Source organism: Somniosus microcephalus, chromosome 1, assembly GCF_052327205.1.
Source record: "Somniosus microcephalus isolate GS21.2 chromosome 1, FLI_Smic_1.0, whole genome shotgun sequence".
Classification (NCBI taxonomy): Eukaryota; Metazoa; Chordata; class Chondrichthyes; order Squaliformes; family Somniosidae; genus Somniosus; species Somniosus microcephalus.
In genome coordinates, this window is record NC_140987.1 from 448415689 (window position 1) to 448559867 (window position 144179).

Sequence of the window (144179 nt, forward strand, 5' to 3'; positions counted from 1 at the left end):
TTAATGCCTCAATATAGATGCTTTTGTCTTCGAAAAACTTCCCTCAGTACATATACACTTGATGTCAAAATTAGATCTGCTTAACCTGGCCTAATCTATAGAAACAGAAATGTGACATGAGGCAGGTACATACATGAATCTTGGGATTTTGTCAAACGCTTGTTGCCAAAAGTACTTCATGTGATAAATCATTAGCTGCCTGTCATCGCTTTATGAATTTAACTGAGTGAGTTCACCTTCTGCTGCCTCAAGCAGGTGGGGGGTGGGGTGAGGGGGTGGGGGACCGGCGGGAGTGCTCATTATGTCAAATAATTAGTAAACTATCCCAACGTTTTTAGCGCATTTTGCAGAAAATCATGAATTAGTCAAGAAAAATGACAATCAACATGCGGGTTCCCAATCCCGACATATAAATAGGGCTAATGAGTTTCCAGCTCTTTATATTCGTGAATTTTTCAATTTTGACAAACTCACACTGGCACTATCTCTCAGCTAGACCTTATCCATATTTATAAAGAAACATTCGTCAGATAACCTCTTATGGACTTTTCTGTTACTCAGTAGATAATGCAAATTTCCTAGCTGTGAACGTAATTGAGTGCAGTTTTCTGTAAATAACTAATGAATTGCAATGCACCTGTACTGTAATCTTGGGTAAATTGAGCATTTGCATCCACAGGGCATTCAGAGTGTCTCTTTGGAATGGGTTATGTTCTAGGTACCAAGCCCAAGACCAGTATTAATGTAAAAGGATGAAGTGACTGTTGTACTGCAGGCACACACCAAGATCTCCTGAACAGTGGTACGGTAGCAGGGTGGTTATGTTACTGCACTAGTGGTCCAGGTAGGCCTTGAATATATGGGCTCGAATTTCCAAGCCCCGTGGAGGTGGGTTTGGAGGCGGGAGTGGGGTAAAATTGCAGAATCGGGGGGCATGAACCCTTCCCGTCCCCCAACCCGCCTCCATGCCCGTTTCCCAGGAGGCGGGTATCCGACCTGTGCTGGGACCCGCCTCCCCGAGGCGGGAAGGGATTAGTGCCAATTAACTGCCTGTTAACAGGTAGTTAACAGGCAGTTTTTGGCCTAATCGCTATTTTTATCCCTGAAGTGTGGGCTGTCCGACGGCTCCAAACGACGCCAAGTTAGTGAGGCGGATCGTCGGGCTGAAGGGCTTGGAGGGGTCGAGATGTTCAGGTGAGTGATGGGTGCACGAGTGCAGAGGTAAGTGTGTTTGGTGTGTGTAAAGTGTTTAAATAAGTTTTACTTACCTTTACTTACTAATGCAGGCTTCCTTCCTTCAGGTCTCGGGAGTCCCTCATCTCACCGGCACAGAAAGCAGCATGGCCGCGAGCTGTAAAAAGTTGCAGCCTCTGCTTTCTGTTCTGGAGAGATTTCTAACTGAGTCTGTGGAGAAGGACTCAAGTTAGAAGACAGATTGTCAGTGTTTGACAGCTTCACAGAGCTGTCAAACGCTGATATTTCACCTGTCAAAAGCTCTTGACAGATGAAATGTCAATCCCTGACGTCACCAGTAACCGGGTGTCCCTTAATTGGCCTGCTGAGCCCGCTGGGCGGGCTTAACAAGGTCAATCAAGGGAAAATCGCGTGGGTTGGCCACAAATCAATGGAGGCGGGACTACAACCCAAAAAGTGGGAGTCCCGCCTCCATCACGTCCCCATTGACAAAATCCAGCCCTATGAGTTCAAATCCCATGCTACAGGCAGCTTAATTAAATCTAAACTAAATCGGGAGTAAAAAGTTATTAGCAGTTATGGTGACTGAATCTACCAGGTTGTTGTAAAAAATAAACCCATCTGGTTCACTAACGTCCTGTAGGGAAGGAAATCTGCCGTCCTTACCCGGTCTGGCCTATATGTGACTCCAGACCCACAGCAATGTGGTTGACTCTTAACTGTTCTCTGAAATGGCCCAGCGAGACACTCAGTTGTACCAAGCTGCTACAAAAGAAGTATAACTGCAGCGGTTCAAGAAGGCGGCTCACCACCACCTTCTCGAGGGCAATTAGGAATGGGCAATAAATGCTGGCCTTGCCAGCGACGCCCACACCCTGTGAATGAATAAAAAAAAATAACTACTGTAAAGAAAAAAGTGAGCTATATTACCAGATAATCGGTTTTATTTTGCGATGCGGGTTAAGGGATACATGTTTACCAGGACACCAAGGAGAACGCCCCTGCTCTCCTTTTCATTAGTGCCATGGGATTCTTTACACCCTGCACAGGCAGACGGGACCTTAGTTTAACATCTCATTCAAAAGACGGCACCTCTGACAGTGCAGCACCCCTCTCTGTACTGCGCTGAAGTGTCAGCCAGGATTATGCAATCAAGTCTCTGGAGTGGAGCATGAATCCACAATCTTCTGACTCAGAGGTAAGAGTATTACCACTGAATATACACACGACAGATATACAGGTAGGTACACAGTAAATGAAGTACATTCTATATGTATATTTATCCCTCAACCAACATCAATAAAACAGATTATCTGGTCATTATCACATTGCTGTTTGTGGGAGCTTGCTGTGCGCAGCTTGGCTGCTGCGTTTCCTACATTAAAACAGTGACTACACTTCAAAAAGTACTTCATTGGCTGTAAAGCACTTTGGGACATCCTGAGGTTGTGAAAGGTGCTATATAAATGCAAGTTCTTTCTTTTTAAAGTAGGGAATCAAGAAACGATGCGTGCTTGCTATAAATATCACACACAGAGATTGAATGAGACTGGTGGCTTTTTCTCTGCCTGGATGTTCTTATGCTCTTATGAGTTAGAAGAATAAAAAGGGAACAAGAAGAAAATGGGATTTGCAATGAGGAATGGCCCTGTTAAGGCAGCAGCTGTAATGTAGATCAGCGTAATGTTGTTCAATCACATTAACCAAATGCAAGTCAATTAGAACGAAACAAAAATGCATTGTCATCATCAATGATAATTAGCAATGGCGTTGAGCGCATTTACAATATAATGGGAACTCCTAGTCAGTTGGGGGAGAAATTCGGTATCGCCCCGTTTGGGGTGCAATTATCGGCTGGGCGCAAAGTTTAGTGGCGAGTGCTAATTATCGCCTCCGACGGCAAACTTGGCTTCTATCGCCCCTGGAGGTGATTGGAGCGCTAAATCAGGCACTACACACCTCTCGTAAGGCGCACAGGCCAAGGAGCGAGGCGTTACCTCAGAGCGCTGGCGAAGCTCATGTGATGTCAGTCAGCAATGGAACACAGACACACTGGCGCCAGCCAGTTCTTAAAGGGGAGGGTCGATCTTGCTCTCCATCCACACCCTGCTCATTGCAGCCTTGAATCTTGGCCTGGAGAGACCTGTACATCAATTCTGCTGGAAAGAACAATGGAGAGGCCCAGGGAAAGAGCTCAGAGTGCAGCCCCCACAGTCTCTTCTAAATAGATACAAGGAAGGTCAAATCAAAATGAACCTGCCAAGTGCTGCTCAGTACCCAAAACTCCTTCACACAGCATTGAATCTCTCCAGAAGCCTCTCTCTCTCTCTCAGAATGCGTGGTGCAAAAATGTTGCTGACAAAAAAGGCAGGAAGTGGCCGCCTTTAAATAGCGCTCCCCCAGTCCCTTCCCGACTGCAAAACGCTCCCCTCTACCTGCCGTTGCTAGCGGCAGGCGGAAAGGTAGGGGGCGCCACTCAATATCCAGTCCGGGGCGCTACCGGGGTGTTGCGCGCTCGACTGACGTCACAATCTGCGGGCGCAGGAGATCATGGCGGTAGTGTTTAGCACCGCTGCAAAATGTCTGCTCGATTTCGCAAGCGGCGCAAACATCGCCATGCCCGGGCGCTAGTTGCTTTGTGCCCCGTTAGCAGCCTCTTAGGGCACTAACGGGAGGCGCAAAGCAACCAAATTTTTGCCCACTCAGCCTTTTAGCTGCCTTCGGGTATTTTCAATTGGTGTTTTGGTAGTTCGAGTCGCCGAATGTTTTCTGTCATCGTTATCCTGCGTCTTCTGTCTTTTGCACCGCAGATACCAAATGTGGATCACAAGGCTGCCAATGTGTCACCAATTTCCCATATGGCACTGGTGGGGTGACCACCTGGAAGAGGCATTTTGTGTTGCTAATGCTGTGCAGCTTGCAGCTGACACGGAATCAAGAGCTAATCCGCAATTATTCACGGCTGCTGAATCCATATCTTGAGTCAAACAAAACTCAGCTAAAAAAATGCGTTTATGGATTTATTTATCTCCTGAAGATCATATCAATTCTTTAGTATTAGGATTTGCGTCATTTTTCAACCATTATCTGTGTGTGTTACATTAAAAAAAAAAGTTCCCTGCATTAATTGTGCTGCATTTAAAAAGTTTGTTTGGGTACCAGAGACGCTGAAGTCACCCGTATCCCCCCCCACCGCCCCCCCCCCCGCCAAAGGGGATCATTTAAATCTATCTCACCAGGTGGGAAACCCACTGGTTTTACACCCCAGGCAGATTTTACTCTCCACTGGGTCAGTGCAGAGCAATATCGGGCGGGGTGTTAAACTGGCGTTGCACCCGGTCCTGTGGGTTTCCCACCCGGTGAGTTATTTTCCAATTACCCCCTCAGACTTCAAGCGGACAGAATAGCTTTGGTGCTGTCTGCTCGAATTGCTGCAAATCCGGCGCTGGTGTGATACCCATACCAACAGCCGCATTCAATGGAAAAGAGTGTCCGTCTTAAGGGAGACCCCCCCAGCCCCCTCTCCTCCCCATGGTAGCCAACTGATTCTCTCCATGATCTTCTCCAGCTAATAAGGAACATACGGATGATTCATCGGCACTTCAATAAATAAATGTTACCCTTGAAATAGATGGCCCCAATAAAGCCTGTGTACTGGCAATCCTGCATGACTTGAGCCAGCATTGAGTTACTCACGCCATCCGATTTAACCAGATACTCTTGGCTTGTCTCTGCATTCATTTCTGCAAGCAGATAAATAAAAATAAAAGGGGGTAGCTTTATCTTGCGTCAAGATGAATTACAATTTGTTGACATTGACATTCCTTAGATTTCTCTGTTTCTTTGTCAGAATTTCATGATTTAAAGACATTTTAATTTGAACACCATGAATCTGTCTTTTTGAAAAGTTGCCAAAATGCTTAAGAAACTTCCTACATTACAACAGTGACTATGTTTCAAAAGTACTTCATTGACTGTGAAGCGCTGTGGGACGTCCTGAGGCTGTGAAAGGTGCTTCAGAAATGCAAGTCTTTCTTTCTTTCTTTCTTTCTTTCTCTCTTTCTCTCTTTCTTTCTTTTATTCTATCTTTCTATCTTATCATTTGCGTACAATACAGAAGGGTTTGGTATAGGGTTGGATACACAAGTAGGGTAGAGATGAACTGAGAATCAGAAAAAGCTGGAAACACTCAGCAGGTCAGGCAGCATCTATAAAGAGAGAAACAGAGTTAATGTTTCAGGTCGATGACCTTTCGTCAGAACCGGAAAAAAGTTAGAGATGTAACAGATTTTAAGCAAGTGCAGGGGCAGGGAAAGAGGGAGAGGGGAGGAAAGAACAAAAGGGAAGGTCTGTGATAGGGTGGGAGGCAGGAGAGATTAAAAGATAAATGGGATATTGGTGCAAAGCAAAAGGAGATGGTAATGGGACAAGTAAAGAAACAAAAGATAGGTCTAGAAGAGGTGTAAATGGGAATGGCAGAATCATCAACAGCTGCCATGTGAAAAAATAGGGGCAGAGGTTATAGTCCGAAATTGTTGAACTCAATGTTGAGTCCAGAAAGCTGTAAAGTGCCTAATTGAAAGATGAGGTGCTGTTCCTCGTGCTTGCGTTGAGCTTTGTTGGAACAGTGTAAGAGGTCGAGGACATAGAGGTCAGAGTGGGAATGGAATCTGTTACATCTCTAACTTTTTCCAGTTCTGGCGAAAGGTCATCGACCTGAAACGATAACTCTGTTTCTCGCTTCACAGATGCTGCCTGACCTGCTGAGTATTTCCAGCATTTTCTGCTTTTATTTCAGATTTCCAGCATCTGCAGTATTTTGCTTTTGAGCTGAGAATCAATTTGGAATAGATCCAAATTCACGAAATTCAGGTCTAATTTGGAGTTACTCTGGTTTGTGAAATTGTGAAGCCATTTATAAAGATCGGGGTTATGATATTTCTACACCTAGCGCACAGGTGAAACCTTCACTGCTCAGGTGGGACACTTGCACTTTCAGCTTTTTCTGTTCATTTATTGGGGCTGCTCAGTTTACATATGAACATACAAAATAGACGAGCAGGAAAAGACCAGCTGGTCCATTAAAACCTGCCCCACACATCATGATGGCCGGAGCCTCGTGACTAAACACTTCCTCCCTCCCTCTCTTCCCTCCCTCCTCCTCTCCCTCTCTTCCCTCCCTCCTACCCTCCCTCTCTCCCCTCCCTCCTCCTCTCCCTCTCTCCCCTCCCTCCTACCCTCCCTCTCTCCCCTCCCTCCTACCCACACTCTCTTCCCTCCCTCCTACCCACACTCTCTTCCCTCCCTCCTACCCTCCCTCTCTTCCCTCCCTCCTACCCTCCCACCCCTCCCTCCTACCCACACTCTCTTCCCTCCCTCCTACACTCCCTCTCTTCCCTCCCTCCTACCCTCCCACCCCTCCCTCCTACCCTCCCTCTCTCCCCTCCCTCCAACCCTCCCTCCTACCCTCCCACCTCTCCCTCCTACCCTCGCTCTCTCCCCTCCCTCCCTTCCCCGCAGCCATGCAATCTCCTGGGAGAGGCAAAAATATATACTCGAGAAAAAACCGAGGGCCGATAAGGGAAAAAAATACACTGGAAAATTCTTCTCCGACTTCCTCGGGCGATTCTGAAATCCAATCCCCTCGTGTGATCAAGTCCAGCAGCAGCTTTGCTTTACGAGCTGTCCACTTGAGTTGAGTCAATGAAAATCATTTTAACTTCTATCGCCAGGCGAGATATGGGTGAAACCAACAGCCCGTTTCACACCTCGCCCAATTTTCTTTTCCACTGAATTCAATGAAAATTGTGCAAGAGATGAAACTGGCAGCTAATCTTGCTATCAGAGATGGATGCTGGATTGAGATGGTGTAGGGGGCAAAATTCGGTTACGCTCCATTTGTGGGTGGTAACCGAATTAGTGCCTCACATTTAGCGCCTGGGGCAGGAGCACTGCTCCAGCCGTTAAATTGGGCTTACCATCCCGGCGAGGAAGTGGAGTGCAATCTGGGGCGCTCCACTTCCTCTTGGGGCAGTACGTGGGGCACGAAGCGTGGTAGCGCCAGTGCGCTCTGCGGCCGCTCACGTAGGGCTGATGTGTTTCAGCGCCCTACCCCTTCTGTTAAAGGGGAGGACCGCTGCACACTCTGTGGGCCGTTTGAGCACCTGCACTAGCTCACCAGGGCAGTGTGGTGCCATGGCCCCAGCCCAGCACTGGGATGCGGTGTCTGACGGCACGATGGCAGCCACAGGACCACGCCAAGGGTCGCCAAGAGGGGCCGACCTGGAGGTTGGCCAAAATTAAAAATGTTGGCATGGGGCGCAGCCGGGCTGCCACTTTAATTAGCGCTCCGCCAGCGGTGTGCAGCCCGGCTCACGACCCCTGAGGCTGTCGCAGACATCGCCCGCGGCAGCCTCGTGGGGCATAGCCGAATTCCGGCCGCGGGGCACATTGCTCGCCGATGATGTCTTCGCCAGTGGCGCTAATGCCCAGAGGCGCTAACGGCAGGCGCAAAGGAGGTGAATTTCGCCCCCATGGGGTCTAAATGGGGCCGAGGCGCAAAGGGAAGATAGGAACAGCAGTAAGCCATTCAGCCCCTCGAGCCTATTCTGCCATTTAATGAGATCATGGCTAGTCTGTATCTTAACTCCATCCACCCACCCTGGCTCCAGAACCTTTTATACCCTTGGCTAGTAAAAATCTATCGATCTCAGGTTTCAAATTAGTCATTGAGCCCCAGCATCTACTGCTTTTTGTGTTAGAGAGTTCCACACTTCTACCAGCCTTTGTATGAGAATGTATTTCCGACCTTCTCTCCTGAATGGTCTGGCTCTGATTTTAATGTTATGTTCACTTGTCCTGGACTCCCCCACCAGCGGAAGAAGTTTCTCTCTATCAACCCTATCAACTCCTTTCAAAATCCTAATAACCTCAATGAAATCTCCCCTCAGCCATCTATATTCCAAGGAATATAAGCCTAGTTTCATAGAATCACAGAATCATACAGCACAGAAGGAGGCCATTCAGCCCATCGTGCCTGTGCCGGCTCTTTGAAAGAAATCTCCAATTAGTCCCACTCCCCCTGCTCTTTCCCCAAAGCCCTGCAATTTTTTCCACTTCAAGTATTTATCCAATTCCCTTTTGAAAGTTACTGTTGAATCTGCTTCCACCGCCCTTTCAGGCAGCGCGTTCCAGATCACAACAACTCACAGTACCAATTTTGCCAATTATCTTAAATCTTTTTCCTTTGGTTACCGTCCCTTTTGACACTTAATTCGGTGGTTAGCGCCACCGATTAACGCCTAAAGAGGCCGAGAAGTGGGGCGCTAGCCAATTTCTGGGCGGGCGCAAGGTGCCTAGCGCCTCGCCCCATATTGAGCATGCATTTAGCACCGGCGCTAAATCTTAGCGCCCGCTCATGGGCGCAGGCTGATTATGATGTCATTTGAGTGTGCAACACCTTTTGGGCGCCTCGGACCGGAAATTCAGTGGCGCCACCCTCCGTAGCGCCTGGCGCTAATAGTGACAGCTTACCTGGACCTTACCAAGTCGCTCTCGGGCTGGAGGAGCGTTATTTAAAGGGGACTGGTGTGGTTTAAAAGTGGCAGCCATTTTTGGAGCACAACTTCCTCGAGCGCTACAAAGAGTTGCTGAGCTGCACACTGAGAGCCATTTGAACACTGAGCCAGCGCAGGCAGACGATCTTCAGCCTTCTGACCATCACCTTGCTGTTGGTGAGCCTTGACAATGGGGAACCTTCCTGGGGGCTGCATTGGAGGGGAACGTCCTGCTGCTGAATCATCTGGAAAGGGCACTGAGACGCTGGGAGAGGGGGGCGGGCATGGCCAGACGGAGGAGGGCCAACAGTCATCGCCACACCAGACCTTACGCTGGCAGGGTTATCCGACAGCAGTTTTCCTACATGAACATGCCGGAGGAGCAGTGTGTCAGAACGCTGCGATTTAGAAAAGAGGTGGTGACTGAGCTGTGCCAGCTGCTTCAGCCAGATCTGCAGCCTCAGATAAGGTGCAGGACCTCTCTGTCGGTGGCTGAGAAGATGCCTGCTGGCCTGAACTTCTACGCGAGCAGCTCTTCTCAGGCTGCGCATCAGAGGCTGATTAAAAGTAGCTTCTAGGCCCCTCTCACGGAATGCTTTCTGCCATTCCAAGAACAGGGATGGAACCGGTCTGATACCCCCAAGCCTGTGAAGGGCAAGATGCATGTAAATAGCAGGCATGGCCATTGTAAATGAAGAAAGTGTTTCATTAAACAAAATGTGGTTCCTTCAAACATGAGAAAGCTATGGCAACAGAAAGCAAAACTAATACACTGACACATAACTGACTCTCACACCCGGGAGACTGTCCAAAACATAAATCACATTCCGACCATCTTCCTTGGCCTTGATTCCACTGCGCCAACCAAAGCATCCAATGCCCCATCAGTCACTCGTTCCGCCCTCTGCCTCACCCTTTCCATGTCTTGCTCGGCTGGTGCGCCACAGGTAGGCTCCCACCGCTTTGAAGGCCTACAAGGCAGTGAGTGTGTCTGGTGATGCCAATTGACCTGTCCCTTTAAGAGCTGGCCGGCGCCACTGTGTCTCAGGGAAAGTGATTATTGACAGCACCCTCGCTGCGCCCCGCCGCCGCGAAATTGGGTTGCGCCGCCGGGTTAGCGCCTTAAGAGTAGCGTGCAGTGCCTGATTTAGCGCCGCAATCACCTTTAGGGGCGCTGCAACCCAATATCGCGCCAGGTGGCGCTAAATCACAACTGGCGCTAGGCTTTGCGCTTTGCCAGAACTAGCGCCCCAAACGGGGCTATACCCAATTTCTCCCCCTTAGAAACATTTTCTCCTTACTTACTCTAATCAAAACCCTTGATGATTTTTAACACCTCTATCAAATCTCCCCTCAATCTTCTCAGCTCTAAGGAAAACAACCCCAGTTTCTTTAGACCCGCCACATAACGGAAGTTCCTCATCCCTGGTACCATTCTAATAAATCTCCCCTGCACCCTCTCCAAGGCCTTGACATCCTTCCTAAAGTGCGGTGCCCAGAATTGAACACAATACTTGAACTGGGGCCTAACCAGTGTTTTATAAAGGTTTAGCATAAGTTCCTTGCTTTTGTACTCTGCCTCTATTTATAAAGCCCATATGCCTTTTTAACACCCCTCTCAACTTGACCTGCCATGTTCAAGGACTTGTGTACGTCCACCCTCAGGTCTCGCTGTTCCTGTAACCCCTTTAAACTAGTACCATTTAGTTTATATCGCCTTTCCTCACTCTTCCTACCAAAATGAATCATTTTACACTTCTCTACATTAAACTTAATCTGGCATATGTCTGCCTATGTCACTAGTCTGTCTATATCCTCCTGAAGTCTGTTACTATCCTCCTCACTGTTTACAGAATATCTGAGTTTATGTACTCTCTCCTCATAATTTAACGCTTGGAGACCTGGTAACATTCTGGTGAATCTGTGCTGCACTTCTTCCAAGGCCAATATATCCTTCCTAAGGTGTGGTGTCCAGAACTGTACACTGTACTCTAGATATGGTCTAACCAGGGTTTTGTATAGCTGTAGCAAAACTCCCCCCCCCGCTTTATATTCTAACCCTCTAGCTATGAAGACTAACATTCCATTATTCCATTAGCCTTTTTGATTATTTTTTGTACTTGACCACGACATTTTAGTGATCGGTGTACATGGACTCCTAAATCTCTTTGGACCTTCACTATTCCTAACCTTTCATCATTTAAAAATCCTCAGATCTATAATTTTTTGGTTCAGAATGGACGACCTTGCACTTATCTGCGTTGAAATCCATCTGCCACAGTTTTACCCATGCATTTAATCTATCAATGTCTCTTTGTAATTTTATGCTCCTGTTTACACTACCTACTCTGCCACCAACCTTTGTGTCATCGGCACACTTGGATATATGGCTCTCTACTGTGTTACCTAAGTCATTAGTAAATACAGTGAGTAGTTGGGGCCCCAGCACAGATCTTTGTGGGACATCACTAGTCACTTCCTCTAATTCGAGTACATAAGCATTATCCTTACTCTCTCTCTTCTACTGCCTAAGCAATCTCCTAATCAGGTCAATAATTTGCTTTCAATTCCATGGGCTTTAATTTTAGCTAACAGCCTCTATTGTGGAACACCTTCTGTAATTCCATATAAACTACATCCATGGACATTCCCCTGTCTACTACTTTAGTTACTTCCTCAAAAAATTCATTTAGGTTGGATAGACATGATCGACTCTTTAAAAATTCATATTGGCTCGCTCTAATCAGCTCAAATTTCTCAAATTTCTCAGTCTCTCTGTCCCTAATTATAGATTGAAATAATTTCCCACAACAGAGGTTAGACTAACAGCTCTATAATTTCCTCATTTCTCTCTCTCACTTTTCTTAAAGAATGCAGTTACATTGGCAATTTTCCGATCTAAACAGACAATTCCTGAATCGCGAAAGCTTTGGAAGATTATGACTAAAGCATCAGCAATTTCTTCACCGACTTGCTTTAAAACCCTGGGGTGGAAACCATCAGGCCCGGGGGATTTGTCAGTCTTTAGTGACATTATTTTTTTTAATACCATTTTCTTTCTTACGTTAACTTTAGTGAGTTCCAGTCCTTGATTCATCATTACTTTCCCTGGAATATCAAGTATCTTACCCTCTTCCTCTACTGTGAAGACTAATGCAAAATAATTATTCAACAATCTGCCATTTCCTTAATTTCATTTGCAATATTACCCCATCTGTTCTCAAAGGACCCACATTACCCTTGACTTCCATTTTTTCTTCTAATTATTATTACAAAAGCTTTTGGGGTCAGCTAGAGATTTCAGGGTCCAGGTTCACAATCATTAAAAGTAGCAATGCTGGTTAAAAAAAGCAATAAAGAAATGCAAACAAAGCACTGAATAGAATTCAAAAGCAAAGTTGTGTTAAACTTATGTCAAACTCTGGCGAGACCACACTGAGATTGCTGCGCACAGTTCTGGTCTCCATTTTACAAAAAGGATATAGAAGCACTGAAGAAAGGGCAAACAAAATTTACGAAGATGATACCAGAACTGAAAGGGTATAACTATCAGGAAAGATTGAACAGGTTGGGGCTCTTCTTTAGAAAAGAGAATACTGAGAGTTGACCTGATAGAGGTCTCTAACATTATGAGGAGGTTCAATAGGGTAGACGTAGAAATGATTACATAGGATATACGGCACAGAAACAGGCCATTCGGCCTAACCAGTCCATGCCAGCTTTTATGCTCCACTCGAGCCTCCTCCCGTCTTTCCTCATCTAAATCTATCAGCGTAACCCTCTATTCCCTTCTCCCTCATGTGCTTGTCCAGCCTCCCCTTAAATGCATCTAAACTATTCGCCTCAACCACTCCCTGTGGGAGCGAGTTCCACATTCTCACCGCTCTCTGGGTAAAGAAATTTCTTCTGAATTCCCTATTGGATTTCTTGGTGACTATCTTATATTGATGGCCTCCAGTTATGCTCTTCCCCACAAGTGGAAACATTCTCTCTGTATCCACTTTATCAACATTTTTCATAATTTTAAAGACCTCTATTAGGTCACCCCTCAGCCTTCTTTTTTCAAGAGAAAAGAGACCCAGCCTGTTCATCCTTTCCTGATAGATATACCCTCGCATTTCTGGTATCATCCTTGTAAATCTTCTCTGCACCCTCTCCAGTTCCTCTATATCCTTTTTATAGTGGCCCAGAAATTCGAGTCGGGGGCTTGCCGCGCGTGTAAGCCCCCGATCTGCACTTACCCGACGCGCCGGCCGTTGAGCTTCAGGGACGCCTGGAATTGCTGTTTTAAAATGTTGACTCCCGGGCAGCGTCTGACGTCACGCCGCCCAGGAGTGCAGCCAGCGCGAAGCCTGGAGCGCGCAGTGCAACTGAGACACGCCCCTTGAGGTCTCAGTTTAACAGGACACACCCCCAATGTTTCTGCCAAGCTGCTAAGCATTTTTACATGCAAAGCAGCAGTTTAAATAGGTTTTTGGAAGTTTTTTGAAGCTTTTGGTAACTTTTATAAACTTTTACAAATGTTTACATTATTTTGAAGAATCTGAAGTAGTTTTAAACAGAATTAAAGCAATTTAAAGACTTTTAAAAGCCCTAAAAGAATTTTTTTATTTCCATTTATTTATTTAGCAATGTCGTCGTCATACGTGTCTTCACACTGTTCCCTTTGGGGAACTGTATGAAGTGGTGGAAGGATTTATGGCCATGATTAACGCTCATTCCGTGACCGTAACCACCTTTGAACCAGCCATTAGGGCGGTTAGTCCTATGGCGGGAGGGTTTTACGGGCTCCCACAAGCTATACAAGGAGGGGGGGCCACCCACACCCACGGACGCAAATATCCCACTGGATGTCAACCCAGAATTTAGAGCCGGAGCTCCGACTCCACTTGCCGGGACTGTCTGGAGCGGGGTTCGAAACCCTACCCTGATCTGGCCCAGCGGCGGGGATCCTACCGCTATGCCAAAGGCCCAATCCGATTAGCAACGTGAAATGCCTGGAATGAGCACAATTCACGGCATTAAAAGAACTCACAATTGAACTGATGATGACCTCAGCAATCTCCTCAAGGAGGTGGAGGCGCAGCGCCTGCTCATCATTGGTAATGAGAAGTCAAAGGCGCCACAAAAAGGACAGATGATAGCTTGGTCTTTCAAGTGGCAGCATAGGGCTCCAGTCACGGGGAGGGAAAAGGCGCAGGAAACGTATGGGTGTCACCTTTTGTGCGGAGTGGGCCTTTTGCGTAGCAGTAAGCATCCCCGCCGCTGGGCCAGAAGGAGTAGGGTTTCGAACCCCACTCCAGACAGTCCCGGCAAGTGGAGTCGGAGCTCCAACTATAAATTCTGGGTGGACATCCAGCGGGATACTTGCGTCCGTGGGTGTGGGTGGCCCCCCCCCCTCAGATGGGTTGTGGGAGCCCGTAAAACCCTCACGCCATAGGACTAACCACCCTAATGGCTGGTTCAAAGATGGCTACGGTCACGGAATGAGCGTTAATCACGGCCATAAATCCTTCCACCACTTCATACAGTTCCCGAAAGGGAACAGTGTGAGGATACGTACGACGATGACCTCTTGCGCAATGCACCTCCTTGGACCCTCAGTCGCAGGTGCAAGGGGGCAAATCGTGCAATTGTTAAATTTTTCATTTTATTGACATGTAAAATGTTGGCCCAGTAATTCCCTTCCAAATGCGCGAGTACGGTTGGGGTACTTACGCGTCTGGCCGGAGGAAATGCCGGTTTTCAGCATGCACAGTGCATGCGGGGAAAACCGGCATTTCCTGTCCTCTGAACGAAGGGGTTCAGAGGCAGAACGCGTGCGCAGTAAAATTCGCCGCTTTCATTCATGCTTTCAGTGAGGTCAAGTCCTTACAACTTACACATGAAAAAAGCATGGGTACAGTTGCTCCAGAGGCTGCGGAGGAAGATATTTCTTATCGTGGAGCTTCTGAAAGTATGTATGTCCGTATATATTCCTTTGCGTGTTATGTATATATTCCTTTACTTATGTGTATGAATGTATTATTTAATTATGACTTTCAGAGAAAGTAACTTATTGGAAAATCATAATTAAAAACATACATTCATACACATAAGTAAAGGAATATAAAACATACATACATATACGTAAAGGAATATATGCGGACATACATACATAATTACTTATTACTGATGAAAAGTTTCTTTCTTAAAAGTGCTGGAAATGTTACATTACTCATTTTAGAACACTCATTTTCACATTCCATTCACACAGCCACAATTGCTCCTTTTACCTACCATTCTGAAAACCCATTTAAAAAAAAAATTTAAACTTTAAAACTTACTTAAAATTTCTTAAAATAACTTCCCTCCCTTTCCCAAACAAAAATATTGCCTTTCAGAAGCTCCACGATAAAATATATCTTCCTCCGCAGCCTTGGAACAACTTTACACATGCTTTTTTCAAGTGTAACTTGTAAGGACTTACCCTCACTGAATCCATGAATGAAATCGACGAAGTTCACTGCGCAAGCGCTGCCTGTGCAGTCGCACGCGCTGTGCCTATGAACCCCTTCGTTCTGAGGACTGGAAATGCCGGCGTTCCCCGCATGCGCTGTGCATGCTGAATGCCGGCATTTCCAACGGCCAGATGCGTGAGTACCCAGACCGTACTCACGCATTTGGTCATGAATTTCTGGCCCAGTATGGCAACCAGAACTGTGCGCAGTGTACTCCAAGTGTGGTCTAACCAAGGTTCGATACAGGTTTAGCATAACTTCACAACTTTTCAATTCTATCCCTCTAGAAATAAACCCTAGTGCTTGATTTGCTTTTTTATGGCCTTGCTAACCTGTGTCGCAACTTTAAGTGATTTGTGTATTTGTACTCCGAGATCCCTTTGTAAGGGGGGTTATCTTACACCCAGGTAGTCCTGGGTACCTCAGGCTGATGTACAGTCCCTGAGGAGTTTGGGGCTTTTGACTGTTTATAGCAAATCACAGTCCTCAGAGAATTTCTCTGAGTAAGTGCTTCTTGGTTGTTTATACCAGATACAACCCCAGGCAGAGTTTCAGCCTGTCCCACTTAATCTAACTGCTCATTCCCAATTGCAGCTCATCCCCCAAATTACTGGCGTGAGGTTTTGAATCCCATTTCCCCCACTACTGTTCTACAACGCGAATTACAGCTTGGACATTTGTGACAGATTCAAATTGCAGTAACCAGAAGCAGACACCGGATAAAAGATACAACTCACTTTATTTGGACACGTGAAACACAAGCAAGGCAATAATCTCAGTACCGAACTCCACACAGCACTTCCCACTGAAAGTTCCTTGATGTCTTTAAACCTGAACAAGTTCTTAAAACAGTACCTTAAACATAGAACTTTAAACTTAACCAATCATTCTGGGAAGGGAAAACATAGGGTGAAACTGAACTAAAATGACCTTAAACCCTATTCCTATTACCACAAGCCTCCCACCCTCCTATCACTAAGTGGGGTGATCCTCATTGAGGAAAGCTCATACTCACAGTCCCCTTTCGTACGGTTTTGAAAACGCTTTCGGTCCGGAACAGCGCGCTTTTCTCCCCCCCTCGCTCTCCGGTCTCTGGTTCCGATGCCTCTGTGGTCCGCGGGCTTCTTCTTCCTTCCTTCTCGTCGGGCGTTCCTTCGACTCTGCCTCCACACGCACATGCTGTCTGTGAGATTCTCACCCCAGTTATACTGTATCTGGGCTTGAGAGTCCTTTGTCTTTAGATACCAATAATGGTCCGGCGATGGCTGTCCCTTTGTGTCCGGTCCGGTGCTCAAAGTGTGAGTAGGTGCGAAGTGTAGACTAGATTGTCCGTTAATCCTTTTCCTTTGTCTTGTTTGGCTTTGGAAGCTCCTGGCTCTGACCAGTCTGTTCCCTCTTTGTGAGGTTTGTTTTGGGTTGAGCTCTTGCCCTGTAGAGGTGTTGCATCTGGTGTTTTGGGTTGGGGTGACCAGGGCCTTTAGATGTTAATGGCCCCCAGTTCACCCTTCCTTCTGGAATGTTCTGTCGGTTGAGAATGATGTGTTGCCTTTTTAAAGAAAATGTTTTTCATGGGATCCAAAAATTCCTCCTTTCCGGGGTCCGGGGACCCCTTCCAACTCTGGGTAGAGGTTCTCGTATGGCCTCTCCCCAACTGGGAGACCCCCACCTTCCCCTCAGCTTAAACTAGAAATTACCACGCACGCACATTTCAAAATCACACAGTTTAAACAGGTTCCTGGGGAAATGCCCCCTTCTTAGCTCGGGCAATCCGCAGCTTTCTGGGACCCTGCTGTGTCCTTGGGATCCTTGTGACCCTTACACCTTTGTTCCTCTACCCCACCTAGACTCACACCCTCCAAGTGATAAGTGACCTCCCTATTCTTCCCACCAAATTGTCACACTTCACATTTATCTGTGTTGAACTTCATTTGCCAATTAGTTACTCATTCTGCAAGTTTATTAATATCCTCCTGTAATTTGTTGCAGTCCTCCTCAGTGTTAACTATCCCCACCCCCCCCACCCCCCCCACCCCCCAATTTGCTATCATGCATGTCTCCACTTGTGGAAGAGTTTCAAAACTAGGTACCATAAATATTAGATAGTCACTAATAAATCCAATAGGGATTTCAGGAGAAACTTCTTTACCCAGAGAGTGGTGAGAATGTGGAACTCGCTCCCACAGGGAGTGGTTGAGGCGAATAGCAGAGATACATTTAAGGGAATTCTAGATAAGTACATGACGGAGAAAGGAATAGATGGATAATTGAGATGAAGAGGGGTGGGAGGAGGCTCATGTGGAGCATAAAGACTGGCATGGTCAGTTGAATCTTCTGTTTCTATGCTGTAAAATGTAATTCTATGTATATGAATGTGAGGCAGTGAATCACCACAGTCTACCAGCTTAGAACAAAAATCTTGAATAAAGTACGTTCTCAGTGGATTATCTGATATGACTTCCTTCAGGTTGAATCACAAAGCAACAGTGCAAAACTCAGCAACAAATGGCGTATTCAGGGTGTTCCCGTTACATTGCTGCACTTGTCCTTCTCGATGGTAGAGGTCACAGTGCTGGGAATTACCCTTGAACGAAGATTGGCAAATAATGATCTTTCCGGAACAGCTTCTCCGGGGAGATCACCAGCTTTAAAAAAATACTAACTGCTACCTGCATTCTACTCACTGCATCTAGAAACATGTTCAATGCCTGAAGATTTTCTTTTTAGAGAAATGTAAAAATCAAAAAGTAGGAAAACTGCCAGAAAACCACTGAAGTGCAGCAACCCAAATCCATCCAATGCAGGTTTACTCTGCCTTCAGCAGAGAATAGAACTCTCAGAGGATCACAGCTCTTTGATCTAGTTAAAACAGGAGTCCGCCAAACCACGCATTTACCCACGGTTTTACCATACGGCCTATAGGCATCAGCCTTGGCTCAGTGGTTGCACTCTCACCTCCGACTCAGAAGGTCATGACGACACAATCAAAGCCGACACTCCCAGTGCAGTACTGAGGGAGTGCTGCACTGTCGGAGGGGCAGTACTGAGGGAGCGCTGCACTGTCGGAGGGGCAGTACTGAGGGAGCGCTGCACTGTCGGAGGGACAGCACTGAGGGAGCGCTGCACTGTCGGAGGGGCAGTACTGAGGGAGTGCTGCACTATTGGAGGAGCAGTACTGAGGGAGCGCTGCACTGTCGGAGGGACAGTACTGAGGGAGCGCTGCACTGTCGGAGGGGCAGTACTGAGGGAGCGCTGCACTGTCGGAGGGGCAGTACTGAGGGAGTGCTGCACTGTCGGCGGGGCAGTACTGAGGGATTGCTACATTGTCGGAGGGGCTATACTGAGGGAGCGCTGCACTGTCGGAGGGGCAGCATTGAGGGAACGCTGCACTGTCAGAGGGGCAGTACTAAGGGAGTGCTGTACTGTCGAAGGGGTAGCACTGAGGGATTTCTGCACTGTTGGCTGGGCTGTACTGGGGTAGTGCTGCACTGTTGGAGGGGCTGTACTTAGGAAGTGCTGCACTGTTGGAGAGGCAACACTCAGGGAGCTCTGCACTGTTGGAGGGGCAGTACTGAGGGAGTGATGCACTGTCGGAGGGGCTGCACTGAGGGAGCGCTGCACTGTCGGAGGGGCAGTATTGAGGGAATGCTGCACTGTCGGAGGGGCAGTACTGAGGGATCGCTGCACTGTCGGAGGGTCTGTACTGAGGGAGTGCTGCACTGTCAGAGGGGCAGTACCGAGGGAGTGCTGCACTGTCGGAGGGGCTGTACTGAGGGAGTGCTGCACTGTCGGAGAGTCAGTACTGAGGGAGTGCTGCACTGTCGGAGGCACTGTACTGAGGGAGTGCTGCACTGTCGGAGGGGCAGCACTGAGGGAGTGCTGCACTGTCGGAGAGTCAGTACTGAGGGATTGCTGTACTGTCGGAGGGGCAGTACTGAGGGAGTGCTGCACTGTCGGAGGGGCTGTACTGAGGGAATTTTGCACTATCGGAGGGGAAGTACTGAGGGAGCGCTGCACAGCCGTAGGTGACATCTTTTTGGATGGGACCGAGATGCCATCTACCCTCTCAGATGGATGTAAATGATGCCACGGCATTATTTCGACGAAGGGCAGGGAACTGCTTCCTGGTTTCCTGGCCAATATTTATCTCTAAACCTACCTCACTAAAAAAAATGATTGTCTGGTCATTATCATATTGCTGTTTGAGTGAGCTTGCTGTGTGCAAATTGGCTGCTGGGATTCCTACATAACAACAGTGACTGAACTTCAAAAAGTACCTGAATGGCTGTGGTGCGCCTTGAGACGTCCTGAGGTTGTGAAAGGCTCTACATCACATGATAGTGCTTTCTTTCTAGTTATTGTTCTTGGATGTTAGTTGGCACTAAGGGCCCCAGTGAGAAAAAATCCGAAAACAAATGAATTAAAGGCGGTTAAGAGAAATATAACATTCTTTAGACGTCCTTTGGGAAAGAGCCCCCACTTATGGGAGGAGGAGGTGAGCAGTAAATGAATTGCAATTCTGGACTGCTTGTGGCTTAGAACTCGGTAATATTGCTGGGCTAAGCGGGATACAAATGGCAGCTTTCCTGTATGAATAAATTAATGATCAGTGCCGCACGTATGTGATAACAGGTTTTTTCCTTAAATTTGCACAGTGGCATGGCAAAGAACTTCCCTCCGGCCTCGCCCAGACTGCTGACTATTATAACGGGAAGAAATGCTGAGTTAAAACAAATACATATGCAGGCAGAGGCACTGCAGATTCAAACTGTCGCTGAATCTCAGCTGAGTATGGCCAGGTATTCTTCATTTTTTCACGTGCTAAGGAGTTGTGTAAATTCATCACAAATAACTGCCCTGCGTCTTCCCCATTGGATCGATTCAAGTGAGGTCCAAACCAGGACAAAAGGACAAAATCCCCAAGTCAGTATGGATCTATTCTCAAATACTGTATGGGGGAAAGGAAAACACAAGCTTTTCTTCCTCTGCATTTCAGGAGCGGTTAAACCAAGGCCCTGACTGCCTGTTTAGAGGGATATGAAAGATCCCACGGCGCTTGTTTCGAAGAAGAACTGGGGAATTCTCCCAGCATCCTGGCTGTTAGAATGCTTTAAGTTGATTTAAATGATCAGGGTATCCCAGCATCCTTTCCCTTAGGTCTTTAGAGATAGAGCAATAGTAGAGGAAAGGGAAATCTTATTCTTGTCTCCATGTATAAACAACAGACAGTTTGGAACAGCAAGGACAAGAGAATAATAAACACGCAGGTTAAGAAGAGACTCTTACCCTGATAAGAGACTTTTGCCAAGACACCACTAGATGCAGGAAGGATGTTCCCGATGGTGGGGGAGTCCAGAACCAGGGGTCACAGTCTAATGATAAGGGGTAAGCCATTTAGGACAGAAATGAGGAGGAATTTCTTCACCCAGAGAGTGGTGAACCTGTGGAACTCTCTACCACAGAAGGCGGTGGAGGCCAGTTCATTAACTATATTCAAGAAGGAGTTAGATATATTTCTTAAGGCTAAAGGGATCAAGGGATGTGGGGAGAAAGCAGGGACAGGGTACTGAATTTGGATGATCAGCCATGATCTCATTGAATGGTGGAGCAGGCTCGAGGGGCCGAATGGCCTACTCCTGCTGCTATCTTCTATGTTTCTATGTTTCTATATCGTAGTAAAAGATAAAGATTTGGTCTACATACTTACAGTATAAAAAACAAAGCTTCGCTAACACTGGCCAACATTCATCTCTCAGCCAACACCATCTGTTAGCGGATTTTCTGTGGTTACGGTCGCAACAAGGCGTTGTTGGTCCTGCAACAATAACCTCTGCATGATTCAGGCCTGGGTGGTTTTACACAACAAGCTTTAACATACATTGACTGATAGCAGTATTGTTCTTTTACAACTGTTCTACAGTATTACATTAAATGATGTACAATTCATACAACCGGTTTGCTTCACAATGTCCAAGATGATCAGACTTGGAATCTTCATGGGCTACCATTAAGGTAAATGGACTTCCAACTGTCCCGAGAGCTCTAACTTTTTGGAGTGGAACAGGCATTACTTTTATACTATTTGGCTACATTGGGCTGCACGTACTCATAACAGTTTTGTTCTTATGATCCCACAAAGCTGACACCACGCTACCAACACCTAATCTTCTCGACCTCCATCTCTGTCTTACTAACCTGTTTCTCAAGGCCATGTGTGTTAGCTGCCTTAGCAGTCTTTCAATGCTATCAGTTACTGTGGTATGTTGGTGTCTCAGTTCCCCTTATCTATTCTCTGTCTTTGAGTCTCCAAACTGTCTTCTATTCCCACGCAAAGACACAGCTCAGTCTCTCCCCCTTCCACTGCTGGCGCAAAGCAAGCCGGGATGCCTGACTACTTTCTTAGATTTCAGCCAACGTTGAAATATTCCAACACCATCAAAAACAGATTAGCTAGTCATTCAGCTCCAAATCACTCAGGGGTTGGTTGATGGATAAATATTGGCCAGTATTCTCAGTGTAGAGTACTAACCAAACACAGGGGGCTCAATATTCCAAGCCCCGAGGAGGCGGGTTTGGAGGCGGGAGTGGTGGGAAAATTGCAGAATCGGGGGGCAGGAACCCATCCTGCCCCCAACCCGCCTCCGTGCCAATGTCCCAGGAGGGGGGTACCCGAACTGTGCTGGGAGCCGCCTCCCCGAGGTGGGAAGGGCATTAGTGCCAATTAACTGCCTGTTAACAGGTAGTTAACAGGCAGTTTTTTGCCTAATCCCTATTTTTAGCCCTGAAGTGTGGGCTGTCCGACGGCTCCGAACCATGCCAAGTTAGCGAGGTGGACCGTCAGTCTGCAGGGGTTGGAGGGGTCGAGATGTCCGTTGTGCAGGTGAGTGATGGGTGCATGTGTGCAGAGGTAAGTGTGTGAGGTAAGTGTAAAGTGTTTTAATAAGTTTTACTTACCTTTACTTTCTCCTGCAGGCTTCCTTCCTTCAGCTCTTGGGAGTCCCTCAGCTCACTGGCACAGAAAGCAGAATGGCCGCTGAACTGTCAAAAGCTGCAGCCTCTGCTTTCTGGTCTGGAGAGATCTCTAACTGAGTCTGAGTAGAAGGACTCAAGTTAGAAGACAGATTGTCAGTGTTTGACAACTTCACAGAGCTGTCAAACACTAATTTTTCATCTGTCAAAAGCTCTTGACAGATGAAATGTCAATTGCTGACGTCACCAGTAACCAGGTGTCCCTTAATTGGCCTGCTGAGCCCGCTGGGCGGGCTTAACAAGGGCAATCAAGGGAAAGTAGCGTGGGTTGGCCACAAGTCGATGGAGGCGGGACTACAACCCAAAAAGTGGGAGTCCCGCCTCCATCACGTCCCCATTGACAAAATCCAGCCCATGGAATCCAAGTTATGAAAGACGTTCTTTTTACCATTTACATTCTTGCTGAAGTTTGCCCATTCAACACATTCAATTGACTGGAAGACTGAATTGGAACACAAAATACATTTCTTACATTACAACAGTGACTGCACTTCTAAAGTACATCACTGGCTGTAAAGTGCTTTGTGAGGTCCTGAGAATGTAAAGACGCTATAGAAATTCAAGTTCTTTCTTCTTTCTTTTGCCACCCAATAGATTGATAAACCTCAATAAGTTTTAAAAATGTCTATAAGTTTTCCTCCAATATGATGTTTTACTAGACTTTGGGCTAGAAATTCATTATAGCCCAGGAATGGGCGGTGTATTTAGAAAAGTTTGAGAATTAGCACCAGGCGCTAATGCTTTAGACTGCATGGCAAAATTAAGTCTCAGTGCTCAAAGAAATGATCGGGGTGCTAATGCAAGCCTTAACGTCCAAGCTCATTGGCATTGCACTCAAACGGTGGACCAATGTCAGGTGCAGTCTAATCGCAAGTCATCATTGCCATAGGCTTTTTCCAGTTCATAAAGGGGAGGTTCTTGATGCTGTAGAACCTCATTCTCAGCATTGCTGGCTGTGTAGCTGCCTCAGCAAGCAGCAACAGGTTAAGTAGAAGGAGCCGGACGACTCAAGCAGATGTACTGATGGCAGATCCACATCCCAGGGAGAGAGCCCACAGATTCTGCGAGCAAGCATTGGAAGTGTTGGTGTTCGCTGTGGAGAGATGGAGGGCGGTGCTCTACCCGACAAGTGGCAGGAGGCCCTCGCTGCAAGTCTTCCGCACCATGTGGAGGGAGGAGGCCCAGCAGGTCTCGGGCAGCACTGTGGTCCACAGGACCCACATACAGTGCAGGAAGAAATTTAACGACCTCACTCAGGTGGTCAGGGTGAGTCAATGCTTCAACAAATGCTACATACCATCATCTGTAGCACAATCTTCACACACTGCCCAAAGCACCACACCCCCAGCACTCACCCACCAACAATCTCCACCTACCAACACTCACACCCACATCTCACAACTTGCACACAATGACAGCTACTCAACTATGGCAGGTACATCACCCAAACACATTGCTCACACTCACTCACACACTTTCATTTCCCTTGCAGGCCAAGGTGGCGCACAACAGGAGGGAGCAGGAGTGCACAGGCGGGCGACAAGCCGACACCCAACTACGGTTTGTGCTGGAGGAAAGAGTTATTTTTTATTTGTTTTTTTTATGGGATGTGGGCATCACTAAGGCCAGCATTTATTGACCATCCTTAGTTGCCCTTGAGACGGTGATGGTGAGCCACCTTCTTTACCCACTGCAGTCCGTGTGGTGAAAGTACTCCCACAGTGCTGTTAGGGAGGGAGTTCCAGGATTTTGACCCAGCGACAATGAAGGATCGGCGATATACTTCTAAGTCAGGATGGTGTGTGACTTGGAGGGGAACTTCGAGTTGGTGTTGTTCCCATGCGCCTGCTGCCCTTGTCCTTCTAGGTGGAAGAGGTCGTGTGGTTGGGAGGTGCTGCTGAAGAAGCCTTGGTGAGTTGCTGCAGTGCATCTTGTAGATGGTACACACTGCAGCCACGGTACGCCGGTGGTGGAAGGAGTGAATGTTTAAGGTGGTGGTTGGGGTGCCAATCAAGCAGGCTGCTTTGCCCTGGATGGTGTCAAGCTTCTTGAGTGTTGTTGGAGCTGCACTCATCCAGGCAATTGGTGTGTATTCCATCACACTCCTTACTTATGCCTTGTAGATCATGGAAAGGCTTTGGGGAGTGAAGAGGTGAGACACTCGTCGCAGAATACCCAGCCTCAGACCTGCTCTTGTTGCCACAGTATTTATGTGGCTGGTCCAGTTAACTTTCTGATCAATGGTGACCCCTAGGATGTTGATAGTGGGGGATTCAGTGATGGTAATGCTGTTGAATGTTAAGGGGCGGTGGTTAGACTCTCGCTTGTTGGAGATAGTCATTGCCTGACACTTCTGTGGCGCAAATATTACTTGCCACTTATCAGCCCAAGCCTGAACGTCGACCAGGTCTTGTTGCCTGTGGGCATGGACTGCTTCATTCTCTGAGGAGTTGTGAATGGCACGAACATCCCCAAATCTGACCTTATGTTGGAGGGAAGATCATTGATGAAGCAGCTGAAGATGGTTGGGCCTAGGACACTGCCCTGAGGAACTCCTGCAGTGATGTCCTGGGGCTGTGATGATTGACCTTCAACCGCCACAAACATCTTCGTTTGTGCTAGGTATGACTCCAGCCAGTCGACAGTTTTCTCCCCGATTCCCATTGACTTCTATTTTACTAGGGCTCCTTGATGCCACACTTGGTCAAATGCTGCCTTGATGTCAAGGGCAGTCACTCTCACCTCACCTCTGGAATTCAGCTCCTTTGTCCATGTTTGGACCAAGGCTGTAATGAGGTCGGGAGCTGAGTGGTCTTGGCGGAACATAAACTGAGCATCAGTGAGCAGGTTATTGGTGAGGAAGTGCCATTTGATAGCACTGTAGATGAAACCTTCCATCGCTTTGCTGATGATTGAGAGTAGACTGATGGGGCGGTAATTTGCCGGATTGGATTTGTCCTGCTTTTTGTGGACAGGACATACCTGGGCAGTTTTCCACATTGTCGGATAGATGCCAGTTTTCTAGCTGTACTGGAACAGCTTGGCTTGAGGTGCGGCTAATTCGGGAGCACAAGTCTTCAGCACGACAGCCGGAATGTTGTCGGGGCCCATAGCCTTTGCTGTATCCAGTGTGCTCATCCGTTTCTTGATATCATGTGGAGTGAATCGAATTGGCTGAAGACTGGCTTCTGTGATGGTGGGAACCTCAGGAGTAGGCCAATATGGATCATCCACTCTTCACTTCTGGCTGAAGATGGTTACAAACAGTTCAGCCTTGTCTTTTGCACTCACGTGCTGGGCTCCACCATCATTGAGGATGGGGATATTCATGGAGCCTCCTCCTCCCGTTAGTTGTTTAATTGTCCACCACCATTCACGACTGGATGTGGCAGGACTGCAGAGCTTTGATCTGATCTGTTGACTGTGGGATCACTTAGCCCTGTCTATAGCATGTTGCTTCTGCTTTTTAGCATGCATGTAGTCCTGTGTTGCAGCTTCCCCAGGTTGGCACCTCATTTTTAGGTATGCCTGGTGCTGCTCCTGGCATGCTGTTCTACACTCCATATTAGAAACATAGAAACATAGAAAAATAGAGCAGGAGTCGGCCATTCAGCTCTTCAAGCCTGCTCCGCCATTCAATATGATCATGGCTGATCCACTATCTCAATACCATATTCCTGCTTTCTCCCCATACCCTTTGATGCCTTTTGTGTCTAGAAATCTATCTATCTCCTTCTTAAATATATTCAGTGACTTGGCCTCCACAGCCTTCTGTGGTAGAGAATTTCACAGGTTCACCACCCTCTGAGTGAAGAAATTTCTCCTCATCTCAGTCCTAAATGTCCTACCTTGCATCCTGAGATAGTGACCCCTTGTTCCAGACACCCCAGCCAGGGGAAACATCCTCCCTGCATCGAGTCTGTCTAACCCTATCAGAATTTTATACATTTCAATGAGATCCCCTCTCATTCTTCTAAACTCTAGTGTATACAGGCCTAGTCGACCCAATCTCACCTCATACGACAGGTCTGCCATCCCAGGAATCAGTCTGGTGAACCTTCGCTGCACTCCCTCTATGGCAAGTATATCCTTTCTTAGGTAAGGAGACCAAAACTGCACACAGCACTCCAGGTGTGGTCTCACCAAGGCCCTGTATAACTGGAGTAAGGCATTCTTGCTCCTATATGCAAATCCTCTTGCAATGAAGGCCAACATACCTTCCTAACTGCTTGCTGCAACTGCATGTTTGCTTTCAGTGACTGGTGTACAAGGACACCCAAGTCCCTTTGTACATCAACATTTCCCAATCTATCACCATTTAAATAAAATTCTGCCTTTCTGTTTTTCCTACCGAAGTGGATAACTTCACATTTATCCACGTTATACTGCAGCTGCCATGTATTTGCCCACTCGCTCAACTTGTCTAAATCACCTTGAAGCCTCTTTGCACCCTCCTCACAACTCACAATCCCACCTAGTTTTGTGTCATCAGCAAACTTGGAAATAGTACATTTGGTTCCCTCAACCAAATCATTGATATATATTGTGAATTGCTGGGGCCCAAGCACTGATCCCTGCGGTACCCTACTAGTCACCGCCTGCCACCCCGAGAAAGACCAATTTATTCCTACTCACTGTTTCCTGTCTGTTAACCAATTTTCAATCCATGCCAGTATATTGCCCCCAATCCCATGTGCTTTAATTGTGCACACTAATCTCTTATGTGAGACTTTATCAAAGGCCTTCGGAAAATCCAAAGATACCACATCCACTGGTTCTCCCTCTATTCTACCAGTTATATCCTCAAAAAACTCCAGTTGGTTTGTCATAGTGGGGTTACATTTGTCACCCTCCAATCTGCAAGAACTGTTCCATAATCTATAGAATTTTGGAAGATGACAACCAATGCATCCACTATTTCCATGGCTACCTCTTTTAGTACTCTGGGATGCAGATTATCAGGCCCTGGGGATTTATTGTCTTTCAGTCCCATTAATTTCTCCAGCACTATTTTTTTATTGAACCAGGGTTGTTCCCCTGGCTTGATGGTAATGGTAGAGTGAGGGAGATGCCAGGCTAAGAGGTTACAGATGGTGGTGGAATACAATTCTGCTGCTGCTGATGGCCCACAGCACCTCATAGATGCCCATTTTTGAGCTGCTAGATCTGTTCTGAATCTATCCCATTTAGCACGGTGGTAGTGCCACACAACATGATGGAGGGTGTCCTCAGTGTGAAGACGGGACTTCGTCTCCACAATGACTGTGCGGTGGTCACTGCTACCAATACTGTCATGGACAGATGCATCTCTGGTAGACTCCCAGAGAGACCATGGCAACCCAGACCTGATGCCGCGTGTGATGGCTGATCTGGCAGTTTCCTTTGCAGCACAGGCGGAAGCGGCGCAACATCTTAGTGCTGTAATGCAGTCTATGCTTGGTGGCATCCAATCTCAGACTGCTCTCATGCAGTCTCAGCTTGATGCCATGCAAGCTCTGACTGCTGCCATCATGGCTGGGTCTACCACCATTGAACGGGGCTTTCACGGTGCGGCAGCAGGCCAGCAATCTGTGGTCCAATAGATTGCGAGGGATGCTGAGGTGCTGCCCCGGGGGAGTGGCAGTGGGTCAGTGGAGCCAGAACCTGCTGTCCTCTCTCAGGGTGACAGCATTCTGCTCCTGCCACTGGCACTCCGCCATTGCCCTTGTTGCAGCCTGTCATCCAGCCAGCCCAGACTGCTGCCGACAAGTTGAGGTGATGCAGTCTGCAGCAGGCCCTTCCAGGTCCAGGACTGGTCGAGGGCATCCTGCAAGGCTATCTGAAGTCTCCCGCACGGACACTCAGCAGCCTTCCACCTGCCGTGCTGTGGCCACTGGGCCAACACTTTGTAGGAGCACTAGAGTAAACAAAGGCACAGTAACGAGAGGCACTAAGGGATTGCACAAGGGTGAATAGTTAATATTGTTGTTGTAAATATGTGTTAACTGATTAGTGATAAATTTATTAATTCAGTCTGGATTCTTTTGTGGTGTCACTCATTTCAGCTTTGTGCTGTGATACATAGAAACATAGAAGATAGGAGCAGGAGTAGGCCATTTGGCCCTTCGAGCCTGCTCCACCATTCAACGAGATCATGGCTGATCATCCAAACCCCAGCACCTGGTCCCTACACCGACAGCCATCCCACCCAAGCCCTATCCCCGTAACCCCGTAACCCCACGTATTTAATCCCCCCTAACACTAAGTGTCAATTTTTATCATGGTCAATCAACCTAACCCGCACATCTTTGGACTGTGGGAGGAAACTGGAGCACCCGGAGAAAACCCACGCAAACACGGGGAGAATGTGCAAACTCCACACAGACAGTCACCCGAGGCCGGATTTGAACCCGGGTCCCTGGCGCTGTGAGGCAACAGTGCTAACCACGATGCCACCGTGATATGGTGTGCAACAGTGATAGAATAATGTGGATGTTGCAAGCAACGGGGACCTGGGGTTTAATTTATTAAACGATGAGGTGATCACGGACCACCCTACCGGAAGGCCGTTTGAGTGGCTACCTCCTCCCTCGCTCCTGTTCCTCCTCCTCCTCATCATCCTCCTCGGCTTCCTCTTCCTCCTCTTCCTCTTCCACCTCTTCCTCTCCCTCTTCCTCCTCCTGAGGTGGTCCCGCAATCCCTTGTCGCGAAGGCCGGGCCCTCATGATGACCAAGTTGTGGAGCATGCCGCAGACCAGCACGAAATGGGACACCTGCTCCAGCGAGCACTGGAGGGCTCCTCCCGGTCGGTCACGGCAGCGGAACAGTTGCTTGAGCACCCTGATGGCCTGCTCGATGATGTTCCTGGTGTCACACCAACTGTACATTAAGTGAGCGTTAGCCTTTGCTGTCATGGAAGACCGAAGGATTGTTATGCGGTCGGTGCCTGCAAAGCCACGTGGCTGCAGTCAATGGTGCCCTGCTCGCTCGCTCACTGACGTCACGATTTGCCTGCCGTTGAAATCCCCGGCAGTACCTTGTACCGGTGGTGCAATGGGGGGGACCGGATTTGTTGTGCGTCGCTGAATTCGTCTCGCTCCTGGCGCTAACAGGAGGCACTGACCAATTGAATTTCTCCCCCAAAGAATTGTCCCAGGAACCAGTCCACATTGAGTCCTTCACTCAATGTGACCTATCTACAGATAGTATGGCTGAACCTGATTGTGATTTACACATTCTCTGAAATAATTTTTGCAACTTCCCATGTAACCAGGCTTCCTCTTGTCCATTTCTTATGTTTTTGATGTCTTCATCCTTTTCAGCAGAGCAAAAACATCAAATAAATGTTGTAAGTTGCTTTAGTAACAATAACGGGCCAGAAATTCGGGTCGGAGGCTTCCCGCGGGTGCAAGCCCCCGAACTGTACTTACCTAGCGCGCCGGCTGTTGTGCTGTGGGCCCGCGTGGGATTCCGATCCTGGGCCTCCTCCAACTGCTGGCGCGCAGTGCTTGCGTATCCCAGGGGCGCAGTTAGTTCAAAGCGTCCCCTGGGATCAGGTGCGCCATGGAGAGCCAATCAGTGCAGGGAATGCTCCATTCATAAGTTTGACAGGAAGAGCTGTCAAATCTTATAAATACTAAACCTTCAAATAATTTTTTTTTTTAAATCACATTTTTTAAATAAACTATAAATTACATGAAATAACTATTTCAAACAATAATTTAAATTTTTGAAAAAAATAATTTTATTTTCTAACGGGGCTAAAAAAAAACTTACCTTGCTTTAAACTATTTAAAAATAATAAACCTGTGGAAAAAATGTTTTAATTTTAATTAATTCACCACTTACCTTGTAATGGCAAGAAACTGGAAAGTACTGAAGTACAAAGGGATCTGGGGGTCCTGGCGCACGAAACTCAAAAGGTTAGTATGCAGGTGCAGCAAGTGATTAAGAAGGCCAATGGAATGTTGGCTTTCATTGCTAGGGGGATAGAATATAAAAATAGGGAGGTATTGCTTCAGTTGTACAAGGTATTGGTGAGACCGCACCTGGAATACCGCGAACAGTTTTGGTGTCCATACTTAAGAAAGGACATACTTGCTCTCGAGTCAGTACAAAGAAGGTTCACTCGGTTAATCCCGGGGATGAGGGGATGGACATATGAGGAGAGGTTGAGTAGATTGGGACTCTACTCATTGGAGTTCAGAAGAATGAGAGGCGATCTTATTGAAACATATAAGATTGTGAAGGGGTTGGATCGGGTGGATGCGGGGAGGATGTTCCCGATGATGGGTGAAACTAGAACTAGGGGGCATAGTCTTAGAATAAGGGGCTGCTCTTTCAAAACTGAGATGAGGAGGAACTACTTCACTCAGAGGATGGTAGGTCCATGGAATATGCTGCCCCAAAAAGCTGTAGAAGCTACATCATTACATAAATTTAAAACAGAAATAGACAGTTTCCTAGAAGTAAAGGGAATTAAGGGTTACGGGGAGCGGGCAGGAATTTGGACATGAGTCTAGGTTCGGATCGGTCATGGCCCTGTGGGTAGCGGAGCGGGTCCAGGGGCCGTGTAGCCTGATCCTGCTCCTATTTCGTGTGTCTAATTCTGTTAGATTCAGGAGATGGTTCTGTGATAGTGGATTGGCGGTTAGGATCAGATCAGCCATGATCTTATTGAATGGCGGAGCAGGCTCGAGGGACCGATTGGCCTACTCAGATCAGATCACAGAAACCCCACAGTGCAGATAGAGGCCATTTCGGCCCATCGAGCCTGCACCGACACATATCCCACCCGATCCCCGTAACCCCTACACCAACACATATCCCATCCTCTCCCCGTAACCCCACGTATTTAATCCCCCTAACACCAAGGGTCAATTTATCATAGCCAATCAACCTAACCCGCACATCTTTGGACTGTGGGAGGAAACCGGAGCACCCGGAGGAAACCCACGCAAACACGGGGAGAATGTGCAAACTCCACACAGACAGTCACCCGAGGCAGGATTCGAACCTGGGTCCCTGGCGCTGTGAGGCAACAGTGCTAACCACTATGTTCTTATGTAAAAAGCAGGCCTTGCGACTGCTTTTTAAATGTGTAAATTCTGCAGTCTTACCCTCCCGGGAAAACCTGTAAAATGAATCCCCCGGTGCTATTTTGGACAGCTAGATCCTGGAACCCAGTTAATAAAGTGTGTCAGAGGATCAGTGCATGTGTAGCCAAAATAACTAGAGTTAACGTACCAGGGCCAAAACGGGACTGATGGGATTGTGACAATTGAGCTAAGTATATAAATCAGCAAGAAAGGATACCTACCAAGTGACCTAGTAGATTCAACAAAGAAGAAATAAAGAATAAAATGGTAGTTGACCCCATTGATGCTTTAGCTTGCAGAAGACCATGTACAGTTTGGATGATCATGGACTTTCCTCAATGTATTTAGACGTTTGAAATAGTTGAACAGCAGGTCTCCCAGCAGCTCGAAGCGAAAAGAGAGGTTATGATATTCTGTGAGTAGACTCTGGGCTGGATTTTGCCAGCCCTGGGGAGGCAGGTTCGGAGGCGGGACTGCAGGAAAAATGGCAAAATTTAGGGGCGGGTGCCCAACCCGCCTCTGTGCCATCTTGCCAGGAGGTGGGAAGATGTCCCACGCCGGGTTCCGTCTCCATGGAGGAGGGAAGCGATTACAGCCACTTAACAGCCTGTTAATAGATTGTTAACAGGCAAATAAGAGGATTAACCCCATTTTACCCACACAAGTGCAGGCTTCCCGACAGCTCCGAACCCCGCCAGGGTCACTGAGGCGAGCAGTGGGTCTGTGGGGGTCGGAGGAGTCCAAAAGTGCGCTGTGGAGGTGAGTGATGGGTACAAGTGTGGAGAGGTGAGTATCTGAGGTAAATGCAAAGTGTTGGTAAAAGTTTACTTACCTTTGTTTCTTCCTGCAGGCTTCAGGCGGTGGGTATGCGGAGAGTCTCGCACCTCCGCGGCAGAGATGACAGATGGCTGTTGCATTCTCCAATGCAACAACCATCTAATTTCTGCAAAAGAAAGAGGTTTGATGAGGTCTTGAATTCAAGAACTCATCAAACTACAGAGAATGTCAATGTTTGACAGCTTCACAGAGCTGTCAAACGATGACAATTCATCTGTCAAAAAAAGGGAAGATAGCGTGGGTTGGCCAGAAGTTGATGGAGGCGGGACTGAAACCTGACAAATGAGAGTCCCGCCTCCAAAAGCTGCCCATTGGCAAAATCCAGCCTGTCAGAACTGAAGACGGGGTCCAGGTGAAGGGTACACACCCATAACGTCATAACCTGCCTTGTCTCTTTACAGGCGCTGACTGTCCCACTGCGCATTTCCAGCATTTTCTGTTTTTCTAATATATATATATATCAATTAGAAATTAAATTGCCTCGTCTAAGTATTTCTATCGAATGTCTTTCCAGGTCTACCTAATTACATGGATGAACTCACCATTAAGCTCAGAGCTTCAATAAGCAGTTCCTTGAAGTTAATTAACTGCTAATGTTAAACCAGTGAAGTTGGAGCACACTGGACAATCACTAGATTTATCACGTTGATTATTAAGCCACTTAAGACATAGTTGATTTTAATTACTGATATAATGCAGAATTTGACTGTACCACATTGCAGCTGAAAGGACAGCTTCAGCGTTCTTCTTTTCCCTTTGCATAGTTGTTCATGTCTTTGCTTTGATGAGTCATTTCAGGCTTTTTCAGCTTTTCATCCAATTAATTTAATTAGGTTTCATTTTTGCTTTCTCCAATCATTTACTTGTTGGCTCTTCCATTCAACTGGAACATTTCAAAGAATATAATGAAAACATCTAGGGCTAGAAATTGGGTGCATTTGTGCCCCTCGTTATTGCCCCGGGGGCGTTAACGGGACGCAAACGGCTTTTCACCCGGGCACGGCGCCGCTAACGACTCCCACTAAATTCAGCGGGCGTTTAGCGGCGGCGGTAGCCGGTAGCGCCCCGCCCCGCTGCGCAGGCGATGATGATGTCGTCACCGTGCACAGCGCCCTGTTTTCGCCTCACCTGAAAAATGGGCCCGCACCCCCTGAATCTGCAGCGGGCGATGACAGCGACCGATTCAGGGGGTGAGAACGGAGCGGCAGGAGGCTCGCGAGGTGATAAGTAAAGGGGAGGGGGCGGGCGGGGGGAAAAATAATCGGCCGACTTATTGTCGTGACCCATTGTGCCTTTGAACGCGGGGTCTGTGCCACGATCCGGCAGCCTGGCGCTCCTTTTGAATGGGCTGCTGGCATGGCACCCCGGCTTCCGGGTGATCCAGGTAAGGCCCCACAGAGTTGTGGGCTTGGGTCCATCCCCTGTAATGAGGGGAAGAGCCCTTCCATGCGGCAGCGTTACGTGGCCCAGTGCGTAGCACTGCAGAATGCACCGCCCCGATATTTGGGGTTAGCGCTCTAAGAAGGAAATGAAGTTTGAATTAGCGCTCCTCCTCGCTCTTGGTGCGCTAAAATGGAACTTACTGATCGCCGGCACTATTTTTCACTGGGCACTAAATTTAGCGCCCAGGTGCAGTTAGCAACCCAAAATGGTTGCTAGCGAACTTATACCCCTCTATTGTCTTCAGCACTGTTTTATACTTCAAAGTTCCTGATTCTAAATTAGGTCCAATCTGTGTGTCAGCTGTGGATCAGTTTTAGCACCTGTGCCTCTGACTGAGAAGGCTGTGAGTCCTGGGACTTCAACCAAAAATGCAGGCTGACACTCCCAGTGCAGTGCTGAGGGAGCGTTGCACTGTCGGAGGTGCCGTCTTTCGGATGAAGCGTTAAACCGAGACCCCGTCTGCCCTCTCAGGTGGATGTAAAAGATCCCATGGCACTATTTCGAAGAAGAGCAGGGGGAGTTCTCCCCGGTGTCTGAGCCAATATTTATCCCTCAACAAACATATCAAAAAACAGATTATCTGGTCATTATCACATTGCTGTTTGTGGGAGCTTGCTGTGCGCACAATTGGCTGCTGTGTTTCCTACATTACAACAATGACTACACTTCAAAAAGCAAAAGTATTTCATTGCCTGTGAAGCGCTTTGGGGTGGCCAGTAGTTGTGAAAGGCGCTATATAAATGCAAATCTTTCCTTTTTCTTTCAACCTATTTTGTTAGCAACGTTTTAATGTTTTGACTGAAATGTTACTTCCGTTCGACCCTTACCTATCATCACCAATTCTCATTCAACTTTTACAAAAAACTGGCTTTACTAAGCTTACACCATGGTGTTCAAACTGTTGCCCTTGTGCCAAATGTAGCTCATAATCCCCTGGCATCCAGAACTCAAAGGCCAGGCAACTCAATTTGTGCTTATTTCTTACTGGCTGCTTTAAAAAAAATGGTATTGATTCTCGGGATGAGTGCAGTTATTGCAAATCGTTAGTTGCCCTGAGAAGGTGGCCGTTGGCTACCTTCTTTTTTTGAGTGGTTTAGATACAACTCAGTGGCTTGCTAGACTACTTTAGAGGGCAGGTAAGAGTCAACCCCATTGATGTGGGGCTGAAGTCAAATATAGACCCGGCCTGGCTAAGGACGGAAGGTTTCCTTCCCCTATGAACATTAGTGAAGCAGTTGGGTTTTCGCAATCCGACAGCTTCCTAGGCCCAACCATCTTCAGCTGCTTCATCAATGACCTGCTCTTCATCATGAGGTCTGAAATGGGGATGTTCGCTGATGACTGCATAGTGTTCAGCACCATTCACAACTCCTCAGATATTGAAACAGTCTATGCCCGCATTCAACAAGACCTGGATGACTTTAAGGCTTGAGCTGATAAGTGGCAGGTAACATTCGCACCACACAAGTGCCAGGCAATGACTATCTCTAACAAGCGAGAGTCTAACCACCGCCCCTTGACATTCCATAGCATTACCATTGCCGAATCCCTCACCATCAACATCCTGGGGGGTCACCATTGACCAGAAAATTAACTGGGCCAGCCACATAAATACTGTGGCAACAAGAGCAGGTCAGAGGCTGGGTATACTGCAGCAAGTGTCTCACTTCTTGGCTCCCCAAAGCCATTCCACCATCTACAAGGCACAAGTAAGGAGTGTGATGGAATGCTCTCCACTTGCCTGGATGAGTGCAGCTCCAACAACACTGAAGAAGCTCGACACCATCCAGGACAAAGCAGCCTGCTTGATTGGCACCTCATCCACCACCTTAAACATTCACTCCCTCCACCACCGGCGTACCGTGGCTGCAGTGTGTACCATCTACAAGATGCACTGCAGCATCTCGCCAAGGCTTCTTCGGCAGCACCTCCAAAACCCGCGACCTCTTCCACCTAGAAGGACAAGGGCAGCAGGCGCATGGGAACACCACCACCTCCAAGTTCCCCTTCAAGTCACACACCATCCTAACTTGGAAATATATCAGCCGTTCCTTCATCGTCGCTGGGTGAAAATCCTGGAACTCCCTCCCTAACAGCACTGTGGGAGTACCTTCACCACACGGACTGCAGAGGTTCAAGAAGGTGGCTCAGCACCACCTTCTCGAGGGCAACTAGGGATGGACAATAAATGCTGGGCCTTGCCAGCGACGCCCACATCCCAGGAATGAATAAAAACAATACAATCGACCTTACCAGCGCAAAAGTTGGCAGAATTGTGTGCCGAGCTTCCACGATGGTTTAAGAAACATCGCACTGGAAGCTGTCCCCGCCCACAAAACTAGCCACGCCCCCAGATGAAAATAATCACCATGGCGAGTTTCCAACGATTGTGACTGCTCAAGGAGGCTCTTCAAATTAAGCCTTTTTTTTTAGGCGCAAAGGCACTAATAGGCATGTTTTAAAAGTCTTTAAATATAACTGTACACCAATGAAACAATTAAACGGTAGCGTATATTTTTTTTAAGTCATTTTCAGTGATTTAAAATCAGGTTACTCACAAGGTGGTGGACTCGTCACTCTTATTAACAAAGCCTATTTTTTGTGCTAAACCCATTTTCAGCGGTATTAATAAAACTGCACCAGCTTGTCACTCTTAAATACATCAATGGATATTTTTTAATGCAAAGAAAATAAACAAAGGCGTGCTATTCTGCTGCCTGATTGCGCCGGTTCAGTGAAGAGTTTACGTTTGTGATTATGCAAATGAGTTTGGGCAAAAACTTGAACCAAATCTTCACTTCGGAAAACTCGTGCAATTTCAAGCGCAATTACGCCCAGATTCCCGAAGTTTCATCTGCTGCTCATCCATGCTTTTGTTACCTATAGACTCGACAATTCCAATGTTCTCCTGGCTAGTCTCCCACCCTGGAACCTACCTTAACTTGAGCTCGCCCAAAGCCCTGCTGCCCGTATCCTAACTCGCACCAAGTCCCATTCGTCCGTCACCCCCTGTGCTCGCTGACCTACACTGGCTCCCATTCCGGCTACACCTCAATTTAAAAATTCTCATCCTTGTTTTCAAATCCCTCCATGGACTCACCCCTCCCTATCTCTGTAATCCCCACCATCCCTACAACCCTCCGAGGTCTCCTACAATTCTGGCCTCTTGCCCAGCCCCGACATTAATCGTCCCACCATGAGTGGCCGTATCTTCAGCTGCCTCGGCCCTAAGCTCTGGAATTCCCTCCCTAATCTCGCTGCCTCTATACCATGCTTTCCTCCTTTAAGACCTTAAAACCTACCTATTCCTGTCCTAATAACTTCCTATGTAGTTCAGTGTCAAATTTTGTTTGATAATCGCTCCTGTGAATTACCCTGGGATGTTTTACTACATTAAAGGCGTTATATAAATGCAAGTTGACGTGGTTGTTGTTGAGCGGTGTTGTAAAATGGACGTTATCGAATAGGTTACATTATGCAGGGGCCTGACTTTCCTTCCAATTGAATTCAATGGAAGGGAAAATTGTGCGAGCTGTACGACAGCCAGCCAGTTCGATATCACTCATTTCCCACTACTGCTCAAAGTCAAAACGAGCCCCACTCTGGTCTATAGGAGAAGTTTCAAAGAAGACTCACAGAGCTACACAAGTCAAAGCACGCTACCCACAACTGCCTCAAATACATGGTGCCTCTCAATAAGGAAAAGGACAATTTCAATCTGAACCAAAATGGTGAGCGTCTTCAAGGTGCAAAGATTAAGTAATAATTGACAACATTTTGAATACTTCTCATGATCAATCAACTACAAAAAGTTTTGATTGTCATTGAATACTTGGTGAAAATCTATGATTAAATTTGAAGTATTACCATCTGCATTCCTTCTTACACTTTCGACTTGAGGAAATAACTTCACCGTTGAGTTGACTGCTAAGCAACTCAATGCTTCAAAAAGCCTGTGATTGATTGTGTGACTGTACCCTGCTGATTTCATAAATAAATAAGTCATATTTTGAACAAAGATAGTCTATTTTATTTACAAGGGGAATAAAACTGGCACTGATTAGATTTTACTAAATGAACACCCACTGTTATAAAGATATAATAATCATATTTGAGGAGCAAACTCTTCGATGTTTGAAGGGCATATTAATTTGTTTGGTTATTATATCCTTTAAACATCTAATCCAACATGACTGCTGCAGTTTCAGAGGTTTTGGCTATGAGGACAGAGTGGAGAACTATCATTCCTTTAAAAAAAAATAGGGTTTTTAATCAGGTAAGTAGGAAAAAACGAATTGCCCTCAATTCTACTTGTGGCAGGAGTCCCACAGAGCAGGGTATAATTGACTGCACTGACCCCTAATATAACTCCATTCAATTCAAATACAAACATCCTATATATCTTTTCAAATTTGAAGTAAACTTTCCACATGCCTTCTTCTGATCTCCGACTTAGCTTCAGCGGAAGGTTAGTGTAAACCTTGGAGAAACGCCTTAAGTGGTAAATTATGCCATCTCTCCGTGATTTCCGACACTCTTCCACCAAAGTCAAGGCAGGAGATTGGGAGAACATCAGTTGAAATTTATATTTGTATGTGCTTAATTGGCAGTCCTGTTGGAGTGTGAGAAGTACATTTTTGATTTCCTTTATTCTGGTCAAACTTGAAAGGATTTTGAAAATATATCTGAGGAAGCCACGGTCTGGTTCACATTCCTTTTGAAGCCATCAGAGAGAGAGAGAGAGGAAGGAGAGTCCATGGAAAGTTAACAGCAAACACTCATGCAACAATGTGGTCAGGGACCTGCTTTATATCCCAGTTCTGACGAAGAGTGATTGACCTGAAACGGTACCTCTGCTGCTCTCTCGACAGATACTGCCTGACCTGCTGAGTATTTCCAGCATTTTCTGTTTTTATGCTAGCTTTATATTGTCAGCTTTAGCACAGAAGACACCACTGTTACTTTTTATATTCTAATAATGAATTATTAAGCTCTGTACATTACTGTAAGTATTCTATTTGGTTTTACTACTGTTTATCATTTCTATTTATTATTAATAAATCTGCTTGGTAGTTCGTAGCTAAAGGCATATTCTGATAGAATGTTTATTCTGTAGCATTCCATACAATTTATGCCACAATCATGCCTTGGCTTAATCCAATCCCATAGACTAGAAGGACAGGTCTAAAGGTCTGTAAAGAAATCTGCAAATCCTAGCATTTAATGATGTTGTGGAGCCAGAAGTGACAAAGGAACGACTTGCATAAGTACAGTGCCTCAGGACGTCCCAAAGTGCTTCACAGTCAATGAAGTACTTTTGAGGTGTCGTCACTATAGTAATGTAGCAGCCAGGTTTGCGCACAGCAAGGTCCCACAAACAGCTGTAGGGGTTCGCAAAATCCCCTCAGTCCCCGAAGATTGGGAAATATTAATCCACATCGTGGACGAAGACTTTGCGTGATTTAAATTGCCTCTGGGTTGGACAATGTTTTAAAACATACCCAGAATTGCAGGGGGGCTGCGTTGAGCTGGGCGGTGCGTGGACAACACCGGAATCGAGGAACTTTGTGGGAAAATTTCGCACACTTTAAGACAGTACATTTTATTAAAAAATTGTACTCTTGAGGTTGGTAAATTGCCCAGGGATAAAATGGCCGTTGGAATGTGTGGCCGAGGACAAAGGAAGCAGCTTTTGTGTCTGTGAAGCAGTGGCAGTCAAATTCTGTCAATCAAAAGGGGAAATTTCCCCTCCCTCCAGAGACAATCGATGTTTATTTACCAGGATGTTAACACAAAGGATTATCCACTTAGGCTGCGGTTTCGACAGACCACAATGAATGGGTTTCTGTTTACATAGTATTCCAACTCCATTCAAAACCCATCACACACAATGAAACACACCTAAACTACGGAAGAAACTTTTAGACTAAGAAAAGGAACAGTTTAAGAATGAATGGGTTTGAATCACCCATTACTCGACAATGGGGCAGTTGTATCCCTTTTGTTAGCCCAGAAAACTCTGGATGTGGGCGGGGACATTTCGGCCCCAGAATGAAGTCACATTCAAACCACTCCAAGCTATATTCGAAACCCATCCCAGACAATAGGATGGTTTGGATCCCTTTGTTTTAGCCCAGATGAACTTGGATTTGGGCGGGAACATCTCGGCCCCAAAGTTGGGGTATATAAAGATAGCTTCTGAGAAGCATCGCTCTCTCTCTGGCTTGCCTCCGTGTGCCTCTCTCTACAGCGTGGAAGTCTGTCTGAAGAAGTAAAAACACCAGCAGTTTACTTTTAAAACACTGGGGTGTTTTCCTTACTTCGGGACAGTGAAGATCTCGTAGGACACGGAGCTAGCATTGCAAGTGCTGAGCATATATTTTTCTGGCCTTCCACAAGGCAACTTAGGATAGGCTTAGGGGTTGGAGCAAAGTGGGAATTTCATTAAGAATTGTTATTTTAGTCATTTTTCCCTCGTTGTGTCCGTTTTTCCCTCCCCTATTTAAGCAATTTTACAGTGATTACTTTAATCGTGGTGTAGTTTCTTTAGTTTAATAAAGTTTGACTTTCTCACATCCAGACCATTTTGTCGATTTTAATATATCATTAATTATAAGTTCCTCCAGTCAGAACTGGAAGGGTGGGTTTAGCGATTCGAAACCGTTGATTGGTATTGGTCTCAGTGCAGTGGAACAAAAAGGCTGCCTGACCAGGTAAATTACCGTAAACCAGGTAAAGGAAGGTAAATTACCGTAAACCAGGTAAAGGAAGGTAAATTACCGTAAACCAGGTAAAGGAAGGTAAATTACCGTAAACCAGGTAAAGGATGCCCCCCTACACAGCCGTGTGATAATGACCAGATAATCTGTTTTAGTGATGTTGGTTGAGGGATAAATATTGACCCAGACACCAGGGATAACTCCCCCTGCTCTTCTTCAAAATAGTGCCGTGGAAACTTTTACGTCCACCTGAGAGGGCAGACTTTGGTTTAACATCTCATTTAATGCTGACAGGGGCTTTGGTTTAACGTCTCATCTGAAAAACGGCACCTCCGACACTGCTCAAGTCTCTGGAGCTGGACTTGAACCCAAGACCTTCTGACTCAGAGGCGAAAGTGCTACAACTAAGATCCAAAAATTCTAAAACTACATAAGGAATTGTTAGAAAATGCTGGCTAGCCCTCCTACTTTAAAAAAAATTAATCTTATTCAATGCTATACGAACTTATTTTCCTTCATGGCTTCTATTTTTGATTAATAACGTCAGACCTTTAATGCCTTAAGCAGCCAGCATGATGCATAGGCCTTAAGAGCGCAACACAGTGGAACAACGGAGTATTAGCTTATGAAGCAGAGCCATATTAGATTGGGAACTGAATGATAGATGGAATGAGAAGGAACAGTGACAAAACAAAGACCACAGCAAGTTATTTCCAAACTAAATACCCTGCAGCACATGGAATAAAGAATGTCACACCAGGCCCTCAATCCCACCCATCCCCTGTCCTGCTGTATCTCCCATAGAGATGCCAACCCACCCAGGATTGGCCTGCAGTCTCCAGGAATTGACGATTAATCTCCAGGACACTGCAGCGAGTATCCCAAGGAGAAAAAAAATGTGAGTGCTTTTTTTCATTTTCTTTGAATACTTCAGTTTATTAGTTGTAAAACTGTTGGAGATTGGGGGGAAAATAGCTGTTGGATGGACAGTCGAGAATCATTCAATTGGTTAATGAGGAGTCTGCTCGCTTTTCAATTGGCTGTGGGAAGGTGAGGCGCCGCGAGGATGGACGTGTTGGGCGACCAATGGCAGGAGTGTGGGGGCGGGGCAGTTGGAGGCAGGAGGTCATGTGATGAAACCTCCAGCAATATGTCTAAAGAGAGTTGGCGACCCAAACCTACCAGCACACAATCGCGTCAGTAATTCGCTCTGAATAGACTCCAGCTTTAATGCTCATTGATACTCTGTGGCTGACACCTGCAGATTGGTAGCACAGTAGCGAACACCTTTTAAATTAATCAAAGATCCCACGAGTATCTACCTGTACTCAACTCTCGCAGATAGTTCCTGCTCTGAGCTGTCCAGCTCTTCTTTATTTAGTTATATGGTTTCTCCTGGGCCTCGGCCTGATACGGTGTGCAGTTCTGGTCACCACACTATAAGGATGTGATTACATTAGAGAGGGTGCAGAGGAGATTCACCAGGATGGTACCTGGGCTGAAGCGTTTCAGCTAGGAAGAGAGACTGGACAGGCTGGGGTTGTTTTCCTTAGAGCAGAGAAGGCTGAGGGGGGACCTGATTGAGGTGTACAAAATTATGAGGGGCATAGATAGGGTAGATAGAAAGGAACTTTTCCCCTTAGTAGAGGGGTCAATAACCAGGGGGCATAGTTTCAAGGTAAGGGGCAGGAGGTTTAGAGGGGATTTGAGGAAAAACTTTTTCACCCAGAGGGTGGTTGGAATCTGGAACTCAATGCCTGAAAGGGTGGTAGAGGCAGGAACCCTCACAACATTCAAGAAGCATTCAGATGAGCACTTGAAATGCCATAGCAGACAAGGCTACGGAGCAAGTGCTGGAAAATGGGATTAGAATAGACAGGGCTTGATGGCCGGCGAAGACACGATGGGCCAAAGGGAATCTTTCTGTGCTGTATAACTCTATGACTCTATGGGCTCGATTTTGTCATTGGGGCGGGCTGGGGGCGTGTCAGCCACTTTTTGTGTTATCCACACGACTCCATTTTGATGTGGGGGAAAAGTGCGATTTTGACCTAATTGGCCAATTGATCTCCAGCGTGTGGGATCCCCTGGCAGAATTGGTCTTTCCATCCTGAAAGTCGCCTGTGATGATGTCATCAATGCTGCTGGGTTTAAGGCCTGCAAGCAGCCTTGCTTCTTCTGCAGACTACAAACTTCATGCCCATTGCTGTAAACCCTTATTTCAGCCACGATGTCCAGCAGCAGGCCAAAGTCTGCTCCACGCTTTGAGGAAGCCGCCCTGCAAGCTCTGGTGGAGGGAGGTGCTCTTCCCTTCCTCAGGGAGGAAAAAGCCTCCTCAGCAGACTAAAGCTGTGTGGATGCAAGTGGCCCAGGAGGTTAACTCAATCTCTATGTGCCGCAGAACATGGCTGCAGTGCAGGAAGAGGTTTCATGACCTTCTCCGCACAGGAAAAGTGAGTATGACTTTCCCATCACCCTCAATCTGATCCCCATCGCCTCTCCTCACCAGCACTCAGCTTTGACAACCTCTTCCTCCACATCCCACTTGACATTGATGTCCCTGCACCCTTACCCATACCCTCTCTCTCTATTGTTACATTCACCTAACTATTCGACTATGCAGTCCTCTCACTCCCTATCACTGTGATGCTATGACAATAACTTACAACACACAGGGAGGGCCCTTGGTCTTGGCACCTCACTCCATCTTTGTCTCCTTCTAAGCATCTTTGCTGTGGAATCTCTACACTCACTCCTTCATTCTCACTCACACTCCACTTCTCTCCCTCATTGCAGGAAAAGAGAGCTCACAATAAGAGGGAAAGAGCGAGGACAGGAGGAGGGGCACTCTCAATAGCCCAGCTCACCCCCTGGGAGGAGGCGGCCCTGGAGATCGCCGGAGTGGAGGAGGATGCGCAAGTGGGGGACGGAGAGACGTGTGCATCACAGCAAGCTGGTGACAGAATAGTTCATCATCTCTCCCATTGACATTGCATGAGTCACTGATAATGATTCTGAAGCTTTAACAGATTGGCTTTTGATCATCTGCAATATTCAATGTGCATGTAACCTTGGTCTCACATCTCTGACTCTTTCTTTACTCCCCCACAGGACTATCGACAGCACCCGTCCCCACTAGCCAGGAGGAAGAGCCTGAGCAGCCAGACTCCTCAGAGGAAGCTGCAACCTCTGAGGGTGCAGCATCTGCAGAAGTTAGAGCACCCAGCACCAGCGCAGACACTCACACCTCGGTGGGACCTTCGCGAGATAGAATAGAGTTGTCACCTCCTGTATCACAGCTCACAAGTGAGCATCAGCAGATGGTGGAGACAGGGACAGCAGTGGAGAGTCCTCGTCGGAGGGTGCAGGACTCTGCCAGCTTGGCTCAGCTGCATGTCGATCCTGTGCCTACGGGTCCATCCAGAGGAAGAGTGGTGCTGGAACTCCAGGGACAGGTGCAGGAGTCTCTGGCAGGTTTTGTCTCCAGGGTCACTGCGAGTGTGGAGCAAATGGAGAAGTCCCTCGCTAACATGAGCAGAGCCTTTGTGGAGGTGTTGGCGCATGAAGGCAGCACCGCGGAAAGGATGGCAACCTCCGTGGAAAGGCTGCCTACGGCCATGGAGGTAGTAAGTCGCCGGAGTGAGGAAATCATGGTGTGTTCAGAATAGACTGAAATCTCTGGAGGAGCGATGGTCAGCTATTGAACAGAGAAACCAGACCTTCATGGAAGTCCTCGGGAATAGGACTGCCAGTGCAGATACGGGTCCCCATGGCCCCCCTGATGTGCAGCAAGGTGCTCTCAAGCCACTTGCAAGCGCTGAGGGGGACCTGACCCATGAGAGGGAAGTTAGTGGCAGACATCAAGGAAGTGGGGGCTCCTCTCCAAGCGCTCACATGACCATGCCACTGCAGAGCCCTCAGTCAGAGCCCCACCAGAGTCCCCACCCAACTGAGATCAGTGTCTCAGCCCCTGCACAGCCGCAGGAGCAGTAGGCTGTTGACGAGCCCTCACAGGCTCGCAACCCCAGAGGACGCCCGCCAAAGGTGTCAAGGCAGGAGCAGCAACAAAGTGAGCAAGGGGCCTCCACATCTGCTGAAGCCACAGGGGAAGCACCATGTAGAAGCATGCGTAAAAGAAAGTTAATGCACAAGTAGTCACAAGGGTAGTCACTTGGGTGTAATTTTGTGTTTATTTTTAACATGCCATCAGTTGCATATTGTCATAAAAAATACTGATGGGAAACTGTTGCAGCTGTGGCGTCTGTCATTTCGCAAATGGGACTTCCACATTGAGGGCTTAGGGTGACTGGTAATTGTCAGTACAGTGGTCAGAGTGATAGGAATCCACAGGCTCTTGGCCATTGTCGATGGTCTGATAAGAAGCTGTGAGGCAAAAGTGTTTGATTGTGCAGGCTAAGCAAATCTGACCAAGTGCCTCCCTTGCATCCCAGGCAGCAATGTGGTCGCGCGCTGGCACCTTCTGGCCTGTGCAGCTTCAGGTGGGTGAGCAGCAGCTTGGCGCTCCTGCTGTTGCTGCTGCTGTTGGCGGTGCTGTTGTTCATGCTTCTGCTGCTGCCGCGTCTGGTCTTCGTCTGAATCTGATGTCCAGGAGGAAAGGAAATAAATGGTTTCCATGCTTCTGGTATATGCCTCAGTTGAGGAAGCGCTCAGTCAAGGTGGCGAGAGGGGTTTCCCAGGTGGTCATACTGGAGATGGGTGTCAGGCTCCAAACTTCAACAGCTATGGTTATGCCTGCTAAAAGTTCCCCCAGACCTGAGACAACAAAGTTCTGCCACCTGCAAATGAAGATTGCTGAAAACTCCTTTTTAATGGTGGAGCTGCTGCTGTTAGTAAGCAGTCCACTTGTGAGGCCGCCAGGATTCATTGGCATGTTTCAGAGGAGGCATGCAGCACGGGGGAAAAGTGTTAAAATCAGAAAGGCCTCTCAAAATGGGATTATAGAGGCACTTAACTGGTTGTTAAGGGTCTTAAGGGACTATCCCGCTTCTTGGAGGCGGGATGGAGACTGGTTCAGAAAACTCGCATGTGGAAAAATTGCTCGGAGGCGGGATGAAGGCGGGATTGGGCCCGCCCGCTAGTTTTTGCGATTTTAACACCTCACGCCTCCATTCCCACCTCCTCGGGCTCTGGTAAAATCGAGCCCTATGACTCTGTGGGCTGGATTTTCATTGAGGAGTCAGGTAGGAGGCGGGACTACAACTTTCGGGGTTGTAGTCCCGCCTCCATCGAGTTGTAGCCAACCCATGCGATTTTGACTTGATTGACCTTGTTGAGCCTGCCCAGCGGGCTCAGCAGGCCAATTAAGGGCCAACCGGCAACAGGTGACATCACAGATTGAAATTTCATCTGTCAATACCTTTTGACAGATGAAATATCAGCGTTTCACAGCTGTTTGAAGCTGTCAAACACTGACAATCTGTATTCTAAGTTAATTCCTTTCTCTCAGGATGATTTAGAGATCTCCCCAGAACAGAAAGCTGAATGCTGCAATTTTTGACAGCTCGCAGCCATTCTGCTTTCTGTGCCGGTGAGATGAGGGACTCCCGAGACCTGAAGGAAGGAAGGCTGTAAAGGTAAGTAAAGGTATGTAAAACTTCTTTAAACACTTTACACACACCAAACACACTTACCTTTGCACTCATGCACCCATCACTCACCTGAACACCGGACATCTCGACCCCTCCAAGCCCTTCATCCCGACGGTCCGCCTCCTCTAACTTGGCGTGGTTTGGAGCCGTCAGGAATCCCACACTTCAACATTAAAAATAAGGATTAAGCTAAAAACTGCCTGTTAACTACCTGTTAACAGGCAGTTAATTGACACTAACCCCCTTCCCGCCTCGGGGAAGCGGGTCCCGTGCGGGGTGGGTACCCACCTCCTTTGAAACTGGCATGGAGGTGGGTTGGGTGCGGGATGGGTTTGTGCTCCCCGATTTCGGGATTTTAACCCCCACACGCCTCCAATCTTGCCTCCATGGCCCAATGAAAATCCTGCATCATGACTCTATATGAATGATAAACTAATAATAAAAATGAGGGAATAATCTTAATGGAGCACGCTGACTCTGCTGCGGAGGTTTTCCCCATTGAGATTTTAGAAAGATCCTCGGAACAAGAAATAAAGCAGCGGTATTATCGACTGACAAGAAAGTAATCGAGGCGAGGAAAGACAAGTATGGATAGTCACTTGTCATTACATCAGATAAAGTGAAGTGACAGAATCAGCAGCTACCTATATCATGGAAAACATACAAGGACGGATTAGATGAGTTAAGGGAACCCTGTGCGACAGCATCTAAGAAGCTGTCTATAAATCGGAGCCTCTGACATTTCAAGAAGGAAATAAATTAAGAGTGTGAAATGTAAGGGTATTAAATCCGAAAATGGCACATCCAGTAAAGGATTTATACAATGCCAGCTCTCTAAGGCTCTCGTTATTGGATAAGGGGGAACTAATCTGCAGACTGTCATAATAATAATGAAAAACGAGGCTAAGCGCAAACAAAGGCAGGTGAATAATTCCAAAAATCAACATGAGACATTTGCAGGAAATCCAATTACGTGCATGTAATTTCAAAATCTGGGACCTAATTGTCTTAGTGTCAGTTGTGGCTCAGTTGGGAGTACCCTGGCGTCTGAGTCAGAAGGTTGTCGGTTCAAGTCCGAATCCAGAGACTTGCGGCTGGATTTTGCCGAGCCCGAGGAGGCGGGTTTGAAGGCGGGTAAGGTGGGAAAGTTGCAAAAAATGGCATCGGGCTCCGATCCCGCCTCCAACCCGCCTCTGAGCAACTTTCCCAAATGGGGGCTTGCAGACTCCGTTTCGGTCCCGCCTCCAAGCGGCAGGATAGGCCTTTAAGGCCCTTAACTACCAATTAAGTACCACTATAATCCCATTTTGAGAGGCCTTTCAGAGTTTACCACATTTCCCGTGTGCTGCACGTTTCCCCTGGAACATGCCAGCTAATCCTGTCGGGTTCACAAGTGGCTGGCTTCCTAACAGCTGCAGCTCCACCATAAAAACGGCGTTTTCCACAATGATCATTTGCAGGTGGTAGAACTTTCTTTTTTCAGGTCTTGGAGAACTTTTTACAGGTCTACTGATTTTGGAAGTGTTGAAGCTGAGATCCATCTCCAGTGTGACCTCCTGGGAAACCCCTCTCCCCACCTTGACTGAGCACTTCCTCAACTGAGATACAAACCTGCAGCACGGGAATCATTTATTTCCTTTCCTCCTGGACATCAGATGAGGACGAAGACCAGCCACGGCAGCAGCAGAACCCGGAACAACAGCAGCACCAACAGCAGGAGCAACAACAGGGGCGCCAACCTGCTGCTCACCCACCTGAAGCTGCACAGGCCAGAAGACGCCAGCGCAGGGAAGGACGTCGGCGCAGGAGATACCGCCCAACTGGGTCTACAGACAGAGGATCAGCTACCTCAACATGAGTGAGCAGCAGTGCCAAAGGAGGCTCAGACTTTCGCGAGAGGTAGTGGGTGACATCTGCGCAATGCTACAGCAAGACCTGGAGCCCAGAGGAACGGGTGGACATCCCTTACCAGTGGCTGTTAAAGTCACCACCGCACTCAACTTTTTTGTTTCAGGCTCATTCCAGGGATCAACAGCAGACATTAGCGGCATCTCCCAGGTGGCCGCACACACTAGCATCAGGCAGGTAACCGATGCCCTCTTTGCCATCGCGCACAATTACATCAACTTCTCCAAGGATCAAGCAAGTATAACCACGCGTGCGGTTGGATTTGCTAATCTGGCAGGCTTTCCAAGGGTGCAGGGTGTCGTAGAAAGCACACATGTGGCACTTAAGGCACCCCATCACAATCCAGGTATTTTTGTCAACCACAAGGGCTTCCATTCCCTCAATGTACAGCTGGTGTGTAACCACAAGAAGGAAATTTTGCATGTTTGCGCCAAGTACCCTGGCAGTTGCCAAGACTCCTTCATCTTGCGCCAGTCTAGTGTGCCTCCGCTCTTCAGTCCGCCAAACCAACTTTGTGGATGGCTACTTGGAGACAATGTGGCTAATGACGCCATTGAGGAGGCCATCCAATGAAGCTGAGGAGCACTACAACTCCACCCACATTTCCACCAGCTCCATAATCGAGCAAGCTTGCTGAAGATGCGATTCAGATGCCGTGATAGATCAAGTGGAGCCCGGCTGTACTCAGCAGCCAAGGTCTCCAGAATCGTTGTCGTCTGTTGTGCACTTCACAATATGGCACAGCATCGTGGCTTGCAGCTGCCTGAGGTACAAGTGGCTCATCGCATAGCCTCCTCAGATGACGATGAAGATGAGGAGGAGGAGGAGGAGGAGGAGAGCGAAAACGAAGAGCTTGCGGAGGCACATCACCAGCAGCGGCAGCACGAGAGAACATTGCTGCTCAGGATGCAAGGGATGCACTGATCTTGGCCAGATTTGATTAGGCTGTCCAATCAAACACATTTGGCTCGCACCTTCTTACCAGACCACCGACAATGGACAAGAACCTACGGCTTCCTATCACTCTGACCACCATACTGACAATTCCAAGTCGCCCTGAGCCCTCAATGTGGAATTCCCATTTGCGAAATGACACAGCCCACAACTTCAACAGTTTGCCATCAAGTCATTTTATAACATTCAGTCAAGGACAGCATTTCACAATTAAACACAACAGAACACCCAAGTGACTACCCTTGTGACTATTTGTGCTTTATCTTCCTCTTACACATGCTCCACATGGTGCTTCCCCTGTGGCTTCAGCAGATGTGGAGGCCCCTTGCTCACTTTCATGCTGCTCCTGCCTCGACACGCTTGGCGGGCATTCTCTAAGGTTGTGATCTTGTGAGGGCTTGGCAACAGTCTGCTGCTCCTGTGGCTGTGCAGGGGATGAGACGTCAAACTCAGTTGGGTGAGGACTCTGGTGGGGCTCTGACCGAGGGCTCTGCAGTGGCATGGTTGTGTGAGCGCTTGGAGAGGAGCCCCCACTTCCTTGTTGTCTGCCACCAACATCTCTCTCATGGGTCAGCCCCACTTCAGAGCTAGCAAGTGGCTTGACAGCACGTTGCTGCACTTCAGGGGGGCCATGAGGACACGTTTCTGCATTGGTAGTCCTACTCCAGAGTACTTCCATGAAGCTCTGGTTTTTCTGCTCAATAGCTGACCATCACTCGTCCAGAGATGTCAGTCTATTCTGAACAATGTCCATGTGTTCAAGACACTGGCGACTTAGCTCCTCCATGGCCGTAGCCATCCGCTCCTCTACTGTAGCCATCTTCTCCTCTACGGTAGCCACCCTTACCACGGAGGTAGCCATCCTTTCCACGGAGCTTGCCATCCTTTCCGTGGTGATGTGTTCATGTGCCAATGCCTCCACAAAGGCTCTGCTCATGTTAGCGATGGACTCTTCCATCCACTCCACACTCGCAGTGACCCTGGAGACAAAACCTGCCAGAGACGCCTGTACCTGTTCCTGGAGTTCCATCACCACTCTCCTTCTGGATGGACCCAGAGGCACAGGGTGCACTTGCAGCTGAGCCAAGCTGGGAACGCCCTGTGAAGACTCTCCACTGCTGTCCCTGTCTCCACCATCTGCTGATGCTCACTTGTGAGCTGTGATACACCAGGTGACAACACTACTCTGTGTCCCGAATGTCCCACCAAGGTGTGAGTGTCTACGCTGGTGCTGGATGAGCTTAATTCTGGTGATGCTGCGCCCTCAGAGGTTGCAGCTTCCTCCGAGGAGTCTTCTGGCTCAGGCTGTTCCTCCTGGACAGTGGGGAGGGGAGCTGTCGATGGTCCTGTGGGGGAGTAAAGGAAAGAGTTAGACATGTGAGATAAACGTTGCATGCACATGGAATTGTGCAGATAATCATAAGTCGATCTGTTAGAGCATCAGAATCAAGATCAGTCACTCGTGCAATGTAAATGAGAGAGATGCAAAACTATTCTGTCACCAACTTGCTCTGATGTGCCCGTCTGTCCATCCCCCACTTGCACATCCTCCTCGGCTCCCACGATCTCCAGGGCCGCCTCCTCTGCGCTGGTGAGCTGGGCTACTGAGGATGGCCCTCCTCCTGTCTTCACCCTTTCCCTCTTATTGTGGGCTCTCTTTTCCTGCAATGAGGGACACAAGTGGAGTTTGAGTGATAATGATGGAGTGAGTGTAGAGAATCCATAGCATAGATGCTTAGAAGGACACAAAGATGGAGTGAGGTCCCAAGACCAAGGGCCCTCCCTTTGTGTTGTAAGTTGTTGTCATAGCATCACAATGATAGGGAGTGTGAGGGCAGCATAGTTGAATAGTTCAGTGAATGTGTACATAGAGAGAGAAGGAATGGTTAAGGGTGCAAGGGATATAAGGGTGAAGTGAAATGTGGAGGAGGAGGTTGACAAAGCAGAGTGCTGGTCATGAGAGGCGATGGGGAGCAGATTGAGGGTCATGGAGATGTCATTCACACTTTTCCTGTGCGGAGAAGGTCATTAAACCTCTTTCTGCACTGCAGCCAGGTTCTGCTGCACATCGATCTTGCACTGACCTCCTGTTCCCCTTGCAGCCACACAGCTTTGGTCTGCTGGGGAGGTTTTTTCCTCCCAGAGGAAGGAAACAGCACCTCATTCTGAGCTCTGGCTCCCTCCACCAGAGCTTGGAGGGAGTCCTCATCAAAGCGGGGTGCGGCCTTGGACCTTGAGGTTGACATCTCAGCACCAGAAATCCCTCAGAACAATCACACATAAAAGTTTTAAGGCAGAAAATGAACCAAGGCTGCGTGCAGCCCTTAAATGCAGCCGCATAAATTACGTCATCAGAGGCGAGTTTCAGGACCAAGAGACTCCTTGGGCCAGGGGTTCCCACACGCTGGGAATCAATTGTCCAATTAGGACAAAATTGCTAAATTATCCCGCATCACATCGGAGGCGGGAGCATGAAGCGCCGACCACCTGACCCGTCCCCAATGACAAAATCCAGCCCTTGGGGCTAGAGTTTACCAACCTCTGTGGGTCCTGGCCTCGCTGCTGGCTCCAGCCCGCCGTCCAAAATGATTTTCCCCTGATTGGGCTTGTCAAGCCCCGCCCAGAGCATTTGCCGGCCAATTGAAGTCAGTGGGTCTGATGACATCATTTGATGACGTGTCAAGTTGCGAGGAACACAAAGGGCTGGATTTTATCAATGGAGGCGAGTAGGAGGCGGGACTCCCAATTTTGGGGTTGCAGTCCTGCCTCCATCGAATTGTGGCCAAACCACGCGATTTTCACTTGATTGACCTTGTTGACCCCACCCAGCAGGCTCAGCAGGCCAATTAAGGGCCACCCGGCAACAGGCGACGTAACAGATTGACATTTCATCTGTCAAGAGCATTTGACAGATGAAATATCAGCGTTTGACAGCTCTTTGAAGCTGTCTAACACTGACAATCTGTACACTAAGTTAATTCCTCCCTCTCAGGCTGATTTAGAGATCTCTCCAGAACAGAAAGCTGAATGCTGCAACTTTTGACAGCTCACGGCCATTCTGCTTTCTGTGCCGGTGAGATGAGGGACTCCCGAGACCTGAAGGAAGGAAGCCTGCATTAGTAAGTAAAGGTAAGTAAAACTTATTTAAGCACTTTACACACACCAAACACACTTACCTCCGCACTCATGCACCTATCACTCACCTGAACACCGGACATCTCGAACCCTTTAAGTCCTTCATCCCGACGGTCCACCTCGCTAACTTGGCGTGGTTTGGAGCCATCGGGCAGCCCACACTTCAGGGATAAAAATAGGGATTAGGCTAAAAACTGCCTGTTAACTAGCTGTTAACAGGCAGTTAATTGGCACTAATCCCCTTCCCGCCTCGGGGAGGTGGGTCCCAGCACAGGTCGGGTACCCGCCTCCTGGGAAACGGGCATGGAGGCGGGTTGGGGGCGGGATGGGTTCGTGTCCCCTGATTTCACAATTTTAACACCCCCACACGCCTCCAATCCCGCCTCCATGGCCGTGGGAAATTATAGCCCAACGAGTCTGCAAAGGGATATTGATAGGTTCAGTGAGTGGGCAGAAATTTGGCAGATGGAGTATAATGTGGGAAAATGTGAGGTCACTTTGGTAGGAAGAATAAAAAAGCAAAATATTATTTAAATGGAGACAGCTAATAGAATGCTGCGGTACAGAGGGATCTGGAGGTCCTTGTACATGAAACACAAAAAGGTAGCATGCAGGTGTTATGTTTGACATTGGTGATAGGTACTCGATTGCCTTGGCCTGAGCACATGGAGTTTGATAGTGCTGTTATCATTGGATTGTGTATAGGTATTCGATTGCTTGTGCCTGAAAGTGTGTGTGTGTGGCAGCCATTATAAAAGCAGCATGAACTGAACTCTGCTTACGGTCTCTGGATTATCTTTGCAAACGCAACATTTGGCGACAAGGATGGTTGAAATCTCTCTTCCACCACCTCCTCCCTTTCTTGCACTACCAGGTGAGCCCCCGATCCCATGGGTTCGCTGGTTACAGTCCTTTGAAAACTACCTCATTGCTCTTGGACTAGAAACTGTGAGTACGGCTCGGAAAAAGGCACTGTTATCCCATTGCTTGGGAGCGGAGGGCCAGCGTGTTCTTGGGACATTATGCACAGCAGACTCAATTCAAACATATGATGTGGCTGTGGCTCTGTTAAGCACACACTTCTCTGCCCCACAAAGTGCCCTCCTGCGGCGATTCATTTTTAGACAGCGTCACCAACTTCCCGGCGAGTCAGTGCATCAATACGTGGCTAATTTGAGGGGGTTAGCTAGCTCGTGCAAGTTCGGTGCGCTACAAGATGAGATGGTGCGTGATCAACTAATAGAGCACACCAACAACGTGAGAGTGCCTGAAAGACTGTTACTCGAGTCCGACGATTTGTCGTTGTCACAGGCAGTCAACATTGCCTTTCAAGTGGAGTCTGCAGCCGAATGTGCAGCGAAACTAGCACACACACCCAGTGACGGCGTCCTCGGCCCCGACAGCCCTGACATGGCAATGCTCGCGCAACGGCAGCAACGCGCGCTACCGCGGCAACAGTGTGGAAACTGCGGATCTCGTTCACATGCTACCAGAGCGCAGAATTGCCCCGCGCGCGGCCAAGCCTGTCGCAATTGTGGAAAACAAAATCACTTTGCCAAGGTCTGCCGCTCTGCCCCTATTGCTACAGATGAACACTCTCAGTCCTCAAGCAGTTGGCCTATAATTCACAACGTGAGCTCTGGGCCAGTAGTGGCTTTCAAGTCATGAACAATTAACCCGAATGATGTGTGCATCACTCTGTTATTGGATACCGGTGCCAGCGTCTCACTGCTGAATGTGGACACATTCAAATGCTTTTTCAGCTCCCTGCCACTCTCTGCGCCCTCCACTGCCCTTTGCGGGTATGGTAATTCGAAAATTGGACTAGTGGGCTCAGTCAACCTCACTGTACGCTATGGAACAAAAGTTTTGTCAGATTTTTGTTTTCCTGTGGCACGCCAAGAAGCTAACATGATGGGACTGGATCTTTTCACTGACCTGGGTTTTTCTCTCTTGGACACCGGCGGGTCTGCGATTCTGCACGTCGCCTCACCGTGGTGCCAAACATGGCCAGCACTCTTCGAGGGTCTGGGCTGCCTGACTGCCTTCACCCACCAGCCCATGGTTGACTCCACCGTTACCCCTGTCATTCAGCCACTGCGCCGCATCCCGCTTGCACTCCATGACGGGGTCACAGCTGAACGAAAGCAGCTACTGGAAGCTGGCATCATCGAACCAGTTGATGCCTCCCCATGGGTCTCCAACCTGGTGGTCGCAACGAAAAAGTCAGGTGGTATACGCATCTGTGTCGATCTTCGATCAGTGAATAAGGCTGTAATCCCTGACAAATATCCACTGCCCACATCAGAGGAACTCACAGCGCAGTTCTATGGTTCCATCCTTTTCTCAAAGCTGGACCTTCGACAGGGCTATCTACAGGTTCCCCTCCACCCCAGCAGCAGGGACCTCACTGCTTTTGTGACACATGCTGGCATCTTTCGGTACACCAGGATGCCATTTGGACTTAGCACTGCACCCAGCTGCTTCCAAAAGGTGATGTCCTCTGTGCTCGCGGGCATTCCTGGGGTGGCCATCTACCTGGATGACATCGTCGTGCATGGGCCCTCGACCTCCACTCACGACGAACGCCTTCGCAGAGTTTTCACGGCTCTAGCAAAACACAAGCTCACACTGAATGGCGAAAAGTGTGTCTTTGCTGTTTCAGAGATCGAATTTGTGGGGTTTCGGTTGTTGGCTGATGGTATATCCCCACTCCAGTCAAACGTGGATGCCATTCACAGCATCCCAGAACCCAGCTCTGCAGCACAGGTTGCCTCCTTCCTTGGCATGACTGGGTACTACCTGAAGTTTTTGCCCCAGTACTCAGCCACCACAGCCCCACTGCGCCAGCTCCTGCGAAAGGATGAGCCTTGGGTGTGGTCACAAGCCTGTACGGAAGCTGTTCGCCTCCTCAAATCGCAGCTCACGTCGCCTCCAGTGTTGGCTCACTTTGACGTCGCCAGCCCCACCCTCGTCTCCTGTGACTCGTCCACTGCAGCTGTGGGGGCGGTGTTATCGCAGATACAGAATGGAGTGGAGAAACCAATCGCCTTTGCCTCCCGAGCCCTCAGCCCCACCGAACAGAAGTACTCAGTAGGCGAGCGTGAGGCGCTGGCGTGCGTCTGGGCATGTGAGCGGTGGCACCTGTACACGTATGGCCGTGCCTTCACCCTGCGAACCGATCACCATGCTCTCACTGCCCTGATGTCAACATACGGCATGGGCCACAGACCACTGCGTCTACACCGCTGGTCTGACCGCCTCCGCCAATACAATTTCAGTCTCCAGTTCACACCAGGATGTGACAATGTTGTTGCAGATCTGCTCTCCCGCACTGTCTCTGCCCCAGCCCCACTCGTCGTGTCTGACCATGTGGAACAGAATATCGTCCAGATGCTGCACACGCCTCTCCAAACCACAGTCTTTCTGCAGGAGCTCAAAGAGGCCTCTGAACAGGATCCGGCCCTCTCCCAGCTGTGCACCTTCATCAGAGATGGCTGGCCTCGCAAGGTGCCTGAGGAACTGTCTGCCTACTCCAGAGTTAAAGAGGAGCTCTCCTGCTGGAATGACTCCTGTGTTGCACGTGGGCTCTGCACTGTGGTCCCAAGTGCTCTTCGTGCGCGTGTTTTATCCATGGTGCATGAGGGCCACTTGGGCATAGTGAAGCTCAAACAACGATGCCGAGACCTAGTGTGGTGGCCGGGTATCGACAGGGAAATCGAGGCCCTGGTCAAGGACTGTGCAGCTTGCCTTGTAAGTGGCAAGACTGGCCACCAAGCTCCTCCACCCCTGCAACCCCTTGCCTGGCCCTCTCAGCCCTGGGAGAACCTGCAGCTGGACGTCTGCGGGGAGATCCATGGTGTCCCCCACCATCAACGGTTCCTAGTGGTGACCTATGACCTGCACTCAAAATGGCCAGAGGTCATTGCCGTGGGCTCCGTCACCTCTCGGGTCATCATTGATATCCTTGAGTCCCTCTTCTCCCGCTGGGGGCATCCAAAGGCCATCACCACAGACAATTGCCCCCAAATGGTCTCTTCGGAACTCTCCTCTTACCTTGAGAGCAAGGGCATCCGTCACGTACGCACACCACCCCGAGTCAAATGGGGGGGTGGAGTGTTTTAACCAGACACTAAAAAATGGCCTCAGAGCACACCTATCCCAGGGGTGTGCGTTTGACAAGGCCCTCCTCCACACACTGCTGCACTACAGAGCCTCCCAGCATTCCACTACAGGGGTCTCACCCGCATCCCTCATGCTAGGCCGTGAGCTCATGCTGCCCCTTGGCAGGCTCCGCCCCTCGCTAGCTCAGAGCCCTGCTCCACCGGCTCAAGCCACAGTCGCTAGACAGCAGGAGAAGATGAAACTCCGCTTCGACCAGTCGAAGAGGGCCAAGGCGCCCAACATCTCAGTCTCCGATTGGTTCAGAGACCGCAGGCCTCACCGCAACAATAAGATGGCATCATTCTGGTCCTCCCCTCTCCAAATCAGCCGCCAACTTGGACCAGCCACTTTCTGTCTCACTGACGGCTCTCGGTGGCATGCCAGCCGCCTTCGGAAGGTGCCAGCACCCCCTTATGCGGGATTATACGAACCTAATCCCCAAGCCTTACCCACAGAGTGGCGGGATGCACATGTGGCTCAGTCAGCCAACCCCCAAGCAGATGTTGTGCCTCAGCCTGCTCCTCACCAGTCCCCACTTCGGCCTGCTCTTCACCAGTCCGCACCTCGGCCTGTTCGTACACGTTCTCGCCCTGACCACCTACAGGACTTTGTCACTACATTTCATGTTTGAAATTCTGTGAGGGGGGAGGAAATGTTATGTCTGACATTGGTGATAGGTACTCGATTGCCTTGGCCTGAGCACATGGAGTTTGATAGTGCTGTTATCATTGTATTGTGTATAGGTATTCGATTGCTTGTGCCTGGAAGTGTGTGTGTGTGGCAGCCATGATAAAAGCAGCATGAACTGACCTCTGATTACGGTCTCTGGATTATCTTTGCAAACGCAACAGCAGGTACAGCAAGTAAATAGGAAGGCAAATGGAATTTTGGCCTTTATTGCAAGGGGGGTGGAGTATAAAAGTAGCAACGTCTTGCTACAAATGTACAGGGTGAGACCACACCTGGAATACTGGGTACAGTTTTGATCTCCTTATTTAAGGAAGGATATACTTGCATTGGAGGCAGTTCAGAGAAAGTTCACAAGGTTGATTCCTGAGTTGAAAGGGTTGTCTTATGAGGAACGGTTGAGCAGGTTGGGCCTATACTCATTAGAGTTTAGAAGAATGAGAGGCGATTTTTTTGAAACATATAAGGTTCTGAGGGGACTTGACAGGGTAGATGCTGAGAGGATGTTTCCCCTCATGGGGGAATCTAGAACTAGGGGGCATAGATTCAGAATAAGGGGGCACCCGTTTAAAACAGAGTTGAGGAGGAATTTCTTCTCTCAGGGGGTTGTGAATCTTTGCAATTCTCTACCCCAGAGAGCTGTGGAGGCGGAGTCACTGAATATATTTAAGGTGGAGATTGTTAAGTCTGTGTGTTCTAGTTGTAATTACTAACACAGACTACAAGATTAAAGTTCAACAGGTCTTTACTGGTTGGAGGTCAGGACTATACTCAATACAATATTACTACACAGTGCTTATATACCGGTGGTCACCACCGGTATTACGTATACAGCAGCCAGAGAAAGTAGTGCATCTCTTAAGGTGGAACAGGCTTAAGTTCTCTTAAGGTGGAACAGGTTACATACACCACAATCCTCCCTTTTTAGCTTAACAGTCATATCCCCATTTAACATAACATAATAACATATATAACTTCAGGTATAAACAGTTCAAAGGTTCAGTCTCTCAGGAGGCCTTCTGATTCGGTTTGGATAACGCCTTTCAGTGGTCTCTGATTCCTGTTGCTGAGGTGACTCCTCTAGTTGGTCTCCCATGCATTGGGTGTTATCATCATCAGGTACATTCCCTGCCGAGGTAGATGCTTCAGGTTCATTAACGTCTTCCACAGTTGTCTCTGTCGCAACCATGGGTTCGACCCTTGCTCTCGATTCTACCAGTTGATCTGCATGACACCTGATCACATTGTTACCAATATCTACTGTGTACATCAGAGGTCCTTGTCTGGCCCGAATTGTTCCGGACTGCCATTTTTCGTTTCCATAGCCCCTTGCCAACACTGGTTGTCCTACGTCAAAACTTCGAGTGGTCTTGTTATTAATATGCCGGAACTGTTTGTTTTGCACTTCCCTCCGCACATTTGGTTTTAACAAGTCCAACCTGGACCGCAACCTCCTGTTATAAAACATCATGGCAGGACTTTGGTTAGTCACTGCATGAGCGGCATTTCGATATGCCATTAGGAAATTGTCCACCTTGTGCTGTAGCGGAATCTGATCATCGTTCATGGCCTTTATTGCCTTTTTGAATGTTTGGACAAATCTCTCGGCCAACCCGTTTGTCGCCGGATGATATGGGGCAGAGGTATAATGTTTCACCCCATTCTTCTTTAAGAATTTTTGGAATTCTTCCGACACGAACTGTGTTCCGTTGTCCGAACAGATCTGTTCTGGCAATCCGTTCCTTGCGAATATTGTTCTTAACACCGCAATTGTCTTTTCTGAAGTAGTGGTATTCATCTTGGTCACTTCTGGCCATTTGGAATGTGCGTCCACCGCAATTAGGAACATGGAGTCCATGAATGGACCAGCAAAGTCAATATGTACGTGTTGCCATGGGGCTGAAGGCCATTCCCATGGGTGTAGTGGTGCGATCGGAGGTGCATTTTGCACTTTTTGGCACCCAGCGCAGCTTTTCGTCAACTCCTCTATCTGTTGGTCAATACCCAGCCACCATACATAAGCCCTAGCAAGACTTTTCATCTTAACTCCCCCCAGATGACCTTCATGCAGTTCTTTTAGAACTCTTTCCCTTAACTTGGGAGGAATAATCACTCTTGTCCCGTACATCAAAGTACCATGGCAGACGGACAGCTGGTCTCGCCTTGCCGAGAATGCCGGTAACAGAGGATCACCACGTGTTGGCCATCCTTTCACTGTCACCTCGTAGACTCTGGACAGTGTCGGGTCGTTCCTGGTTTCTCTTTCAATACTTGCATTGGTGACTGGTAAACACTCGATGATGGTCGAATGAAATAACTCAACAGGGTCAACTTTCATCGTGTCTTCTTCTTCAGGTAGTGGCAGGCGCAACAGCCCATCAGCATTGCCATGCTGCTTCGTACCTTTTGAATTCTATTTGATATTGATGTGCCCCTAGGAAAAGGGACCATCTCTGGAGACGCTGTGCTGTCATCACTGAAACACCCTTCTTAGGGTTAAAAATGGATACCAACGGCTGATGGTCTGTCAGAAGTGTGAATTTTTGGCCCTGCAGGTAATGATTAAACTTCTTCACTCCCCATACAAGGCTGAGAGCCTCCCTATCGATCTGCGCATAGTTGCGCTCAGCGGAGGTCAATGATCTGGATGCAAACGCGACTGGCCTTTCCGTGCCATTTGGTAACTTGTGTGAGAGTACTGCCCCAATACCATATGGAGAAGCATCACAAGCCAACCGAATAGGCAGTGTCGGGTTGAAGTGGGCCAACACTTCCTCTGAGGTGATCAATTCTTTGCTTTTGCGAAATGCCTTCTTACAGTTTTCGCTCCATTCCCATGGTACCCCCTTCTGTAAAAGAGCGCTTAGCTGGTGCAGTACCGTGGATAGATTTGGTAGAAATTTATGGTAATAGTTAATCAATCCTAGAAACGACCTCAACTGAGAGACATTATCCGGAGCGGGAGCCTTTACAACTGCCTCTATCTTGTCAGGAGGCTTATGAAGCCCCTCCCGGTCAATGACATGACCACAGTACGAGATCCGCTTCTGGAAGAACTCACATTTCTGCCGATTAATTCTAAGTCCATACTCTTTCAGTCTGTTGAGCACCAGTTCCAAGTTTACGAGGTGTTCTTCATCACCATCACCTGTAATCAGAATATCGCCCAGGTAACATTGTGTGCCTGGAATTCCCTGTAATACCTGCTCCATGGCCCTCTGCCAAATTGCTGGAGCCGATGCCACTCCAAAAACCAGCCTATTGTACCGGTACAAACCTCGATGTGTGTTGATCGTGAGGTATTGGCGTGACTCTTCTTCAACCTCCATCTGCAAGTACGCCTGCGCCAGGTCTATCTTGGTGAAGTGTTTCCCGCCAGACAACGAAGCAAAAATATCCTCAATCCGCGGAAGCGGATACTGCACCGTGTGAAGCACCGGATTAACGGTGATTTTGAAATCTCCACAGATGCGAACCTTCCCTGGTTCTCCTGGCTTGTTGCTCGAAGGACGTTTCATAACGGGAACAATGGGCGTAGCCCACTCACTCCAATCTACCTTAGACAGTACACCTGAACGTTCTAGTGCTTCCAGTTCCGCTTCTACAGTAGGTCGTATTGCATAGGGTTCCGGTCTGGCTTTAAAAAATTTTGGGTGTGCATGTTCATCAATCTTGATGTTTGCCGTAATTCCTCTCAGTGTTCCCAGTCCCTGCTGGAACACCTCTTTAGCATCATCCAATATTTTGGACAATCGTTTAGGTTTGACATCTGTTTCCCCGGAATCTACCGTTAGTGCCTTCAAGGAGTGCCAGTCCATATTCATTTTCCTAATCCACTCCCGTCCCAGTAGTGGTGGACCTCCTTCAGGTAGCACATATAAGTCCATTACTTGGCTTTCTTCGCCCTTGTGGACCACTTTTACCTCTATCTTTCCGATGGGGTACACTCTTTGCCCCGTGTATGTTTTCAATATAATCTCCGTATCCCGTAGGGGAATATGTTGGAATAACCTTTTGTAATCTTTCTTATTCATGACCGTCAATGCCGATCCAGTGTCCAATTCCATCTTTACTTGGACTCCTGCTATCTGAAGGGTGACCCAAATTGTCTGGAGATCTGCATCCTTACCAACGTTGTGTACTCTTAAGCTACCCAGTTCATTACTGCTAGCGTCTGAATCTGACTTCTGTTCGGTCGAACTGTTCTTTGTCACCTTGTGTACCTTTATGTATTTTCCTTGCGGTGACTTTTTGTTGCTGGTCTTCTTTCCTGACCGGCATACTTTAGCTATGTGGCCAAGCCTGCCACACGTTCTGCATTCTTGGTTTTTAAACCAACACTGGTTCTGATCGTGCGTTGTCTTTCCACAATGATAACATTTTACAGTACTCAAACCCAATTTATTTGTACTGAGTTCCGGTGACCGTAGCTGCATTACTGCCGTGCCTTTCGCTGCGGCTTCATGTGCTGCTGCCATAGTGACCGCTTTCTCAAGCGTCAGCTCATTCTCCCCGAGCAGTCGCTTTTGTGTATCTTCTTTTAATAAACCACACACAAATTTATCTCGTAGCGCCTCTGTCAGTCTCGTTTCAAACTGACTGTACTTTGCTAGCTTACACAATTCCATTAAATATTCAGCATTGCTTTCATCCTTCAGCTGCCTTCTGCTGTAAAATTTAAATTGTTCCGCTAGCATCAGCGGCGTGGGGTTTAGATGATTTTTCAGGACAGTAACAATCTCCTCGAACGTCTTATCCGCCGGTTCATCTGGTGATAAAAGGTATTTCAATTGCCCGTATGTCTTCGCACCCATTAAGTTTAATAATGTTCGTGCTTTCTCTTCATCTGGGATTTTATTTGCTTTACAATAATTTTGTATGCATTCTACATACATGGCCCAATCTTCGCTGTCGCTATCAAAGGTATTAATGTTCCCATGTTTAGGCATCATTGCAATTTAATTTATTTTTATTTTTATCCAAGATGGCGGCTTCCCGCTCTTGTCTTCGTCCTCCGCCTACAAAATGGTGGTTTTCCCGCGCTTGGCGGTCTTCACCCGTCCCCCGACGCTGTCTCCGCTTCACCGCGGCTCTCGCGCCTTCAGTTGCCCCAGACGCTGCGCCTTTTTAGCCCGAATGCGGCCCGGCCCTTATCACCAGCCGCGATCGATGTCCCCGCGCTGCGCCTTTCGGCCCGAATGCGGCCCGGCCCTTATCTCCAGTCGCGATCGATCTCACCGCCCTTATTCCTCCGTCTTCCCTCCCCGTCTGTACAGCCAACGCGGCCGACTTTCTGGTCGCATCGCTGCCCGGCTTACCCACCACCGAGGTAGAAAGAAGATAGCTGACAGCCGCTGATGGAGGCTTCGAGTTCAGGATGTCTTCTGCACTCTGGTTTCTCGATGTCTGCCGCGCGACGTGTCTTCCAGCAGGGTGATGGGGGTGGAAGCCTCTCTTCGACGTCCGTTCTGTGGACGAAGCCGCCGTGGATATAAACTGCCGCAGGGTAAGAATCGGACTCGTCGCCACTGTTAAGTCTGTGTGTTCTAGTTGTAATTACTAACACAGACTACAAGATTAAAGTTCAACAGGTCTTTACTGGTTGGAGGTCAGGACTATACTAAATACAAAATTACTACACAGTGCTTATATACCGGTGGTCACCACCGGTATTACGTATACAGCAGCCAGAGAAAGTAGTACATCTCTTAAGGTGGAACAGGCTTAAGTTCTCTTAAGGTGGAACAGGTTACATACACCACAGAGATAAACAGATTTTTGAAAAACAGGGGAATCAAGGGTTATGGGGAGCGGGCGGGAAAGTGGAGTTGGGGCCAAGATCAGATCAGCCATGATCTTATTGAATGGCGGAGCAGGCTCGAGTGACCAAATGGCCTCTTCCTGCTCCTATTTCTTATGTTCTTATGTTCTTAAGACATTCGGGAAAGGCGCATGGCGACGGGATCACTGAGAGAGGTGTTGCACTGTCGGAAGTGCCGTCTTTCGGATGAGACGTTAAAACGAGGCCCCATCTGCTCTCTCAGGTGGATGTTAAAGATCCCCCGGCACTATTCCGAAGTAAAGCAGGGGAGTTAGCCCTGGTGTTCTGGGCCAATATTTATCCCTCAATCAACATCACTAAAAACAGATTATCTGGTCGTTATCACATTGCTGTGTGTGGGAGCTTGCTGTGCGCAAATTGGCTGCTGCGTTTCCTGCATTACAACAGTGAATACACTTCAAAAAGCAAAGCACTGTGGGACGTCTGGTGGTCATGAAAGGCGTTATATAAATGCAAGTCTTACTTTCTTCATGCGGGTGCTTCTGTTAAAAGGCAGGCAGATTTGAAAATGCAATCTGCAAGTACAAGTATCACAGGAACAGATGGCATATTTGAAGCTCTTCACTCCATAGAGTTAAATTAATCTGCTCAAACAAACATTGTGCTCTCCAAATCTTTTTGCAAGTGACAGATAAAGCGGCACATACATATTGCTGGTAAATTTCAACAACACTGATTAATTAAATCTCAACGTACTACGTCACATCACACTGTAGCTTGAGAGAACCTCTGGCAAAGCTGCCAAAAACTCAGAATCAAGCTTTGGAAGGAATCCATGACCAGCCATATGCTTGGCAGTCACTGCTAATGGTGTTGGGGATGACACTGTGAAGGAGCTGCAGTACCTTGCTGCGGCAATGTCAATGATGTTCCACTTCTGTATAACAATAGACACATCCCAGTGCAGCCTCTGTGAAATGGTCTGCACAGAGCGGGATTAAACGGAGTGGACTTGAACAGTGTTTTATTTGGGAATTTGGAAAGAGTGGGAATTTGGAGAAGAGGGGGGAAGGAGTTGTTGCTTTTTGCCTCCACTACTTGTAATGCTTTGTGTTACAGGTAGATATTTAATTGCAGTACCCTTAACTTAATCTAGATCAAGTAAGTATTCAGGAAACTACACTGTTAACTAATTTACCTAAATACAAATTTAATTAAATTTAATTTGTATTTAGGTAACTTAGTTTACAGTGTAGTTTCCTGACTACTTACCTGATCTAAATTTAGTTCAATAAAACAAGGTCATACGGGGATGGCAGTGCAGGCGGTGTGCCGCAATACAGCATGTGGGATTTTGTGGAGAGCATTGTGATCCCGGACAACCATGGGCTGGATTTTGCCAAGGGGGAGCTTTTGGAGGCAGGACTCCCACTTGTCAGGTTTCAGTCCTGCCTCCAACCACTCCTGGCCAACCCACGCTATTTTCCCTTGATTGACCTTGTTAAGCCCGCCCAGCGAAGGGAAAGCCGGTTACAGAGAACGTCTGACAGAATTTTTGACAGATGAATTGTCATCGTTTGACAGCTCGGTGAAGCTGACAAACACTGACATTCTCTGTAGTTTGATGAGTTCTTGAATTCAAGGCTCATCAAACACCTTTATTTAGCAGAAATTAGATGGTTGCTGCATTGGAGAATGCAACAGCCGTCTGTCATCTCGACCGTGGAGGTGCGAGACTCTCCGCATACCCACCGATTGAAGCCTGCAGGAAGAAACAAAGGTAAGTAAACTTTTACTAACACTTTCCACTTACCTCAGATACTCACCTCTCCACACTTGCACCCATCACTTACCTTCACAGCACACTTTTGGACCCCTCTGCCCCCCGCAGACACACTTCTCGCCTCGGTGACCCTGGCGGGGTTCGGAGCCTTCGGGAAGCCTGCACTTGTGTGGGTAAAATGGGGATAATCCTCTTATGTGCTTTTTAACTACCTGTTAACAGGCAGTTAAGTGGCACTAACCCCCTTCCTGTCTCCAAGGAGCCGGGACCCGGCGCGGGACGTCTACCTGCCTCCTGGCAAGATGGCACGGAGGCGGGTTGGGGGCGGGTCGGGCACCCACCCTCAGATTCTGCCATTTTCCCGGCAGTCCTTACTTCATACCTGCCTCCCCAGGGCAGGCAAGATCGCGCCCCATGTTTTCAGTAAGTGCCTGCATCTTGAGGAACTTCAGCTGAGAGTTTTTGAGCTGGAGTCTGAGGTGCAAACATTGTGGGGCATCAAGGATGGGCAGAGTTACCTGGACACTTTGATCCAGGAGGCAGTCACACCCCTTAGGTTAGGTAGTGGTACAGGTCTGGTTAGTGGTCAGGGACAGGAGGGTGTGACTGCAACTCAGGTAGGTAAGAGGACCCCAGGTGCAGTGCTGGAGGAGCCTCAGCCTTTGCCCCTGTCCAACAGGTATGAGGTTCTTGCTGCCTATGTGGATGAGGGAAAAGACTGCAGGATGGATGAGCAAGCTGGCCATGGTACCATGGTGCAGGAGGCCATTCAAGTGGCGGGGTGAAAGGGAATGTAGTTGTGGTAGGGGACAGTATAGTCAGAGGGATAGATACTGTTCTCTGCAGCCGTGACCAAGAGTTCCGAAGGTTGTGTTGCCTGCCCCGGTGCCAAGGTTAAAGACATCTCCTCATGGCTGGAGAAGAACTTGGAGTGGGAGGGGGAGGATCCAGTTATCATGGTCCACATAGGAACCAACAATATAGGTAGAACTAGGAATGAGGTTCTGCTGAGGGAGTTTGAGGAGCTAGGATCCAAATTAAAAAGCAGAACTTCAAAGATAATAATCTCTGGATTATTACCTAAAACAGATGCAAATTGGCATAGGGACAAACAGATTAGAGGTTTCAATGTGCGGTTCAAAGCGTGGTGTTGGGGGAAGGGGTTTCAGGTCATTGGGCACTGGCACCAGTACTGGGGAAAGAGGGAGCTGTTCCATTGGGACGGGCTCCACTTAAACCGGGCTGGGAGCAGTGTCCTGGTGAACTGAATAACTAGGGCAGTAGACAGGGCTTTAAACTAATGAACGGGTGGTGGGAGGATTCAGGAAAGAGTAAATTTAAAAGCAGCGAGAGAAATGTCAAGGCACTAGAGCAGAGTAGAGTTTTGAGTAAAAATAAGCAGAGTGGGTCAGGAAGGCACATGGAGAGTAACAAAGGTAATAAGGAATCAGTGACTAAGGTGACATCAGGGAAAAATAGAAATAAGTCAAAGCTAAAGGCATTATATCTGAATGCATAAAGCATTCACAACAAAATAGATGAATTAATAGCGCAGATAGAAATGAGCAGGTTTGATCTAATAGCCATAATGGAAGCGTGGTTGCAATGTGGCCAAGGTTAGGAACTAAATATTCCAGAATACTTAGGCCTAGAAACGGGGCGCCAGCCTCGCCAGGGCGCTAGAAGTAGCGCCCCGGAAGAAGCCGCGGCCGCCCGCCGCAAATTCAGTTTGCGCGCCCCAGAGGGAAGCGCGGCGCTTCTCGAGGCACCCTGCATCCCTCTTGGGGCGCTGCAACTGAAGTTCGCAGCACAATATGTGCCGCAGTGCCACACGCTGCGGCACGGCGCACTGCGGTACTGCAGGCCTTCCTCCCCTTCTTAAAGGGGAGGGGCCTGCTGCAGCGCGATCGGAGTTCGCGAGTGCCGGCAAAAGAGCCCGGCACCGAGGAGAAGTGCCGGGCTCTTGGGACACAGCCGGCACTCCGCGGGGGGGTGGCTCAGTAGGCCAGGGACGGTGGTGCGGAGAGTTGCTGGCAGGCGGCCAGCAAACAAAATGGCTGCCTCGCACCTCAGCGCCTCTACCGCCGCAGGTAGGCCCCCCTGAACATGTCGCAATTGCGACCGGCATTAAAGCAGGGGGCGCTACCAAATTTCACGATCGGGGCAGTAGCATGGCGCTGCGCACACTGATGATGTCATCGGTAGCGGCGCAGCGCTAACGGCTAGCGCGCCATTAGCGTCCCGCTAAATTTGGCGGGAGGCGTGGCCAGTGGCATAAAACCCACTAAGTGCCCTCTTTGGACGCTAACGGGTGGCGCAGCCCACTGAATTTCTAGGCCTTAATGTTTAGAAGAGATAGGCAAAATGAAAAAGAAGGAAGGGTAACCCTGATAATAAAAGATGGGATAAAGACAGTAGAGAGAAAGGATCTGAGCTCCGAAAATCAAGAAGTAGAAGCAGTTTGGGTGGAGCTAAGAAACAGCAAGGGGCAGAAAACATTGGTGGGAGTTGTTTATAGGCCCCCAAACAGTAGTTGTAATCTAGCGCAGAGTATAAATCAGGAAATTAGAGGCGCATGTAACAAGGGTAATACAGTAATTATGGGGGGCTTTAATCTACATATAGGCTGGACAAACCAAATTTGCAGTAATAGTGTGGAGGACGAATTTATGGAATGTATGCAAGGTAGTTCTCTAGATCAGTATGTTGAGGAACGAACTAGGGAACAGGCTATTTTAGATCGACTATTGTGCAATGAGAAAGGGTTAATTAATAACCTCGTAGTAAAGGGGCCTTTAGGGAAGAGTGACCATAATACGATAGAATTTTATATTGAGTTTGAAAGTGATTCAGTTAAATCCAAAACTAGGGTCTTAAATCTAAACAAAGCAAACTATGTAAGTGTGAGAGGTGAGTTGGTTAAGGTAGATTGGGAAACTACATTAAAAGGTATGATGGTAGACAAGCAATGGCTAGCATTTAAAGAATTAATACATAATTTACAACAAATATACATTCCTTTAAGGCACAAAAGCCCCACAGGAAAGGTGGTCCAACCGTGGCTAACACGAGAAGTTAAAGATGGTATTAGATCAAAGGAAGAGGCTTATAATGTTGCCAAAAAGAGCAGTAAGCCGGAGGATTGGGAGAATTTTATAATTCAGCAGAGGGCCAAGAAATTGATAAAGAAAGAGAAAATAGAACATGAGAGTAAACTAGCGAGAGACATAAAAACAGACTGTAAAAGCTTCTATAGGCATGTAAAAAGGCAAAGATTAGCAAAAGTAAATGTAGGTCCCTTACAGGCTGAGACAGGAAAACTTTTAATGGGGAATAAGGAAATGGCACAGAAATTAAACAAATACTTTGTGTGCGATCTTGCTTTTCGGTGCGAGTTGGGAGCGGGTCAGCTGACTTGCGGGATCCAATCCCGCCCCCAACGATGCCCGATGCACAGACGTAATTTTACGTCAATTGGTCTTGTTAAGGCTACCCTGCAGGCTTGCCGGCCAATTAAGAGAAAGCCGGTGTCAGATGACATCAGTTGATGACGCGTCATCTGCCGGTTTTCTTAAAGGGGACACGCTCATTTTTTTTTTGACAGATGATTAATCAGTGTTTGACAGCATTGAGGTGCTGCAAACACTGCCAATCACTGTACAAAGGTGAGCCCTTGCACCCAGGCTCACCTTTGTACTAGGCTAGAACAGATGGCAGCTGCAGGTGAGGTTACAGAAGCGGTCTGTCACTGGTGAGAGAGGTTCTCCCAATGAGGTGGGACTACACAAACGCTTCAAACCTTTTTACATACAGAATAGTCTAAATACAGTAAAAATGAATATCCCAACATTTTCTTACCTCTGAAACTCACCAGTGTACCATTGGATCCTTCACACCACTTCTGCAGCTGTCATCAATGAAGAAACATCACAGTAGACCCACAACACACCACACTTACTCTGATGTGGTGTCCAGATTTTGGGAAGCCCTCAGTCAACCTGGCAAAATGAAAAAAGCCTCTTAACTGCCTGTTAGCTACCTGTTAACAGGCAGTTAAGTACCTAAAATCCTCTTCCCGCCGCTAGGTGTCGGGTCCCTGCACAAATCAGGGACCTGACACTCGGGAAGATTGTATGGAATTTTGCCAGCAGTCCCGCCTCCAAACCCAATGCCTGAGCACCGGCAAAATTCCCCCCTTTGTGTCTGTCTTCACGGAAGAAGACGCAAAAAACTTCATGGAAATAGTGGAGAAACAAGGGTCTAGGGAGAATGAGGAACTGAAAGAAATTAGTATTAGTAACAAAATAATACTGGTGAAATTAATGGGACTGAAAGCCAATAAATCCCCTGGACCTGATGGCTTACATCCTAGAGTTTTGAAAGAGGTGGCTATAGAGATAGTTGATGCATTGGTTGTCATTTTCCAATATTCCATAGATTCCAGAATGGTTCCCGCAGATTGGAATGTAGCCAATGTAACCCCACTATTTAAGAAAGGAGGGAGAGAGAAAACGGGGAACTACAGGCCAGTTAGCCTGACATCAGTAGTAGGGAAAATGCTAGAATCTATTATTAAGGACGTGGTATCAGGGCACTTAGACAATAATAATAGGATTGGGCAGAGTCAACACGGATTTATGAAAGGGAAATCGTGTTTGACAAATCTTTTTTGAGGTTGTAACTGGTAGAGTAGATAAGGGGGAACCAGTGGATGTGGTGTATTTAGATTTTCAGAAGGCATTCGATAAGGTGCCACACAAGAGGTTATTAAACAAAATTAGGGCTCACTGGATTGGGGGTAATATATTAGCATGGATTGAGGATTGGTTAATGGACAGAAAAGAGAGAGTAGGAATAATTGGGTCATTTTTGGGTTGGCGGGCTGTAACTAGTGGGGTACTGCAAGGATCAGTGCTTGGGCCTCAGCTATTCACAATCTAGATCAATGAATTGGATGAGGGGACCAAATGTAATATATCCAAGTTTGCTGATGATACAAAGCTGGGTGGGAATGTAAGTTGTGAGGAGGATGCAAAGAGGCTTCAAGGGGATATAGACAAGCTAAGTGAGTGGGCAATAACATGGCAAATGAAATATAATGTGGAGAAATGTGGAGTTATCCACTTTGGTAGGAAAAATGGAAAAGCAGTGTATTTTTTAAATGGTGAGAGATTGGGAAATGTTGGTGTTCAGAGGGACCTGGGTGTCCTTATACAAGAATCACTGAAAGTTAACATGCAGGTACAGCAAGCAATTAGGAAAGCAAATAGTATGTTGGCCTTTATTACAAGAGGATTTGAGTATAAGAGTAAAGATGTCTTACTGCAATTATATAGGGCCCTGGTGAGACCACACCTGGAGCATTGTGTACAGTTTTGGTCTCCTTACCTAAGGAACAAAAGAACATAAGAACATAAGAAACAGGAGCAGGAGTCGGCCAATCGGCCCCTCGAGCCTGCTCCGCCATTCAATAAGATCATGGCTGATCCTAACTTGTCCTCAACTCCACTTTCCCGCTCTCTCCTCATAACCTTTGACTCCCTTGTATTTCAAATGTCTGTCAATCTCCGCCTTAAATATATTCAGTGACTCAGCCTCCACAGCTCTCCGGGGTAAAGAATTCCAAAGATTCACGACCCTCTGAGAGAAGAAATTCCTTCTCATCTCCGTCTTAAACGGGCGACCCCTTATTCTGCAACTATGCCCCCTAGTTCTAGATACCCCCACTAGGGGAAATATCCTCTCAGCATCCACCCTGTCAATCCCCCTCAGAATCTTATATGTTTCAATAAGATCACCTCTCATTCTTCTAAACTCCAATGAGTATAGGCCCAACCTGCTCAAACTTTCATCATACGTCAACCCCTTCATCTCCGGAATCAACCTTGTGAACCTTTTGTGTACTGCCTCCAATGCAAGTATATCCTTCCTTAATTATGGCGACCACAACTGTACACAGTACTCCAGGTGCGGTCTCACCAGCGCCCTGTAAAGTTGCAACAAAACTTCCCTACTTTTATACTCCATACCCCTTTGCAATAAAGGCCAACATTCCATTAGCCTTCCTAACTACTTGTTGCTGTACCTGCATGCTAAATTTTTGTGTTTGATGTACTAGGACCCCCAGATCCCTCTGTACCGCAGCATTTTGCAGTCTCACTCCATTTAAATAATAATTTGCTTTTCCATTCTTCCTTCCAAAGTGGATAACCTCACATTTTCCCACATTGTACTCCATCTGCCAAATTTTTGCCCACTCACTCAACCCTTTGCACTCTTTTTTGTGTCCTCCTCACAACTTGCTAACCCACCTATCTTTGTATCATCAGCAAATTTGGCTACAGTACACTCGGTCCCTTCATCCAAGTCATTAATATAGATTGTAAATAGTTGAGGCCCCAGCACTGATCCCTGTAGCACCCCACTAGTTACTGGTTGCCAACCGGAAAATTACCCATTTATCCCAACTCTCTGTTTTCTGTTAGTTAGCCAATCCTCTGTCCATGCTAAAATATTACCCCCAACCCCGTGCGCTCTTATCTTGTGCAGTACCCTTTTATGTGGCACCTTATCGAATGCCTTCTGGAAATCCAAATACACCACATCCACTGGTTCCCCTTTATTCACCCTGTTTGTTACATTCAAAGAACTCTATCAAATTTGTCAAACACGATTTCCCTTTCATAAAACCATGTTGACTCTGCTTGATTGCGTTATGATTTTCTAAATGTCCTGCTATTACCTCCTTAATAATGGATTCCAGCATTTTCCCAATGACAGATGTTAGGCTAACTGGCCTATAGTTTCCTGCTTTCTGTCTCCCTCCTTTCTTGAATAGTGGCGTTACATTTACAGTTTCCAATCCGCTGGGACCTTTCCAGAATCCAGGGAAATTTGGTAGATTACAACCAATGCATCCACTATCTCTGCAGCCACTTCTTTTAAGACCCTAGGATGCAAGCCATCAGGTCCAGGGAACTTGTTGGCCTTTAGCCCCATTAGTTTGCCTAGTAGTTTTTCTCTAGTGATAGAGATTGTTTTAAGTTCCTCCCTCCCTATAGCCGCTTGATTATTTATTATTATTGGAATGTTTTTAGTGTCTTCTACCATGAAGACCGATTCAAAATAATTGTTTAGAGTCTCTGCCATTTCTCTATTTCCCATTATTAATTCCCCAGTCCCATCCTCTAAGGGACCAACGTTTACTTTAGCTACTCTCTTCCTTTTTATATACCTGAAGAAGCTCTTACTATCTGTTTTTATATTATTTGCTAGTTTACTCTCATACTCTATCTTCTCCCTCTTTATAATTGTTTTAGTCACCCTTTGCTAGTTTCTAAAAATTTCCCAATCCTCTGGCCTACCAATAATCTTCACAACATTGTATGCCTTTTCTTTCAATTTGATACCATCCTTAACTTCCTTAGTTAGCCATGGATGGTGCATTCTTCTCGTAGAGCCTTTCTTTCTCATTGGAATAAACCGTTGCTGAGATTTATGATATATCTCCTTAAATGTCTGCCACTGCTGATCTACCATCTTACCCTTTAATCTATTTTCCCAGTCCACTTTAGCCAACTCTGTCGTCACACCCTTGTAATTGCCTTTATTTAAGTTTAGGACACTAGTTTCAGACCCAAGTTTCTCACCCTCAAACTGAATTAGAAATTCTACCATGCTATGATCACCCTTTCCTAGGGGATCCTTTACTACGAGATCATTAATTAATTCTGTCTCATTACATATTACCAGATCTAAAATATGATATACTTGCCATAGAGGGAGTGCAACAAAGGTTCACCAGACTGGTTTCTGGGATGGGGGGTTTGTCCTATGAGGACAGATTGAGTAGACGAGGCCTATATTCTCTAGAGTTTAGAAGAATAAAAGGTGATCTCATTGAAGCATACAAAATTCTTACAGGGCTTGACAGGGTAGATGCAGGGAGGATATTTCCCCTGGCTGGGGAGTCTAGAACCAAGGGTCACAGTCTCAGAATAAGGGGTCGGCCATTTAGGACTGAGATGAGGAGAAATTTCTTCACTCAGAGGGTGGTGAATCTTTGGAATTCTCCACCCCAGAGGGCTGTAGAGGCTCAGTCATTGAGTATATTCAAGACAGAGATCGATAGATTTTTGAATATTAAAGGAATCGAGGGATATGGGGATAGTGCAGGAAAGTGGAGATGAGGTAGTAGATCAGCCATGATCTTATTGAATGGCGGAGCAGGCTCGAGGGCCAAATGGCCGACTCCTGCTCTTATTTCTTATGTTCCAATGGAACCCGGGTCCTATAAAGTCAAGATGAAAGGAATTCACTAAAGTGGCAAACAGAAATCGTTAATGCAACGAGAGTGTTTGTGGGTGACTAAATGTTTTGCAAATAAATCAATCAAACCAGTCCTGCAATGGCAGATTGGAACTGTTTGAACTTCTCTTTAAGGGACCTGAAGGGATTAGCTGAAGGAATCCTCCATGTATTAACAGAGAAACAGGAGAGAGGAGCAGGAGTAGGCCATTCGGCCCCTCGAGCCTGCTCCGCCATTTAATGAGATCATGGCTGATCATCCAAATTCAGTACCCTGTCCCTAAATATTATTGAAATGTTTAATTGAAACATTGCTTACAGCATTAATTTATTCAAGATTGATGACAAAAACTTACAACTTCAATTACAACTTGCAAAAAGCACCTTTATCATAGTAAAACATCCCAAATTCGACACCGAGCCACATAAGGAGATATTCGGACAGGTGACCAAAAATATGGTCAAAGAGGTAGGTCTTAAAGGAGGAAAGAGAGGTCGTGAGGCAGAGAGGTTTAGGGAGGGAATTCCAGAGTTAGTGCCCAGGCAGCTGACTAGTTTGAGAGGAAAGCCTTAAACACTACCCCAGGAGAATATCTCCTGCTCCCACAAATAAATTCAATCATGCCACTCTTTTAACAAATGCAACTAGAGTTCCAGATAATGTTACATCTAGATAATGGCCCAGAAATTCAGGTCCCAACGCGTGAGTACGGACGGAGTACCCACGCGTCGACCCGATGGAAGTGCCGGTTTCTTGCATGCACAGCGCATGCGCGGGAAAACAGCACTTCCGGTCCCCTGAACGAAGGGGTTAAGAGGTGAAACGCATGCAACGTATGAGGCAGCGCGTGCACGTTGAACTTCCGGTTTTTTGACAGGTTTGCCCGTGTGTGAAGGCCTGTACTTTTTGCACATTTAAAAACCAGACGTAAGTACTTTAAAAGGTAAGTAGTCTATTAATTAAAGTTAGAATTTTTTTTCCACAGGTTTATTATTTTTAAAGACTTTACAGTAAGGTAAGTGTATTTTTAGACCCGATTTAAAAAAAATTATTTTTTTCAAAAATTTGATTAATTTTTTTAATTAGTTTTTTACAGTTATTAATAGTTCATTTAATTAGTGGGATGATTTTTTAACTTTTATTTGAAGGTTAAGTACTGTTTTGGGTGCACAGAGTTTTCATGAGTTTGACAGTTCTTACTATCAAACTCATGAATGAACTTTTGCAACCTCCGATTGGTTGCCCAGTGCTCACGTGATCCCAGCCGGCTCATCGCACTAACTACGCCGCTGGATCACACAAGCACAGCGCGCCGGGAGCTGCAGCGGGCCACAGACCGGAAATGCATGCAGGCCCAGGCGTCAACGGCCGGCGCGCTAGTTAAGTGCAGGTCGGGGGCTTGCACCCGCGGGAAGCCCCCGACCCGAATTTCTGGGCCAATGTGTGCACCTGCGTAACTTCAGTGGGAATCTACTGGAATGGTCAAAAACCAGGCCAGGACTCAGGCACGCCAGATCCCAACCATGGGGTACAGTTGCTTCAATGGTCTGTTGGAAATGGAGTCTCAGACCCTCACCACCCCACCACCCCCTCAAAATGGCCACCATTGTAAGGGGCCTGTTCCAATGGCAGAGACTTCCTACATCAGAAATTCCTGTGCCCCGGGTCATCAGTGGTTACATGGGCGTTGGTTGTAAATGATGCGCATAATCAAAGTGTAGCCAGACCAGGTATACCACCCTAACCACTGGCAGTTACACAGATCACCTGGACGTCCAGGCCTGGATCAGGGTCAAGATTCCTGAAGAAAAAAGGGAGAAAAAATACTCTTTTTATTGCTAAATGCAACCCCTTTAGGAAGAGGGTCCTGAATTGCCCTGGGCACCTCCGCCAGACTCTCCGACAGGTTTCATTTGGCAGGTACCCTAGATACTTTTGCCATTGACAGGCTAATTTAGGAATCTTGTCCTCATCCCAGAAAGTCTTCTAGGTTTGGCAGGGAAGATTCCCAACAGGCGTGACGCTTGTGTCATTGCTGGAATGGCGCTGGCCCACAGATTTTCTGGGCCATGATGTTTTAAGCATTGTGTAACATACTTCTTATCTTATCAATGGGCTCTTTGCAAAACTAGTCTGTGGCGCAATACAGCATAACCAGTTTCAAAAGGTGTTTAAAATAAATATGGCTCAGAATTATTTTGAAGATGATTGCTCTGTATTCAATTAATTCATAACTTTTGAGCTTTTAACCTTGATTTTGACTTCAGTTGGGCCCCAGCTACTCACAATATATATCAATGATTTGGATGAGGGAACCAAATGTAATATTTCCAAGTTTGCTGAGGACACGAAACTAGTTGGGATTGTGAGTTGTGAGGGGGATGCAAAGAGGCTTCAAGGCCATTCAAACAAGTTGAGTGAGTGGGCAAATACATGGCAGATGCAGTATAACGTGGATAAATGTGAAGTTATCCACTTCGGTAGGAAAAACAGAAAGGTAGAGTATTATCTAAATGGTGCTTGATTGGGAAATGCTGATGTACAAAGGTGTGGAGATGCCGGTGTTGGACTGGGGTGGACAAATGTAAGAAGTCACACAACACCAGGTTATAGTCCAACAGTTTTATTTGAAATCACAAGCTTTCGGAGCGCTGCTCCTTCATCAGGTGAAGTGGAGAGATGCATATAGACATAGCTTATATAGTCAGAGAATAATGCCAGATGATTACAGGTAATCTTTCTAACTGCCATTTATCACACATCGGCAGAGAGATAATCACAGCAATCAAAGGTGTGAATGGAGTCCAAACAGGTCAGTCAGGAAAACATTACATCAAAGAACAATGAGGTGGGGTCACAAGGGGTCAAATGTTGCAGATGCTGGGGTCTGTATGAAAAACAAAAAACAGACAAAACAATATTTTATTTGCTGGAAATCATAGCAGGTCCGGCCGCATCTGTGTAGAGCGAACCAGCCAATGACGACTCGAGTCTGGATGACCCTACATCAGGTGGGGTTACATGTAGCGTGACATGAACCCAAGATCCCGGTTGAGGCCGTCCTCATGAGTGTGGAACTTGGCTATCAGTTTCTGCTCTACGATTTTGCGTTGTCATGTGTCTCGAAGGCCGCCTTGGAGAATGCTTACCCGAAGATGTCCTTGACTGCTGAAGTGTTCCCCGACAGAGATGGACACCTACAGATGCTGAAAGATGCCCTCGTAAGAACGGGATATGACGCTCGACTCGTTGATCGACAGTTCCGACAGGCCACAGCAAAAAATCACATAAACCTCCTCAGAAGACAAACACGGGACACAACCAACAGAGTACCCTTCGTCGTCCAGTACTTCCCTGGAGCGGAGAAACTACGCCATGTTCTTCGCAGCCTTCAACATGTCATCGATGACGACAAACACCTCGCTAAGGCCATCCCCACGCCTCCACTACTCGCCTTCAAACAGCCGCCTAACCTCAAACAGACCATCGTTCGTAGCAAATTACCCAGCTTTCAGGAGAACAGCGACCACGACACCACACAGCCCTGCCATGGCAACCTCTGCAAGACATGCCAGATCATAAACACAGATACCATCATCACACGTGAGGACACCACCCGCCAGGTACATGGTACATACTCATGTGACTCGGCCAACGTTGTCTACCTCATACGTTGCAGGAAAGGATGCCCCGGAGCATGGTACATCGGTGAGACCATGCAGACACTGCGACAACGGATGAATGGACACCGCGCAACAATCGCCAGGCAGGAGTGTTCCCTCCCAGTCAGGGAACACTTCAGCAGTCAAGGACATTCAGCCTCCGATCTTCAGGTAAGCATTCTTCAAGGTGGCCTTTGAGACACACGACAATGCAAAATCGTAGAGCAGAAACTGATAGCCAAGTTCCGCACTCATGAGGACAGCCTCAACCGGGATCTTGGGTTCATGTCACGCTACATGTAACCCACCTGATGTAGGGTCATCCAGACTCGAGTCATCATTGGCTGGTTCTCTCTACACAGATGCGGCTGGACCTGCTGTGATTTCCAGCAAAAAAATGGTGTTTTGTCTGTTTTTTGTTTTTCATACAGACCCCAGCATCTGCAACATTTGACCACTTGTGACCCCACCTCATTGTTCTTTGATGTAATGTTTTCCTGACTGACCTGTTTGGACTCCATTCACACCTTTGATTGCTGTGATTATCTCTCTGCCGATGTGTGATAAATGGCAGTTAGAAAGATTACCTGTAATCATCTGGCATTATTCTCTGACTATATAAGCTGTGTCTATATGCATCTCTCCACTTCACCTGACGAAGGAGCAGCGCTCCAAAAGCTTGTGATTTCAAATAAAAGTGTTGGACTATAACCTGGTGTTGTGTGACTTCTTACAGATGTACAAAGGGACCTGGGTGTCCTTGTACACCAGTCACTGAAAACAAACATGCAGGTGCAGCAAGCAGTTAGGAAGGCAAATGGTATGTTAGCCTTCATTACAAGAGGATTTGAGTACAGGAGCAAGGATGTCTTACTACAGTTATACAGAGCCTTGGTGAGAACACACCTGGAGTACTGTGTGCAGTTTTGGTCTCCTCACCTAAGAAAGGACATACTTGCCATAGAGGTAGTGCAGCGAAGGTTCACCAGACTGCTTCCTGGGGTGGCAGGACTGTCGTACGAGGAGAGATTGGGTCAACTAGGCCTGTATTCACTAGAGTTTAGCAGAATGGGAGGGGGTCTCATTGAAACATATAAAATTCTGACAGGGCTAGACAGACTGGATGCAGGGAGGATGTTTCCCCTGGCTAGGGATTCTAGAATGAGGGGTGGCATTCTCAGGATACGGGGTAGGACATTTAGGACTGAGATGAGGAGAAATGTCTTCACTCAGAGGGTTGTGAACCTATGGAATTTTCTACCACAGAAGGCTGTGAAGGCCAAGTCACTGAATATATTTAAGAAGGAGATAGACAGATTTCTAGACATAAAAGGCATCAAGGGGTATGGGGAGAGAGCGGGAATATGGTATTCAGATAGAGGATCAGCCATGATCATATTGAATGGTGGAGCAGGCTCGGAGAGCCAAATGGCCTACTCCTGCTCCTATTGTTCTATGTTTCTATGTTCATATCTTCAACTATACACAATACTCTCTCTCTTCTTAGGCAGTCCCTCGGAACCGAGGATGACTTGCTTCCACATTAAACATGAGTTCTCAGGTGACTGATGAGTCCAATGCGGGACCTACATTCTCTGCCACAGGTGGGGCAGACGATGTTTGAAGGGGCGGGTGGGTGAGGTGCTTGGGTTGACGTGCGCTGCTTGCGCTGCCTGCGCTTGGCTTCCGCTTGCTCCCGCTTGCAAGCGGACGCAATACTAGTGTCAACAACAACAACAACAACTTGTATTTATATAGCACCTTTAACGTAGTAAAACATTCCAAGGCGCTGCACTGCACAGGAGTATTTTAAGACAAAAAAATTTGACACATAGCCACATAAGGACAAATTAGGGCAGGTGAATAAATGCTTGGTCAAAGAGATAGGGTTTAAAAAGCGTCTTAAAGGTGGAACGAGAGGTAGCGAGGCGGAGAAGTTTAGGGAGGGAATTCTAGACCTTAGGGCCTAGGCAACAGAAGGCATGGCCACCAATGTTTGAGCGATTATAATCAGGGATGCTCAAGAGGCTAGAATTGGAGGAGCGCAGATATCTCGGGGGTTTATGGGGCTGAAGGAGATTACAGAGTTAGGGAGGGGCGAGGCCATGGAGGGATTTGAAAACAAGGATGAGAATATTGAAATCAAGGCGCTGCTTAACCGGGAGCCAATGTAGGTCAGCAAGCACAGGGGTAATGGGTGAATGGGACTTAGTGTGAGTTAGGACATGGGTAGCCGAGTTTTGGAAGACCTCAAGTTTACATAGGGTAGAACGTGGGAGGCCATCCAGGAGTGTATTGAAATAGTCAAGTCTAGGAGGTAACAAAGACATGGATGAGGGTTTCAGCAGCAGATGAGCTGAGGCAAGGGCGGAGACGGGCAATGTTACAGAGGTGGAAATAGGCGATCTTTGTTATGCTGCGGATATGTGGTCGGAAGCTCATTTCAGGGTCAAATATGACACCAAGGTGGCAAGCAGTGTGGTTCAGCCTCAGACAGATGTTAGGGAGAGGGATGGAGTCAGTGGCTAGGGAACGGGGTTTGTGGTGGGGACTGAAAAAAATGGCTTCTGTCCTCCCAATATTTAATTGGAGAAAATTTCTGCTCATCCAGAACTGTATGTTGGACAATCAGTCTGACAATTTAGAGACCGTGGAGGGGTCGAGAGAAGAGGTAGTTGATGTAAGAAAACTACTAGGCACTTGGTCTGAGTATTAAACAAGGCTTTAATCAACTGGTTTTCAACATGGAGATCTAGTTGTGTCCTTCACTAGTTCCTGTTAAAGAATGTCCTGAGCAAGCTGGGCCCATGCCCGAGTATTTATACTCTCCCTGGACAGTGCCACCAGCAGGCCACCCAGTATTATTTCATAAGTCACTTTCACATGAATGACAGGATTCATGTCAGTAGTGAGGTGGAGCTGGGTGTCGTCAGCGTACATGTGGAAAGTGACGCTGTGTTTTCGGATGATGTCACCAAGGGGCAGCATGTAGATGAGAAATAGGAGGGGGCCAAGGATAGATCCTTGGGGGACACCAGAGGTAACGATGCGGGAGCGGGAAGAGAAGCCATTGCAGGTAATTCTCTGGCTACGATTAGACAGTTAAGAATGGAACCAGGCAAGTGCATTCCCACCCAGCTGGAGAGGCTTTGGAGAAGGATGGAGTGTTTAACCGTGTTAAAGGCTGCAGACAAGTCAAGAAGGACAAGGAGGGATAGTTTACCTTTGTCACAGTCGCAAAGAATGTCATTTGTGACTCTGATGAGATCAAAACCAACATCAGCAATTGGTTTTGAAAAATACACAACACTCACTAATCTGCTGGAATTATTGGAGTGGGGAACCAAATCAGTGGATGAGGACCTTCCAGTGAATTTAAAAAAAAGGTGAAGTCCTACAGATGATAATTTGAAAAAAATAGTGAGGCTCATTAGAGGGTATGGTAATCTGGTGGTTAATTGTACTAGACTAGTAACCTTGTAATCAGGATCTAATCCTACCATCGAAAGTTGTGAAGTTCAATTCAAATCTGGTAAATTTGTGGGCAGATTAGTCTGGGAAACTTCTTGTGACCATGAAAGATGCCTGCTTGTTGTAATAACCCAACTGGTTCACCAATGTACTTCAGGAAAGGCAACCTGCCATCACTACTTGGTCTGGCCTACATGCAGCTCCAAGCCCCAGCATGGGTTGACTCTTCGCTGGAAACACTCAGCAGGCCAGGCAACATCCGTGGTGAGAGAAACAGAGTTAACGTTTCAGGTCTGGGACCCTTCATCAGACCTGAAACGTTGACTCTATTTCTCTCTCCATGGATGCTGCCCTGGCCTGCTGAGTTTTTCCAGCGGTTTCTGTAGTTATTTCAGATTTCCAGCATCCGCAGTATTTTGCTATCATATGGGTTGACTCTTAATGCTCTCAGAGCAAGTAGCAAGTAATGGGCAAAATAATACTGCCTTGCCAGAGATGCCCATACCCTGAGATTTCTTTCTTAAATTAAGTTAGCTCAATAGATTGAAAACAGTCAATATGTTGCTATTCCAACAAGGAAGGGAGTACCACTTGAACCATTGTTTGCGCAATGAAGTGGAGTAAGTAGGTGACCTAAAAGTAAGAGAATATTTAAGAAACAACATGACTGCAAAATAATTCGGTTCATTGTAAAAATAGAAAAGATAAAAGAGAAGTCAAGGGCAAGGATGCTTGATTGGAGAAAGGCAAATTATAGCAGGACTTAAAGGAACCTTGCCTATATTGAATGGAAGGAAAATTGGCAAATAGAATGATAGATCAGGAATGAAGAATATTTAAAGAGATGGAAAGAGTACAAATCAGGTATAATCCAGAAAGGGAAAGAAGTGTATTGAAGGCTCAGGTTCCTTGGATGAATAGGGAGATTAAGTCATTATTTTGAAATGGCCGCATAATGGTTACGTTTCTGGACTAGTAATCCAGAGATTTGAGCTAGTAATCCAGTAGAATGTAAGTACAAATCCCAACATTGCAGTTTGAGAATTTGAATTCAGCTTAAAAACAAATCTGGAAACAATTTTAAAAAGCTGGTAGCAATAAAGGTAATTATGAAAGGTCACTGACCTGAAACGTTTGCTCTGTTTCTCTCTCCACAGAAGCTGCTGGACCAGCTGAGTATTTCCAGCATTTTCTGTTTTTATTTAAGGTAATTATGAAGCTGTTCGATTGTTGTAAAAACCCACCTGGTTCACTAATGTCCTTTAGGGAAGGAAACCTGCCGTCCTTACCCGGTCTGGGCCTATATGCGCCTCCTAGTCCCACAACAATGTGGTTGACTCTTAACTGCCCTATTCGCCCTAATCGGGATGAGTAAGGAGAGGAGGGGCGACGTCCAAGACTCCCACATCTATGGGTGTTCGGGAGACAAGGCGCCCCTGGCGATCGATCGGAGTGGTGAACGGGATGCAGAGGAGACCGCTGTCTACTTCCACGAGGGAAGGTGGCCAGGATGGTTGGGGTCCAATTCGCCTCAGTACTCCAGCCAGACCGGATTCACGTACAGGGAAGCCTCCCTCCTGTGCCCCCAGGTGCGAGTCATTTCCACGAGGGTCAGCATCACCGTTGGAAAGAGAATGCGGGAGAAATTGGGTTGAGCCACAAACAGGGCGCCAAGCTCGCCTGGGCGCCAGATTTTGCGCTGCGATCGGAGCAGCAGCGATCGCCGGAAATTCAGCTTGAGCGCCCCAAGAGGGACACGGGGCGAGGGTCGAGGTGCTCCACGTCCCTCTTAGGGCGCTGAAACTGAATATCGCAGCGCTACGTGCCACAGCGCCACACGCTGCGGCACGGTGTGCTGCGGTACTGCAGGCCTTCCTCCCATTCTTAAAGGGAAGGGGCCTGCACCAGCGCGATGAGCGATCGCGAGTGCCGGCAAAAGAGCCTGGCACCGAGGAGAAGTGCCAGGCTCTCGGATAACAGCCGGCAATGCCGCGGGGGGAGAACAGGAGGCTGGGGACGGAGGTGCTGGCAGGCGGCCGCCAAAAAAAACGGCCGCCCCGCAGCTCCACCTTAATTTGTGCCACTGCCGCCACAGGTAGGCCCCGTGAACCGGGCGGGATTAGCGAGCGGCGCTACAGAGGCGGTCGCTGCCAAATATCGCGATCGGGGCGGTAGCGGGGCGCTGCGCACACCGAAGACATCATCGGTGGCGGCGCAGCGCAACAGGCTAACACCGCCATTAGCGCCCCAGCTAAATATCGCGGGAGGCGTGGCCAGTGGCGCTAAAGCCACTGAGTGCCCTCTTTAGGCACTAACTGGTGGCGCAGCCCACCAAATTTCTTCCCCAATATGGTTAACATGCAAAGGACACATTCCACCGAACAGATGGTAGTGGCTCAGAAAGTTGAGCAAGGACATGAGGAACCCCGAAGTCGAATGGGAGCGTTTGGGTAACAACACCCATCGGACAATTACCGGGTCTCATGGAGGACTGAGTGTATGCTGGGACAAGTGGTGGGAACCAGACCAAGGGATCTACATCTGTATGTGGGGGTCAGAGAAGGTCTGCCCCGCAGGCATATCCGTTGTTTTCCACCGGCAATGGCAAGATGCCGGGGAGGGGATAAGGTGGAATACCAGCCTGAAGGCATGTGCAGTCCCATTCTCCCCGATCCCAGTCAATGCCACTGAGCTGGTAACCCGCCCCCGTAAGCCCCTGCCCACGGCGCAGGTGGCGAGGTTATCCAGGAAAGATTGCCCCACTGCCACCAAGGGACCAGGGAATGGATTGGTACTAGTCCCCACTGATTAGATGCTGTACCAGGGGGTACACTACGTGGTAGTCTCCGTGATTTTAAATCTCACGGAGGTACATTTACCGGAGTGGTGCCCCAAAGAAACAGAGCAGTTATACCAGGCGCTATTAAAAGACATGTTCAAGAAATTTTACGAGTTCGATTTTGCTCACGTGGACAAGACCGAACTCTGCACCACACGCCAGGAATTTTTGAGTAACCCAGGGAGACAAAGAAGGGGTGTATGGAATGATGTTTTTACTGCATTTAACACTGGGTCCTCTGTCATCAACAGCTTGGATGACATAGAGCTGCAGACCCAGATAAACGGTTTAAAAACACAGTTAAAAAGGATATTACTGGATGAGAACAAGGTAGTGGGCTCGGAGTTGCATGAGGACCAGGCCATGACGGTCCATTTAAAAGAGATCATAGCCAAGTTGGAAAAGCACGCAAAGATGGTAAATGCTCTCATAAGGGAGGACAGAAATGCTTCTGACCAAGCTGCGCAGAATGAGGTGTGCGTGTTATACGGGGCGTGGTTACTGGGCAAGGGCCGCAATAACCTGGAGGATTTAAAACAAGGTTTTGTCCCCTCCTGGATCAGCAACAAGCACCTCGCAGCCCTCCACCCTTTTGAGAACACATTGGGCCCGTGCCAACTCCAGCTAGCCTCCGAAGCCTATCCAGTCCCCATGGATTGTGGCCGGTCCAACCACACAATCGTGGGAGTAGTAGTTAGGATGCCGGTCATGGGTAGGACAGCCCAACCCGCCCCAGTATACAGGGTTGAGAACATTGGGGTCATTCAAGGGGGTGTACACATTCGGCTCACAGCGGCCCTGCCTTACGCCATTAAGTGGGAGCACGCTATGACAGGTACTGACCTCTCAGGGTGCCAGAGCCGGGGAGCACACATAATCCTGTGCCCCCAGCAATTGAATGCCTTCTCAAGACCGCAGTGTGGGTTCAGAGCTGCTGACGCGAAGCCTATAAATTGCACCATGGAGGCAATGGCACAAGGCCATGTTCCCCGCAGGTAGCATATATAGGGGGTGGGACATATTGTGTCACCACTGGCGCGTCCCACTACCAGCACGGACAGCACAGCTGGTGCCCGGTTAGTGACAGCAGTTTCTGTTTTAAACCCAAGGCAGAAGTTCGAGTGGCCCAGGAGCAAATTGTCCCCATCCTTGAACCCTCCACTGTTCACCTCACTGTGAAGGAGAATTTTACGAACTTGCAGAAGTACGTAGCGCACTATGGCTACGAAATTCCCCCTCTCCCTAAACATTTGACCAAAATTCTAAAAGCCGTCATAGTTTCAAAGAAACATTTCTACACTCTCGAGCAGAAAACAGTAGAGATAGGGACTAAGATATTGGATATTGTGACTCCACCCTGGTGGAACCTTTTCAATAATATAGAAGTCCCTTCGTGGATCAGACTGGCTTCTCACATTCTCGTGGTTTGCCAGCTAGGAATAGTGCTGTATTTAGTTTGCATTCAGTGTAAGGGAAAAGGTCGGTGGTCAGAATTCCAAAACCAGAGCTTTTGGAAAGAACGTTATGTAAAGGTGGAGGAAGATACGCCGGTTTAAGTTTCTCTCGGTTTTCAATTGAAGAATTGTTGTTTCTTTGTGTTTGTTATTTTCAATTAAAGGTTTTTTTCTTTTGTTGTTTTCTTTTGTGACGTGGTTCAATAAAGATATGTGTACCCAGTGGTGCAGGGGTGTAGGACCCCCTCCATGCTTGGATTTGTGTGTAAAGCCTGTAATTTTACTCTTTGTATGCTGATGTACACTACATCTTCGCGGAATGGGAAGTGCATGTGTCATGGGTATATTGGATAGATAATTACAGGGGAAGGCTGACTATGGAGGGTCAGAAAAATTTTGCTCACCTTAAAAGGGTATGATACTTCAAGCAAGTTTTAGTATCACAGGGGGGAGTGTAAGATTTGCAAAATTTGTGCATCTCCCTGAAGGTTATTATTGATAAAAGGGACCCTGCATGGACATTTTTGAACTAAAAAGGGTACCCAAGATGGCATCCGTGCCTCGTGGCAGAAAGCTTACTGGTCTCCAAAATGGATTCTGCAGTGCAAACAGCTTGCGGGAAATCGAAACTAAGGCTGCAGGCTTTCTGTGAAAAGAACTTTGTGTTTTGGGCCCCAGACAGAACTGTGAATTATGTATTAGACCGAATTGGAGACAGATCTAAATTCAATGAGGCCTACAGTTAAAGCCATCAAACAGTCTGCATACATAATCGGAAACAGATTAAGCACATCCATTGAGGCTGGACAAGCCCATCAAGGACTTTCAGGGCAATACGAGTCAATTATCGGGCCGGTAGATGCAATTACCGGCCACCCAGAAACCGTCAGTATAGATTGCTACCATTATTTTAACTAGCCCGCCAAAATTAAAACAAAGAACTAACCTGGTTTGGCGGGCAGATAAGGGTTTTTCGACAAAGGTATAATTGAAGGCCCCCAGGTAGCAATCGGTGAACTCCTGCTCTGCTCTCCTGCTGCTCCGCTGCTGTGCTGGTGCTGCCACTCCCCGGCTCTTCAGCCCCTTGCCCTCGTGGCTGCTGCTCTTCCCCCGTCCCGCACTTACCCCCTGGCCTTTGCCCGTGCCCTCTCCCACTCTATCTGGACTCGCCCTGGCACCGGGTCGGGCGAACACGGACAATTCAGGCCAGGCGAAGCGGGACACAACGAGGGGAGGAGAAGGGAAGACCACCGGAGGGAAGGCCAACTGAGGGTAGGCTTCGAATCATTGGGCCTTCATCCCCAGCTGACCTGCGACCACCTTCATGCAAACTCAAGCTGCCGACGAAGGACCATCCCAGCAAGGTAAAGTACCCAAGCAGAGACTTTAACTTTGGGGTACTCGAACCTGGACAACGCCCTTGCAGCACCCGGAGCCCACATGACGACGGCAGGCTCCAGAGAGCACCAAGAGCGAACCCCGAACCCGACCGCTGTGAAGAGTCCAACAAACCCTTTTATTGGTGAGCCTGAATTCTGACCCCTCATAGCTTAGCCTAGTTAGGTATAGGGGGTGGGATAAACATAAGGGGATTGTTAAGATAATTGTTTTCCCTCGATGTGCCGTGTGTTCCCCATTCCCTGTATAAGTATAGTATTATTATGACTCTCTGGTAATTTTTGCCTGTAGAAGTGTACATTAATAATTTTCCATAAGATTGTATCAAGTTTTTCTCTTCAATAAAAGTCTTGGCTTTGTTTGCATCCAACCACCTGTCTACTCGAGTCTTCTCTGTATCGCTGCCTGTATCTAAGCCCGGTGTCTAGAACCCAGGGGCGTGGGAGCGATTCGAACCGCTCAAGGAAGGTAGTCAGAGGCAAAGCTAACTGACCCGAACATGCCTGTGCAAATCCCCCTACACCCTCACCCTTGTACATTTACATAAGAACATCAGAAATAGGAGCAGGAGTAGGCCATTTGGCCCTTTGAGCCTGCTCCGCCATTCAATGAGATCATGGCTGATCTTCTGCCTCAATTCCATTCACCGGTCTTATCGCCATATCCCTTGATGCCCTTACTAGTCAGACATCTATCGACTTCTGTTTTGAATATACCCAATGGCTGAGCCTCCACAGCCCTCTGGGGTAGAGAATTCCAAAGATTCACCACCCTCTGTGGGAAGAAATTTCTTCTCATCTCAGTCCTGAATGGCCTACCCTTTATCCTGAGGCTGTGGCCCCTGGTTCTAGACTCCCCAGCCAAGGGAAACATTCTCCCAGCATCCATCCTATCAAGTCCTGTAACAATTTTGTCGGCTTCAATGAAATCCCCTCTCATTCTTCTGAATTCAAGAGGGTACAGGCCTAGTTTACTCAATCTCTTCTCATACGACAGTCCCGCCACCCCAGGAATCAATCACGTGAACCTTCGTTGAACTCCCTCTATGGCAAGAATATCCTTCCTTAAGTAAGGAGACCAAAATTGTACACAGTGCTCCAGGTGTGGTCTCACCAGGGCCCTATATAATTGGAGTAAGACTATGCTTTCATATATCCATATACCCCATCTGTAAAATCGTACATCGAAAATTAAGCTCAAGCACCATATCTGTAATATTTATCCCCACGCTTAATGCTTTCATTAGCAAGAATTTAAAAAAAAATCCAATCTGCACAATTGATTGGCCAGATGTTATCTCAGTGACACAGCTGCATGGTGATGATGCAATAATTTGGATTAATGATTTATTGCTACAAGTAGTAACAAGCAAAAGATTAAGTCACATGGTTTCTGCAATCAGCCATGGTCAATAGTTCGCCCCACTTATACAACAGTAACGAAACTTCAAAACTACTTCGTGTTCCCTAAAGCGCTTTGGGACATCCTGAAGTCGTGAAAGGCACTCAATAAATGCAAGTCTTTCTTTTACTACCACCCTTTAGTGATGGAACTTCTGTAGTTTTAAATTGCATTCTTTTGCACACTTGCTTGCTCTTCCAGAGGCGAGTTCGCACCCAGTTTAAGGAGGTGAATTTGCACTCAAAAGATTTCGGAACTGTAGCCCAGACATTGGATTTGGTGTTGTGCTGTGCTTTATGATCCTGGAAGATAACAGGTAAACCTAGGAAGTTCTGTTGCTGATATTAGGTGACAAGCACTTAGTACATTCGTGGACATCTCTCTGTCCACTCTTTTAGCAGAGGTGTTAACCCAATTAGTTTCCTCCACTGGTATCAGTAAAAGTAATCTCTGGCCTTCATTATACTGACCCCAGTTACCAAGTTGATTTACAAGACAGCAACAACAACAACTTGCAATTATACAGCGCCTTTAACTTAGTAAAACGTCCCAAGGCGCTTCACAGGAGCGATTATCAAACAGAATTTGACACTGAGCCACATAAGGAGATATTAGGACAGATGACCAAAGGCTTGGTCAAAGAGGACGGTTTTAAGGAGCGTCTTAAAGAAGGAAAGAGAGGTAGAGAGACGGAGAGGTTTAGGGAGGGAATTCCAGAGCTTAGGGCCTTGGCAGCTGAAGGCACGGCCGCCAGTGGTGGAGCGATGAAAGTCGAGGATTGCAGACAGATTTTGGTCTCTACTGTCCACCCTTTCATAGTACAGATGCATGAGCTTCCGGTAACTGCTGCAAGAACACAGTCTGTCACCAGACGCCTGTCTGAAAACATTCAGGCACAATCACAGCTTGCCGATGGCACTTTCTCAGATAATAACATAAGAACATACGAAATAGGTGCAGGAGTTGGCCATACGGCCCCTCGAGCCTGCTCCGCCATTCAATAAGATCATGGCTGATCATCGACCTCAACTCCACTTTCCCGCCCGATCTCCATATCCCCTGATTCCCCTAGAGTCCAAAAATCTATCGAACTCAGCCTTGAATGTACTCAATGGGCTGGATTTTGTCAGCCCCGAGGAGGCGGGCATGGAGGCAGGGCTGCCGGTAAAGTTGCAGAAAGTGGGGACGGGTGGCAAACCCGCCCCCATCCCGCCTCCATGCTGTTTTGCCAGGAGGCGGGAAAATGTGCTGCTTCGGGTCCTGTCTCCTGGAGACGGGAAAGGCATTTAATCCTTTTAACTGCCTGTTAACAGGTAGTTAACAGGCAGAAAAAAGGATTAGTGCCATTTTACCTTCTCAGGTAAAGGCTTCCCGACCTCGGAGAATCCCGCCGGGTTGGAGGAGATGTGAAGGAGGCCTGCGGGTGTCGGAGGCACCTGGAAGTAAGATGTAGAGGTAAGTGATGGGTGCAAGTGTGGAGTGGTAAGTATGGAAGGTGAGTGCTAAGTGTTAAAAAATGTTCACTTACCTTGTTTTCTGCCTACAGCCTTCATCCACCCTGGATCGGGAGACCCGACATCCTCCTTGTCGATTTCACAGAATGGCTGTTGGATCCTCCGAACCAACAGCCATCTGAAATCAACAAAGTTGAAAGGTTTGATGAGTCCTGAACACAAGGACTCATCAAACTACAGAGGATGTCAGTGTTTGACAGCTTCACAGAGCTGTCAAACGCTGACATTTCTTCTTTCAAGATGTCTTGACAGATAGCACATTGACGTGCTCTGTCAGTGACTTCTTCCCTAATTGGCCTGCTGAGCCCGCAGGGTGGACTTAACAAGGTCAATCAGGGGAACATCCCTCTGGTTGGTCAGCAGATGATGGAGGCGGGACATTGACACGACAAGCAGCAGTCCCGCCTCCAACTCGCCTCCATTGAGAAAATCCAGCCCAAAAGACTCAGCTGAAATATTATAACCCACTGTTTTATACTTGCCATACTATGCCAAGCCTGTGAGCTCTAAGGAAGCTTCCCACCCAATGGAAGGGTGCCCTGGATTTGTTATTTTCATTTAAAGGGTTGCTAGTTGCAAAGTCCTCCAATGCCTGTGTTGAACCTAACAATGCATTTGCATGCCGTAGATTTAGTGTTGGTGTGAAACTGGAATTGCTTCACACCAACATTAAACTTCCAGTGTAATTTGGATTCGAAGGACCAGACTGACTCCAAAGTGAAGAGGAGTGAGACTGTCGTCACCAGATGGTGTTACTCAGCTTCATTCCAGTATCAAGCCATGCCTAGCACTGAATTTAGAGTATGAGTGGAGCTTCTGTGCAAAGCCAAAAAGCTGTAATGCGAATGCACCCTAAAACCATGGATCCACCTTGAATTTTTAACAATCCCTTTTCTTTACAGGGGCCTTGCTCAATTCACCCTGTCAAGCAGGCTACCTAGCTGGCCAATTACTGACTTATAAGAGGTCTTAAAGGCAAACAACAGATTTGCTGCGTACAATATGAATAAATAGTAACAGCTGGCAATTGTCTTCTTAATCCTTAAAATGCCAAAGACTCTTGGGAAGACGACCAAGAGTGTTGTATCAGCTGGCATTCCTGTATTTTGAGGCCAAGAAATAGTGCAGACCAGGCTCACTGATCTACTAAAGACTCCTCTTGTAGCTATAACTTGATGGTGAAGCTGAGGTGTTCCATAAACGGGCCAATCTCACCTTAGGCCCAGTAGATAGAATAGGATTACATAGGATATACGGCACAGAAACAGGCCATTTGGCCCAACCAGTCCACGCCGGCGTTTATGCTCCACTCGAGCCTCCTCCCGTCTTTTCCTCATCTAAATTTATCAGCCTAACCCTCGATTCCCTTCTCCCTCATATGCTTGTCTAGCCTCCCCTTAAATACATCTATACTATTTGACATGAATCAACTGAGCGGCCTGCGGGTGGCGCTGTCCAGGGAGAGTATAAATACTCGGGCATGGGCCCAACTTGCGCAGGACATTCTTAACAGGAACTAGTGAAGGACACAACTAGACCTCCATGTTGTAAAACAGTTGATTAAAGCTTTGTTTAACGCTTAGACCAAGTGCCTAGTAGTTTTCTTACATCACTATTCACTTCAACCACTCCCTGTGGTAGCGAGTTCCACATTCTCACCACTAACTCGCACCAAGTCCCGTTCACCCATCACCCCCTGTGCTCGCTGATCTACATTGGCTCCTGGTTAAGCAGCACCTCGATTTCAAAATTCTCATCCTTGTTTTCAAATCCCTCCATGGCCTCGCCCCCTCTCTATCTCTGTAATCTCCTTCAGCCCCACAACACCCCCAAGATATCTGCACTCCTCTAAATCTGACCTCTTGAGCATCCCTGATTATAATCACTCAACCATTGGCGGCCATGCCTTCAGCTGCCTCGGCCCTAAGCTCTGGAATTCCCTCCCTAAACCTCTCCGCCTCTCTACCTCTCTTTCCTCCTTTAAGACGCCCCTTAAAACCTACCTCTTTGACCAAGCTTTTGGTCATCTGTCCTAATTTCTCATTATGTGGCTCAGTGTCAAATTTTTTTGTCTTATAATACTCCTGTGAAGCGCCTTGGGATGTTTTACTAAGTTAAAGGTGCTATATAAATACAAGTTGTTGTTGTTGTTGTTGGGATCCAGCTCCCTGCTCAGGAGGGTTGGGGTGAATCACCCGAATCCCTGCAGCAATGGGTGATGGGAGGGGCAGGAAAACTGGCCCTTATACCTGATAAAGAAATAAAGGGGGGAAGTTTTACGTTTGGACCCGCTGGGAGCCCGATAGCGTTCAGGAAACCATGAGGTCCGAGTCATCCCCGTACGCTGTGGAGTTTGGCGTCATTGACAGGTTCATAGAAACATAGAAACATAGAAGATAGGAGCAGGAGTAGGCCATTCGGCCCCTTGAGCCTGCTCCGCCATTTAATGAGATCATGGCTGATCACCCAAATTCAGTACCCTGTCCCTGCCTTCTCCCCATATCCCTTGATCCCTTTAGCCTTAAGAAATATATCTAACTCCTTCTTGAATATATTTAATGAATTGGCCTCTACTGCCTTCTGTGGTAGAGAATTCCACAGGTTCACCACTCTCTGGGTGACGAAACTCCTCCTCATCTGTGTCCTAAATGGTTTACCCCTTATCCTTAGAGTGTGACCCCTGGTTCTGGACTCCCCCGCCATCGGGAACATCCTACCTGCATCCAGTCTGTCTAGTCCTGTTAGAATTTTATAAATCTCAATGAGATAGCCAGCTGGGCAGGGAACGCTGGAGAAGAGGCCTCAGCCCCAGGTAACTGGGAGCCCCGACCCCGGGTGGAGGGTCTGATCTGGGGCAGGGGGGGGGGCGGTGGGGCGATGGTGGGGGAGCTTGAGGGGCCAGCCCACAAGGAGTGCTCCCCCGAGGCTGTCCTTGCCTCGCTGCAGCTGACGGGATCCCTGAGGCCCATTAATCCCGGCCGGCCACAGTTAAACCTGCAAAGTGGCTTAAATCAGAGGCTTAGAACATCATTATCATATTTAAAGTGCAATATAACGTGGATAAATGTGAGGTTATCCACTTTGGTGGCAAAAACAGGAAGGCAGATTATTATTTGAATGGCTATAGATTGGGAGAAGGGGAAGTGCAAAGAGACCTGGGTGTTCTTGTGCACCAGTCGCTGAAGGTAAGCATGCAGGTGCAGCAGGCGGTTAAGAAGGCAAATGGTATGCTGCCCTTCGTAGCAAGAGGGTTCGAGTACAGGAACAAGGATGTCTTGCTGCAGTTGTCCATGCCTTGGTGAGACCGCACCTTGAGTATTGTGTGCAGTTTTGGTCGCCTTATCTGAGGAAGGACATTCTTGCCACGGAAGGAGTGCAGCGAAGATTCACCAGGCTGATACCTGGGATGGCAGGAATGACGTATGAGGAGAGATTGTGTCGATTGGGCTTATACTCGCTGGAGTTTAGAAGATTGAGAGGGGATCTCATCGAAGCCTATAAAATTCTGTCAGGCCTGAACAGACTAGATGCAGGAAGGATGTTTCCGATGGCCGGGGAGTCCAGAACCAGGGGTCATAGTCTAAGGATAAGGGGTAAGTCATTTAGGACTGAAATGAGGAGGAATTTCTTCACCCAGAGAGTGGTGAACCTGTGGAATTCTCTGCCACAGAGGGCGGTGGAGGCCAGTTCATTAAATATATTCAAGAAGGAGTTGGATATATTTCTTAAGGCTAAAGGGATCAAGGGATATGGGGAGAAAGCAGGGACAGGGTACTGAATTTGGATGATCAGCCATGATCTCATTAAATGGCGGAGCAGGCTCGAAGGGCCGAACGGCCTACTCCTGCTCCTATCTTCTATGTTTCTATGTTTCTATGTAACAAGCCTCCTGGGATGGGGGGTTGGCTCCCCGCCGCCACCCCCTCCCCCCCCCCGTCCTGCCTCCGTTAAAACAGGAAGTGGGCAGATTGGGGTTGGGATACAGATCATTAACTCTTTACCCTCCCACCCGACCCAAACCTACCTGTTTTTTGGGGGGCTAAAATTCCCCCAAAGTGTTGTAAAGTTACCTAAATCTCAATGCTGTGGTATTTATGCTGAACACCCGCTTATGATCGGAATCAGGTGTTCAGGTAGAGGGATTGGGGAGACCAAACGCAGATTGGGTGACCACTTTGCGGAACACCTCCGTTCAGTCCGTAAAGGTGACCCCAAGCTGCCGGTCGCCTGTCACTTTAATTCTCCACTCCACTCCCACTCTGATCTCTCCATCCTCGGCCTCTTACACTGTTCCAATGAAGCTCAACCTAAGCTCGAGTAACAGCATCTCATCTTTCGATTAGGCACTTTCAGCCATCCGGACTTAACATCGAATTCAACAATTTCAAATCAAAGCCTCTACCTCCACTTTTTCAGACAGCAACTGCTGTTGATGATTCTGCTATTCCCATTTACACCTCCCCTAGACCCAACTTTTGTTTCTTAACTTGTCCCATTACCAACTCCTTTTGCCTTGCACCATCATCCCTTCTGTCTTTTCCTCTCTCCTGCCTCCCGCCCTATCACAGACCGTCCCTTTTGTTCTTTCCTCCCCTCCCTCCCTTTCACTGCCCCTGATTACGGGGAGCGGGCAGGAATTTGGACATGAGTCAAGGTTCAGATCGGTCATGGCCCTGTGGGTAGCGGAGCGGGCCCAGGGGCCGTGTAGCCTGATCCTGCTCCTATTTCGCGTGTCTAAATCTGTTAGATTCAGGAGATGGTTCTGTGATAGTAGATTGGCGGTTAGGATCAGATCAGCCATGATCTTATTGAATGGTGGAGCAGGCTCGAGGGGCCGATTGGCCTACTCCTGCTCCTATTTCTTATGTTCTTATGTTCTTATGCACTTGCTTAAAACCTGTTACATCTCTAACCTTTTCCAGTTCTGAGGAAAGGTCATCTGCCTGAAATGTTAACTCTGTTTCTCTCTCCACAGATGCGGAGTATTTCCAGCATTTTCTGTTTTTGTTTCAGATTTCTAGCATCCGCAGTATTTTCCCAGAATCATAGAATGGTTACAGCACAGAAGGAGGCCATTCGGCCCGTCGAGCCTGTGCCGGCTCTCTGCAAGAGCACTTCAGCTAGTCCCACTCCCCCGCCCTTTCCCCGTAGCCCGGCAATTTTTTTCCTTCAGGTACTTATCCAACTCCCTTTTGAAAGCCACGATTGAATCTGCCTCCACCACCCTCTCAGGCAGTGCATTCCGGGTCCTAACCACTCGCTGCGTAAAAAAGTTTTTCCTCATGTCGCCTTTGGTTCTTCTGCCAATCACCTTAAATCTGTGTACTCTGGTTATCGACCCTTCCGCCAATGGGAACAGTTTCTCCCTATCTACTCTGTCTAGTCCCCTCGTGACTTTGAACACCTCTATCAAATCTCCTCTCAACCTTCTCTCCTCTAAGGAGAACAACCCCAGCTTCTCCAGTCCATCCACATAACTGAAGTCCCTCATCCCTGGAACCATTCTTGTAAATCTTTTCTGCCTGCAGTTGCTGGGTTTATCCTTACACCCTTTTTTGAACAAGGGTGTAACATTTGCAATTCTCCAGTCCTCTGGCACCAACCCCGTATCTAAGGAGGATTGGAAGATTATGGCTGGTACCTCCGCAATTTCCACCTTTACTTCCCTCAGCAACCTAGGATGCATCCCATGGTGACTTATCCACTTTAATACAGCCAGCCTTCCTAGTACCTCCTCTTTATCAATTTTGCTTTGTGTTAAGGAATATGTCTTGTTGCCCAACAGTTGTCCATTCATATGATTTTCTTCTCTGAAGAGATAAGGGAGCGTTGAATGTCGGAGGATCATGGCATCACGGCAGCTTGCTGTACACCAAGCATTGGCTTGAAGGGTTCTCTGATTGGGGTCACAAACCATCTTTATGTTCATGGAGTGGAAGCCCTTCCTGTACACATAGGGGCTATAAATATAAGATAGTCACTAATGAATCCAGTAGGGAATTCAGAAGAAACACCGTTACCCAGAGAGTGGTGAGAAGGTGGAACTCACTACCAGATGGGGTAGTTGAGGTGAATAGCATAGATACATTTAGAACATAAGAACATAAGAAATGAGAGCAGGAGTAGGCCATACGGCCCCTCGAACCTGCTCCGCCATTCAATGAGATCGTAATTGATCTTCGACCTCAACTCCACTTTCCTGCCCGATCTCCATATCCCTTAATTCCCTTAGAGTCCAAAAATCTATCTATCTCAGCCTTGAATATAGTCAAAGACTCAGCATTCACAACCCTCTGGGGCAGAGAATTCCAAAGATTCACAACCCTCTGAGTGAAGAAATTCCTCCTCATCTCGGTCTTAAATGGCTGAGCCCTTATCCTTAGACTATGCTCCCTAGTTCTAGTCTCTCCAGCCAGGGGAAACAACCTCTCAGCATTTACCCTGTCAATCGCCTTCAGAATCTTGTATGTTTCAATGAGATCACCTCTCATTCTTCTAAACTCTAGAGAGTATCGACCCATTCTACACAACCTCTCATCATAGGACAGCCCTCTTATCCCAGGAATTTAAGGGGAAAACAGATAAACACATGAGGGAGAAAGGAATAGAAGGTTATGTTGATGGGGTGAGATGAGGAAGGGAGGCAGCTCCTGTGGAGCATAAACCATGTTGTGAAATGGACCTGTTGGACTAAATGGCCTGTTTCTCTGTTGTAAATACTATGTAATACATATGTGAGAGAATGCTCTGTGGTTGCCTTCAATGCGATGTGGATGTTATTGACTGTGGCTGCAGTGTGTCCCATCTACAAGATGTACTGCAGCAACACACCAAGGCTTTTTCGACAGCACCTTCCAAACCCACGACCTCTATCACCGAGAAGAACAAGGGTAACAGGCCCATGGAAGGGCAGTAGGAGCATGGGAACACCACCACCTCCAAGTACCCTTCCAACTCACACACCATCCTGACTTTGAAATATATCGCCGTTCCTTCATCTTCGCTGGGTCAAAATCCTGGAACTCCCTCCCTAACAACACTGTGGCTCACCACCACCTTCTCAAGGACAACTAGTTATGGGCATTGGGGGCAATTTTGTGATTGCCCATATCCCGTGATTGATTAAATAAAACAGCTGAGGCTGGCAGTCAATTGAAAATGACAAAACTGAGATTGAAAGATTTTTGTTAGGCAAGGGCATTAAGGGATATGGAGCCAAGACCGATAGATAGAGCTGAGATACATATGGAACAACCATCTCATTTCTGTAAAAGAAGGTTGATGAGGTCTTGTATGCAAGACCTCATCAAACTGCAGAGAATTTCACTGTTAGACAGCTTCCCAGAGCTGTCAAACGATGACAATACATCTGTCAAAAATTTTTGACAGATGAAACATCATACGTTGACGTGCTCTGCAACCAGCTTTCCCGCTGGGCGGGCTTAACAAGGTCAATCAAGGGAAAATAGCGTGGGTTGGCCACAACTCGATGGAGGTGGGACATCGACCCGACAAGCAGCAGTCCCGCCTCCAACGCGCCCCCATTCACAAAATTGCCCCCAATGTTTCTACTTGTGGGGGAGCGCAAAACTAGGGGCCATAAATTAAGATAGTCACTAATAAATCCAATCGGGAATTCACTAGGAACTTCTTTATTCAGAGAGGGGTGAGAATGTGGAACTCGCTACCACAGGTAACGGTTGAGGTGAATAGCATAGATACATGTAAAGGGAAGCTGGATAAGCACATGAGGGAGAAAGGAATAGATGCAGATAAGGTTATAGGAAGTAGGGTGAGAGGAGGCTCATGTGGAACATGGCCCAGTTGGGCTGAATGACCTGTTTCTGTGCCGTAAATTCCGTGTAATTCTATGTAAAGATGCCTGTAAATTCCTGGGAATTATGTTATGTGATGAACGCTAATATGTTCCCGTTAAATCCCTTTCTTCCCTATTTTAGTAGATGTGGTAAGTGGCTTATTGGAAATGGGTTAATGCTTCCGTTAAAATAGCAGAGTGAGGAATTTGATAAGGGCCTGCTAAACACGCTCATATGATAACATCATTCACTGCCATTTCCAGGCTATTCTGGAGCTTTCTAAACAGTCAGAAAAACCCATCTAACACTAATTGCAAGCACAAATCATTTGTCAAAGAGGCTGCAAAGCTAAAGTGAGATAGTGATTGTAGAGGGGACAAAAACAGAAGTGTTGAATGTTTTACTGTTCTTTCTGTCAGTTAGCTGAAATATGTCTCATGTAAGTAGCGTTATAAAATTGTATTTAAACACTTAAGCAGTGCCAATTATGAAACCATCAGCATAAAGTACCGTCTAGTCTAAAAGTGTATTGTTAAACCTTTGATCCGTTCTGGCAATAGGAAAATTAAGTCACAATTGCAGTCTAATTACTTGATAAAATCCTTCAACAAATGTGCATTAATGCTTTGTGAAGTCCTTTGGCATGTCCTGAGGAGATAATAAGGTGCTATTAATGCCATTTCTTTCCTTTTCTCATTTATTTCCAACCCCTTACACTTACTTTCCAGAAAGTTATGACTGACATTGACATACAGTTTCAGGGTGCAAACAACTTCAAGCATTGCCCACTCTTCCTGTGAGATCCGAGATATTGGCCACGATTTCGTGTGCCGAGGCGGCATAAGTGCGGCTGAGGTAGGTGGTGGACAGCGACCCCGCTCCCAGCTCTATCCCACGGTGTGAGAAAATGTTTCCATTGATTGGGCTTGCTAAGCCCGCCCTGCGACGCTCCCCGCCAATTAAAAGGAAGCGGGTCTGATGACATCGTTTGATGACACGTCATCAGCCGGTTTTCTTAAAGGGACCATGTCCACGTTGATTTTGACAGTTGTGCTGTCAGTGTTCTACATGTAGGGGTTCACAAAATCCCCTCAACCCCGAAGATCGGGAAATATTAATCCACATTGTGGATGAAGACTTTGCGTGATTTAAAATTATCTCTGGGTTGGACAATGTTTTAAAACATACCCAGAACCGCAAAAGGGCTGCGTTAAGCTAGGCAGCACTTGGACAACACCGAAATCAAAGAACTTTGTAAAAAAACGCACACTTTAAGACAGTACATTTTATTTAAAAATTGTACTCTTGAGTTTGGTAAATTGCCCGGGGATAAAATGGCCGTCAGACTGCGTGGCCAAGAGCAAAGGGCCTGGAAGCAGCTTTCTGTGTCTCTGAAGCAATGGCAGTCAAATTCTGTCAATCAAAAGGGGAGTTTTCCCTCCCTGGAGAGACAATCGATGTTTGTTTACAGGAAACTGCTACTTTGTGCACACAAGGGATTAAACCACTTAGGCTGCAGTTTCAGTGACCACAGAAAATGGGTTTCTGTTTACATAGTAATACAACTCCATTCAAAACCCATCAGGGTGAATGGAGATGGTTCAAAGGCTCAGCACAGACATTTGAAAAGAGGCACTTAAACTGAGAAAAGGAACAGTTAAAAAGTGAAGGGGTTTGAATCACCCATTACTGGACAATGGGGACAGTTGGATTCCTTTTGTTTTAGCCCAGAAACTTCCGGATCTGGGCGGGAACTTTTCAGCCCCAAAATTGGGGTATATAGTGATGGCTTCTCAGTGGCATCTCTCTCTCTCTGGCTTGACTCCGTGTGCCATCTACAGCGTGGAATCTGTCTGAAGAGGTAAAAACACCAGCAGTTTACTTTTAAAACACTGGGGTGTTTCTTTACTTCTGGACAGTGAAGGTCTCGTGGGGCACGGAGCTGGCATTAGAGTGGTGAGCATATATTTTTCTGACCTTCCACAAGGCAACTTAGGATAGGCATAGGGGTGGGGAGTAAAGTGGGATTTTGTTAGAATTGTCATTTTAGTCGATTTCCCTCATTATGCCCGTTTTTCCTCCCCTATCTAAGCAATTTTACCATGATTACATTGATCATGTGGTGTAGTTTATTTAGTTAATAAAGTTTGACTTTCTTGCATCCAAACCATTTGTCCATTTTAATATATCATTAATTATAAGTTCCTCCAGTCAGAACTGGAAGGGTGGGTTTAACGATTCAAAACCGTTGATTGGTATTGGTCACAGTGCAGTGAAAAAAAAGGCTGCTTGACCAGGTAAATTACCGTAAACCAGGAAAAGGAAGGTAAATTACCGTAGACCAGGTAAAAAATGCCCCCCTACAAATTGATGAATGCGGCAGGACTGGAGGCAGTTTTTGATATGATAAGTGGCCTGGATCTGGAGAAAGCATCAGCTCTTGCTTTTCTTGCTTTCAGTCTGTGGGTAGCCCTGCAGAAGTTAGCGGCAGGGTGTAAGCTGACCTATTATGGTATAGGTGGCTGGGTTAAGAAGGGTGAGATGAGGGCATGGGAGGAGGTTACAGAGGCCAAGAATCGGGAGTCAGAGTTTGGAAAATGCCAGGCGGAGGTAGAACGCCTCATAAGAAAGGTGAATGAGGCCAGAGATAGTGGGATGAGGGTGCGGGAAGAAAATGCACGCCTCACACTGGAGGTCACGAAATGCCAGGCAGAGATAGAGCGCCTTGTGCAGGAAGTCACAGAAGCTAGGGACAGTGAGATGAGGCTACAGGAGGAAAACGCACACCTCATCCAAGAAGTTAACGAGGGCAAAAGCCATGCGAGGCACAAGATAGAGTGCCTAAAGTGCCAAATTACAGAAGCAAGGAGAAATGAGATGAGACTGCGGGAAGAGAATGCCCGCCTCACCTCAGAAGTAACAGAGCAGGAGGAAAAGGTTAGGGAGGTAAAGGCAGCTTATAAGCTGGCCTGCGACCAAAGGTTTAGTGGAGCAGATCATACCCCATGTAACAGAAAGATAGAGAGTTTGGGTATGGAGTTAAGAAGGACTAAAGGGATGGTCTGTCTCATAAGTCTGAAGGGAAGTCCGTCGGACAGTACCAGCAGCCCAAATCAAACCGCCCCACAGGCAGCACCCAGAACAGAGCTGGCTAGGGAATTAGAGATCCCAAGACTGCAGCCCACAGCTCTGAGTTTTGAGGAGCTCTGGCAGCAAGAAGGGGTGGACAATGGGGTGGTAGGAGAACACCAGCAGGTCCCGCTAGGCAGGCGGGGACCAGGACCAGTGTACCCCCTCCGACAACGGAGATATGGTCCGCCCATGAACGATAATGACCATGGGGCTGTACAGCATACCTATCTGGTACCCTATGATACCCAACAGTTCAGAGGCCTGCTGAAACATATTCCCCTGCTCTCCAAAAAGGGAGACCCCTCAGTGCACTTCCAAGGGATAGAACAGGCAGCCTGTGTTAATGGCTGTGATGAGGAAGAGAAAGCCAAAATGTTGCTTTTCTCTGTAGATAGTATGCTCTATCAGACCCTTTCAGATGAGGCTATGAGAGGGCAGAAGGGTTTTGAGGACCTAAAGGAGGAAATACTGGAAGCCATGGGTGCGAACGACGGCAGTCCGTTTGATCGCATAGGGAAAACGCTGCAGAAGGAAGGGGAGACTCCACAGGCATTTGCAGACAGGCTGTGGCCAGTCTACAACAGCGCGTGTACAGGGGGACAAAATAGGGCACACCTGAACCAGCAGCAGTGGATCCAATGGCTTCGTTGCCTGGTGTCCAATTGCCTGCCCCAGATAAAAGTAAAGGCTGATACTTGGTTTGACCACCGAGACCCCCTGGCAACCGAAGAGACTGTAATCCGGCAGCTCACGGTAGCATATAGGAATGGTAGGAATAGTGGGACCCCCCAGCAAAAGGGTAAGGTCCACGAGGTTAAACCTGGGGCTCAGTACAAGAAAGAGTGGTGCCAGGAGGGGAGCCGTCCCTCCCAGAACAAGGTCACTTGTTACAGGTGCGGGGAGGAGGGCCACTGGCGCAGGGATTGTGAAAAGCCTTGGAGAGATGATAAAGCCAGGACCCCCGCCGCCCCAACTCAGAAGGCAGAGACAGAAACTCCTACAGTCGAGTCCGTCATGGAGGCGATAAAATCTTTCCTCAGGGCCAATCAGGGAAAGGTAGCAGCCATCAGTGGTGCTGCAGCCCCCTCGCCCAGCTCTGCCTCCCCACAATGACTGGAGAGAAAGGGGTTTAAAGTCAACCCCAAGCAGGCAGCAGACAGCATGGGGAAGCAGCATCGGAATAACCGGCTGCTGCTCGAGCCTAGCAGGAGCCACCAGTGGGAGATAGGAGACCTAGTGATTGTTAGAAACTATGCCCGGGTGGGAAGTTTAGAGCCACTCTACATGGGACCCTATAGTATAGTTGATAGGGCCAGCCCCATGGTCTATGCAGTTAAACTACCCCGGTGCACAAAGTGGTTCCACGCCAACCAATGTAAATTGTATAAATCTGACCATACAAGTTCAAGTTCACAGGCTGTAAAGACAGGCACTGTGGCTTGTTCCAAAGGAAAAGTTCTCCAGCCCACCAATGGGGACACTTCCCCGCCCCAGTGGGACCTAAGTTTTGGCAAAAGTTTAAATTTGAACCAGTTACCTCGTTCAGAAACAGAGAAACAGCAGCCTGAGAGTAGAAATCTGCAGGCTGCTGCGAGTTCACTCACAGAACCTCTTCAGTTTTCCCGCGCAGGCGCTGTCGCCTGTTTGAATACAGAGGTTTCACAGCCTCTGCCGTGGGACTCCGGGGAGGAGGTTCGCGCAGGCGCAGTCGCCTGTTTAAAGGGACAAGCTTCTCAGCCCGCTTCTAGAGTGGTTCCCCCTATGGTGTGGGACTTTGTGGAGGAAGGGATAGCAATTCCTCTTGCAGGGGACATATGAAAGGAGCCGGTACCAGGTTTTGGACCTGGAGAGGAAAAATTTCAGCCATCAGCAGTGGGTGGTGAAGGAATACCTGCCCCCAGTACAGGAGTGGGTAGGGAAAAGGAGACAAAGCCGGAGTACCGGCAGGCTGCCAGGTATATTAAACCGTGCGGGCTGTTTGCATCAGGGGGAGAAGGTTCCCAGTCAGCGAGGGCTGTGACCCAGGCTCAGGGTCCGTCAGCCAAAGTTTCCCCCACAGAGACGCCCCTCAGAAGGTCTCTTCGGGTGCCCCAGCCCAAGAAAGCATGGTCACCCACTTTACAGTGGAGTAGGGCGGTCTCCCAAACCAGGGAGAAGCCAAAGGGCAGAGGTCCCCAATCAGCAGCCATAAGCTGCGAGGGACGAGAAGCTGGAATCAGTCCAGCTTCGCTGCAGGCAGCAGTAATCTGCGACAGTGACACCAGAGATTAGCCTGGCCATCCGGAGACGGGCGGCATTTGTATTATAGCTTTGTGTTAAGTTACCAATATTTATAGCTTGCATTTAAGGTGTTTAAATTTTAAGTTTAGAATGTAGCTAGTAGTTTTGAGTTTAAGTTTAAAGTTTAAGTTTATAATTGTGCCAAATGCTTGTGTTTTGGTTCGAGGTTGAGGGCCCCGACCATGTTGCCACCTAAGGCAGCAGGTCAGTGGGAGACTTGGCTGCATGTCCTTTTAAGTTCTTTTGCAGGAGAGTTGACAAAGGAGCAGCCCTGTTCGCCCAGCCCAAGCTGGGCATCGAATGAAGATATGGATACAGAATGTTGGGGTATGGATACAGAATGTTGGGGATCACCTCACCACTGGATAAATCCAGGAGGAGACCCCGCAGTGACCTTCGGGAGAAACCAGACAGGGTCCGGAGGAACCTGCCTACTCATCCTACGTGGAAGAGATGGCCCCAGCTGGGTGGGGCTCGGCCCCAACCCAACACTGTCCTGACCGAATTTCACTTGCAGGAGACCTCGCTATTGAGGAGTCATGGTGGGGAAGCGCGGGTGCCTTGTCAGATAGGGAGGCGCTCCCCGGGAGTGGGTAGTGATGGCCCGGGAAAGATTGTAAAGGGGAGGGGGAGACCCAAGAGTTGCATGGGTGCGTTCGGGGAAGGGAGGAACTCACCCGGGGCCCACGGGCAAAGTTGGAGTGTAAGTGTGGCTGGGAAGGATGAGTGGGTGGTCGGATCTGGGATCCAAGTTTGAGTGTGGGGCCAGTGAGAGCCGCCACACAGGCACCCATCATTTTCTCCAGCCAGTCGAGGGAAGACGGGAGGGGGAGGGACTGGGAATCGTGATCCCATACTCCCCTGTCTCGGTCTGTGAAACATGAGGGGTACCCCACCTCCACAAAGGGACAAGGGAAAGGCACGGGGCTGGCGGATCAGACTGTTCTGCGAAATCCATTCTGTATGTTTTAAAAGTTTAAGGCCATTAAAGGGGGTGGGGTGGAGGGAACATTTACTGCCCGGGTGGGAGGAGCAATACCCACTCGAATTTCGTGACCCATCATTGGCACGTGATGGTTGGGGTTTATTTCTGCATTTTGTTTCAAATGTTTAATGGAGATTTTTGTATTTTGTTTTACAGTTCCAAGTGGTGCAGAGGTGCAGGACCTTCTCCGTGCTTGGAATCATTTTGATTACATTGGCCCTGAAATTAGGATCGGAAGCTTGCCGCGCGTGCAAGCCCCCGATGTTCACTTACCCAGCGCGCTGACATTTTAATTCTGGCCCGCATTGCATTTCCTCTGACTGGCCCGCTTGAGGTGCTGCCGCCCTGTGCGTGCGTGACCCAGCGGCGTACTTAGTGCGATGAGCCGGCTGGGATCACGTGAGCACAGGGCAACCAATGGAAGGTTGCAAAAGTTCATTCATGAGTTTGACAGTAAGAGCTGTCAAACTCATGAAAACTCCTGGCCCCAAAACACTACTTAAACCTGAAAGAAAATTTTAAAAAAACATTGCACTACTTAAATGAACCATAAAGAACTCTGAAAAATTATTTTAAACAATAATTTTAAAATTTGGAAAAAAAATGTATATAAAAAATCGGGGCTAAAACTAAACTTACCTTACTGTAAATTCTTTAAAAACAACAAACCTGTGGAAAAAAAACTTCTCAATTGCATTAATAGACCACTTGCCTGAAAAACTAAGTACTTACGTGTGGTTTTTCAATGCGTAAAGACCGGAGGCCTTTACACACGTGCAACTCTCTAAAAATAGAGGAAATCCAAGTCGCACGCGCTGCCCGATACCACGCACGCATTGAGCCTCTTAGCCCCTTGGGTCAGAGGACAGCAAATGCCGATTTTCAGCGCATGCGCTGTGCATGCTGAAAACCGGCAATTCCTCCGGGCACACGCGTGAGTACCCAGTCCTTACTCACGCGTTGTGCCCGGAATTACTGGGCCATTGTATAACCAAGATTGCAACATTTTGTAATATGTTCTCATGTAACAAGTGGTGCAGGGGTATGAGACCCCTTATTTTAACATTTTGTAATTGATGTATCTGTAGATGCCTACCGTACCACGGTTTTTCTCAGATTTGAGGGGAATAGATGGGTCGGGGAATCAGTGATAGGTAGCTATAGGTAAATACAGGGGATGGTTGTTTGTCGGGGGTCAGAAAATTTTGCTCACTTCTTCAAGAGGATACTACAAGCAAGTTGGGAATATCCAAGGGGGGAATGTAGGGGTTCGCAAAATCCCCTCAGTCCCCGAAGATCGGGAAATATTAATCCACATTGTGGATGAAGACTTTGTGTGATTTAAATTGTCTCTGGTTTGGACAATGTTTTAAAATGTGCCCAGAACTGCAAAAGGCTGCATTAAGGAGCCCGTGAGCTAAGCAGCACTTAGACACCGGAATCAAAGGACTTTGTGAAAATCGCACACTTTAAGATAGTACATTTTATTTAAAAAAAAGAGATGTACTCTTGAGTTTTGAACCTCATGGAAACAGAATTTTCAGTAGGAAAAAGGACAGACAGGCCATTAGCATTTGAATGGAGCCTGAGCTGTCAATCACCCTGTGGTATTGGGCGGGTCAGGTAACCTACAAGCTGTTTGTTTACACTGGGGAGTAGCCCGTTTGAATCTGCAAATCAAAGGCAGTTCGGGAAGCCCCTCCCTGCAGAGAAAATCAATTTGTTTACAGAAACTGTTACAAGGATGTTTGCACAAGGAGTAACCACTTGAGACTGCAGTCTCAGTTGACCACAGACAATGGGTTTCTGTTTACATAGTAATACAACTCCATTCAAACCCATCAGGTTAAATGAAGACAGACTCAAACCACTGCAGTTTTATTGACAGCCATCACAGACAATGAAAGACACATTCAAACAACTGCAACTTTATCCAAACCCATCCCAGACAAGTGGACAGTTTGGATCTCTTTTGTTTTTAGCCCAGAAACTTCTGGATTTGGGCGGGAACATTTCGGCCCCAAAATTGGGGGTATAAAAAAAAAGATAGCTTCCCAGAAGCTCTCTCTCTCTCTGGCTTGCCTCCATGTGCCATCTACAGCGTGGGAGTCTGTCTGAAGAAGTAAGAACACCAGCAGTTTACTTTTAAAACACTGGGGGTGTTTCTTTACTTCGGGGCAGTGAAGATCTAAGTTTCGTGGGGCATGGAGCTGGCATTATAGTGGTGAGCATATATTTTTCTGACCTTCCACAAGGCAACTTAGGATAGGCATAGGGGTGGGGAGTAAAGTGGGATTTCGTTAGAATTGTCATTTTAGTCGTTTTCCCCCGTTATGCCGGTTTTTCCTCCCCTATCTAAGCAATTTTACCATGATTACATTGATCGTGTGGTGTAGTTTATTTAGTTAATAAAGTTTGACTTTCTTGCATCCAAACCATCTGGCCGTTTTTAATATATCATCTATATATATATATATAAATGAGTCTGTCTGTCTGTGTGTATGCGCGCGGTAAACTCAAAAGTTATAGAGCGTACCTACACATATGTTATATCAAAAGAAAGCTTATGATTAGGGGAGTGTCATAGGTGTGCTTATTTTTTGGTCAGACAAAAATTGTTCGGACAGTTTACAAAAAACGGACAAAATCCGCTCATTTTAAACAAAGCTTCTTCGGCGTGACTGACGTGACTGATGAGTGGATGGACAAATCGATGGGCCGCATTAGCGTTGAGTGACGTGATGGTTGACCAATCCTACGGGGGGAACCGTGGTATGATGCATCACGGGGGGCATTTCATGCTGTGTGTGGGCGGGGCCTCAGCCTGCGGCCTGCTGTGAGTGTGGGGACCGGGAAAAGAGAGGGAAGGAGAGAGAGAGAGAGAGGGAAGGAGAGAGAGGAGAGAGGGAAGGAGAGAGAGAGAGAAAAGAGAGAGAGAGAGAGAGGGGGAAGGAGAGAGAGAGAGAGGGGGAAGGAGAGAGAGAGAGAGAGGGGGAAGGAGAGAGAGAGAGAGGGAAGGAGAGAGCGAGAGAGAGGGAAGGAGAGAGAGAGAGAGAAGGAGGAGAGTGAGGGAAGGAGAGAGAGAGAGAAAAGAGAGAGAGGGGGAAGGAGAGAGAGAGAGAGGGGGAAGGGAGAGAGAGAGAGGGAAGGAGAGAGAGAGAGAGAGGGAAGGAGAGAGAGAGAGAGAGAAGGAGAGAGTGAGGGAAGGAGATAGAGAAGGGAGGAAGACACCCCGGGGAAGGGGTTGGACTCAGAGCCCAGCTGCAGTGACCCGGAGCCCCCGTGCATGGCCTAGCGCCCTCAGGCCGGCCCGACTCACCTCAGCTCAGCTCCCGCTCCGGCCCGATGCCGGAGCTCCCCGCTCGCTGTCTTTCAGGCTCTCGGGACATGCGGTTCTCTCTGTCTCTGTCTCTGTATCTTTCCCATCTCTCTCTCCTTTCCCCTCTCTCTCTCTCTCTCCTTCCCCACCCTCTCTCTCTCTCCTTCCCCCATCTCTCCTTCCCTCTCTCTCTCTCTTTCCTCTCTCTCTCTCTCCTTCCCTCTCTCTCTCTCCTCTCTCTCTCTCTCTCCCTCCCCTTCCCTCTCTCCTTCTCTCGCTCTCTCTCTCCCTTCCCTCTCTCTCTCTTTCTCTCCTTCCCCCCTCTCTCTCTCTCTCCTTCCCCCTCTCTCTCCTTCCCTCTCTCTCTCTCTTTCCCTCTCTCTCTCTCTCTCCTTCCCTCTCTCTCTCTCCTCTCTCTCTCTCTCACTCCCTCCCTTCCCTCTCTCCTTCTCTCGCTCTCTCTCTCCTTCCCTCTCTATCTCTTTCTCTCCTTCCCCCCCTCTCTCTCTCTCTCCTTCCCCCGCTCTCTCTCTCTCTCTCTCCTTCCCCCTCTCTCTCTCTTCAGGCCCGGCATGACTCACCTCAGCTCAGCTCCCGCTCCGGCCCGCCGCCGCCGCTCCCCCGCTGTCTCTCGGGCTCTCGGGCCGCGCGGTTCTCTCTGTCTCTGTCTCTGTATCTCTTTCCCGTCTCTCACTCCTTTCCCCTCTCTCTCTCTCTCCTTCCCCCCTCTCTCTCTCTCCTTCCCCATCTCTCCTTCCCCTCTCTCTCTCTTTCCCTCTCTCTCTCTCCTTCCCTCTCTCTCTCTCTCCTCTCTCTCTCTCTCTCTCCCTCCCCTTCCCTCTCTCCTTCTCTCTCTCTCTCTCTCCTTTCATCTCTCTATCTCTCTCTCCTTCCCCCTCTCTCTCTCTCTCCTTCCCCCCCTCTCTCTCTCTCCTCTCTCTCTCTCTCCCTCCCCTTCCCTCTCTCCTTCTCTCTCCCTCCCCTTCCCTCTCTCCTTCTCTCTCTCTCTCTCCTTTCATCTCTCTATCTCTCTCTCCTTCCCCCCTCTCTCTCTCTCTCCTTCCCCCTCTCTCTCTCTCTCTCTCCTTCCCCCTCTCTCTCTCTCTCTCCTTCCACCCCTCTCTCTCTCTCTCTCCTTCCCCCCCCTCTCTCTCTCTCCTTCCCCCTCTCTCTCTCTTCAGGCCCAGCCCGACTCACCTCAGCTCAGCTCCCGCTCCGACCCACCGCCGCCGCTCCCCCGCTCGCTGTCTCTCAGGCTCTCGGGCCGCGCGGTTCTCTCTGTCTCTGTATCTCTTTCCCATCTCTCTCTCCTTCCCCCTCTCTCTCTCTCCTTCCCCCTCTCTCTCTCTCCTTCCCCCTCTCTCTCCTTCCCTCTCTCTCTCTCTTTCCCTCTCTCTCTCTCCTTCCCTCCCTCTCTCTCTCCTCTCTCTCTCTCCCTCTCCTTCCCTCTCTCCTTCTCTCTCTCTCTCTCCTTCCCTCTCTCTCTCTCTCTCCTCCCCCCCCTCTCTCCCTCTCTCCTTCCCCCCTCTCTCTCTCTCTCCTTCCCCCCTCTCTCTCCTTCCCCCCTCTCTCTCTCTCTCTCTCTCCTTCCCTCCCTCTCTCTCTCTCCTTCCCCCTCTCTCTCTCTCATTAATGTCAATGATAACATTGCAAAATTATAATTCTGCTTGCTACCTCCAAATTCACATAGAAGGAAAACTGTAAAACCTGGATTATATGGCTACTGGCGGTCCCCATTAACAGAAAATGAAGTTAAAGAACCACCTCCTAGGTGCTTAGCAAGAGTTATTCAATCCCAACAGTTTTATAAACAGTTTTATAAACATGGCAGAGGGTTCTTCAGTTCCCTCAGCAACGCCGGGTACTCCAGCTAGTTTATTATAAGTTCCTCCAGTCAGAACTGGAAGGGTGGGTTTAGCGATTCAAAACCGTTGATGGGTATTGGTCACAGTGCAGTGGAAAAAAAAAGCTGCTTGACCAGGTAACTTACCGTAAACCAGGTAAAGGAAGGCAAATTACCGTAAACCAGGTAAAGGATGCCCCCCTACAACAGCATTGAGTTGCTGCAAACACTGACAAGCACAGCACAAAGGTGCACGGCTGGACCCAGGCTTTCCCATGTCACAGCATGCAGGGAGGTCCTCTTCCCTTCCAATGGGCGGAAGAGACCTCCCCAGGAGATCAACGCAGCCTGGTTGCACATTGCACAAGAGGGCACAAGCAGGGATGTTGTCAGGAGAACCAGGCGGCAGTGGCGTAAACCTTTCAATGATCTCAGTAGATCACGAAACGTTACTGCCAAGCCACATTCAGCCTCATCCTGCTGTGTCAATCATCACATTCCCATCACTCTGCCTTTCCTACCCTACTGCTGCACATCCTTACTCACACCAACTTACCTTGCACCTCCACCCATCCCTCTCTCTCTGTCTACATGATCACTTCCCCATCTAACTAGCCACCCCTCACACTCACCCTCTTCTTCTTAGGCAGTCCCTCGGAACCGAGGATGACTTGCTTCCACATTAAAAATGAGTTTGCAGGTGACTGAGGAGTCCAATGCGGGACCTACAGTCTCTGTCACAGGTGGGGCAGGCGGTGGTTGAAGGGTGCTTGGGTTGACGTGCGCTCCCTGCACTGCCTGCGATTGGTTTCCGCTTGCTCCCGGCAAAGAGACTCGAGATGTTCGGCGCCTTCTCGGATGCTTCTCCACTTTGTGCGGTCTTGGGCCAGGGATTCCCAGGTGTCACTGGGGATGTTACACTTTTTCACGGAGGCTTTGAGGGTGTCCTTGAAGTGTTTCCTTTTCCCACCTGGGGCTCTCTTGTCGTGTCGGAGCGCCAAGTAGAGCGCTTGCTTTGGGAGTCTCGCATCGGGCATGCGGACAATGTGACCCGTCCATCGGAGCTGATTGAGCATGGTCAAAGCTTCGATGCTGGGGATGTTGGCCTGAGCAAGAACACTGACGTTGGTGCGCCTATCCTGCCAATGGATTTGCAGGATCTTGCGGACGCAGCGTTGGTGGTACCTCTCCAGTGCTTTGAGGTGCCTGCTGTACATGATCCATGTCTCTGAGGCATACAGCAGGGCGGGTATCACTGCTGCTCTGTAGACCATGAGCTTAGTACCGGGTTTGATGTCCTGGTCTTCAAACACTCTCTTCCTCAGGCGACCGAAGGCTGCACTGGCACACTGAAGGTGGTGTTGGTCTTTGTCGTCGACGTCTGCGCTTGTTGACAGTAGGCTCCCGAGGTATGGAAAGTGGTCCACGTTGTCCAAGGCCTTGTCATGGATTTTGATAATTGGGGGGCAGTACTGTGTGGCGGGGGCAGGTTGGTAGAGGACCTTTGCCTTACGGATCTTTAGTGTAAGGCCCATGCTCTCATATGCTTCGGTGAAGGTGTTGACGGTGGTTTGGTGTTTGACCACCGAGCGAGCGCAGACGCAAGCGTTGTCTGCATACTGTAATTTGACGACAGAGGATGGGACGACCTTGGATCTGGACTGGAGGCGACGGAGGTTGAACAGTTTCCTGTTTGTTCTGTAGTCTAGCTCCACTCTAGCGGGGAGCGTACTGAGGGTGAAATGGAGCATGAGACAGCCACCTACTGCCAGCATACCATCTAACAACACACAAGGGGAGGCACTTGGGTCGTGTAGCCAATGTTCATGTGAAGTTTCTGGTAATGTGCTGTCAAACATCTTCAGCTAGCTGTGCCATGTGGATGATCCATATCAGTCTCCTACTGAGTTCCCCACCATCACAGAAGCCAGTCTTCAGCCAATACGATTCACTCCACGTGATATCAAGAAATGTCTGAGCGCACTGGATATAGCAAAGGCTATGGGCCCTGACAACATCCCGACTGTCATGCTGAAGACTTGTGCTCCAGAACTAGCCGCGCCTCTAGCCAAGCTGTTTCAGTACAGCTACAACGCTGGCATCTATCCGACAATGTGGAAAACTGTCCAGGTATGTCATGTCCACCAAAAGCAGGACAAATCCAATCCGGCCAATTACTGCCCCATCAGTCTACTCTCAATCATCAGCAAAGTGATGGAAGGTGTCATCAACAGTGCTATCAAGTGGCACATATTCACCAATAACCTGCCCACTGATGCCCAGTTTGGGATCCGCCAAGACCACTCGGCTCCGGCCCTCATTACAGCCTTGGTCCAAACATGGACAAAGGAGCTGAATTCCAGAGGTGAGGTGAAAGTGACTGCCCTAGGCATCAAGACCGAGTGTGGCATCAAGGAGCCCTAGTAAAACTGAAGTTAATGGGAATCCGGGTGGGGGGTGGGGGGGAAACTCTTCATTGGCTGGAGTAATATGTAGCACAAAGGAAGATGGTTGTGATGGTTGAAGGTCAATCATCACAGCCCCAGGGCATCGCTGCAGGAGTTCCTCAGGGCAGTGTCCTAGGCCCAACCATCTTCAGTTGCTTCATCAATGACCTTCCCTCCAACATAAGGTTAGAAATGGGGATGTTCGCTGATGACTGCACAGTGTTCAGCGCCATTTGCAACTCCTCAGATAATGAAGCAATCCATGCCCATATGCAACAAGACCTGGACGACATTCAGGCTTGGGCTGATAAGTGGCATGTAACATTCGCGCCACACAAGTGCCAGGCAATGACTATCTCCAACAAGTGAGAGTCTAACCACCTCCCCTTGATATTCAATGGCATTACCTTCGCTGAATCCCGCACAATCAACATCCTGGGGGTCACCATTGACCAGAAACATAAGTGGACCAGTCACATAAATACTGTGGCAACAAGAGCAGGTCAGAGGCTCGGTATTCTGCAGCAAGTGTCTCACCTTCTGACTCCCCAAAGACTTTCCAACATCTACAAGGCACAAGTCAGGAGTGTGATGGAATACTCTCCACTTGCCTGGATGAGTGCAACTCCAACAACAGTCAAGAAGCTTGACGCCATCCAGGACATAGCAGCCTGCTTGATTGGCACCCCATCCACCACCTTAAACATTCACTCCCTCCACCACCGGCGTACCGTGGCTGCAGTGTGTTTTATCTGCAAGATGCACTGCAGCAACTCACCAAGGCTTCTTCGGCAGCACCTCCCAAATCCGCGACCTCTTCCACCTAGAAGGACACGGGCAGCAGGTGCATGGGAACACCACCACCTCCAAGTTCCCCTCCAAGTCACACACCATCCTGACTTAGAAGTATATCGCCGATCCTTCATCATCGCTGGGTCAAAATCCCGGAACTCCCAACCTAACAGCACTGTGAGAGTACCTTCACCACACGGACTGCAGTGGTTCAAGAAGACGGCTCACCACCACCTTCTCAAGGGCAATTAGGAATGGGCAATAAATGCTGGCATTGCCAGCGACGCCCACATCCCATAAAGAAATAAAAAAAACATAGAAATCTTTATATTCAACACTTTGCGTTCTTGGACAGATTTGTGTGCACCTTTGGAAGTAGCTTAGTGAGTTGCAGTGAATGGTAAGACATAACAGAACCCCCGCAATGGTGATATGTGTGAAAGGAATGGCTTGGACATTGTAGGGATGCTTTATGGTGTTGGTGTGGGGTGGTGCCAACCTGGCGCATCCTGTGGCAGCCAGGGTATTGAAATGAAGAATAGATTTGCCTTTCTAATCTAGGCTTTATTAACTTTAAAAATCCAGTAGCACATCTTTCAACACCAGTCTCCAACCATGACTGGAGAGAACTGAATTTAAGATGGCCACCACAAATCACCTGACATCCACTACCAATGAGTTTACAGCATATATCTCAAGGTAGAAACAAACAACCAATTACAATACTTCTTACTAACACAGAGAACAACCACCCCATTCACCAATCACAATACTTCTTATTAAACATAGGAAATAATCACCACATTCACCCCTCCTTTTAAAACATGCTCCAACCTAAAATAACCTTTACAATTTATAATTAATTTATTTACAACTAAAATACAAATATAATATTTCAACAATTTTAAAACATTACTATCAATTTAAAAGTCCATTTTCAATCGGTCGACCGGATATCTTGTTCGTGTCGACCTTCTTAACCTTGGTGAAATTCCTTGCCCTCCCACACCCGGAGACACCGAAGTATCTTCTGCAGGAAGGCTATCCATATCCCGATTATCAATGGTTTCCGGATTGGAAATCCCATCAGGAAGTAAACTAGGACGGTCATGAACATCCATCAAAGGCTGACTAATAGAAGTATAATTATCTGCAATAGGATTGGAAATATTCGTAGTATCTATAACAACATCCACATTATCTGAATCATGACTATTATTAGTATCCTTGGAAGAGGGCTGGCCACCACAAGGAGCCAAGTCTTTAATTGAAACAGTACTTTCTTTCCCATCTTGGAATCGAGTATGAGCATATTGGGAATTTGCCTCCAACAGCTCCACCTCCTCCACTAAAGGATCATATTTTGACAATCTAACATGGCGTTGAAGCAGCACAGGTCCCTGCATAGTAAGCCATGAAGGTACCGAATATCCCGTAGTAGATCTCCATGGGTAATTAAAGAGCCTTTCATGGGGGGTCACATTAGTAGCCATTGAAAGCAATGATCTAATGGAATGCAGGGCATCAGGCAGTACCATTTCCCACTGTGTATTCTTAAGGTTGTCAAAGCCAACATAACTGCCTTCCAGATCACCCCATTGTATCGTTCGTACTGTCCATTACCCTGGGGGTTATACGGGGTAGTTCTACTAGTAGAAATTCCCCGACTCTGAAGGTATTCCTTCAACTGGGAAGACATAAAAGAACTTCCCTGATCCGAATGGATATACGCAGGCATCCCAAAGATGACAAAAAGTTAAGTCAGACATTTGATAACTGTAGCAGCTGATACATCTGCACAAAGAAAAGAAAAAGGAAACCTTGAAAACTCATCCACAACAGTAAATATGTATCGATTTTGAGTCGTTGAAGGAAGAGGCCCCTTAAAATCAACGCTCAGATGTTCAAAAGGAGAAGTAGCCTTTATAAGATGAGCTCGTTGAGGCTTAAAGAAATTCGGTTTACAACGAGCACAGATAGAACATGATGAAGTCATCCACTTGACGTCGTCAACTGAAAAGGGCAAATTCTTACTGCTTACGAAGTGTATCATCCTCGTAACCCCAGGATGACATAAGGCATTGTGAAGATTAATAAGCGTATCTCCGTGAATCACAGAACAATAAGCCCTCGACAGTGCATCAGCAGCAACATTATCCTTCCCCGGACGATAAACTATATCAAAATGGTAACATGCCAACTCAATCCTCCACCTCATTATTTTATCATTTTTGATCTTTCCAAAATGTTTAACATCAAACATAAAGGACACAGATTTTTGATCGGTTACCAACGTGAAATGTCGCCCCGATAAATAATGTCTCCATTTACGCAGTGCTTCTACTATTGCATATGCCTCTTTCTCTATTGAAGAATGTCTTTTTTCACTATTGTTCAAAGTACGTGAGAAAAAGGCCACAGGTCTTCCATTTTGGTTCAGAGTAGCCCCAATTGCAAAATCAGAAGCATCCATCTCAATCACAAAGGGAACCTGCTCATCAATAGAATGCACAACTGCTCCTAGGATATCCTTTTTAAATTTATCAAAACATGTCCTGGCCTCCCATGATAGAGAATATGTCGTAACCCATATAAGGGGCCGGATCTTCTGCGAAAAGTTTGCAATCCAATTAGAATAGTAAGAAAACAGTCCAACAACTCGTTGCAAAGCCTTAGAATTAGTAGGATAAGGTAAATCGATCAATGGTCGCAGACGTTCTGGACCTGGTTTAATCTTATTTCCCGAGATAATATACCCCAGTAGATTTACCTCAGTAGTCGAAAAGATACACTTCTCTTTATTAAAAGTTAAACCAACTTTTTCCGCAGCTTGAAGGAATCTTTCTAAATTAGAATCATGCTCCACCCTTGATTTACCACACACCGTGATATCATCTAAATATGAAAAGGTGTCAGAGAGAGAGTTATCACTTATAAAAGCATCCATTGCCCGTTGAAAACAAGCAACACCATTAGTAACACCAAATGGTATTCGGCAAAACTGATACAGCTTTCCACCAGCCTCAAAGGCTGTATATGGTTGATCCCTCTTAACAATAGGAATCTGATGATAAGTACTCTTTAAATCAATAGTGCTAAAAAACCTTATACTGAGATACTTTGTTGATAAGCTCATCAATCTTAGGCAAAGGGTACGCATCTAATTGAGTATACCTATTAAAAGTTTGAGAGTAGTCTATCACCATTCGTTTCTTATGCCTCTCGTTAGTGGTGACAACTACCTGAGCCCGCCAAGGCGAACAACTAGGTTCAATGATTCCTTCCAATAAAAGACGTTGGACTTCAGAATTAATAAATTCTCTATCCTGACTGCTATACCTTCTTGACTTGGTAGCAATTGGCTTACAATCCGGCATCAAATTGGAAAAAAGTGATAATGGAGAAATGGATAAAGAAGTTAATCCACAAATGGATAAGGGTGGCTTAGTCCCTCCAAACGAAAGACTGAGAGACTCGTGTAATTTAAGCACATCATGACCAATCAAAATATCCGCACAAAGATTAGGCAAAACAGATAGGCGTATATCAGTATACGTATTACCTAGAAGAATCAATTTCACAAGGCAACAACCAGCTACTTGTGAAGTAAGGGTCGTCTGAGCCATACACACCTGATAAGTAACAGGCTAGATTTTCAAACACTTTTCCTTCGCAAACTGAAGACTTATAAAACTCTCGGTACTGCCCGTATCTATGAGAGCCTTCACTTCTAACCCATTAACTTGTGCCATAACTATAGCTTTGTTTAGGCCATGAGCAAATGCAGCAGAAATTGATGCAATAAACGCCCTCTCTACAGGTTGAATAGTCGCAGAAGAGGAGGTAATTGAACCTAATGATTTACAAACACATGCATAATGACCTCTCTTGCCGCATTTACTACACACAGCCTCCCGGGCAGGACACTTCAAACGAGGATGCCGGACGTTCCTACAAAAATAACACTTCTGAATCCTAGAGGCAACAGCCGCCGAAGTAGAAACTGTTTCAGAATCTAGTAAACCACTCCCATTAAGTCCACCTAATTCCTTTTCATCTGGAACTGCCGAAACCACAGTCGCAGGCCGATTAGAAAAAGCATAAGAATCCGAACTTCTCTGAGCCGTATCCAATGTAGAAGCTTGCTCAAAAGCACTCTTGAAATCCAAAGTCTTATTTTCTAACAACCGCTGATGAATTGATCTAGACAGTAGTCCATTAATAAAAGCATCCCGTACCGATTCTTCCTTATATTCTTCGGCCGTCACGGCTTTATAATTACAGTTAGCACTAAGGTGCCAAAGTGCTTGTAAATAAGTATCCAAAGATTCTCCCACCTGCTGCCTACGGGCAGATAGAAGATAACGTGCAAATACCTCATTCTTTGGTTTAACAAAAATCTTCTCCAATGTAGAAATAGCCAATTCATAAGTTTTACAGTCCAAAATATACTTATACACATCTGGAGCAATGTAGTTGATCAGCATATTCAGCTTATTAAGAGACTCTTGTTCCAACACACCCAAAAAGTTTGTAAATGTACAATACCAATGTTTCCATTTATCATCCACTCCTGCAGAATTAGGGTCAGCATTGAATCATTCCGGTTGAAGATATCGCTCCATTCTGATAAAAAGTTAATAAATTGAAATGAAGAATAGATTTGCCTTTCTAACCTAGGCTTTATTAACTTTAAAAATCCAGTAGCACATCTTTCAACACCAGTCTCCAACCATGACTGGAGAGAACTGAATTTAAGATGGCCACCACAAATCACCTGACATCCACTACCAATGAGTTTACAGCATATATCTCAAGGTAGAAACAAACAACCAATTACAATACTTCTTACTAACACAGAGAACAACCACCCCATTCACCAATCACAATACTTCTTATTAAACATAGGAAATAGTCACCACAGGTATACAGTGTCAAGTGAAGTAAATCTGGCCATGGTGAGGCCATCCCTGGCCTCCCAGGCAGCAATGTGTTCGGGTGCTGATGTCCTCTGTCCTGTGCAGCATCAGGTGATTGCGGCGAAGGTTGGTGTTGCTGTTCCTTCTGCTGATGTACCTGGTGACGTTGGTGTTGGGGCTGGTCATGGTCAGATTCTAAGGACCAAGGTGAGATTTTTTCATGGGCACCGATTTTGCTGGAATAGTTGGCAGCTGAAGTTGAGATGACAGAAGCGATCTGTCAATAGCGAGAGAGCTTGCTCCAAGGAGGTGACAGTGGATAGAGAGTTTACTCCAAACACTTCCAGACTGCATAAAGCTCAAAAGTGGGTTCCAAATCATGAAGGCTCCAGCTTTAGCAGCTGTCACCTATTCACAGCAATGGGGAGACATAGAGAACCCGACCTACTTACCTGACGTGATACCCGCTCTCCGAGAACCTCATTGAAAACCTGGTAAAATGGTAAGTACATGGGAAAATGGCTCTTAACTACCTTTTAACAAGCTTTTAACTATCTAAATTGGCTGACCTACTGCTTGGTGTCAGGTCTGTTCAAGGAGGGCAGACCCGACACTTGGGAAACTGACAGGGAGGCGGGTTTACAGCGGGATACCAACCAGCTGTCAATCTTTGTGATTTTGACAGTGGACCCACCTCCAAGCCCGCCCTCTGAGCGCCAGTAAAATTCCGGCTGTTTAAAGGCGGAGGAGGCGGGGATTGTAGTTAGCGAGGAAATTGTAGCCAAATTATTGCAAGCAGCAATGAATAACTGACCAGATAATTTATTCTAGTGATGTTGGTTGAGGGATAAATGTTGGTCAGGACACCTGATCTTCTTCGATCTTGTCATGGGATCCTGAGAACTTAGACACGGCCTCAGTTTAATGTCTCATTCAAAAATAACAGCACCTCTGACATTGCAGCACTCCCTCAGTACTGCACTAAAGTGTCAGCCTAGATTATGTGTTCAGGCCATTAGAGTGTGGCTTGAACATACAACCTTCTGACTCAGAGGCAAGAGTGTGACCACTGAACCACGGCTGACACCTAAATCACTTTTCCAAATTGTATATGTTGTGGAGTTAGCACCTACTTTACAACTGGCTGGTATTTATCCTAATAGTGTCATTACTTCAATGGAAATTCAAAAACTGGGAGGGATGTTGTAAAGTCTGTGGGTTGTTTAGTTAATTAATACACAGACTCCAAGAGTAACTTAAAACAAGACTTTACTATTCGAAGGTCAGGGCGAATCTGCCCAATAATCCTGACACAGCACTTATATACCGGTGTGGTCACCGTCAGTATTACAGTATACAGAAGCCAACAAAGTAGTGCAACACCTAAAGTAGTTCTCTTAAAGGTGGACGGTTACATACAATAGTTCTCTTAAAGGTAGACGGGTACATACACTACAATCCTCCCTTTTTAGCTTACAACATACTGATTCCCCATTAAACATACATTATAACATATATACAACTTTATGCAAGACAGTTCACAGATTCAGTCTCTCTGGAGGTTTCCGGTCTCTGTCCGGATAACACCTCGGTGGTGTCGTAACCCCCGGCGGGGTAGTAGGTGCTTCTGGCAAGGTCGATTCGGCTTGAAGGACAGTGTCAGGTTCATCTGATTCCAGTATTACCAGATCGGAGGTAGGTGTTCTGGGTATCTCTGTCTCAACATTAACCGTGTAAGGTGGTGGAGTAGGTTGGCCATTTGTGGCTGACCCTATGATCTGGTCAACATGGCGCCTTATTATACTGTCCCCAATGTCCACCGTATACATCAACGGCCCTAGCCTTTTTCCAATAGTTCCAGGCTGCCATTTCTAAGTACGGTAGTCCCGGGCCAAAACTTGTTGACCTATCTGAAAAGATCTAGTTGGCCTTTCATTCATGCCCTGGAATTGCCGGTTCTCTACGTCCCTTCTGACGTTTGGCTTAAGCAAATCCAGCCGGCATCTTAGTCGTCTATTAAAAAACATCATGGCGGGAGTTTGATTTGTGACCGCATGTGTTGCATTCCTGTACGCCAACAAGAAGCTATCCACCTTATGTTGTAAGTTAATGGCTTCATTACCCATGGCCTTTATGGCCTTCTTGAAGGTCTGGACAAACCTTTCAGCCAATCCATTGGAGGCGGGATGGTATGGGGCTGACGTGTAGTGCTTAACCCCATTGCTCTTTAAGAATTTCTTGAATTCTTCGGACACAAATTGCGGTCCATTATCAGAACAGATCTGTTCCGGCAGCCCATTCCTAGCAAACATGGTCCTTAACGCTGTAATGGTTTTTTCCGTGGTGGTGGTGGACATCTTTATTACCTCCGGCCACTTGGAGTGTGCATCCACCGCTATTAGAAACATTGAGTCCATAAATGGACCAGCAAAGTCGATGTGTACCCTTTGCCAAGGAGATGAGGGCCACTCCCATGGATGCAGAGGAGCCTGTGTGGCGCATTTTGGACCTTCTGGCATCCTAGACAGCTCTTAATGATTTCTTCGATGTCCCCATCAATGCCTGGCCACCACACAAACGCTCTTGCTAGGTTCTTCATTTTCACTCCACCCAGATGTCCCTCATGCAGCTCCTTTAACACCTTCTGTTGAAGTTTGGGTGGAATCACCACTCTAGATCCACACATCAGGGTTCCTCGACACACTGACAGCTGTTCTTTTCTCTGCGAAAATGCTGGCAGCGTTGGTTCGCCCTGTGCTGGCCATCCCTCCACCGTTAAATCATAGACTCGTGAGAGAGTCGGGTCATTTCTTGTTTCGTTTTCGATCATCGAATTTGTTACTGGTAGACATTCCACTATGGATGAGTGGAACATCTCTACCGGGTCCACTGTAGTCGCTTCTTCTACTATCGGCAATGGCAAGCGCGATAACCCATCAGCATTTCCATGCTGTTTGGACCTTTTGTATTCGATGTCATATTGGTGTGCCCCAAGTAACACGGACCACCTCTGTAACCTTTGCGCTGTCATGGTGGAAACGGCCTTGTTAGGGTTGAATATGGACACCAACGGCTGGTGGTCTGTCAGTAATGTGAACTTCTTGCCCTGCAGGTAATGATTAAATTTCTTTATGCCCCACACAAGGCTGAGGGCCTCCCTATCTATTTGAGCATAATTTCGCTCTGCGGAGGTCAATGATCGGGACGCGAATGCCACTGGCCTTTCCGAGCCATTTGGTAGCTTGTGTGAAAGTACTGCTCCAATTCCATAGGGGGAAGCATCACAAGCTAGACGAAGAGGTAACGTTGGGTTGAAATGAGCCAACACTTCTTCAGAGGTAATCAACGCCTTGCTTCTGCGAAAGGCCTTTTTACATTCCTCACTCCACTTCCACGGTACTTCTTTCCGCAACAGAGCATTCAGCGGATGCAGCACCGTGGATAGATTCGGCAGAAACTTGTGATAATAATTAATCAACCCCAAGAATGATCTTAACTGTGATACGTTTTCCGGAGCGGGGGCCTTCACGACAGCTTCTATCTTGTCAGGTGACTTGTGCAGCCCCTCTCGGTCAATGACATGACCGCAGTACGAGATCCGTTTTTGGAAGAACTCAAATTTCTTGCGATTAACTCGAAGGCCATATTCCTTCAACCTGGTGAGCACCAGTTTCAAATTTGTGAGGTGTTCTTCCTCGTCTTCTCCCGTAATCAGGATATCGTCTAAGTAACACTGCGTGCTTGGAATTCCTTGTAATACCTGCTCCATGGCCCTCTGCCAAATTGCTGGAGCCGGAGCTACCCCAAAAACCAGTCTATTATAACGATACAAGCCTCTGTGTGTGTTGATGGTGAGGTACTGACGCGACTCTTCCTCGACTTCCATTTGTAAGTATGCCTGTGCCAGGTCTATCTTGGTGAAGTGTTTCCCTCCAGCCAACGAAGCAAAGATATCTTCAATCCGCGGAAGCGGGTATTGTACTGTGTGAAGCACCGGATTCACTGTGATCTTGAAGTCTCCGCAGATGCGGACCTTCCCCGGTCCCCCTGGCTTGTCACTTGGTGAAGACTTCATGACGGGAACAATGGGCGTGGCCCACTCACTCCAGTCCACTTTTGACAGTACCCCTGATCATTCAAGTTCTTCCAGTTCTGCCTCCACAGCAGGTCGTATCGCGTAAGGTATCGATCTGGCTTTGAAAAATTTTGAGCTTGCATGTTCTGCAATCTTAACCTTTGCTTTAATTCCTCGCAGTGTTCCCAGTCCTTGCTGGAATACCTCTTTAGCTTCGTCTAATATTCTGGACAACCGTTCAGGTTTGACATCTTCCTTTCCGGAATCTACCGTCATGGTGTTTAGTGAATGCCAGTCTATCTTTATTTTCCTGATCCACTCCCGTCCCAGAAGTGGTGGACCTCCCTCAGGCAACACATACAGGTCCATCCTTTGGTGCTCTTTGTCCTTGTATCTCACCTTGACTTCTATCTTTCCGATGGGGTATACTTTGTGCCCCGTGTATGTCTTCAATACTAGTTCCGTATCCCGTAGGGGAATATGCTTGAATAACTTTTTATAATCATGCTTATTCATGACCGTCAACGCTGATCCGGTGTCCACTTCCATTTTCACTTGGACTTTTGCAATCTGTAGTGTGATCCAGATAGCTTGTCGGTCAGCTTCATTACACACATTGTGAATTCTCAGACTATCCAGTTCCTTGCAGTTGGAGTGTGAGTCCGAATTCTGTTCTTCCGGACTCTTCCTAGTCACCTCATGTACCTTTCTGTACCTCTTTTGTGGTGACTCATTATTGTTGGTCTTCTTTCCTGACCGGCATACCTTAGCTATGTGACCGAGCTTGCCACATTTCCTACATTCCTGGTTTTTAAACCAGCATTGGTTCTGGTCGTGTGTTGTCTTCCCACAACGATAGCATTTCGTTGTACCCGAAGTAATTTGCTGCACCCTGAGTGCCGCTGCCTTTAGCTGCATTTCCGCCGTTCCTTTCGCTGCGGCTTCGTTCGATGCAGCAATAAGGACAGCCTTCTCAAGCGTAAGATCGTTCTCTTCGAGCAGTCGTTTTTGTGTTTCTTCCTTCGACATTCCGCACACGAATTTGTCTCGCAATGCCTCTGTCAGATTCCTTCCAAACTGGCAGTGTTTCGCTAGTCTACGCAGTTCGACCAAGTATTCCGCGTTGCTTTCATCTTTCCTTTGCGTTCTCGCATAGAATTTGAATCGTTCCGCCAACATCAACGGTGTTGGGTTCAAGTGATCCTTCAGAACAGCCACAATATCATCGAAAGTCTGATCCGCCGATTTAGCTGGTGATAGTAGATGCTTCAAGAGCCCGTATGTCTTCGCGCCCATCGAGTTTAGCAAGGTTATAGCTTTGTCATCTTCTTCTATTTTATTGGCCTCACAATAGATCTCAATGTGTTCCACATACGTGGCCCAGTCTTCTACCTCGGAATTAAAATTGTTGATGTTACCACGCTTAGGCATCTTCCTCTCTTCCTGATAACACCACGAATTATTTCTTTAAATTTTCTTTTTTTTTCCAAGATGGCGGTTCCCGCGAAAATGGCAGTTTCCCGCGCTTATCTTCTCTCCCCGCCCACTTCAATGGCGGTTTCCCGCTTCTGTCATCTTCTCCGCCTAATGGCGGCTTCCCGCGTTTCTTCCCCTGGCGGGAGGGGTGCACTTTCCCCACGGGCGACGGCCGCTGGCTTTCAGGTTCACAGCCTGCGCGTCGGCTTCAGTGCTTTCCCTTTTCTCGGCAGGGCAACCGGCGCTGGGTACACCCCGTTGACGGCGAACAGTTTCAGCCGCTGGGCTGGCTCTCGCTCAGTTCCCCTTGCTCGGGCTCTGTCTCTCTCCCGCTCGCTCGGCTCTACCGCCGCTGGGTACACCCCATTGACGGCGAACAGTTTCAGCCGCTGGACTGGCTCTCACTCAGTCTCCCTTGGTCGGCTCTGCCTCTCCCGCTCGCTCGGCTCCCAATCGCGCCTCCCAGCCCTCTCGCAGTCCGGTGCTTCCCTCCCCGGCTGCGGCTGAGTTTTTATATCTTCCCGCGCCTACGCTCCCGGTCGCAGCGCTTCGTGGCTTCGGTCGCTGCCCAGCCTTTTTCGCCGGTCGCGGTCTAGCTGTCTCACGATGCCGTTGCGTCCCCAGCCTGTCTGTACCGCGGCTTCCTTGCTCCACGCTGCCCCAGTCTCAGCGCCTCTGGGCCCGACTTCTGTCCGGCTCCTTTCCCCCTCGACCGTGGTCGAGTGCACCGCCCTTATCCTCCGGTTATTCTTTTTACTTTTCCCTTACTCACAGTCACCGTGGCCGGCTTGCTTCTCGTGCTGATCGGCTCACTCCTCACCGTGGCAGAAGGGACAGTCAGTGCCTGTTGCTGATGGAAGTCTTTGTCTCTGAATTCTTCCTCCTTTCCAGCTCTGCAGACTCGAGTTTTCTCCCAGCAGAATGACGAGGGCGGTTGCCTCTTCTCGACGCTCGTTAACTGCTTCGGAAGTATTGTTGCCGCAGGGTATGATCGGACTCGTCGCCACTGTAAAGTCTGTGGGTTGTTTAGTTAATTAATATACAGACTCCAAGAGTAACTTAAAACAGGACTTTACTATTCGAAGGTCAGGGCGAATCTGCCCAATAATCCTGACACAGCACTTATATACCGGTGTGGTCACCGTCGGTATTACAGTATACAGAAGCCAACAAAGTAGTGCAACACCTAAAGTAGTTCTCTTAAAGGTGGACGGTTACATACAATAGTTCTCTTAAAGGTAGACGGGTACATACACTACAGATGTAAAATGGACTGCTGACTCGCTACCAATCGTATGCTAATGACATCCAGCTCTACATCACCACCACCTCTCTTGACCCCGCCACTGTCTCTAAATTGTTTGGCTGCTTGTTCGACATCCAGGACTGAATCAGCAGAAACTTTAGCCAACTAAATATTGGGAAGACCGAAGGAATTGCCTTCTGTCCCCACCACAAACTCAGATTCCTAGCCATGGACTCCATCGCTCTCCCTGGTAGCTGTCTGAGGCTGTACCAGATCGTTCGCAACCTTGGTGTTGTATTTGACCCAAAGTGAGCTTCTGACTACATATCCGCGCCATCACCAAAACCATCTACTTCCACCTCTGTAACATCGTCCGCCTCTGCCCCTGCCTCAACTTATCTGCTGCTGAAACCCTCATCCATGCCTTTGTTACCTCTAGACTTGACTATTCCAACACACTCCTGGCTGGCCTCCCATCTTCCCCCCTCCGTAAACTTAATCTCATCCAAAACTCTGCTGTTCGTATCCTAACTCGCACCAAGTCCCGTTCACCCATCACCCCTGTATCGCTGACTTACATTGGCTCCCGGTCTAGCAACGCCTCAATTTTAAAATTCTCAATTGTTTTCAGATCTCTCCATGGCCTCGTCCTTCCCTATCTCTGTAATCTCCTCCAGCCCTACAACCCTCTAAGATATCTGCGCACCTCCGAATCTGGCCTCTTTTGCATCCCTGATTATAATCGCTCCACCATTGGCATCCGTGCCTTCAGCTGCCTAGGCCCTAATCTCTGGAATTCCCGCCCTAAACCTTTCCGCTTCTCTACCCCTCCCTCCTCCTTTAAGACGCTCCTTAAAACCTACCTCTTTGACCAAGCTTTTGGTCACCTGCCCTAAAGTGGCTCGGTGTCAGATTATGCCTTGATATTAACTCCTGTGAAGCACCTTGGGACATTTTACTGCATTAAAGGCGATATATAAATGCAAGTTGTTGTTGTGCACTTTTGTACAAAGTCAGGATCTACCCCAATGAGCTGCAGGGAAGATTTTGTTGCTTCTGATAAACGCGGTGTAGCTGATGTGAATACAATAGGCACTGTTTGTATTGTCTTGATATATGGGATGAGTAAGCTGATAGCAACCCTTTTCTACCCAAATTGCATGATCCAGACGCAGTCCTGTTGCAGCTCTTAAAAACTATTCTGGTAACTGCTCCGTTATTATAAGTACCCCCACCCAAACATTAGTGTGGCATTTTCTACATTCTTAAAGTGGGGGGAGAGATCAATACTCTCATTGTTGGAGCCAGCTCACCAGCCTAACCCACACTAAGGTACAGTAGTTATAATCCACACTGAGGTACAGTAATTATAGAATTACTCGCCTAATGAGTATACACATTGGTGACCCTTGGATCTCAAACAGTGCTCAGGCAAGTAAGCTCATCTGTGATGCTGAAAGGCTTCAAACCTACTTCCTGTGCTCCTTTGAATGCAAATGATGGCTGCGCCAAAGCTTTGTGAAAAAAAAAGTCTGTTTACCTTAGTTTAGTCACACTTGCCCAGTAATTTTGGGTTCAATTAAGGTTCTCGCAATCTCTAGAATTATGCTGATGCTGTGCAGAGAGCAAGAATAATGCCACACATCCCACCCAGCTTCTTTTCGCCACTACCAATTACCTCCTTAATCCCCTGCCTCACATCGCTCTCTATTGTCTCTTCACTCTCCTCCACAAGCCCTCTGGAAGCTCATCAACCTCCTGCTCCCTCTACTCCATTCCCACTAAAGCACTGGCCACCCAACCTCCCTTCCTGGCTCTCATGCCAGCTGGCATAATAAATGGTTCCCTCTCCTCAGGTACTGTTCCCTTTCCCTTTCAAAACTACCATCCTCATCCCTTTCCTCAAAACATCCAACCTCGCCCCTCTGTCCAAGTCAGCTACCACCCCATCTCCAATCTCTCTTTGCTCTTCAAAATCCTTGAACATGTTGTCACCTCCCGGATTGGTGCCCAACTCTTCTGCAACTTCTTTTTTGAGTCCCTCCAATCAGGTTTCTGCCCCTCCCCCATCAGCACCAAAACACCTAAACTCAACTCACAAATGACCTCCACTGTGTCTGGTGCATTATTCCTCTTTGTAGTCTGTGACCTCTCTGCAACCTTCGACCTGGTTCACCACATCAGCCTCCAAAAACATCACCGCCATTTTCCAGCTCGGTGCAATTGTTCTTGCTTAGGTCCACTCTTACTTAGCCGATCTCTACCAATCGCTTCACATCCCACACCGGCACCATCTTCTCTGGAGTCTCTCAAAGATCCATCCGTGGCCCCCTCACTCCTCTTCCTAATTTACATTTGGAGACATGAGATCAGCTTCCACATGTATGCTGATGACATCCAGCTCTAACTCTCCATCACCAGAAATTGTCCAAAAATTGTCCATATGGTTGATAGTGAGGAAGGAAGCTGCAAACTGCAGGAAGATATCAATGGACTGGTCAGGTGGGCAGAAAAGTGGCAAATGGAATTCAATCTGGGGAAATGTGAGGTAATGCATTTGGGGAGGTCTAACAAGGCAAGGGAATCCACAATAAAAGGTAGGACACTGAGAATTGTATAGGAAGAGAGGGACCTTGGAGTGCATGTCGACAGATTCCCTGAAGGTAGCAGGACAGGTAGATAAGGTGGCTAAGAAGGTATACGGGATACTTTCTTTTATTAGCCGAGGTATAGAATACAAGAGCAAAGAAGTTATACTAGAACTGTATAAAACACTAGTTAGGCCACAGTTAGAGTACTGCATACAGTTCTGGTCACCACATTACAGGAAGGATGTGATTGCACTAGAGGGGGTGCAAAGGAGATTTACGAGGATGTTGCCAGGACTGGAGAATTTTAGCGATGAGGAAAGATTGGATAGGCTGGGGTTGTTTTCTTTGGAACAGAGGAGTTTGAGGGGAGAATTGATTGAGGCGTGTAAAATTATGAGGGGCCTAGATAGAATGGACAGGAAGGACCTATTTCCCTTAGCAGAGGTCACTAACCAGGGGGCATAAATTTAAAGTAATTGGTAAAAGGGTTAGAGGGGAGTTGAGGAGAACTTTTTTCACCCAGAAGGTGGTGGGGGTCTAGAACTCACTGCCTGAAAGGGTGGTAGAGGCAGAAACCCTCATCACATTTAAAAAGTACTTGGATATGCACTTGAAGTGCTGTAACCTACAGGGCTACGGACCAAGAGCTGGAAAGTGGGGATTAGGCTGGAGAGCTCTTTGTTGGCTGGCGCGGACACGATGGCCTCCTTCTGTGCTGTACATTTTTATGATTCTAGCTCAACCCCTTCACTGCCACTGTGGTGTCCAACTAGTTCTCTGGCATCCATTGTTGGATGAACCATAATTTTCTCCAGCTAAACATTAGGAAGACTGAAGCCATTGTCTTTGACCCCCCCGCCACAATATCTGTACCATTGCCACCAACTCCATCCTTGTACTAAGCCACTCTCTCAGGCTGAACCAGACTGTTTGTCCTATTCAACCCCAAGCTGAACTCTGACCTTGTATCCTCTCCATCATAAAGACCACCAACTTCCACCTCTGTAACCATGCCTGCCTCCGGCCCCTATCTCAACCCTTGCCACTGACACCCTCATCCATGCCTGTGTCCAATGCTCTCCTGACCAATCGCCCAAACTCCACCCTCCGTAAACTTCAGATCCATCCAAGACCCTGCTACCCTTGTCCTATCCCGCACCGAGTGCCATTGCCCCATCACTCCTGTCCTCACTGGTGTGCTTTGGCTCCCGGTTCCCCAGTACCTCAGCAAAAGCAAAAGCAACAACTTGCATTTATATAGCACCTTTAACGTAGTAAAACATCCAAAGACCCTTCACAGGAGCATAATCAGACAAAATTTGACACCGAGCCACATAAGGAGATATTAGGACAGGTGACCAAAACCTTGGCCAAAGAGGTAGGTTTTAAGGAGTGTCTTAAAGGAGGGGAGAGAGCTAAACATGTAAAAGTTTTATTTCAAATATTTTTTTTTGGCCTCACCCCTTCTTGGCTCTCTATAATTATCCAACACTATAACACACCCCACCAAACATCCCACTATTCTGATTATGACCTTTTGTGAATTCTCCTGTCCCACCAGTAGTCGGCCATGCCTTTAGCCACCTAAGCCCCAAGCTCTGAAATTACCTCCCTAAACCCCTCCGTCCTTCCATCACTCTTTTCTACTTTAAGACACCACCTTAAAACCCACCTTTTTGTCCAAGTCTTTAGTCACTCCTAATATTTCCTTCTTTGGCTTGACTAATTTTTCCCTATACCCCTGTGAAGTTCTTTACGATATTTATCTTCATTAAAGGTGTAGAAGGAAAATTCAGATTTATGGTAGTTACAGTATAAGTAGGATTACCACCAAAGTTACCATCCTTTGTTATCAATATGTGGCGATATTACTGCAGAATTGGGTATAATTTTCATCTGCCTCTCTCCCACGGTTTTGAGACAGTAAGAACATAAAACATAAGAACATAAGAACATAAGACGTAGGAGCAGGAGTCGGTCACTTGGCCCCTCGAGCCTGCTCCGCCATTCAATAAGATCATGGCTGATCGGATCTTGGCCTCAACTCCAATTCCCTGCCTGCTCCCCATAACCCTTGACTCCCTTATCGTTCAACAATCTGTCTATCTCCACCTTAAATATATTCAATGACCCAGCCTCCACAGCTCTCTGGGGAACAGAATTCCAAAGAGTCACGACCCTCTGAGGGAAGAAATTTCTTCTCATTTCTGATTTAAACGGGTGCCCCCTTATTCTGAAATTATGCCCCCTAGTTCTAGATTCCCCCACGAGGGGAAACATCCTCTCTGCATCTACCCTGTCAAGACCCTTCAGAATCTTATATGTTTCAATAAGATCCCCTCTCATTCTTCTAAATCCCAGTGAGTATAGGCCCAACCTGCTCAACCTTTCTTCACAAGACAACCCCTTCATCTCTGGAATCAACCTCGTGAACATTCTCTGAACTGCCTCCAATGCAAGTATATCACTCCTTAAATAAGGAGACCAAAACTGTACGCAGTACTCCAGGTCTGGTCTCACCAACGCCCTGTACAGTTGTAACAGGACTTCCCTACTTTTATACTCCATTCCCTTTGCAATAAAGGCCAACACTCCATTTGCCTTCCTAATTACTTGCTGTACCTGCATGCTAACTTTTTGTGATTCATGTACAAGGACCCCCAGATCCCTCTGTACCTCAGCATTTTGTAATCTCTCCCCATTTAAATAATAATTTGCTTTTTTATTTTTCCGACCAAAGTGGATAACCTTGCATTTTCCCACATTAAACTCTATCTGCCAGATATTTGCCCACTCACTTAGCCTATTTATATCCCTTTGAAGATTCTTTGCATCCTCCACACAATTTGCTTTCCCACCTATCTTTTTAGCATCAGCAAATTTGGCTACATTACACTCGGTCCCTTCGTCCAAGTCATTAATATAGATTGTAAATAGTTGAAGCACTGATCCCTGTGGCACCCCACTAGTTACAGTTTGCCAACCTGAAAATGACCCATTTATCCCGACTCTCTGTTTTCTATTAGTTAGCCAATCCTCTATCCATGCTAATATATTACCCACAACCCCGTGAGCTCTTATCTTGTGTAGTAACCTTTAATGCGGCAACTTATCGAATGCCTTCTGGAAATCCAAATACACTACATCTACTGGTTCCCCTTTATCCACCCTGCTCGTTACATCCTCAAAGAACATAAGAAATAGGAGCAGGAGTAGACCATTTGGCCCTTTGAGCCTGCTCCACCATTCAATAAGATCATGGCTGATCTTTGACCTCAACTCCACCTTCCCGCCCGATCCCCATATCCCTCGATTCCTTTAGTGTCCAAAAATCTATCAATCTCTGTCTTGAATATACTCAACGACTGAGCCTCCACAGCCCTCTGGGGTAGAAAATTCCAAAGATTCATAACTCTTTGAATGAAGAATTTTCTCCTCATCTCAGTCCTAAATGGCCGACCCCTTACTCTGAGACTGTGACCCCTGGTTCTAGACTCCCCAGCCGGGGGAAACATCCTCCCTGCATCTACCCTGTCAAGCCCTTTCAAAATTTGTACGTTTCAATGAGATCACCTCTCATTCTTCTAAACGCTAAGGAATATAGGCCTCATCTACTCAATCTCTCCTCATAGGACAATCCCCCCATCCCAGGAATCAGTTCAGTGAACCTTTGTTGCACTCCCTCTATGGCAAGTATATCCTTCCTTAGGTAAGAAGACCAAAACTGTACACAATACTCCAGGTGTGGTCTCACCAGGGCCCTATATAATTGTAGTAAGAACTCTTTACTCTTATACTCCAATCCCTTTGTAATAAAGGATACCATACCATTTGCTTTCCTAATTGCTTGCTGTACCTGCATGTAAACTTCCTGCGATTCGTGTACAAAGACACCCAGGGTCCCTCTGAATATCAACATTTCCCAGTCGTTCACCTTTTAAACAATATTCTGCTTTTCTCTTTCCTACCAAATTGGATAACTTCACTCTTCCCCGCATTATATTCCATCTGCCATGTTCTTGCCCACTCACTTAGCCTGTCGATATCCATTTGCAGTCTCTTTGCATCCTCCCCACAGCTTACTTTCCCAACTAACTTTGTACCGTCAGCACTGGGGTGGTTAAAGCGGGAAATCAGACAGGGCCCGTAAAGTGGGCGCAACAACGACCAATGTCTACCCCTTTTTGAGGAGAAGGTAGTAAAATATCCTGATAACGGTACACCATTATACTTAAATAAGCCACGTATATACGTGAAATAGTTTATCTGTGTCAAGTGTGAGCATGCTTTGTCCAGGTAATCTTCTCAACTGCTGCAGTGAGAAATCAAAGGGCTCGATTTTGCCAGGCTCGAGAAGGCGGGATTGGAGGCGTGTGAGGTGGTAAAATCACAAAAACTGGCGGGTGGGCCCGATCCCGTCTCCATCCCGCCTCCGAGCAATTTTCCCACATGCGAGTTTTCTGACCCCGTTTCCATCCTGCCTCCAAGAGGCGGGAAATTCCCTTAAGGCCCTTAACAACCAGTTAATTGCCTCTATAATCCCATTTTGAGAGGCCTTTCTGAATTTAACACTTTTCCCCTGTGCTGCACGTCTCCTCTGGAACACGCCAGTGAATCCTGGCAGCCTCACAAGTGGATTGCTTACTAACAGCTGCAGCTCCACCATTAAAAAGGAGTTTTCACCAATCATCATTTGCAGGTGGCAGAACTTTGTTGTCTCAGGTCTGGGGGAACTTTTAGCAGGCCTACTCATTGTTGTGGAAGTTTGGAGACTGACACCCATCTCCAGTTTGACCTCCTGGGAAACCCCTCTCAGCACCTAGACTGAGCACTTCCCCAACTGAGGTATATACCAGAAGAATGGGAACGATTTATTTCCTTTCCTCCTGGACATCAGATTCGGATGAAGACCAGCCGCGGCAGCAGCAGAACCATGAACAACAGCAGCACCAACTGCAGGAGCAACAGCAGGAGCGCCAAGCTGCTGCTCACCCACCTGAAGCTGCACAGGCCAGAGGGCGTAAGCACATGGAAGCACGTCGGCACAGGAGATACCCCCCAACTGGGTCTACAGACAGAGGATCAGCTACCTCAACATGACTGAGCAGCAGTGCCAAAGGCGGCTCTGACTTTCGCGAGAGGTAGTGACTGACATCTGCGCAACGGTGCAGCAAGACCTGGAGCCCAGAGGAGCAGGTGGACACTCCTTACCAGTGGCCTTCAAAGTCACCACTGCACTCAACTTTTTTGCCTCAGGCTCATTCCAGGTATCAGAAGCAGACATCAGCGGCATCTCCCAGGCAGCCACACACACTTGCATCATGCAGGTAACCGATGCCCTCTTTGCCATCGCGCACAATCACATCCATTTCGCCAAGGATCAAGCTAGTGTTACGGCGCGTGTGGTTGTATTTGCTAATCTGGCAGGCTTTCCAAGGGTGCAGGGCTTCGTTGACTGCACAGATGTGGCCCTTAAGTCACCCCATCACAATCCAGGTATCTCTGTCAACCGCAAGGGCTTCCACTCTCTCAACGTGCAGCTGGTGTGTGACCAGAAGAAGGAAATTTTGCATGTTTGTGCCAAGTACCCTGGCAGTTGCCATGACTCCTTCATACTGCACCAGTCTAGTGTGCCTCCGCTCTTCAGTCTGCCAGGCCAATTTAACAGATGGCTACTTGGAGACAAGGGCTATCCCCTGAAGACGTAGCTAATGACGCCGTTGAGGAGCCCATCCAACGAAGCTGAGGAGAGCTACAACTACAGCCACATTGCCACCAGATCCATAAGCAAGCAAACCATTGGCTTGCTGAAGATGCGCTTCAGATGCCTGGATAGATCAGGTGGAGCCCTGCAGTACTCAGCAGCCAGGGTCTCCAGAATCATCGTGGTTTGCTGTGCACTTCACAACATGGCACAGCGTCGTGGCTTGCAGATTCCTGAGCACCAAGGGGCTCCTCACATATCCTCCTCAGATGAGGAGGAGGAGGAGGAGGAGGAGGAGGAGGAGGAGGAGAAGGAGGAGGAGGAGGAAGAGGAGGAGGAGGATGAGAGCGACAACGAAAATCTTGCAGAGGCCCATTAACCATCGGCAGCAGTACGCGAGAACATTGCTGCCCGGGATGCAAGGAATGCACTCATCTTGGCCAGATTTTCTTAGCTTAGCCAATCAAGCACTTTTGCCTCGCAGCTTCTTACCAGAGCATCAACAGTGGCCAAGAACCAGCGGATTCCTAGCATTCTGACCATCATACTGACAATTGCAAGTAATCCTAAGCCCTCAATGTGGAAGTCCCATTAGCGAAATAACACCGGCCACAACTGCAACAGTTGCCATCAGAATTATTATTTACAATAACCAACTGATGGCTTTTCAACATTAAACATCACATTTCACCCAAGTGACTACCCTTGTGACTATTTGTGCAGCATCTCTCTCTTACGCATGCTCCTACGTGGTGCTTCCCCTGTGGCTTCAACAGATGTGGAAGCCCCTTGCTCGCTTTCTTGCTGCTCGTGTCTCGACACCTTTGGCAGGCGTCCTCTGGGGTGGCGAGCCTGTGAGGGCTCATCAACAGTCTGCTGCTCCTGTGGCTGTGCAAGGGTTGAAATGCCGATCTCAGTTGGGTGTGGACTCTGGTGGGGCTCTGACTGAGGACTTGGCAGTGGCATGGCTATGTGAGCGCTTGGAGAGGAACCCCCACTTCCTTGTTCTCTGCCAGCAGCATCACTCTTATGGGTCAGGTTCACCTCAGCGCTTGCAAGTGGCTTGAGAGCACCTTGCTGCACATCAGGGGGGCCATGGGGACCCGTATCAGGCCATCTTAGACTGGCTATTATGTAACGAGCAAGGATTAATTAGCAATCTTGTTGTACGAGGCCCCTTGGGTCAGAGTGATCATAATATGATCGAATTCTTCATTAAGATGGAGAATGAAGTAATTGACTCAGAGACTAGGGTCCTCAATTTAAATAAAGGAAACTATGATGGTCTGAGGAGCAAGTTGGGTAGGATTGATTGGGGAATGGCACTCAAAGGGTTGACGGTGGATAGGCAATGGCAAACATTCAAAGACCGAATGGATGAACTACAGAATTTGTTCATCCCAGTTTGGAATAAAAATAAAACAAAAAAGGTGACTCAACCGTGGCTAACAAGGGAAATTAGGGATAGCATAAGATCCAAGGAGAGGACATATAAATTGGCCAGGAAAAGCAATAATCCTGAGGATTGGGAGCAGTTTAGGATTCAACAAAGGAGGACAAAGGGATTAATTAAGAAAGGGAAAATAGAATATGAGAGTAAGCTAGCAGAGAACATAAAAACTGACTGTAAAAGCTTTTATAGATATGTGAAGAGAAAAAGATTGGTGAAGTCAAGCGTAGGTCCCTTGCAGTCAGAATCAGGGGAATTTATAATGGGGAACAAAGAAATGGCAGACCAACTAAATACATATTTTGGTTCTGTCTTCACAAAGGAGGACACAAATAACCTCTCAGAGATGTCGGGGAACATAGGACCTGATGAAAGGGTGGATCTGAAAGAAATCAGTATTTGTAGGGAAATTGTGTTAGGAAAATTGATGGGACTGAAGGCCGATAAATCCCCAGGGCCTGATAATCTACATCCTAGGGTACTTAAGGAAGTGGCCCTAAAAATAGTAAATGCATTGCTGGTCATCTTCCAGAACTCGATAGACTCTGGAACAGTACCCATGGATTGGAGGGTAGCTAATGTTACCCCACTATTCAAAAAAGGTGGTAGTGAAAAAGTGGGGAATTATAGACCGGTAAGCCTGACATCGGTCGTGGGGAAAATGCTAGAGTCCATTATAAAAGATGTAATAGCAGAGCACTTGGAAAGCAGTGACAGGATCGGACAAAGTCAACATGGATTTACAAAAGGTAAATCATGCTTGACTAATCTACTGGAATTTTTTGAGGATGTAACTGGTAAAATAGATAAGGGAGAACCAGTGGATGTGGTGTATTTGGACTTTCAGAAGGCTTTCGATAAGGTCCCACATAAGAGATTAACGTGCAAAATTAAGGCACATGGGATTGGGGGCAAGGTATTGACTTGGATAGAGAATTGGTTGGTTGACAGAAAGCAAAGAGTTGGAATAAACGGGTCGTTTTCCGAGTGGCAGGCAGTGACTAGTGGGGTACCGCAAGGATCGGTCCTAGGACCCCTGCTGTTCACAATATATATTAATGACCTGGACGAGGGAATTTGATGCAATATCTCCAAATTTGCAGACGACACAAAGCTGGGTGGGAGGGTATGCTGTGAGGAGGATGTCTTGAAACTCCAGTATGATTTGGACAGGTTGGGTGATTGGGCAGAAACATGGCAAATGCACTATAATGTGGATAAATGTGAGGTTATCCACATTGGTGGCAAAAACAGGAAGGCAGATTATTTTTTGAATGGCAATAGATTGGGAGAAGGGGAAGTGCAAAGAGACCTGGGTGTTCTTGTGCACCAGTCGCTGAAGGTAAGCATGCAGGTGCAGCAGGCGGTTAAGAAGGCAAATGGTATGTTGGCCTTCGTAGCAAGAGGGTTCGTGTACAGGAACAAGGATGTCTTGCTGCAGTTGTACAGGGCCTTGGTGAGACCGCACCTTGAGTATTGTGTGCAGTTTTGGTCGCCTTATCTGAGGAAGGACATTCTTGCCATGGAAGGAGTGCAGCGAAAATTCACCAGGCTGATACCTGGGATGGCAGGAATGACGTATGAGGAGAGATTGTGTCGATTGGGCTTATATGGTAAGTGGCTTTCTCTCCGAGGTCGCAGAGGTTTCTCTCGCCAGAGGCCTCTCCCTCTCTTTCGCACAGTAAAACCTTGAGTGGTTCGACCCACTCACCCCTTAGATTCTAGACACTGGACTTAGGTGCAGGAACTACAATGCAGAGAATACTCTTATAGACCAAGTTTAATGAAACAAAATGAAATTTTATTGCATAAGGAAAAAACAAATCAAATGAAAGCAACTAAGAGGGTACATGGGATGGAAAAACAAATCATAACAATACAGTACTGACTACAATAGATACAGGCATATTATACTTTAGAAAAGTCATCATGAAATGGGGAAACACACGGAACATCGAGGGACAACAACTCATAGTAATTATACCCAAAATGCCCACCCCCTTTAACCTATCTATATCCGATTATGTAGGGCCAGAAACATGCTCACCAATCCAACTAGGAATTGCAAGGTTTTGAAACAGGTCTGCGTTTTGATCCTTTCAGGCGTCCTGTCTCCTCGTGGTCAGCGCTGCGGGCTGTGAGCTGTGACACGCCTTCTCTTCCTCGAGGTGAAGGTCACGGACAGGCTGGATCTCAGCGGGCCTGGATGTCGATGTCGGGGAAGAGACCATCTGCTTGACCACGGTTGGAAGCCTCTAGCCGGCTTTCATATAGGTTTCTTCTGTAGTTTTGTCTCATCAAACCGCCCGGGGTTTGTCGCCGATCTCCCGATGGTTACCCCGGGGTGGGATGCAGACTCGAATCACCTTCTTCTTCTTCTTCAAGCGATGATGCCACCAATACGATGATAGCACCACGATGACTGTCCTCTTTTGCTACCCCCGGGTTCCCCCAGATATACTTCTCAGGAGAAGCCTTTATCCCCCGCCAAATCAAGGTTAGTCTTTGTTTAACTTTTGGCGGGCTTATAGCACAGCGGGGTAGTTATTATATTTAAACTGCTTTCGGGTTGGCCGGTGATGGCCATCTCTGGTCTGGAATGACCTGGTAATGTTTTAATGTCTTCTTGGTGTCATTGATGCTCTTCTCATGAATATGAAACTGTTCCCCTTTGTCCGGGTAAACATTTTGATGGCCTTTATCTACAGGCCGATCTGGCTGGATCTGCATCCAATCTATATGTGTGCGTACGTGTCTGGTTTCGTTTTCTCAGAAACGGCTTCCAGAACTTACTGTGGGTTGAATCCACAAAGGCTGTCTGGGGACTGCAGGAACCATTTTAAAGTGTCCCAAAAAGTCGGTCATGGGGTTTGGTGGCCATTTTATATGCCCCTTTTTCTGGGCTTCTTTTAAAACCGTCTTTTAAAATCAAGGCCTCTTCTGCCAAAGGACCCTTATAGTACAATATTAATTCTGCGGATCTTACATTTACTCACTGGAGTTTAGAAGATTGAGGGGGGATCTCATCGAAACCTATAAAATTCTGTCAGGCCTGAACAGACTAGATGCAGGAAGGATGTTTCTGATTGCCGGGGAGTCCAGAACCAGGGGTCATAGTCTAACGATAAGGGGTAAGCCATTTAGGACTGAAATGAGGAGGAATTTCTTCACCCAGAGAGTGGTGATCCTGTGGAATTCTCTGCCACAGAGGGCCGTGGAGGCCAGTTCATTAAATATATTCAAGAAGGAGTTGGATATATTTCTTAAGGCTAAAGGGATCAAGGGATATGGGGAGAAGGCAGGGACAGGGTACTGAATTTGGATGATCAGCCATGATCACATTGAATGGCGGAGCAGGCTCAAAGGGCCGAGTGGCCTACTCCTGCTCCTATCTTCTATGTTTCTATGTTTCTATGTATCTGCACTGGCAGTCCTATTCAGAAGGACTTCCATGAAGCTCTGGTTTCTCTGTTCAATAGCTGACCATCGCTCCTCCAGAGATGTCAGTCTATTCTGAACACTCACCATGTTTTCCTCACTCCGGCGACTTACTGCCTCCAAGGCCGTAGCCAGCCATTCCACGGAGGTTGCCATCCTTTCCGTGGTGATGCGTTCATGCACCAACGCCTCCACAAAGGCTCTACTCATGTTAGCGAGGGACTCCTCCATTCGCTCCACACTCGCAGCTACCCTAGAGACAAAACCTGCCAGAGACTCCTGCATCTGTTCCTGGAGTTCCAGCACCGCTGTTCTTCTGGATGGACCCAGAGGCAGAGGGTTGACATGCAGCTGAGCCGAGCTGGGAAAGTCCTGCGCCCTCCGACTAGGACTCTCCACTGCTGTCCCTGTCTCCACCATCTGCTGATGCTCACTTGTGAGCTGTGATACACCAAGTGACAACACTACTCTATCTCGCGATGGTCCCACCGAGCTGTGAGTGTCTGCGCTGGTGCTGGGTGCGCTGAATTCTGCTGACGCTGCGCCCTCAGAGGTTGGAGCTTCCTCTGAGGAATCTGGAGACTCAGGCTATTCCTCCTGGCTAGTGGGGACGGGGGCTTTCGATGGTCCTGTGGGGGAGTAAAGGAAAGAGTCAGAGATGTGAGGCCATGGTTACATGTACATTGCCTATTGCAGATGATCATAAGTCCATCTGTTAGAGCTTCAGAATCATTATCAATGACTCAGGCAATGTCAATGAGAGAGATAAAAAAACTATTCTGTCACCAGCTTGCTCTGATGCACCCGTCTGTCCGTCCCCCAGTTGCGCATCGTCCTCGACTCCCATGATCTCCAGGGCCGCCTCCTCCCAGGGGTTGAGCTGGACGACTGATGGTGGCCCTCCTCCTGTCCTCGCTCTTTCCCTCTTATTGTGGACTCTCTTTTCCTGCAATGAGGGTGACAAGTGGAGTTTGAGTGAGAATGAAGGAGTGCGTGTAGTGAATCCATAGCATTGATGCTTAGAAGGAGACAAAGATGGAGTGAGGTGGCAAGAACAAGGGCCCTCCCTGTGTGTTGTAAGTTCTTTTCATAGCATCACAGTGATAGGGAGTGTGAGGGCTGCATAGTCGAATAGTTAGGTGAATGTGAGCATAGAGAGAGAGGGAATGGGTAAGGGTGCAGGGATGTTAGTGTCAAGTGGGGTGTGGAGGAAGAGGATGCTAAAGCTGAGTGCTGGTGAGGAGAGGCAATGGGGATCAGAACTGAGGGTGATGGGAAAGTCGAACTCACTTTCCAGTGCACAGAAGGTCATGAAACCTTTTCCTGCACTGAAGCCAGGTTCTGCGGATCAGCGACAATGAGTTGACCTCCTGGGCCACCTGGATCCACACAGCCTTATCTGCTGGGGAGGCTTCTTCCTCCCTGAAGAAGGGAAGAGCACCTCCTTATTAGCTCTTGCTCCCTCCACCAAAGCTTGCAGGGCGACGTCATCAAACCTGGGAGCAGACTTAGGTCTCCCACTGCTCATTCTGCCTCCAGGTCCCTCTCACAGCAAAGGCCAAAAGGTTGGCAGTCTGCAGAAGAAGCAAGGCTTCTTGCAGACCTTAAATGCAACAGCAATGATGACGCCATCGGAGGCAAGGTTCAGACTGAAAAAACTAATTGGGCCATGGGTTCCCACACGCTGGAACTCAATTGCCCAATTAGGTGAAAATCGCATCAATCTCCCACATCGATTTGGAATCGGGTGGATAACACGAAAAGCGGGTGACACGACCCCAGCCCGCCCCAATGACAAAATCCAGCCCAGAATCTTCACTTTTCCAGCCCACTCACCAGGCGGAACTGCATAGGAGTCATCAACTTGACTGTCACATTGACTCAATGTACAGCAGAATGTGTCACATTTTTTCTGATTCGTGACAATGCCTCTGAATGAATCACCCAAGGTTTCTCTCACTAACACTTTCGCTGCCTATTAATGCAGGAACGCAATTGTGTAACTCACATTTTTTTTTTGATTAGTGTCACCGGGAGATTTTCTAGAATCTACCGACAGTTGCCACTGACGGACCTTGGGTATTTTCGGCTAATGCAGTTGATTTACGATAAAATATTCAATGAAGCTATTGAAGAGACAGAAGCTACACGTGAACATGTGCGTGTACTGCTGCTAACCGGAGTCGCTAATTAAAAGGTGAGATGCCACAGAATCATAGGCTGATACAGCACAGAAGGAGGCCATTCGGCCCATTGGCCCTGTGCTGGATGTCATCTCGATGTTAAAAGAAGATGCTATTGAGTTCATGTTTATTATAAAACACTTCACTCTTCTACTCTAATGAAGTAAGCTGTTAGTTTGACCTGATGTAGAGTAAAGATAGTTGTTGCTTATGTTTGTACTGATGAGTAAAACAGTAAATGATGCTGTAATTTTAAAAAGAAAGAAAGGCTTGCATTCATATAACGTGTTTTACGACCTCAGGATGTCCCAAAGCACTTTACAGCCAATGAAGTACTTTTTGAAGTGCAGCCCCTGTTGTAATGTCGGAAATGCAGCAGCCAATTTGTGCACAGCAAGCTCCCAAAAAACAGCAATGTGATAATGACCAGATAATGGGCTAGAAATTCAGGAGGCTTTGCGCCCAGTTTTCGCCCAAAGAGGGCTTTTGCGCCACTTGCTGAGATTGCGCCGATATTCAGCGCTGCGGTAATGGCGGCGTTAGCCAGTAGCGCTGCGCCGCCACCGATGACATCATCGGTGTGCGCAGTGCCCCGCCACCGCCCCGCTACCGGCCCGACCGCCATATTTAGTTGCGGCTGCCTCTTCCGCAGCGGCCGCAAACAGCGATCTGAAAACGGGGCCGTCCTGCAGCCTTAGTGGGGCGAGTTAAGGCGGAGGTGCGGCCGGCCGCTTTTTCGGCGGCCGCCTGCCCGCACCTCCTTCCCTGGCCTCCTCCACCCCCCCCTCCTGCGGCATTGCCGGCTGTTTTCCGGGAGCCCGGCACTTCTCCGTGGTGCCGGGCTCATTTGCCGGCACTAGCGAGCGGCGATCTCGCTGTTGCAGGCACCTCCCCCTTAAGAGAGGGAGGAAGGCCTGCAGTACCGCAGCCTGCCGCTCTGCAGCGGGTGGCGCTGCGGCACCTAGCGCGCCGAAATTCAGTTTCAGCGCCCCAAGCGGGGGCGGCCACACCCTTGAATAGCGGCCAGCTTCGGCTTGGGGCGCTGAAACTGAATTTCCGGCGGGCGCAAGTGGATCCGCGCGCAGCGGTAACTTCTGGGCGCAAGCGAGCTGGCGGGCCCAAACTGAATTTCTAGGCCAATCTGTTTTAGTAATGTGGACTGAGGGTTAAATATTGGCCAGGACACCGGGGAGAACTCCCCTGCTCGTTCTTCACAATAGTGCCGTGGGATCTTTTACGCCCACCTTAGAGAGCAGAAGGGACCTCGGTTTAACGTCTCATCCAAAAGACGGCACCTCCAACAGTGCGGCACTCCCTCAGCACTGCACTGGTGTGTCAGCCTAGATTTTTGTGCTCAATCTCTGGAGTGTAGACTTGAACCCGCGACCTTCTGACTCAGAGGCGAGGGTGCGACCGACTGAGCCACAGCTGACGCAAGGATGCTTATCTCTCGGCCCTTTGGTCATGGGCAGGCATTTCCAAAATGGTGGCCACTCACATACCAAAGCTATCATTCTATTGAGTGGTTGCAGCTTCACCTAAAGTACCAGGCACGATGCCTTGCTTTAAAGGTGAATTAACAATCCTCCCTTTCTCTCTCTCTCTCTCTCTTTAGTGTCAACTGAAAGAGCAAGTGGGAGCGATGGCCTGTTCTTCCTCAAGCTATCAGAGAGACACAGAAATGAACAGCAATAGAGAAGGTATAGAGAATGGGCAGCAAAGGAACTTAATAATAAAGCAGTTTAGATCATTGGAAAAAGATGGTCAGCATTCTGTTTTATTCGTAGTTGGTTGAATAAAAGGATCTGATAGGGCAGGTACAGAGAAGCTAATTCCCCTGGTGGGGTAATCCAGAACAAGCGGAAACAATCTTACAATTGGAGCTAGCCTATTTAGGAGTGAAATCAGGTAGCACTTTTACATACAATGGGTACAATGTGGAAATCTGGAACTCGCTCCTCAAAGGTTGTGGATGCTGGGGGCTCAATTGAAACTTTCAAGACTGAGCTCGATAGATTTTTGTGGGGTAAGGGTATCAAGGGATATGGAGCAAAGCTGGGTAAATGGAGTTGAGGTACAGATCAGCCAAGATCTCATTGAATGGCTCGAGCGGCAGAATGGCTGACTCCTGTTCCCATTTTTCCATGTTTCTAGATGAGTTTAGATCCTCCTACAGAGGATCTCCTAAGTACTAATGTATTGTGTGTGACTTCCAACTCCTAAGCCGTGATTCCATCCAAGTGATTCCTCAGTAGAAGGAGCAAGTGCGCTGGTTAACTGCAAGTTTCAGGTGGCCAATATACCTCCTCGACCTGAGATGTCCCTGCAACTGGTCCAGTCATGCGTGCCGTTGCTGTGGCTGGTTGGTCCTGCTCGCAGACTGGCACATCTACTGTCCTGGCCAGGGGGCAGGATGGACCTGATCTGACATAATCTTGAGAAGCAGCATCCTCAGTCCTGAACTGCTGGGCAGGATTCAGCACGCCCACTGATCTGTATGACAGTGCTGAAGTCTGTGAATCGCTACATCAAGGTTTTCTCAATCCAATATCCCAGCATGAGAGCACCCCTTGTAAGTATTTTTATGCAGCACTGTGAGCATTAATGAGATAATCCCACTGTGCTTAGGAGCTGTGCCAATGGATGCTCCCTGTAAGTTGCCAAGTGTTACATATGCTCCAAAATTTGGAGAAGCCTTCCTGGTGGATTGCACACAGGTGACCAATGCATTCTTCCACCATCCCATCCAAACCTTGCAGGGCACTTCTAACCGAATAACATGACTCCTGTGCAAGATTCTGCGTAGACAGCAATCTCCTCTTACAAGCAGGGCTGTAAGGTTTGAACATCTAGGCATTGCAGCTGCAGAAGGAAGCGACATAGTCCTTTGGCTAGCAGGCTCTTTCTCCTTCTCAATCGCCAATACTTGCTCCTCCTCAATGTGCGGACTGTGAGCCACTTGCTTCTGTCTCTCCTCAAGCTATGTCCTCCTGGGTAGCTGTATCTGTACTGGTCCGTGCCACAGTTAGCATGAATGATGCAGGGGTACTGTGAAATTCTGGCTTGTCCTGCCTACTGGCAGGGCTAACATATTGGCCCAGAAATTCGGGGTCTCCACGGGTGAGTACGCACGGGGGTACTCACCCGTAGGCCCAATGGAAGTGACGGTTTTGTGCATGCACTGCGCATGCGCGGGAAACCGGCACTTCCGTTCCCCTGAAAGAAGGGGTTCAGAAGTCGAACACGTGTGCAGGAGAGGCAGCGCGTATGCATCAAACTTACATTTTTTTTGCAGGTTTCTCCCAGGAGGGTAAGTCTCCAGAAGTTAGACATGTAAAAAGCAGTCGCAAGGCCTGCTTACAACAAGGTAAGTGGTGAATTAATTAAAATTAAAATATTTTTTCCACAGGTTTATTATTTTTAAATACTTTAAAGAAAGGTAATTTTATTTTTAGCCCCGTTAGAAAATGTAACTAATTTTTTCAAAAATTTAAATTATTGTTTTAAAAGTTATTTCATGTAATTTATAGTTTACTAGCTGAAGTGCCCGGCGGTGCTGAGGCATTTTCGAGGGCATGTTGTTGTTGGAAGAGAGAGAGAGAGAGCGACTGGGGGGAAGAGAGAGAGAGGGTGGGGGGGAAGAGAGGGGGCGGGTGGGGGGGAAAGGGAGGGCGGCGGGGGGGGGAAGGAGTGAGGCGGAGGGGGGGAAGGGGAGGGCGGCGGGGGGGGGAAAGGGAGGAAGGGGAGGGCGGCGGGGGGGAAGGGAGGGCGGGGGGGGAAGGGAGGGTGGGGGGCGGGGGGAAGGGAGGGCGGGGGGGAGGGTAAGGGAGGGTGGGGGGGAAGGGAGGGTGGGGGGGAAGGGAGGGCTGGGGGGGGGAAGGGAGGGCGGGGGGGAAGGGAGGGGGGAAGGGAGGGGGGGAAGGGAGGGAGGGGGGAAGGGAGGGCGGGGGGGTAAGGGAGGGGGGAAGGGGGGGAAGGGAGGGGCGAAGGAGGGCGGGGGGAAGGGGGGAGGTGGGAAGGGGGCGCGGGGGGGAAGGGGGGGGCGGGGGGAGGAGGGGGGAAGGGAGGGTGGGGGGGGAAGGGGGTGGGGGGGAGGGGAGAGGGGAGGGAGAGGAAGGGGGGGAGGGGGAGGGGGAGAGGGGGGGAGGGGAAGGGGAAGGGGGGAGGGGGGAGGGGAAGGGAGGGCTTGAGGCTGAGAGACGGCCACAGCCACGACCGGTTGCCGGGGTAACCCTGCCGCGCCGCCCCCGCCCCGCACTCCCGAGAGCCCCGCTCTCGAAGCCCCAGCCGCCCCGCCCCCGCACTCCCGAGAGCCCCGCTCTCCGAGCCCTGCCCCTCCCCCCGGCCGAGAGCCCCGCTCTCCAAGCCCCAGCCGCCCCGCCCCCGCACTCCCGAGAGCCCCGCTCACCAAAGGCCGAGATCCGCACTCTCGAGAGCCCCGCCCGAGCCGAGCGCGGAATAGAGAGAGACGCCCGCGTCTCACCTGCTCCTGCTAGTGCGCGCACCCTGACCCTCGTGGCTGACGCCGTTGCCCCGGGGTAACGTGACACGGGGGGGGGCGGGTGAGGAGCTTAGCAGAAGCCCAATTCCCAATTACCTAGCTCGGGCCTGGCTGGGCAAGAAAGGCCCAGGCTTTCAGGCCTAAGAAAAAAATGGGGAAAGGTAGGAAAAAGAATCTTCAGGTTCGATAAAATATTTACAAATGAGTGATTTATTTTAAAACAATTTAATAAATTCAATTTTATTTTGCTGGAAATGTATATTTGAAAAGAAAAGACCGCAGAAAGCAGGGGAAAAGAATGGAAGCAAGATGGCGGCTACTCACCTCGGTTCAGAACGATAAGGCCCGCCCACACACGCACCAATTGGCCCGGCGGCAAACGCCAGCAACCCGGCGTACGATTGGTCGAGCTCGAGGTCACTCTGTCGCTAATGAGCGGATAATGAGATGCTAATGAGCGGAAATGTTAAGGTTTTTCGGATACCGCAGGGCGCGATTTTAGCCCGGCCGAAACGTAAATACGCTTAAAACCGTCTCGGAAGCGTAAGCTTTCTTTGGAGGTAACGCGCGCGTAGGTACGCCCTGTAAATTTCAAGCGCATAGCCCGACAGACGCACACGCAGATGACAGACAGAAGGACAGACAGACAGAAGGACAGACAGAAGGAACCGATTTATATATATATAGACTAGCTGAAGTGCCCGGCGGTGCTCGAGGCTTTTTCGAGGGCATGTTGTTGTTGGAAGGAGAGGAGAGAGAGAGCGACTGGGGGGGGAGGGAGGGCGGGAGGGGGGAAGGGAGGGGTGGAAGGGAGGGCGGGGGGGGAAAGGAGGGGGGAAGGGAGGGGGGAAGGGAGGGGGGGGTAGGGCGGGGGGGAAGGAGGGGGGGGAAGGGAGGGGGAAGGGGAGGGCGGGGGAAGGAAGGGAGGGAGGGGGGAAGGGAGGGGGAGGGGCGGGGGGAAGGGGGGAGGGCGGGGGGAAGGGGGGGGAGGGCGGTAAGGGGGGAAAGGGGGGAAGGGGGGGAAAGGGGGGGAAGGGAGGGGGGGGCGGGGGAGGGAGGGGGAGGGGGGGCGGGGGGGGAAGGGTGCGGGGGGGAAGGTGCGGGGGGGAAGGGAGGGGGGGGCGGGGGGGAAGGGAGGAGGGAAGGGGGGGGCGGGGGGGGAAGGGTCGGGGGAGCGGGGGGGGAAGGGGGGGCGGGGAAGGGGAAGGGCGGGGGGGGGGGGAGGGGGGGGCGGGGAAGGGGGAGCGGGGGGCAGAAGGGGGGGGCGGGGGGGAGGCCCAGGCCGAGAGCCCCGCTCTCCGAGCTCCGCACCCCCCCCCCCCCGGCCCGAGCCCGATTGCGACTCTGAGAGACGGCCAGCGGCCGAGCCCCGCCCCCCCCCCGGCCGAGCCCGATTGCGGCTCTGAGAGACGGCCAGCGGCCGAGCCTCGCCCCCCCCCCGGCCGAGGCCCGATTGCGGCTCTGAGAGACGGCCGGCGGCCGAGCCACGCCCCCCCCCACCCCCGGCCGAGGCCGATTGCGGCTCTGAGAGACGGCCGGTGGCCCGAGCCCCCGCCCCCC